This window comes from Caretta caretta, chromosome 5 (genome assembly GCF_965140235.1).
Source record: "Caretta caretta isolate rCarCar2 chromosome 5, rCarCar1.hap1, whole genome shotgun sequence".
NCBI classification, from domain to species: domain Eukaryota; kingdom Metazoa; phylum Chordata; order Testudines; family Cheloniidae; genus Caretta; species Caretta caretta.
Window position 1 is genome coordinate 56,776,845 of NC_134210.1, and position 144,179 is coordinate 56,921,023.

The 144,179-nt window shown below is 40.2% G+C and overlaps 1 long non-coding RNA gene across 1 annotated transcript; it reads right to left on the reverse strand.

Annotated features, from left to right (window-relative positions):
* Window positions 1–42,246: 42,246 nt before the first annotated feature.
* On the reverse strand, window positions 42,247–114,759 carry LOC125636870 (uncharacterized). The gene is made up of 5 exons (XR_007356742.2): window positions 114,317–114,759; window positions 108,512–108,576; window positions 47,115–47,241; window positions 44,802–45,031; window positions 42,247–42,722 (listed from the first exon to the last, which is right to left on the reverse strand). It is a non-coding gene; the product is annotated as an uncharacterized LOC125636870 (long non-coding RNA).
* Window positions 114,760–144,179: the final 29,420 nt, after the last annotated feature.

Below are 144,179 nucleotides of genomic sequence, written 5' to 3' on the forward strand. Positions count from 1 at the left end.
GTGATGAGTATACTGGAGCTTTAAAATAAAGTATCTTATCCATCATTTTAACAGCTGGCAGTACTAGAATACTGTCAGTTCTTTAGAAACAGCTCCATAAATGTACTCCATTAGACTGTTTGTAGATTAGTTGCCTGAGAACAATGCTGTCATATGTCAAGCATTTGCAAAGTGGACCAAGGTGAACTGTAATTTTGGTTACAAAGCCTTTTCTTTTAACAGGGAACATTTAAAGAGCAAATAGAGTCTAAAAAACAAACCCTGAATTAATATGACAAGTTGCTTATGTAAGAGATATACAGTGTAGGTAAAGCTTGTGGGATGAAATAATTTTTTTGGGGAAATGGTTATTCGAAGGTCCGTTTTTGTAGCTCTATAGAAATGCTTAGCTCCTTTGTAAAATAAAAATCTTGAGACAAAGCATATAATCAAAGTGATCTCTGGGTGCTTGATCACTGAAAAGTATTTTATTCTTTGCCACAGTTAAGTGCAAACAACCACAGAAGTACATAGGATTATCATAATAACATTAGCAGCTCTGGCCAATATTCTACCCCTCATCATTATAGAAGGACACTGTGCATGGGGGATATGGATGAATAGCCCTATTTATTACCTTTTAAAGTGGCTTAAAATAATTCAAAGCAATGATCCTTGACATTTTATTTGCCCCTCTTTTAACACTTTTACTACAGTTTAACTTTACCATTTGTCCTGCACAGTCTGACTGGACTTTACAGTTGCAGGTAATAAACCCAAACTAGAGGAAAAAGGGACAGTGGGAGAAGTACTGCTCCCTGATGCAAAATCTTCTCTTTAAAAAAGAATAAATTACTGCATGAGAATAATAAATACAGTCTACACCCTGTAAGTGGCAGAATTAGGTATCTAGGTCCAACCTCTCCAGTAGAGTTGGGGGAACTCGGGGCCACATTTTCAGAGCCATTTAGGTGCCTACAGATGCAGATAGGGATTTTCAAACATGCTTAACACAGTTAGGTGCATAACTCCCATTGATTTTTGGCTTGAGGCCTGTCTCTCTATCTAAAGGAGCCAACTCTCCAACTATTTCATGTGCACAATGCCCATGGAAGCTAAAGAGAATATGAGTGCAAAGTGCTGTAGAATCAGGCTTTCAAGCTTACAGAAAATAAAGCATACTGATCCATCATTTGTGGGGGATTCTTGGATTCCAGCTCTAACACTCTGGTCCAACTAGGAATTAATCATATCTGTCAGAAACTGACACTGATTCCCTCTGTCATTTAGAAGTACTTACTAAGACTAAATAGGGCTCTGTTAGAGGCACACAGAAATGCTTGCTAGATGAAAGGGAAAAGGATCCCATTTAGGTCGCAGAACACACACCTGTTCCAGGCTGCTTAGCTAAGCCTAGCAGAGTGCAGAGAAAAATCTCATCTTACAGCCTCACTCCTTGAGAAATTCACCCACTCGAGAAATCCTAGACACAGATGTCCCAAAATTCAATGTGTCATTGCCTTTGTCCAAAGGGTACTTATGGAGCAACCTGAGCTCCCAGTGAAGTGAATGGGAGTTCAGGCTGCACAACACCTTACAGGACTGAGCCCATAAACGTGAAGATGAATACCCAGCTTTACGGAACGGGTTCTTTATTCTCCTCAGATAAACAGAACTACAGTACCTGCTCTTCAGAATCAAAGGGAATCTGTTTTTCATGTGGCTGCTTCTGCTGCTGCTCTTTTTAAGGCACTGTGTCTTCCAGTGAAGACAGAGAAAGGAAGAAAATTAATGCTGCCTCCAATTCTGTGGCCTCTGCAAAATTAATTGAAACCCTTGCCTGAGCTTCAGTGCCTCTAGCTGCTGCTGATTCCCTTTGGCAATGCCCCTTCTCCTTTGAACCTTTTGATTTTCCATAGTTTAATAAAGGAAGAGGAAATGAAGCCTATTTTTTGCTGCTTCTCAAATTTTAACTAAGTTTTTTTCTCTTCTCCTGAGTGATGTACCTTCACATCAGTCACGCTACTAATCATGTGGTTAATCAAGTGTCACTGCAAGTGTAATTCAACCTTTGACTTTTGCTCCCTTTGCAGTGTGATGCCACCTTAAAGGATGACATTCTGGGGAAGAGTGCACAGTTCAAATAAATAGTGAAAGCAGCCATATGCCTGTGGAACTGAAGAATGAGGCCCAGATCCAGGCTGCAGTAGCGGTATTGCCAATCCCAAACATTCAGAAATCATAAGTAAGCATACAATTATGAATCAATGGCCACCACTGTTATGGAACCTATGAGTTTTCCCATTTATTTCAGTTCATCTGTGAAAGCTCACCACTATCAAAGAACCGTGAAATTTGATATTTATCTGGATCCTACTGTCATGCATTAACAGTTTGTTAATTCACTTTGACCAACTGCTGCACATTAATAGTTCATTAGTTGGCTTTAATCTAGTCCAGTTTTAAAGAAGACTAAATCAAAGCAAACTAAAAAGCTGTCAATGTGCGGCAATAGGGTCTCTTGCTGTAAAACTAGTACTGCAAAGTCTGGGCAGAAGGAAAGGCTACAGCTGCTTCTCCCTCCATATACATCTTTGTACTTCACTGGAGCTGGACAGCTTCCAGAAACCACTGCCATGCACTCCCATCTCACCCCTTTTCCCTTCAATCCCTATAGAAACGGTTACCGCAGAGGAAAGATCCAACATACACACGGCAGGGTTGGGAGAGCTCCTTTGAACTTTGATTCCCTTGCACAGTAGAACTTCAGCAGTTCTGCTGCATTCTGACACTTCCCTGGAACTTTTCTGACTCTCAGGATTTCACACCAAGTTATTCCCAGAGCTGGTTAAAATTTGGAATTTCCATTTCATTGGAAGTTCCACCGTTTTGAAATTTTCTTTGGTCCCAAATCAGACTGAAAAATTGAAATTTCAAAATTTCCCACAAAATGAAAATGTTGAACAGTTGAATTTCAGAAATATCAAAATGACATCAAAGTATTTCATTTTAATAAGGTCAAAACACTTTGCTTTGACTAATCTATTCTACTCTATCCTATAATTATTATATGATAATAGTCGAAATGACAAAATCAAAACAAAGTGCTTCCACTTTATAAAAATGAGACATTTTGATCATTTTTCATTGAAAATTTCAATGAAATCTATATGTTCCCATGAAACATTTTGATTTCTTCAAATCAGGATTTTCTGGCATCAAACTGTTCCATCAGAAAATTTTCAGCTAGCTCTAATGATGTCACTAGTTTCACAGCAAAAAATCGTTTTTGCAGAGATGAATGAGACTGGACCAGTAAAAAGAATACTTTTGCCATTTTATCAAATAGCAGGTTTTTTTGTTTTTTAAATAACAATTATTTTTGCAAGCTGAGTCATGATAGCAAAGGCTGATCAGCATGCACAAAATATCTTGCTACACTATGTTTAAAATGGTTTTCTTAATAACCTTTTTCTTTTATATTGTGATTTGCTATTTATATAGTAGAAGTACCCATTGGCCTTATTTAGGACTGAGGGCCCCTGACTCTAGATACTATATAGACACATGGTCCCTGCTACATTGGAGCTACTTCTTATTTGCAGTAGTGCAACATCAGAATGAGGCTCATGTTTTTTGACTCCACCCAACAAGTCAGATTCATTTGACTTCTGTGGCCAAAATTTTCAAACCTGAGTGGCTAAACTTTAACAGGAGTTCTGAGTACTTAGAAGCTCTACAAATCTGGCCTTTTATTAGATGCTTATACATGGATTTAGATGTCTTGCTTTAAGCATCCTAAAGCCTGATTCTGCAAGTTATTCTGGACAAGCACAGAAGTTCTGCAAAGGCACAGAATAATTTGAAGGAATAGGGCCCAAATTGGTAAATTGTGGCATATGTTTTTTTTTTTTTATTAAAAGACCCCCTTTGTGTGTTTAATACTCTCTGCTCTTTTCTCTTAGTTTTTCTTAAGCACAGTGAGGAGAAAAAAATAACATTTCAAATACAAATTTCAAACTCCCAATGTTTAAAATTAAGGATAATAAATTCACTCCACTAAGAAAGGTGTTGGAGAACTTATAATTTTATGATTGAGTTCTGAGGTATGGTAATTATACTTCGGGATTTTTCTCAGGGATGCTGAACACATACCTGCAGATGTCAATGGGAACTGCCATTGCTTAGCACATCTGCAAACTCTGGCCACCACGTTCTTTGGATGTTGGTGCCTATTCTGTTGAACCTTTGTTTGCTTATTGAAAATGTTGCCACTGTGTGTTCATGGGAGAGTCACACTTGTGTTCTTTACACTAAGGCAATAAAAGCAAGATACTTATTAAATGCTGTCTATAACCTCCTGGGTTGCCAAGTGCCTGGTTAATGGGAACTAGAGTTTAAGAGACCTTCACAGCCACCCAACAGGGTTATGGTTAAGGTTTTCAAACACGGATCAAGGACAGTCTATTTAAACAACGTACTACTGAACAGCACTTGTTACACAATGAAGTGTGGAAAAGACCACCTCTGTTTACAAATACCATGTTAGATCCCTTTTGAGATATTACTTTTTCTCAGCCATTTGAGACATAAAAATTTTTTATGGTTTTCCTACTGTCTCATATGTCTGAAATTCCATTGTACTGTCATCAAAAGCATGTTAATTGCTAAGCATTAGACAGCCTATTTCTGTTTTGTAAGACCTTTTTAAGTGATAATTGCTAGCCTTTGAATATGGTACATCATTATCCATATTTCTAAAAATGTATTCATATTGAAATAGTGTAGTGTGATGCATTGACTACACCATTATCTATGCTGCGGTGCAAAATCAAACTATTAGGGTGTGTCACAGTGAGGGCTTGCGCTGGCCCACATGCTGCAACTCCATAGCTCTGCTCTAGGTCCCCAAATAAAGTTCTTCCCTTGCAGGGTACAAATGGAGACCTTTTGCCATCTGAGCTTCTAAATTCTGCTTCTTGTACAGCCTCCTTCTCACTATGGCCACTGGCTGCTGTATTCTAAATAATTCTAAAATATCATTTCATTTTTCTTATTAAAATGTATGATATTAAATAAGCATCTGAGAATATTTCTTGCATACATTAAAGAATAAAAATACAAACTAGCAAATCTGAAATATTAGCAATGAGTTGCTCTGGTTCATTGTTTGTTACTGTATTTCAAAGTGACTTTTGTGTCCATGAGCTGATAAACAACCAACCAATCTATCTTTCTTTTACTTAGTATAAAGGAAGCCCTTGAGTATGGTGTGTAGCAGTTGGGTTCACATGATCACAAAGCAATGAAAAACATGACGGCATAAGACTGACTGTTCCCAGAGGTGCTCTTATTTCTGCTGAAAAGAATGGCTTATGATTACTACTACCAAGCACATTATATCACATTTATTTTTTGCATGTCATGTCTTAGTAGGAAAGAACATGCTATGTGTCACTGCTGTGCTATTTTATAAAAAAGATCATCTGTAGTGGTATGAACTGATCAGAGTGTGCAAAGACTCATGCTACAACCCAAAATTTCCATTTGGTACTTGCTTCTATTACATATCTTGCCTGCTCTTCTGTGAGTTTGTAAACTTTGTTGGCATCCCTACAAGGAGAAAAAGATAGATGAAATTTTCCAGTATCTGAACATCCTGCCAATTTTATATCGTCAGTGTTCACTTGTTTCTTTATATTTGATTTTGAGTTCATAAGCCTAACTTTTCAGATGTGGAAGACAGGTAGGCAGCAAGTTTTTGACCCCCATTGCTATATAAGTCTGACAGTCATTTGATGGGCTCAGGGTGAAGAGTCTTCAGAGTTTATTAATCTTAAGCAAGAACTTTTTTTTGGCATTCTATCAGGCACTCTGAGAATGAACATCACAACAGGAACAATCCTTTACTCCTTATCTGCAGGAACAATGCAAATCCTTGGGAAACTCTTTACCAGTTCCCCAGGCCCTAACTGACTAGGTCCTTTATCCTTAGGCAGCAGAGCTGAAGACTACCTGCTATTAGAAGAATAATAGAAAAAATGCTGAACTACTTTAATTTTGTATCCCTGCTGTGGGATATCATATACATCACACTATCCAAAGAAGGAATGGTATAAAATATATATCAGATTATTAACACTCACTGCTAGCCTTGATTCTTTTCATATATGGTAATGACTTTTTTTTGGTTCCTGTGAAAATTAACTCTTCCATTGGGGACCTGAGCAGCTACCTAGTTTCCAGACCTTGCAGGACTTTGTTCACAGCACAGCATTATCTGTACCTACCTTCATGTTACAGAACTATGTTTCCATACTAGAATCTGATAACCTATTCTTTCTTTCTTATTTTTATATATTAATATTTTTCTGAACAGTTTTAGCAATGATACCATGTCTTTTATGTTGCTCAAAAGAGATACATTTTTTCTGCCAACTTTCTAATCGCACAAAACCAAACACCCTGGCCCCTCCCCTTTTCCAAGGCCCCACCCCACTCACTCCACCCCTCCCATCGCTCGTTCTCCCCACCCTCACTCACTCACTCACACATTTTCACCGTGCTGGGGAGGGTCCCTTTTTGACCATGTGTTCCAGTTGAAAACCTGGCTACCCTATGACCTGCAGGTGTATGGATCAGAAAAAAATAGCTCCAAAGATCAAATACTTTTCGAAGCTGGAGTTAGAAGACCTCCTCAAGAACTAGCATATTGAGAAGTTGAAAGCCAGAGGTGATTTTTGCAAAGTAGGGGATTCTCTCTAGTATTCTCTGTAGTCCGGAGTCTTGTTCCAGGCCTGACTCCAAACAAACCTGACTATAAATAGATGGTCATTGGAAACAGATATGGGTATATCAATATCCTAAATCTTTGATTTCCCATACCCTAGGTAACAGCAGAATGTTTTGAAAAGAAAGCAGACTTTCATGTACAGACATGCAATGGTTTCTGAAACTGTGCAAGATCTTTCACCTGCTGTGCTTAATTTCACAATCTAGTTAAGACATAAAAATAGATGTTTTCTTTTTCATTTCTGCACCATATTTCACCCAGTTTACATAAATCAAAAATCTTTGATTCCAGCTTCAATTTCCCACTTTTCCCCAGTGGAGCATGTTTACCTTGCAAAATCATTTTTGTATCATCCATGATAATAGAGTAAATTTTCTAAAAGTTTATTTTTTCATGCGAGCCCTTGATTCTATTTGAAGGCATTATTTTTTCTCCTCTTGTAAGCCAGTATTTTCCCTAGCAAGAAACTTCTAATCATAACACTTAAAAAACAAACAAACCCTCTAGATTCTCATCCTTAGGGGGATAAAAACTTGAAATTTGTCCTGGAGAAAGTGTCTTGGTCATAAAGGAATCTTAGGAAGTTTTAGGGAAAGTCCATCTTGATTTGCCTACTTTTTAAATGTACTCTGTAGAAGCTCTGAATTTTTTGAGTAATGATGTCCCAACAATCTTTATTGGCCCTACATTTGCATGTGACAAGAAGTTGTGTAGATTGATTGGTCATACAAAAACATTTGGAAACCCCTCTGTCCTTTGCTGTTTAATAGCCCTGTCTCATTCCAAATGATCTTTAAGGTCACATGGAATGCCGCAGAGCTCCCCACTCATTTTGAGTGTGATAAAGAATTCTGGTGTTGTCTGTCTGGGCATTTCAGATACCATCACTTCATATTCAGTTTCTCTAAGAATGTGAAGATTAGAGATAGGATTGTGACCAAAAGAGAGAGAGAGAGAATCTAAGCAGAGCTATTTTTATGAAGGCTTGGATGGTGATGAAAGCAAAAGGGAATTTACCAACTGAATATTGGTTATTGCTCTAACATAGGGCAATAGTTGAGAGGAGGGAGGAGAAAAGATAAAAGGGCATAGGATTGATGTATGAAGAGGTATTTTTGTTTGCTGAAAAGAGGATTGGAGGGAGGAAAAAAATATGACGGATGGCTGACCAAGGGAGGGAATGATGATTCATGTACTATCACATCAAGAAACATTTTTCATTGGTAATAAATAGAGGGAAAATGCTATTGTTACATATTCACCATTGCCTTTTACAAAATATGAGAAATCCTTAGGAAGGAAATCTTAAACAGTTTTGTCATGCTTTCATAGGGATTTTTTGGAGGGGATGATAGTAGAAGATGGGGGTTTCACATTTGTATTGATTTTTTGGACACTAAGAGTGCATGTAAGCACATGCACTCATGTACCACTGGTACAGTTTGTTGTCATTTCCAAAAGCAAATGACAACAAGGACTCCTCGCTTGATATGAGCTTGCCGTCAAGCTGATGCACCTGGTCATTAAAGGAGAGAAGGCAAGAACTATCATGGGAGAACAAAGGCAATGTGATCCTTGTGTGGCACTGGGTGGTGAGACCCCCCCTCTCAGAAGGGGGTGACAAATTACTCTGGGGAGGAGGTTCCAGTATAGAGTACTAGTGGCAGATATAATGAAGCTATACCAAATCCTTACGGAAGTACAGTTCCTGATGTTTGCATCAAGGAAAAGAATGACCTGAAGCATCATAAAAGAATCATCAGAGTAGGAGCATGGAATATGAGGAGCATGTATGGAGGAAAACTCAACACTGTGATCAAAGAATGGGTAAGATAGATGTATGTGGAATCTCCAGAGCTGCAACGGAATAGTAGGGGTCATTTCATGATGATGGATGGATACAGAGTGTGCTACTCAGGTCTGATAAAGTGAGAGAATATGGGGTTGTATTTATCTTATCTAAGAAGACATCAAAGTGTGTGCTTGGATATAATCCAGTCAGCAACAGAATCATTACAATTCACCTTTGAGTGAAACCAGTTAACAGGATGATCATATAGGTTTATGCCCCTACAACAGCAGTTGATGCCACTGTGATTGATGAATCCTATGAATGGTTTGAAGAGCTACTCATTAAAACACTGAGCAAAGACATCACCCTTGTAATTGGAGATCTGAATGTGAAAGTTGGAGCTGTATGTTCTCATAAAGAAGTAATGAGAAACAATGGTTCGGGTTTACAAAATGAGAGAGGAAGGCGTTCAGTTGAATTCTGTTGCTCTAGTCATCTGATCATTACAAACATGATCTTCATCCAACATTCTAGATGCTGACAGGATGACAAAGAACTATGTTGATTAAATAATGATACAGCGATGCTGGAAATTGAGTGTCTAATGGACAAAGACTTTCCCAAGTTCTGACTGTGGGTCAGGACATCAACTGTTTAACCTCAAACATAAAATTAAAACCTTAAAGATAAGACACTCTTCAGGTCCATTGAGTCTGGACTTGTCCAGAATCAACAAAAACTACATGACTTCTGTCCAGAACAGGTATGAGGCATTGTCAGAGTTGGAAGAGGAGAACAACCTGAATGAACTTTGGAATAAAATGAAAATAATCATGCTCAAAACTGCAAAAGCACATATTCTGAAAAGTTGGCATCGGATTGCACCATGGAGAAGGTATTTGAGCTGGAGAAAAATGGAGCAGAGTGAAAAAGTGTGGCTTGGAGACTGAAGAATGTAGGCGAGAATACAAGGAATTGAGCAGACAGATTCAAAGGCATACTAGATGAGACAGAAGCAAATACATCAGGACAAAATGGAAGGAACTTAAGAATTATGAAGAAAGTAATAATACAAAAGGTATGTTCACAGTGGTCGGACTTCTTACTAAAATTTTTCCCATGATTGAGCATAATAAAAGATCATGATGACAGAGTTCTTACTCAAGATAATGATCAAACATAGGTGAATAGATTACTCTGCCAATCTGTGTGCCTCATGAAAGCCACTTACAATAGAGGACAACAGAAAAGAGAGTATGGAGTGGGAACCATCCATCCTGTGAGAGGAAGTGGTGTTTGCTATTATGAAAATGAAGCCTGGGAAAGCACTGGGTAGATAATGTACCAGCAGAATTGCTAAAGCAATTGGTGAGTGCAGTATTGATCTCCTGTGGAAAATTTGGAATGATGTATGGATGACTAGAAATTGGTTGAATGACTGGATGAAGGGAATCTTTCTTTCCTTACCAAAAAAAAAGGTGGGGGGGGATATAACAGAGTGCAGTAACGATCATACCATCCCTCTGATATCTCCAGTGATTAAATGCTGCTCTGGATAATTCAGGATCACACAAAGCAAATGACATATGCAGAACTACCCGCACAAAAAGCTGGTTTCAGACAGATACAAGGTATCCCAGATCAAATTGTGAATATCTGTCATATAATTAAAAAATTCAGAGAGTATAATCACCCATTGATTATGTGTTTCATTGACTACTCCAAAGAGTTTGATACAGTCCATCATGACCATCTCTGGAAGTTACTGGCAGACAAGAGGATTCCAAAGTATCTCATTGGCCTCATCAAGTCTTTATTGTCAACAACAGACCCTGGTGTGAACAGTAGCAGCTGACAGTGAATGGTTTTCCACTGGGCAGGGTGCTAAACAAGGGTGCATTCTGTCAACACAGAGGCAGACAAGCCCCAGAAGGTTTTGATAAAGTGGAAAATGCTGGGATTGCCTTTTGTGGCAACCAACTTCAGATATACTGATGATACAACACTCCGTGCTGCAACCATCAATACAATGCAACGAATGTTAGAGTCTGTAACAACAGTTAGTGAGGAATATGGACTATCCCTGAATGTGGCAAAAACAAAACTCACATACTGTGACATGATCAACAATAACAGGATAGTGTACAAATATTCGACTGCTGAAAATCTTAATTTTTTTCAATTGCAATTTATAGATGTGAATCCTGGGAAACTAATGCTGCTGACAAGAGGAAAAATTGAAGCCTTTGAGAGGGGGTGCTGTCAAAGACTCTTGCGTATCTCTTGGATGGTAAAGAAGGTGGATGCTTATGTTAGAAACAGTATTGGAGAGAAGAGGACTCTTCTCTTGAAAATCAACAGGGACAAACTTAAGTACTTTGGTCATCATGCATTGAGATAGAAATAGCCACAAAAGTTACTCTGAAAAGAATAGTGGTGAATCACTGTAGTAGGTGATGACCAGCAGATCACTGGGATATCAGCTGTTGAGTGTACGAAGTTAACAATAGATTGAGAAGGCTTCCGAAAGTTCTGCTATGATGCGACTGTTTTCAGACATGAATAAAGGGTGTTGACTTTACTTACTTGAGTAAGCCAACATAACTATTCTTTTTCAGCAGAATGATGAAGAAGCATTGGAATATTGGCCATGGAGAGTACATTGCCGGGGGCTGCAAATCCACCCAAAGTAAATGCTTAGCATTGCTATTAATCCAGAGGCTAGAGGAGGAGTGAAATTCCATGTCGTTCCACTTGTAGTATTTTGTTGCAAAAATAAAAATAGATGGGGGGGAGAAGAAAGTGGAAAACATTATTACTATGCATTTTCCACTTTGCCATTGCATGCTTTACAATTGCCTAATTGTTCATCAGCATCACAAAAGAAATGCCTTTTACTTTTTCCAGGCACTTAGAGATGACTTAAGTGTCATTTAGTCAATTGGCAGAACAAAGAATTCAATTTATGGATCCGATTTTCTGTTTCTTTATTCTTTAAAATAATTTACTTTATTGGTTTAGTGTTCTTGAAAGATGAGGGATTGACAGGATTGCAGTGCAGAAATATCATTTCACAGAATCAGGTCATGCACAGACATCTCTGCTAAAGCTGGGGTTGAAAAGGTAAGACTTTGCCAGCCTACACATGTATTTAAACTTAAATTCCCTCAGAGGGAAAAAATCCAGCATTCAGTTTAAGGCTAGGACTACACTATAAATTTTGCCAACTTAGCTGTGCCAGTTAGGAGTGTGGGAAAAAACATACCATATAGCTGACATAGTTATGTCAGCACACACACACCCCATACCAGCAAAGGAGTCCTTATGTTGTTCAGGGAAGTGGTTTAACTACTAACAGGAAAAAGAACTCCTTATAGATTCATAGATTCTTAGGCCAGAAGGGACCATTGTGATCATCTAGTCTGACCTCCTCTATAACGCAGGCCATAGACCTTCTCCAAAATAATTCCCAGGGCAGATCTTTTAGAAAAATACCCATGCTTGATTTAAAAATTGCCAGTGATGGAGAATCCACAATGACCCTTGTTAAATTGTTCCAATGGTTAATTACCTCACTGTTGAAAAAATGTTTAGTTATAGGTATTTCTACAAAAAATCCAAAAGCATATAGAATAATTCCAAGTGATGGAGGTAGAATCTTCCTAAAGGCATCTGGAGTTTGAGAAAAGTGTTAAATTCCTGACTTGTGACTTCCAGCAAGTGTTCCCATGTAAAATTCTTTTCGAGTTTGTCAGGATACATATTCTCATATGAGATAGCACAATGGGGGAGAAGTGTAAATGCCTTATTTAAGGCAAGTAGAAACCTATGGAATAAACACTATGCCCTTAGACAAACAAGATGTGAAATCCTGACCCCCATGAAGTCAATGGCAAAAATCCTGTTGACTTTAGCGGGGTCACGATTTCACTCTGTGAACATATGCATTTCATCACAACCAGTCTAAACAATAAAAAAGTCCAACAGATGGTACAAACAAACCAGTGAACAGTGTTTATTTGTATCTTTGAGGAATCAATTAATAAAAAATAAAACCTGATAAGTGTTAGCATCAGCCAATAGATATCCAAAGAAATTGTATGAGACTTAAAAGCTGTGTGTACTTATCGAACCTCCGTTCGAGGTCCTTGATGAAAAATAATCAGAACTGAGTTCTGAGACACTTCTAAAACTTTCAATTACAATGGTATTATTAATAATTAGTTATCTACAAAGGGGAGCTATTATTGAAAATGTAATCTGTTGTGAACTGAAATAGATGGATAAAGCTAAACTCTAAGAAATTAAATATGAGCGGGGCATGATTTCTGTTTTCATACATTACTTGCTTATCAGGAAAATAACAATGCTGATATACTGAATCATTCTGATTTTAAAATATATCTCAGAAAAATATTATTAATAGTACTAATGGCTGCATTAAGAATCTGCATGAGTACATTTTGTCCTGATTATGAGACAGCATATTGTATATACATTTCACATATATTTGGTTTTTAATAATATAAATGCTCATTCTTTTTAAAATCATTTTAGATCTAGAAAATAAAGTAAGTCTATGCAACAAATAAGATTAGCTATATCATATAAAACATGGCGGCATCTGAAATGAAGCAGTTAAGTATCAAAATTAAGAAACCAAAGAGCTAAATTCCATTTCTAGCAGACTCTCACTGACTCACTCTCCTCTTCACCATCATTTTGCTCATGAAGACAGAATCACATGAAAGACCTAATAAAGTGTAGCACAAGCCTATGGGTTTTGTTCCTAATGTATTACACTATCATTTTTGTTGTAATTATTTTTTTTCTCCTACTTGATATTCTGAGGGACTCTGCTTACATAAATAGTTACAGGATAAATAAAGCTGACAAACACTAGTGACAATATCTCTTGGAAAGATGATAATTACAGATTACTACATGGTAGAAAAATACCTGATAGGCCTAAAATGATATGATTAGATGAAGCTTTTAAAACTGTAATTCACGTAAGACTTTTAATATTTTACTATGCTCCTCTTTGCTGTTTCCAAGCTATGAATTTCACGATTTATTTGTCACTATTCTCTATTTTTCTGCTGTACACCGTGTTTGTGGGCTATGGCAACCAATCCCCTTGGGCTTTCTTTTGCTTTAATTTGCATAAACACAGGCATCATATGAATATTCAGTGAGTGGCTTTGCATTAAGTAAGTGCCCTTAATCAGCTTTTCAGTTCAGTTTTATTGGTTGCACGCACAGTCAGTTATTTCATCCAGAAAATCTGAGGGCCCTACAAAGCTAACCAGGTAAGGATTGTAATTCTTTGATGCATTTAATGAAAGAGTATTATCATTTGATTATATAGGTTCTGGAGAATGCTTAAAGCTTGGTAGTTTTCCTTTTGGTTTTTGTGTGTGTGTTTTATTATTATTATTATTATTTTATTAACCTATAGTGGTCAGGTGGGCACATGCTTCTGTAATTTGCATAAACATTGACTCTTAATGAATAATTCATAATGGTTATTTTAAACACTAGGCTTCTACTTCGGATGGCTCTATAGCACCGCAGCTTGATTGGCTGTACAGCGTTTTCATCACCAGCAGAATTCCTATAGCATGAAAGCAACTAAAGCTGAATTGAATATACAGTATTTGTTTTTTGAAAAATGTGTGCTATCTTTTCAAAGCAAATTGCTCAGATTTCCCCTCCTTCCCCCCCCCCACCATTAGTGCGCCTAGCTTTTCATGAAAAATAAATTACAAGCTTGATTGTGGCTGCCATTTGTAGCCTTGACCAGTATCTGTGATTCCTGGAGAAAGCAGCAGCCTCTGTATTTGTCTTTAACTTGCATAAACATGAGCAACATGTAAATAAGAAACCATTGCATATATATGGAATATGCTACTAAAGTCTGCACAATTCCACTGCAGTACTGTAGATCTCTCACCATCACGATCTTCTCTTTCAGTAGTGATATGATCTGGAAAAAAAACAATTACTCACTGAATAAGTTATCTATAGGTGTTTTTTTTTTACTCTGCCTAAAATTACATTTAAAAGGGAATGGGGGAGAAACCTTTTCATCCTCCAAGGAGAGGAGACAGGAGAGAATTAATAAAGGACTAACCAGAACAATGAATTTAGAGACCAGAGGATAGTTTGTTTGTTTAATTTGGTACAAATAAATAGCATCTCTCCTTATTCTTTATCCTCATTTGAGGTGAATTATATGCCTTTAGGATAGCTTTTGCTAGTCACTTAAAATTAACTACTTCAGGATATGAGGATCACAGCTAACACTTGCTTGTTACAAATGGTTCTGATCCAAAAACCTTACAGATGTGATGGACCTGGGGATGGTCAGAATCTAAAGCAGAATTGAACATATTTAATTCTTTTTAAAAGCTGTAATAAAAAAAAAGAGAATAAAACAGAAACATAATGCATGATAACAGTTGATACAAAAGTCATGTGAAATGGTATGTGTAATCAATGTATCTCCCATTAAACTATATGAAATGTAACATATAGGATAGGAGAAAATACAGGATTATATGTGGCTTCAAGCTATACACAGAACCTCTAAATTTTAAATGATTGGATTTTAACAATACTAAATTACAAAACGTACACATTACATTGACTCAGTGTAACATACACTAATGTGATGCAGAAGATGTGAAGCTGATACGTTTTCTTCCACATATAATTTCTAATGATATGATAGTGAAACTGAATAAAGAACAGTGTTTCTAATTCTGGTACCAACCATGCCTATGAATCCAATGCAAGACAAAACCTGTGGGATCAAAGAAAAAGGCAAAAATGCCTTAGGTAGTTTGGCTATTAACTTACTTATTTGGAGTAACAGTATTTCTTAATTCAAATACTGTTGTTATTTCTTTAAAGAAATTAAAGAAATATTTCAAGGATATGACAGGGGACACTCCATACCAATGGCATGATTTATTATTTGACGTGTCAGTTTGTTCCACCTTTTTCCCTTAAATCAGCTCATGATGTGTTGGGTGAGATTGGGGTGTATTTGAGAGAAACAAAGGAAATGGATTAAATCTTGAAATGTAAAAATAGGAGCAAATAGAAAATCTTTTTTAGTATTATATGCACCTATTCAAGAAATATTACATATTATGCAGAATTATTAAAACTAATTTTAATTTTCCGTCTCTTGCCAAGTACATTTAATTAAATCTTGCAGGATTTAATAAGTTCACTGTGCATTTAATCTTCAACCATTAAATGTTTACAGCTGTAATAAACACCAAGCAATCTTTAATGCACTAAATAGAGATTGTAGGTTTAGTACATTTCAATAAAAGAATATGGTGGTACTAGAACTGGAATATTGATAAAAGAAACTCTATAAAGGAGAGCCAGATTAATAGATGTTGTATACAGGATGTACTTGTATACTTTGTATTTGTGTGAAGTACCTGTTAAATGTCAGCCCTTATTAATAAAAGAGAAAAAATAACTCAATAACATCTTGATTGCAGTATTTCTCTCCTATGAGTGATCCTATTGTATGAACTCCTTCAGTCCTTAATCAGGAAAAATTCTTGTAAACCTCAATAGGAGCTTTGACTGTGTAAGTCTCTAGGGTTGGGCCCTTGATGATCATATTTATAGAGGCAAAAGAGGGGCCAGACCCTGCCCTTGACACAGCACAAGGAATGAAAGACACTACCTGGTGCATAATCTGGAAAAGAGAGGAGGAAGGTGCCCACAAGGAGGTCTGGCAGTGCCTTATGGGACATATTTTGATGTATCTGTGAGCACAACGAATGTGCACATCCAAAATTTGCTGCTTAATGGTTGCTGCTGTTGGCAGCTTTCCCACTGGCTGGCTAAGCATGGGGGATAAACACGTCCCTTCCTGCAGAATAACAAATACCCCAGTGGGGGCATGTTTGGTTGGCTGGTGAGTTAGCGAGCCCTGTGATCCAGTATTTATCTTTACTTTATGGAGCTATTTGATTTGTCATGCTTGTTCTGGAGGAAGAGTCTCTTTAACCTCTCTTCCCCAACCTTGAACATTAGTGCAGCAGAGGGTAGCCCTACCCCTTCCATGTGGGGTAATTTTGAGGTATATCTAAAATATAACTGTCTACCACATGCTTGCAAACAGTGTAAGGGTTTTCTGTGGTGCTTTGAAATATAATCACAAAATTCCAAAATGGAGAAAAAAAAGGGTGAGGGAGAGCTAAACTTACAGTGTATTCCTGGCATGAATAAGGCCTTTTGTCTTTAGGCCCAGTCCTTTTATACTGGGGAACAGAGATGAATGAGTGCCAGTCCTCATGTCTCTGACAGAATATTTTTTTCACGAAAAGAATTCTTGAGAAGTGTCTTTAACAGTTACGGCTGGAGGTTTCAATGTGTATTGTGAGCTCTCTCAATGCTTAATTTGTCAGGGAGCTGGCTCATTAACATACATTTTTTCTTCCTACTGTTTAGGTAGCATTTTAGTTAAACAGGTATTAACAGAAACCGAAAAGAGTTTTAAACAGTCTGAATAGAAACTGCTCCCATCTCAGCTTTTGTTAGCTTGGTATCTGGGGTGGCCTATTCCTCCTGCTAGTTCTCCAACTGACCATAGAATCATACAAGAGGAAAGGAGTAGATAAGGTTTGGACTTCTGATGCAAAAAAAAAAAAAAAAGTGTCACTGAGCAAGGGAGGGAACAAACAAACATTCAGGCTTTATTTACAAATTTTAAAGAAGCAAAAAAGGGCATAACTCCATTTTTCCCCCTTTGGGGATAACCTTTAACCAGGCACAGCTCCCATTGAGTTCAACTGTGCCTGTCTGAGGATTTTAGGATTGGTCCCTAAAAAGAAAATAATGGCATAAAGCAAAAAGTATAAACATAGGAGCCTGATTCTCCTCTCATTCACACTGATTTTCTACCAGTTTAATTCCTTTGACCTCAGTGGAATTAATCCTGATTTACATTGGTGAAAGTGAGAGGGTAATCAACCCTTACATTTTTCTAGCATTTCTAGTGACAAAAAGCAAAGATTGTGTAGTTACTCTGGACATGTCCTAGAGCCGTTGAGATAACATATAGCCTTTATAATATGTGCAGCTTGGGTGTATTTTACTCTTTATGAGTTCCAAAACAAATTCAACCCACTGACACCTACCAAGCATTTTTTTCAAACCACTTACACATTACTTTATACTGCCTGCTTTAATCCATTTAATCTTGTGCAAAATTTTCTGTTTTCTTCTGACAACATCCAAAATTTTGGTACTTTTGAAGATATTTTGCAGCAAACTGCTGATAATCAGGATATAGAATGAAAGTGCTGACAGATTATTAGCAGTAGAAAAATAGCTATAATGGAGGGAAACATTTTAACATAATGAATGAGTTGTTAGCATATCCAGAATTGCATGGCTGATCAGCCCTATAGAATTACTGTTTCTCTAAATATCAACAGCTTACATTTTTTAAGAGCTTTTCTTCTCAGGAGGAGAGCAGGACGTATTCAAATATATTTGAAGTGTGTATTGACATGATTCTGCAAGAACAAAAGATATAGATTGCTACATTTGTGGAATAACCATGTTTTCTGCCATGGAAAAAGAGAGAGAAAAGAGAGCAGAGCACTTTAAACCTAGAAAGGGTTTACAGTGATTGGTCATTTACATAACCTGCTTTAAAAAAATTAGGGAAATTGTCTTTTCATTTTCACAGGGCATTTAAAACATTTATTTGAATCATATTTTTATTTCTCCATGTGGCCAAATATCGACCTACCTTTGTAAATCTGGGAGGCTGTGATCTAGAGGAATTTGAATTTAGGAAGTCCAGCATTTCATTCCTGGCTTGGCCAAGAGCTAGTTGTGAGGTCTTGGACATATCATTTCAACTCCTTGTATCTGTTTTCTTTGGGTGTGCAATGGGGAGAATTATACTTTCCTACATTTGGGCCAGATTGCATTCTCTAGATCCATACAGAGTGGGGGCTCTCTGTGTGCTAATATTCACCCCTCATTCCTCATGGAACAGGGGCTCAGCTGCCCTCACAGCACTTTTCCCTATCCCCCAGCCACTGCAAATTCTTCCCCATATTGTGTGAAGCCCAGGATGGGGGAGGAGACTGGGAAGAAAAGTGGGTGGCACGATGGGGTGCACATCATCTTCCCTCCGGTCTTATGGAAATGTAGTGAGAAAAGATCATACAGCTTCAGGCTATATGTAACTTTCATATGTAGACCACCACAGAGATCCTGAGGGGCAGCTGAAGCTGTGGGGAGGTAGGGTAGTTCAGCTTCAATGAAGCCATGCTGCCAGGTAGCTGGGGCTGCTGGGGACCCAGAGATAGTGTGGAGGAATAGGTGTCCTGCAGATCCCCAGGGAACCACCAGATTTGAGGGGAAGCTGGTGGTGTTTCCCAAATGGGAGGTATCAGTCCACCAGGGTGATTTACAAGTGAAGGGGATTTCTGTGAGGGGATATTCACTGAGACCTACCCAGAGACCTTTTCTACCCAGAGACCTTTTCATGGGTTTCCCAGTTGGAGGGAATCACCTTATTGTATATTACACAGCAACAGAAGTGTGCCCTCACTGAGTGTTGTGAGTAATTAATTGTTTGTGTATCATTTTGAAGCTGTGAAGTGCTAGACAAATGGTAAGTATTATAATTATTTCAATATAGGATTTTGAGTCATTTTTTTGCAGTTGTGCTATTGTCTGTAATTTGTTTAGTGCAATGTGGTAATGTCTCTAGTACAGAGCAGTGACTTATCCCTTAATAGATCGTTATGAAGGGCCTGATCCTAGACTCAAGTATGCACAAAACTCACTTCACTTCACTAGATGCAGGGTTGGGTCCCAATACAGATACATATACTGAGCTCAATATGGTAAGTATGTCATCAAACATGTTTGAATCTGGGCATATATTTGTGTGTGAAACTAAGTCGTCCTCACTGAGCATGAAACAGCCCAAAACCTAGAGACACTCTCCCTCATGAACACCCAGATTACAAGCTCCATAAAGGATAGAAATCTCCTGACCACATAGCAAACTCCACAGGTGAAACACAGCATTGTGTTTATTCACAAAAAAGTGCCCTAGAGGGAATCTGATTTTGCATGGGAAGGAGGATAAAGTCACCGAGAAATTAAAGGAGTAGCCCCTTGATGTGTATGGCATAATGTGGTATATTTTCAAAGCCGTGAGGCAAGCTTTTAATAAATTTCATTATTTCTGGGATTTGTGCATGTAATTACCCCCACAGTACTTTCAAAATGTAGTCTAATATGCCTTTACATGATTACAGAGTATATGACATGATGGTGCATGCAGTGAATAAATGTGGAGACATTTAAACCACATAATTAACCATTCTTCTTGTAGCCATATAAATCTATCTAATCTGTCTATCTCAGTACTTATATGGCACCCTCTTTAAGAAAATGAGGTATATGTCAATACAAGAGACCCTTCACAGGTATTTTGTATATAGTGTCACATTACTGGTACACACATATTTGATATAATTGAAAAGAGGTATGGTACAGTTTCTGCCAATCTCTTTCTTCAATGTGCAACAAATAAATAGGGCCACTGGAAATACATACTACTACCAGAATTCTCGTCTCACCATGAATTTAAGGTTCTCTGTGGATTTCAGTGTGTTTTGAATAATGTGAAGTTTGATTAGGAAAAGTTTCTACTGATACAAATTGAGATTTTATCCCTCTGACAGTGAATGAATGCAGTGCTCTGTTCCCAGCTACGGAGACAAACAAAATGAAACAATAACTCTCAGAGAAGCATGAACCTCCCGCCATTCACCTTGCTGAGGCACTAACTCTGAAGGCTGAAAAAATGACAATTTTAAATGTCAGCATTAACTATTTCCCAGGTGCTCTCTCTAATAGAAACCCCCTAATGCTTTATTCATTGTGTCCATTTGAAAAGTCATTCTATGCACTTAGCATTGTACATTAAAAAGATACATGTAACTGAATGCTCTCTGAAAGATTAGAGTTTGTTTCTTCCACATAATCCAGTAGGGAGAAGAACTAAAAAAGATGATTCTAAGTTGCCTGAAAGATCTTTGTGGGGGTGGTGGGGTAGGGGTGGGGGGCGGTGGGCAGGAGGCAAAGGTAGATTTCAAGGGGGAAATGAAAGATTTCATGGAGATGTGGAAGGAGATTTTATATATATAAATAAAAGCGTGACAAGTCAACTTTATGTAAAGCTATTAAGTATGGATACAAATCTGTACTAAATAATTTGCTAGTGTTTTCATAGCTGTCTGAGTGCATTTACTTTAAAATAATTCTGCAGATTTTCCTACAGATATTCAAAAAATTGCTACACAATATGATACAGAGTTTGCCAAAAGTTTCTTCTGATTTCCAATGGTTTTAATGAAAAATCTGTCCTTCCCTTGATACTCTTAATCATCCAGTGTAATTCTTTAAAAAGCAGATGAGGCTCCATGGGTAACTTTGAAAAATATTTCTGCCTTTACTTGGTATATTTATTTCCTCATTATGGACTAAGTTCTGAGAGGTGGTGAATGACCACCTGAAACTGAAGTCAGCACCTTCAGAATTCAGCTCTAAATTACTAGAGCCAGCTGTATGGAAAGTCGATCTTTGAGTCTCAAGTGTTAATCTATGCGCTCTCTGTGTTCCACACCTGAAATCATAATATGCCCTTTGTGACGTTACAATAATTTCAACAGTATCCAATTGTGATCTCCCAAACGAAGGTATTGAGACAAAGAGGAGAATAATAAATAGGTGCTGGTGAACTCTTAAAAATTGATATGCTCTTTCCACGTACATGTCTCTAAATGGAGGGGAAAATAAACAGGGGAAAACAAATGGGCCTAAATTTTCAGAATTGATTACTGATTCGGGATGCCTCAGTTTTTGGGTGTCCAGTTGGACACATGTTGAAGGGTCCTCATTTTCAGAAAGTGTTGTGCACCCAGCCTGGTTTACAATGCCATAAATGAGAGAACTACTCAGCCTCTGTAGGAGGGCTCTGCTCACTGCAGTGTTTGCTTAACAAAGAGGTTTACAAACTGAAGCCTGAATGCTAATCTTCAGGGACTGGAAGTGAGCTGACACCTGCAGGTTCTCTTGGGGTCTTGTGTTTAACTAATGGAAATCTCCATGGGGAAGACTTACCAGCAGGCATCACCCCACCTAATAGAAAAAACAGGTGAAACATAGTGTGCCTGGCTGGAGAAAAAAAATTAATCTTTTTGATGGTCTTTGTACCATACTGCCTAAAACCCAGGTAGTCCCTCTGCCTTTTACAGGCATTCAACTTTGCTGCAGGCTGTGGGATAGACTTGCAACATCCTTTCAGCAAAGAACCTGCTAGGGGAAAAGTTTTAATCCACTGTCATTCATCTACAGCTTATATATACTTATCCCAGAAATCATGGGTTATATTTCTGGCAATACATTAAGAGACTACGTTTGTGGGACAGATAGCGGAAATGTTAAAAAAAAAATAGGGTAAGTGAAGTGCAAAGGAGGTTAAAAATTCTGTTTAATGAAATACCAAGAATTCCAGGATCCGGACTAGAAGACCAGTGCTCCATAAAGACTGTTGATTGCTTCCCCAGGCCATCAGTGCTGTCATTCACTATCCAGAGAAGTTAATTGTAGCACAGTACACAGATAAAATTAACTTTTAAAAACTACTTTAAAATGTATAAAAATGGGCTGGCTAACCTGATTATTCTCAATTTTACAATAGGATGCTATACCTTTCATTTGAGTTATCTAGATATCATCCAAAATGTAGACATACAGAGAGAGACAGGAGCATTTCAGAAAATTGACAGCTTTGTGGGTGAGTTGAAAGATGAAGCAAAATATATTAAAAATACCAGAGAGAGGGAGTGAAGCACAGAAATGCAGGGAACCTGGTGATTAAGGGTGTTGTCAATAGACTCTGACAGTAGGCATGCTCTCAGAGCTGAGGTATTTCAAATACAGACAGTATCATACTGGAAAGATAAACACATCTTTGTAGTGACTCCCTCATTGGGTTTGACTAATTTTACCCCAGTTGTCCTCAAGTCAATGAAATTAGGTTTTAAAATGGTATCTGTGATGTATTCTTAAGTTGGTATGCGTACTATGGCTTTACTTTGGTCAGGACTATCTTAGAGAGGTGTGTTCCATCCTTTGCATTTAAACATACCACTGAAAGAGCTTGAGAATGTCAAGCAGTCTGATTAAGTTCTGAGTTGTGGTGTGATTATGTTATCTCTTCAGAAAGAGCATATCGCAAAACTAAGTAACATTCAAATCATGATGCTAATTGTTTCTTGATCTGCTGAGTGTAGTATCCTGCCTCTGACAGTGGCCAGTAATACCTGATGCCTCAGAGAAATGCTGTACCGCACCCACCATAATGCATCTTGCCAATTGAGTAATGATATGGGGATAAAATTCCTGCCTAACGCCTGCAGGCAATCAGCTTATTGCCTGACACATTTGAGGTCTGATTTCCCTTGTATCATTCTCTTCACCTACATAAGAGCAAATGTTAAAAGATTATAAAATGAGCCAATCCTTTGAAAAATCCTGTTGAATTATTTTTGTGATGACCTCTAACAGTTTGACTGTAATACATTTTGAATTCACAGTTTGACTGTAATACATTGCACAAAGAAGATTTCATTGTATTTGTTTTACATTTGCCACCTTTCTTTTTCATTTAGATTACCTTCTTGGACTTGCACTGTGGGAGAGAGCAAAAAGAAGTAGCTGATCAGTTTTCTACTACACCCTTCCTGATTTTACCTTAGTCAGTCATGGCCCTTTCTTTCTCTTAGCAAGGTTAAGTAAGCCATCTTTGTAGTGTCTCATTGCAGTAAGAATCATCATGTCTCTAATCATTATTAATGCTCTTCTCTGGGCCTTCTTTGTTGTGCTTAGGTGCAGTGGTCTTCGATCACCACTTAGATAGTAAATGTTGCACTGCATACCACATGGGTTCAATAATGATGCAGCAGCCAGTACTTCCTTGCTTTTATCTGTTTATCACACACTCACAGTTTAAATCTAACAAGCTTTTTGCATTTAATTTCTCCTCTTTTGAAGTTCTGGCTTCTAAAAAAAATAGGGAGGTAGGGAGGTGGTGACCCATTCATTGAAGTATGTAACAGCCAACATGATTCAGAGCCACCATAATGTTTCATATATTGAAATATTAATAGAATGATATCTATGAATGATATCGATTCTACTGCAATCAGGGCTCTGTGCCGATAGAATGGAGTGGCAGAATATACACTCAAATATACATATCTATATACACAGAGAGAGAGAGAAAATATTGATTCGGTGTAAATTAATGACACTCTTAGTACCTCCCATATAAATTAAATTTAAAGGCCTCCTATATAATGGTTTATGGTGTTCCAGGGCCCATTGAAATCTTGAATCAGCAAATGTTAAACCCAAATGATTCTGATCAAATAGCAACTTTGTGGTGGATGTGTTCTGTTCTTTGTGTGGGGCTTCATTTCATATACACTGCCAGGTACACCATATTTTGTTCTTGCTATGCAAAATAACCCATGCTTCACCTTAAACTATTATGCTAAAAACATGACATTTTTGTCAAAAAGAAGTAATGAACATGAACAGTAGCTACATTTCTAAATGAATTAACTTGGTTATTTTTTAATTCAAAATTATCCAGATACACTAGCTGGCAATTTTTCCTTTGTTTTCAGAGATGGGCTTGTTATGTTGACATAACTGAAAGTGCTTCATTTGCACATAGGGTTTATAAAATGAATGACAGATGTGTTCTGGGAAGAATATCTTCCTTTTTCAAAGAATAATATAGATGTGCAAGTGAGAGTTATGTGAGATCCCTAGGAATGGGACAAAGTAGTGTAGCAGTTCAGGATTTTGGAAAATGCTGCTGTTTTGTCACTTGCCAATAGATTGTTATTCATAGGTATGCTTTTATCTCATTATTTTAAATTCCATGAAGTCATTTATTCAAATTAAACAAACAAACCCAAATACCAATGTGATAGACGTCTTATAAATACCTAGCGGTGAGACTGTGACAAGCTATTATGTTCCCACAATTTAAAAGCAGTTAAATTGATCATTTTCTCATTGCGCTTAAAATCTTTGTTCCTTGGCTGAAGACTTTTGGGATGAAATTTTCAAAAGTAGTCTCCAGCACCATACTCACAATTTGGCATGAGCAAACAAGATTTGCATCTGTGTAGGGAGGCGGTGTGGTTCCGCGGTGCCCCGGAGTGGGACGAGCTCCGCCAGACACCAGAGTGGGTGGAGCCAGAGCACTCCAAGCCCGCCCCACAGAGGGTCAGAGGTCGGACAGGAAGTATAAGAGCTCAACCCTGGAGCTCCCTTGAGAGGCAGCTGCTGGAGAGGCCAGACACCTCTGGCCCAGCTTCTGCTGGGGAGACTCCAGCAACCAGCGGCAGAGCTGGAGACTGGCCTGACCAGCCAATACTAGATGTGGACCAGTGTGTGGGAGAGTTGCTGAGCCTACCCCTCGCCAGCTACCCTGAGGATCCAATGGTGATCAACCCCCCTGAGGACGCCACCTTGACCCAGGTACCTCCAGAGGGGGAGTTGGGAAGTAGCCTGGGGGCAGCCAACCCAACAATCATGTCAGTGTGTTGCGGCCAGGATCCCCGCTGACTCAGCAGTGGGCCTTTGGCTGCTGCTAGGGCCCCGGGCTGGGACGCAGTGGAGTGGGAGGGCCTGCGTCCCAATGCGTGGGTGGCAGTCTCCCCCTCTCCTAGGCCACTCGGTGCCTGAAGCCTGAGTGTGCTCTTCACCTGTGTTTGCTCAGCCCCTGCCTGAGGGCCTGAGCTGTGACTCTTTACTGCCCCTCCCTGACCCAAGGACTGGGCTTATTAACTGCCAATTGTTCCCTGTGTTTGCTCAGCCCCTGCCTAAGGGCCTGAGCTATGACTCTTTACTGCCCCGCCCTGACCCAGGGCCTGGACTAGTTATCTATTAATTATTACCTGTGTATGCTCAGCCCCCTGCCCGACAGCTTGAGCCAGGACACATGCGACCTGACTGATTCCCCAAGGGGCCGTGTAAGGACTAAGGGAGGCGGTGTGGTTTCCCGCTGCTCCGGAGAGGGACGAACCCTGATGAACTCTCTCTACAATCTACAAATTGGGTTACTAGGTAGAGAGAGGCAGCTGCAGTTGTTGGTTCAATACTAGGCCTTGATGCTACAGTTAGATCTAGTAGCTCAGACCTGAAGCCTTTGTAGTGCCACTTTGATATCAATGCACTTATCTGCTTGCAAGTTCAGGGCTTGAGAAGGCTTGGGGACATTGAAAATGTATTCCATTAGGCAGACTACCTGCACCAATTTTTGTAAAAGACTTTTTACAGGTTTATTGTTGGAAAGTGCAGTACAGAGTACTGATTGTACTGAGTCATTGATCGATAATTATTGTGTATCCTCCAGCCTTCAGTTTTAGTAATAATTTGTTATGTATATGGTGAGCATAAGGATATAATTACCTCAATTTTGACTTGCATAGAAGTAAATGAGAATGGAATGAGACACATTTAATGTTTATCAGATTATATTCTCTCTGTGAAGGGATTATATACCCTTGATTTTCTTGTGCAGCTGCTTTCTTCTGTCCAATCATATTAGGCTACCAGTTTGGAGATCTTATATAGCAATAACGTTAATTTGAAAATACTATTTTCAGAAAGATATAATGGTATTAGCCTCTCTAGGTATGACATTGTGTGGGAATGATATTGCATAAATAAAGTCTCTTCCTCACTTCACATTTAATGGCATCATGCCCAAACCAGGACAGATCTTCTAGCTCTAGTCTGATTTATTTGATTTATAAAATGAACTAATTGGAAACCACTGTGTGTATGTAGAATTACAAAACAAACATTAAGCACAATATTGCAAACACTAATATAGCTTCAATGGGACTACTCACGGGAGCAAATTTACTCATATGCATGTCTGGAAGATCAGATCTCCGAGTAACAAGGAACAATTTGTGGCCGGGACAGGTACTATGAAATGTTAAGGGCTGTGTAAAAGCATACCATTTTTTTTTTTTACATTTTTCACAACATTTTTACCATGCTAATTTGTCCTTTCTCCACACCCCAAGGTGTCACAATTTCATTATAATTTTTAAAACACTGTATTTTCACTGTGAAAATATTGGACATATGAAAAGCTCTCATGTTTTATTAGTGAAAATAATTGTGATGAATGGGCTTACTAGGTGTGAAAATGGGGTCCCATTAAAAAAAGCTCAGATTTTGACCATTTCGTGGTTTGTTGCAAATATTTTCCCCAATCCTAAACATTATATTGAACATGTTAACACAACCTTAGTCATATTGTTGCAAACAGTGACCTTAAGTTGCTTGACTTCCAGAGCTAGCAGAGCAAGTAAGAAGTGACTTGTATCAGTAACCCCCTGTCTTATTTATGGATGGAAGTCATACTTAAGCTGTGTTTGGCTTCATTTTGGTTCCAGCACTGCAGCTAAGTCAATATGGATTTCCATAATGGAGAGAAACCCTCTTGTAATGAACTCTGATTCTTTGCTACTAACAGTGCTCACTGTTTACAGTGAAACATTACATAAGCCCCAATCATATAAGTGATAATAATAGTCTCTCCAGTTATAACTCATCTCCAGAAATAATAAAATTGTACTCTAGAAAATGGCTTCATTTAGCATTCCTATGTGCGTAATGTGTGAAGGGTTTGGGTTTTTTTTTAATTTTGTAATATTTCCCCCTCTCTTGGTCAGTAATCTCAGAAATATATCTTTTTTCTTCAATGTAAAAATGAGTTGATATTTATTTTGTTTTTATTTTTAATGTACTATATGACATAATTGCATCATATTATACAAATGCCATACTAGTCAGAATCAGTGATGTTAACTATTATTACTGTGTAATAGTCTAGTATTTTAACTGTAAGATCTCCATTGTATTGCATTAATGCCTTTCTCCTATTAATTTCATATTACTAGGAAGAAACTCAGTAGGGAATTGAGAGTACAATATGCTAACAGTTTCGTATCCTATTGGTGATACTTTATAATATTATAAGTTAACTGTTCTAGATATCAGAAAAATTGCAGAAGAAATAGGATGGGAATAACCACTTATTATTTTTGCTACCATTGGTAGTATTTCTGACAAATCCAGGTGACCCTTACATTACCTAGATAATCTCTACATGGTAAACAAATAGTTGGTTAACATCCAGGATGCTTTGTGCTCTAGAATCTCTATAATATGGCATTAGTCCCTGGGGCACATGCATTCAGCTGAGCACATTTGTTTTGGTTCATGACCTTTTAAAAGATGGAAGGTGGGTAACATAGTTCACCCAGGTGGTACTAGGTGCCCTCAGGTGAAGCCCTCAGATGGTTGGAGGGATTACATGATCTGGAAGGGTCATGCAACTAAGGGATCAGGTGGCTGCCTGTGGGGATTATATACACAGAAGCTTGAACTCACTTAGAGAGGTGAATGGTGAGGGAATTATTAGTGTGGGTCTTTGCCACAGCAGCCTGCAGAAGGACTACTGGGGTGTGACTGGTAGAAGTCCTTGTACAGAGGAAGCTGATGATGCAGAAACCAAGAAGTAAGATTACCAGGGTGACTGTGAAGCTCTGAAAAAGGGCCAGAAAGGATGTGGCGAGCCCAGATACAAAGGCAAAGAGCAAATACATTTGGCTTAATGATATTAAGAAAAAGAAAACAAGTAAAGAAGAAGTGGGTCTGCTAAACATTGAGGATTGGATGGAGATTAAAGATAATCTAGGAATGGCCCAACACCTAAACAATTACTTTGCCTCAGTTTTTAATCAGGCTAATGAAGAATTTAGGGGTAGTGGCAGGATGGCTAATGACAATGATGATATGGAGGTAGAAATGAAAACATCCAAAGTGGAAGTCAAACACAAACACTTTAATGGACTAAATCAGGGGGCCTGGATAATCTCCATCCTGGAATATTAAAGGAACTGGCACATGAAATTGCGAGTCCAACAGCAAAGATTTTTAATGAATCTGTAAATTCGGGGGTCGTACCATATGACTGGAGAATTGCTAACATAGTTCTTATTTTTAAGAAAGGGGAAAAAGATCCAGGAATCTACAGGCCTTTTAGTTTGACCTCAATTGTATGCAATGTCTTGGAACAAATTTTGAAAGATAAAGTAGTTAAGGACCTGCAAGTGAAAGGCAATTAGGATAAAATACAACATGGTTTTACAAAAGGGAGATTGTGCCAGACGAACCTGATTTCCTTCTTCGAGGAAAATAACTGATCTTTTTAGACAAAGGAAATGCAGTAGATCTAATTTACCTGGATTTCAGTAAGACATTTGATACAGTTCTACATGGGAAATTATTTGTTAAATTGGAAAAGATGGGGATTAATATGAGAATTGAAAGGTGGATAAGGAACTGGTTAAAGAGGAGACTACAACAGGTCATACCAAAAGGTGAAATGTCAGGCTGGAAGGAGGTTACTACTGGAGTTCCTCAGGGATTGGTCTTGGGACTAATCATATTTAATGTTTTTATTACTGACCTTGGCACAAGAAGTGAGAGTTGCTAATAAAATTTGTGGGTGACACAAAATTGAGCAGTCTTACCAATGCAGAGGAGGACTGGAATCTCATACAAGAAGATCTGGAGGACCTTCTAAACTGGAGTAATAGAAATGGGATGAAATTTAATAGTGCAAAGTGCAAGATTATGCATTTAAGGACTAACAACAAGAATTTTTGCTATAAACTGGGGATTTATCAGTTGGAAGTGACAGAGGAGAAGAAAGACCTGGATGTATTGGTTGACCACGGGATGACTATGAACAGCCAATGTGATGCGGCTGTGAAAAAGGCTAATGCAATCCTAGCATTCATCAGGCATTTCCACTAGAGGCAGAGAAGTGTTAGTATCATTATACAAGGCACTGGTGAGACCTCATCTGAAATACTGTGTGCAATTCTGGTCTCTCGTGTTTAAGAAAGATGAATTCAAACTGGAACAGAAGCAGAGAAGGGCTATGAAGATGATCTGAGGAATGCAAAATCTACCTTATGAGAGGAGACTCAAAGTGCTTGGCTTATTTAGCCTAACCAAAAGAAGGCTGAGGAGAGATATGACTGCTCTCTGTAAATACATCAGAGGGATAAAGACCAGGGAGGGAGAGGAGCTATTTAAGCACCTATGTGGACCCCAGAACAAATGGATCGGCCATCAACAAGTTTAGGCTCAAAATTAGGTGAAGGTTTCTAACCATCAGGGGAGTGAAGTTCTGCAGTAGCCTCCCTCTCCTCCCCCCCCCCCCCCACACCCAGGGGAGCAGTGGTGGCAAAAACCTAACTGGCTTCAAGACTGAGCTTGATAAGTTTATGGAGGGGATGGTATGACAGGGCTGCCTACAGTGGCGTGTGGCCCATCAGCAACTGCCAGTAGCAAAAATCCCCAATGGCCAGAGACGGAACACTAGATGGGGAAGGCTCTGAATTACTATGGAGAATTCTTTCCCAGCTATCTGCCTGGTGATCTTGCCCACATGCTCAGGGTGTAACTGATCACCATATTTGGGGTTGGGAAGAAATTTTTCTCTAGGTCAGATTGGCAAAGACCCTGGGGGGTTTTCATCTTCCTCTGCAGTGTGGGGTATGGGTCACTTGCAGGTTTAAACTAGTGTAAGTGGTGAATTCTCTGTAACTTGAAGTCTTTAAACCATGATTTGAGGACTTCAGTAACTCAGCCAGAGGTTAGGGGTCTCTTACGGGAGTGGGTGGGTTAGGTTCTGTGGCTTGCAAAGTGCAGAAGGTCAGACTAGATGACTGATGGTTTCTTCTGACCTATTAAGAAACCAGACCCTGGAAAGTTAGTCTTTAGTTGAACACACAGTTGTGTGAGGGGTGAGTACTTCAAGAAGTGCAGAAAAAGGGGAAACTGAGGCATAGGAGTATACCCAGAGAGGATACAGTGCGTGACAATCACATTGGATTCTACCTATGAGAGAACGCCCAGTTCTGCTAATGATTAAATTGATGTCAAAATTCCCATTGATGTCATTGGGAGCAGGATTGGTCTTCAGTGGAGCTTTGTTGATTTACAGTAGTGAGGATTTGGCCTTAATGTGCCAAAGTAAACTTATTCATGAACATCCAGTAAATCAGGTGAGTACTGCATGTGCATTTTTGCATGCATGTCCGGGGCTTCTTTTTGAAAATCTCTCTCTCACTGCTTATCTGCACTTCAAAAGTTTAGAAAATGTCAGAAAAAATAAACATGTATATTTTTATCATGATAAAGAGTAATTTAAGAATTTTGCAAGTTGGTTTCAATTGTGACACTTTTTAAATTGTTTTAATTTGTTTTTGTTCTGGAAAAAGACTCTGTAAAAAGAAGCTTTTAAAAGAAAAATCTAAGGGTTCAGACCTGCCATTTTCTCTGTTGGGGGGACTAGGCAGCCTGCCCAAGAAGCTTTGCATGTGTCTACACTGAGATAAAAGATCTGCAACATGGCTGCAGCTAACCTGGGTCAGCTGGCTTGAGCTTGTGGGGTTCAGGTTGCTGGTCTAAAATTGTAGCATAGACATTTGGGTTTGGACTGGAGCCTGTGCTCTGAAACCCCACTAGGGGGGCAAGTCTCAGGCCTGGTCTTCACTATGAGTTTGTCTGATTTAGCAGCGTTTGTCTGATTTAGCAGAGTTAAATCAATTAACCCTGCACCTGTCCACACAACGAAGCAATTTTTTTCGACATAAAGGGCTCTTAAAACAGATTTCTGTACTCCTCCCCAATGAGGGGATTAGCGCTGAAATAGACATCGCCGTTTCAAATTAGGGTTAGTGTGGATGCAATTCAAAGGTATTGGCCTCCAGGAGCTATTCCACAGTGCACCATTGTGACTGCTCTGGACAGCACTCTGAACTCGGATGCACTGGCTAGGTGTACAGGAAAAGCCCCGGGAACTTTAGAATCTCATTTCCTGTTTGGCCAGGCGAGCTCATCAGCAGAGGTGACCATGCAGAGCTCATCAGCACAGGTGACCATGCAGTCCCAGAATCAAAAAAAAAGAGCTCCAGCATGGACCGAATGGGAGGTACTGGATCTGGTCGCTGTATGGGGAGAGGAATCCGTGCTATCAGAACTACGTTCCAAAAGATGAAATGCCAAAACATTTAAAAAAATCTCCGAAGCCATGAGGAACAGAGGCTACAGCAGGGATGCAACACACTGCTGCATGAAACTTAAGGAGCTCAGACAAGCATACCAGAAAACCAAAGAATCAAATGGACGCTCCGGGACAGCGCCCCAGACATGCCGCTTCTATGCTGAGCTACATGCAATGCTAGGGGGGGCTGCCACCCCTGTCCGTGGACTCCGATGATGGGGTACTCTCCGCCATGCCTGAGGATTTTGCAGATGGGGAAGATGAGGAGGAGGACAAGCTTGAGGAGAGCACAGCACACCATTCTCCCCGACAGCTAGGATCTTTTTATCATCCTGACTGAATTACCCTCCCAACCCAACGAAGCTGGAGAAGGGACCTCTGGTGAGTGTACCTCTTTAAATATAATACATGTTATAAAAGCAAGCATTTTTTAATAATTAAGTAGCCCTGAGGACTTGGGATGCATTCGTGGCCAGTACCACTACTGGAAAAGTCTGTTAAAGTGTCTGGGGACGGAGCAGAAATCCTCCGGGGACATCTCCATGAAGCTCTCCTGGAGGTACTCTAAAAGCCTTTGCAGAAGGTTTCTGGGGAGAGCAGGCTTATTCCATCCTCCATGGTAGGACACTTTACCACACCATGCTAGTAGCAAGTAATCTGGCATAATTGCATGACAAAGCCTGGCAGCATATGGTCCCGGTGTCTACTGGCATTCAAGCAACATCCATTCTTTATCTCTGTGTTATCCTCAGGAGAGTGATATTGTTCATGGTAACCTGGTTGAAATAGGGGAATTTAATTAAGGGAACATTCAGAGGTAGCCATTCCTACTGGGCTGTCTGCCTGTGGCTAAAAATAAATCCTCCCTGCAGTTAGCCACGCAGCGGGGGGCATTGGCGCTGAGCTGTTCGCGTTTGGCTAGCAGGGATCTTCCCTGATACCAGCCACGCGGTGGGGTGAGGGGTAAAGCAATCATCCCAGAGAATTGTATGGGGGCAGTTAGTTTGGTTTCTGCTGCTGCACGTTAACAGGAAAACCACAGCACTAAATAGCCAACTCAACATGCGTTGCTTGGTACAGGAGAGGAGGGCGCTGCTGTTATGAAGGTTGCAGAAGCCGAAAGACTATGGCTTACCATGGCTGCCTGCAAGCCGAATTCTGTTGCCTGGCACTGTGTGTGTGATCTCTAACACCAAAGCTGCAGGCACTCAATATAAGATACAAAATGTGACCTTGTACCAAAATCACATGTGCTATGTAACGTGAATAGTGTTGTTCACTGTGAAAGAGTATAGCCATTGTTCTGTAAAATTTATCTTTTTAAATACTTCACTCCCTCTTTTTCCTCCAGCAGCTGCAAATGTTTCAAGCCTCCCTCCTCCGTCCCAAAGGCTATCTCAGATAAGGCAGCGAGAAAAACGCACGTGCAATGAAATGTTCTCTGAGCTCATGCAGTCGTCCAGCACTGACAGAGCTCAGCAGAATGTGTGGAGGGACACAATAGCAGAGTACAGAAAAGTGGCTGATGAACATGAGGAGAGGTGGCGGCAGGAAGATCAGAGGAGGCATGAGGCAACGCTGGGGCTACTGTGGGATCAAACGGACATGCTTCGGTGTCTGGAGGTTCATGAACGGCAGCAGGATCACAGACTGCCGCTGCAGCCCCTGTTTAACTTTCCTCCCTCCTCCCCAAGTTCCATAAGCCCAAGAACACAGGTGGGGGGGGGGGGGAGACTCCGGGCACCCAACCACTCCACCCTAGTGGACATCCCAAGCAACAGAAGGCTGTCATTCAACAAGTTTTAAAGTGGCCTTTTCCTTCCCTCCTTCCACACCCCACCGGGCTACCTTGTGAGTTATCTCCCTATTTTTATAATCAATTAATAAAGAATACATGTTTTTTAAAAATAGTGACTTTATTTCCTTTGCAAGCAAGCTGTGATCGAAGGGGGAAGGGTGGGTGGCTTACAGGGAATTTAGAGTCAACCAAGGGTGCGGGTTTTCATCAAGGAGAAACAAACAGAAGTGTCACATGGTACCCTGGCCAGTCATGAAACTGGTTTTCAAAGCTTCTCTGATGTGCAGTGCTTCCTGCTGTGCTCTTCTAACTGCCTTGGTATCTGGCTGCACATATTCAGCGGCCAGGCAATTTGCCTCAACCTCCCACCCCACCATAAACATCTCCCCCTTACTCTTACAGAGATTGTAGAGCACACAGCAAGCAGCAATAACAATGGGAATATTGGTTTCCCTGAGGTCTGAGCAAGTCAGTAAACTGCGCCAGCGACCCTTTAAATGTCCAAATGCACACTCTACCACCATTCTGCACTTGCTCAGCCTGTAGTTGAACAGCTCCTGACTACTGTCCAGGGTGCCTGTGTACGGCTTCATGAGCCAGGGCATTAAGGGGTAGGCTGGGTCCCTACCCCTTAAGGCAAACTATAGGCATTTCAACATCCCGAACAGTTATTTTCTGGTCTGGGAAGTAAATCCCTTCCTGCAGCTGTTTAAACAGTTCAGAGTTCCTGAAGACATGGGCGTCATGAACCTTTCCCGGCCATCCCACTGTGATGTTGGTGAAACGTCCCTTGTGATCCACCAGTGCTTGCAGCACCATTGAAAAGTATCCCTTGCAGTTTATGTACTGGCTGCCCTGGTGGTCCAGTCCCAAGATAGGGATATGCATTCCGTCTATAGCCCCACCACAGTTGAGTAATCCCATTGCAGCAAAGCCATCTAGTATGACCTGCACATTTCCCAGAGTCACTACCTTTGATAGCAGCAGATCAATGATTGCGTTGGCTACTTGCATCACAGCAACCCCCGCAGTAGATTTGCCCACTCCAAATTGATTACTGACTAACTGGTAGCTGTCTGGCATTGCAAGCTTCCACAGGGCTATTGCCACTCGCTTGTGAACTGTGAGGGCTGCTCTCATCTTGGCATTCTTGTGCTTCAGGGCAGGGGAAAGCAAGTCACAAAGTTCCATGAAAGTGCCCTTACGCATGCGAAAGTTTCAGAGCCACTGGGAATCATCCCAAACCTGCAACACAATGTGGTCCCACCACTCTGTGCTTGTTTCCCGGGCCCAGAATCAGCGTTCCATGGCATGAACCTGCCCCAGTAACACCAGGATCTCCAAATTGCTGAGGACTGTTGGTTTTAGAGAAATCTGTGTTCATGTCCTCATCACCGTGCTGCCGTCACCTTCTCGCCTGGTTTTTCAGGTGCTGGTTCTGCATAAACTGCATGATAATGTGTGAGGTGTTTACAGTGGTCATAACTGCTGCAGTGAGCTGAACAGGCTATGGCGTGCTATGGCATCTGCTCAGGCAATCCAGGGAAAAGGGCGCAAAATGATTGTCTGCTGTTGCTTTCAGAGAGGGAGGGTTGACTGATGACATTTACCCATAACCACCCCAACAAATTTTTGGTCCCATCAGGCATTGGGAGCTCAGCCCAGAATTCCAGTGAGCAGCGGGGACTGCGGGAACTGTGGCTTAGCTACCCACAGTGCACCGCTTGGAATGTCGACGCTTGCCGCGGTACTGTGGATGCACAGCGCCGAATTAATGTGCTTCCTGTGGACACATGCACTCGACTTTACACAATCTGTACCCAAAAATCGACTTCTGTAAAATCAGAGTACTTTCGTAGTGTAGACATGGCCTCAGAGCCCAGGCTCTAGCCCTAGTCTGAATGTCCACACTGAAATTTTCAGCCTCGCAGCCCAAGCCCCACAAGGCCAAAGCAAATGACACAGGCTCTGAGACTCTGTGCCCCAGGTTTTTTATTGCAGTGTAGATGCACCCTTTGAGATAAAGGGGAGTAGAGAGGTGGGGCAATAGAGAGCAAAATAGGGATGAGAGAGGATTGACTTGGGAGAAGGGAAACATACTGCAGAGGAGAAGAAACCAAAAGGAAGAAAATGACTGATGCAAAGAGGAAGGGAAAGAATAAGGGAGTTCCTGTGGTGCAAGGCTTTGTGACTCCACCACATCTTGACAATGCTGGCTTCACAGAGGATTGATGCTCACAGGCGACATAAATGGTGAGATTTGGTTTTTGGTCATATACAAGTTAAAATAATTACTTCATAGATATAGTAATAATATTTAAGAGGATTAGTAGTAAAATTTGCCCACAGCCAATGCCCCTTTGTATCACATGGACTTAGGCCTGATCCACATGCAGTTTTTGTACCTGACTTAACTATTTCAGTTTAGTATGTGATTTTTCATCAAAATAGTTAAATAGGTACAACCCCTAGTGTGGATGCAGTTATATCAGTATAAAGATGACTAGTGCTTATTCCTGTAAATGTATGGGAATTAGCTCTACTTGCATAAGCATCTTTCAACTTGATATAGTTAAAGCCGTACAAAACTGTGTTTAGACAAGACCTTGCATTAAGATACATCGTGCAACTTACTATACTTGACAAATCCACATCAGTGGGTAGCCTTGCATTTCAGAACAGGGGACCTTAGCTGCCACAGTCTCACACACATTCTGCACAGTGGGGCCACTCAGATTTAAGACTTGCACTCTGTATATGAGCAATATGTACTTTACGCATACTGTAGTCAGAAATATTCCATCATAACTCTGAAAAGATCAGAATGGGGCTCTTAAAATATGGCTTTTTCAATTCTGTGACAAAGACAAAAGAGCTTTTTATGTACTTTGGAGGCTCATTAGTCTATGAAAAGGGGAGACTGATGTTGGCGGTGAATCAGAGACAGGCTCTGGAATATGGGCTTATCTCTAATATACATGATGTCGCATCACGTTCAGCCTAGTCAAGCTCGGGCTTGTATTAGAGTGAATGGAGTGCATGGGTTGTGGACTATTGGGATATTACATTTAGTAGCATCGATTTTAGAGCTGCATTTCAAGTTTATTTACAGAGCAAACACATTCCTTAAATAGCACACATTCCTTTTCCAAAATTATATGCAGAAATTGTAACTGATGTATTTCTACCGTAAAATTACCCTCATGTATGCATAACTGTGTTACTGTAGAGAGTATTAACTAGAGTCCTTTGATTTGGAAGCATTTTTAAATATTGTAAATATATATTCTAACCACTCCAAATATATACTTTAAAGAGACCACTTTAAGCACCTTCTCCTAGTTCTTCTTGGTGTCTGCTACTCTGGAATGATTATTTATTTGTATTATGGTAACCCTTGTTACCCCAGGACTCCATTGTTCCAGGTAGCTTACTAAAAACGTGCCCAGAGATCTTACAATATAGGTTGTAAATAAACCTAGGTGGAATAATAAATCAGTAGATACTAAATAAATTGTTATTTATAATAGGTCCAATCTTCTATTCCTTATTCAGTTTTCACTCAAACTTCTGTTGACATCAACAGGAAATGGACAAGTAAAAATCAGTATTCATGAATTTTCAGTTTTATGGCGCTCATCATTGTAGTATCTGAGTACCTCATCAACATTAATGAATTTAGTTTCACATCACCCCTGTGAAGTAGGGATGTATCATTATCCCCTGTAACAGATGATTCAGTGGTTTCTCCATGTTTGCACAGTAAACCTGTGCAGAGCTGCAAAAAGAAACTTGATTAGTTGACTCCCACTCTTGTACCTCAACCACACTCTGCCTTCTTCCTTTGTTTAAGTAAGGATCTGAGGATTTGGATCATTATATACACACACACACACACTCACGTATTATCCCTTTTCCACCTCACCTGTGGATATCTACTTGTTCGCCTTAAAAACCTACATAAGGTACCTGATGATGTCAGCAAAGTATAGATCTTTTACAGTACTCTGCACTTCTTATGTTTAATTTTACAAGAGACAATACAAAATGGGCTGACTCTGAGAATAAAAATTTGTGCCTGTGGATTTTAATTGGCTGTCTCCATTCGGAAAGAATTGTACATGTGGTAATAAATGCCAGATAGTGAGAAGTACAAAATCTCAAGGTTTGTGATTTACATCCGAAAGCAACAAAGCTACAGCACTGCAGTGCAGATAAACCCCAGACCCAAACACATCTCTATTGTATGTACTACACTGTGTACACATCACATTTGTATATTGCGCCCATTGAAATATATTTGATTTAGGGATTTGGAAAATTCCAGCAAAGTGGACAAATATTTGGAGAGGTCTAAGAACAACAATAATTTTGTTCAGTGATTTTGCTCTTTTCTCAGTTTTTTTGGATTTCATTGTAATCATGTATATATTATGCTGATAATGACAGCACATGTCCTATGGCTGGAAGATACAACAGCCAAGTTCTGAGAGGGGTGGGTCAGAAATGACAGGTGACACATTTCAGCAGTCTGATTGGGCTACAGTTACAGAGTATTGCTTTTCTTTGGTGAGAGGAATAAATTCAGATTTATAGGTAGCAATGAAAGGATGGCCATCATACTACATACTTGATAGTCAGGAATGTTCATATAATCCTTTCATAAAAGGGGGCGGGAGGGCTGATTTTACTCAGTTGAAACTGTCTGTCTTTTTTGGCCCTTCTGGGAACATATTTTCTAGCAAGCAATTACAACATAAATGCACCATTATCACAGAATTGGATAAATGAATGAATAAATAGCATAGTTTAAGTAAGGAAATGTACAGAAGAAGATGCTACTGTTTAAAAAAACAACTCAGGTAATGTAGTGTAAAAAAAGAGGAGCTAATAACATGGAGAAATAATTGTCAGATAGCAGAGAAAGAGAAAGAAGAGAATCACAAGCTGGTATACAGTGCCTCTCTGAATCTGCTGAGAAGAGACTGACCGATGGAAACTAACTAGCATACACTCATCATATTCTCCTGAGGGAGTCTCCCAAATGCAATGGAGGCATCTTGCTGATAGTTTTGTGATAAATTGTCTGGAAAAGGGAGATAATTTAGATCTTCCAATCCACAATGAAACAGTGATAAACTAAGGCATAAGACATATTTAAAAATACTAATAAAGCATTTAATGGATACTCTATTTTTCTCTGTGGTTGCAGAACTGAATTATTCAGTATCAATTACAAACCAAATATTAATGCACAGTGAATAATTCACAATGAATATTGTATTCAATTAATGTAACTTGTCCTGCTGCTTCAAGAATACCCTCAAATTTAATTTTCCTTCAAATTTGATATAGTTTTATTTCCTCAGATATATTTGTTATTTAAAAGTATTTTGCAAAAAAAATTGCAGGGCTTTTAACCATTTTTGAGCAAGCCATTTTTTTTTTAAATCTGTGTGCATTCAAGATTTGTTGTTCAGATTGTGTAGGTTAGTGGTGATAGGTCCTAAAAGCTAAAGACAAAAAGATGCACATTGTAATTTTTATATCTATCTATATTTTTACTTTCCTTCTTTCACGAAGTCATTGATATAATTTAAGGTCCTGTTCCTGCAAGTTACTTAATTTCTAACAGAAGCAGGATCATAGCTTCAGTTTTCTGGCAGATGACTCCCAAAATTCTGTTTCTGTAAGTACATTGAGTAGTCAGTTATACTTTGACTGGTTTTTCCCTTTCAAAAGTAAAACAACACAACATGAGTCCATTCTGACCCATCTCAGATGTTCTTCTACTAATTGGGATGCAGTGTGGCTGTCATAAATATAAAGGGAAGGGTAAACACCTTTAAAATCCCTCCTGGCCAGAGGAAAAACCCTTTCACCTGTAAAGGGTTAAGAAGCTAGGATAACCTCGCTGGCACCTGACCAAAATGACCAATGAGGAGACAAGATACTTTCAAAGCGGGAGGCGGGGAAGAAACAAAGGTTATCTCTGTCTGTGTGTTGTTTTTTACCAGGAACAGAAAAGGAATGGAGTCTTAGAACTTAGTAAGTAATCTAGCTAGATATGCGTTAGAGTCTGTTTTGTTTAAATGGCTGATAAAATAAGCTGTGCTGAATGGAATGTATATTCCTGTTTTTGTGTCTTTTTGTCACTTAAGGTTTTGCCTAGAGGGATTCTCTGTGTTTTGAATCTGATTACCCTGTAAGGTATTTACCATCCTGATTTTACAGAAGTGATTCTTTTACTTTTTCTTCAATTAAAATTCTTCTTTTAAGAACCTAATTGCTTTTTCATTGTTCTTAAGATCCAAGGGTTTGGGTCTGTGTTCACCTATGCAAATTGGTGAGGATTTTTATCAAGCCTTCCTCAGGAAAGGGGGTGTAGGGTTTGGGGAGGATTTTGGGGGGAAAGACGTTTCCAAGCGGGCTCTTTCCCTGTTATATATTTGTTAGACGCTTGGTGGTGGCAGCAATAAAGTCCAAGGGCAAAAGGTAAAATAGTTTGTACCTTGGGGAAGTTTAACCTAAGATGGTAAAAATAAGCTTAGGGGGTTTTCATGCAGGTCCCCTCATCTGTACCCTAGAGTTCAGAGTGTGGAAGGAACCTTGACAGTGGCCAAGTGGACAGAGCACTGGACTGGGACTCAGGATAGCTGAGTTCTATTTCTGACTTGGCTGCTGGGTGACCTTGGGCCAGTCATTTTTCACCATTCTATGCCTCAGTTTCACCATTTGTAAAAGGGGAATAATGATAGTGCTCTCCCATTGTCAGATCTACCAATGAAAACCCTTCTGCTACATATTATTATTATTATTATTTTAGTGGTAGTAGTAGTACACAAGGGAGAGAGTATTTAAGTGTGAACCAAATAGAAATCAGTTTGCCTCAAACTAACTTCCTCTTCTTTAGTGCGCATACCTCATTGCAGGGAAGATTGGCAACCAGAGCTGGGAGATACAGTCTGAAAAAAGGGAAAAATTATTTGAATTCAAGGATTGCCCCAGGGTCCCTTTCTATTTTCAAAATTGAAAATGGGCCCATTGTGGTAGAAAAATCAGTGATATATTTTTTAAAAATTAAGGGAAATTGCCCCTCTTTTCCAGCAAAAAGATGCCAGATGTTGAACAGTGCTTACTTTGACATTAAAAATATGCAAGAATGTGCAGTTTTCAGTTTTTCAATGCAAAAATAGCCATTTTTTTTTTACAAAAGCAAAAATCTGGGATGCAGTAGTAGTGTGCAAAATTGCACAAAACTGAGATTACTCATACTGAATTTGCCAAGATAAAAATGATGAGTTTGGCATTGCTTTTAAAAGCGACCTAGCGGCCTGGAGTAACCCATAGTCCTAAACTGGAACCTTCTTCCTTCCCTAAGTGTCTATTTTCTGCCACAGATGCTTCTGGTGATTGAAAGACTCTTACTACATATGCTAGGTGTCATTACAATAAGGTTTTTAGTCTGTTTAGCTTTGAACTGGAAACAGCACCTTTCACTCCTTTTTTTAAAAAAAATACCCTGTTGACCTAACATATTTTGGACTGAGTAGGGCCCCCATACTGTATGTGGATCCACACAGCTAATTGCTTCAGTCTAGCAACAGAAGAACAACAGTCTGTAGACGTTTTATGATCCATTTCCCATCCAAACATATGGGGTAGCTGGCTCTGTCCAAAACACACTGATTGCGCCATACCCTCAGTAGCACACATGCAGCCCCACAAAAGATGATAGGGTTACACTGGTGTAACTAAAGGCAGAATATGGCTCCACGGATAATTTAAAAATACTGCTGTAGCTTCAGTAATTCCCCCGTTTACTGCGGCCCTATTCCTAATGCCTGATTCTTTTACCACTTACCCTGGTTTTACACCAACATAATTCTACTGACTACAGTGGAGTTACTAGCAAGACCAGAATCAGGATTTATGATACTGTGACAAATGTTAATGGGGCAAATAATCCTCATTTACATACCAGCTTCCAAGTGAAGCCAGTGGTGTAAATGAGAGGAGAATTTGGCCCCATTGGAGTCAGTGCGGCTCTGGGCAAACATGGATCCACTCACACAGACTCAGCTGCAGGATCACTGTCTCATCAGGTAGCTCTAGCTCTTATCACATACACAATAACTTTAAGCACATGATTGCAGCAGCCATGCTTGCAAGGAAACGTGGGGGGAAGGATTTGGTTTAAATTACTTTAAATTGAAAAAGAAAAATGCAAGGAGCAAGAACCAACCATTGCTACTGTTGTTAAGGTGTACACAGTAAACTTAAGGAGGTGAGGAGAGGAAGCATAACGAGTTGATACGTGCTAGAATGCAAGCTTTTCTCTGGAAAGGGGCTGTACAAATTACTTTGAAAAGAAACCTGTTTATTGTGTTTCATTAACTCCATATTAATTTTGTTCGCCAGCGAAGTAAAATAATAGTTTTCTAACTACTAGAACCCAACTGGGGATCTGAAAGTCACAAGGGGTTCTCTCCATCTCATGTCTCATAGTAAAGATGCTGCAGACAAAATTTATACCCTTGGTTACATCCATTGGTGATGTTGCATGGGCCATAATTTGGCCTGAAGCAGCTTACTGCATGGGAAGACAGAAACCAGTTCTCAGCTTCTCACATTTCCTTTGCAAGGTTGGCAGTTAGAAAAATTGCTTTTTAACTTGGAAACACAGCACATTACATGGTCATCGATAACTGGGGGTTTGGAGGGCTTTAGCCCTTCCGAAAAATTTAGATTGCTTTAATATATAAAGGAAACACTGAGTTTGGAACAGAAGCTCATTTATCTCACTTTATTAAAAGTGCATAAATTTAGTTATGATACAAAACTACTCATTAAAAGTGAAATTCAGCATCTATTATTATTTTTAACTCCAGCCTCTCCAAATAAAAAAAGCTGTCTATGCCCCTGCAGTGGCAATTTCCATAGTGAAGGATGAGCAGAGCTAAACATCAGAGTACATCAAAGCTATACAGCAGAGTAACACTATAGAAGTACACCTATTAATAAAGGAGCTGGAATGGGAGAATAATGACGGATTCCAAAGTGGCTGAGTAGATGAACTGCTTATATAAAAATGTCTAACCTAGAAAAATACAAAAAAGAGTTATAGATAACTAAAAAGTAGTGAAGAACAAGAAAACTTAACTTAACAAAAAGCAAGTAGAAGAAGACCTAGAAAATTTATCAACAAATCTGCATATTTTACCCAATAAATCATCAAGTGTTTAATTGTCTGTACTCTGGCTGGAAAACTAAGATTGCAGAAGTTAGAAAAGAAACAGAAGAATATGCTTGATGAGTACTCTGAGTAAACTAAATTTACCATTCAGCAAGCATAAAGAAAAGAGGAAATAGAGGTATGATTTGTGAACATGTTCAATACTACATGTTAGTATCAAGTATAACACTGACAGACCCTGGTCATCGGAGGGCACAATTGAACATGGGATCTCCTGGAGCTTGGTGTATGAGCCTCTACTGCAGGTGCAAAAAGCCACATGGCCCTTAGCTAAGGCTGTAGCAGACTCATTAATCTCTAAGTGGTCTCAGTGCCACTAGAGGGGACAGAGCACCACACCAGGAGTGTGTGGATTACACAAAAACTGAGAATATTTAGGATGTAGAGCCCAAAGTAAAATAAGTTATTGGTTACACACTTCTGACAGATTACAGTCATAATGAAAAAGGCTCTTTTGTAATCATGAGAGAGAAAACTGATGACCCTAAGTCATTAAGAACTACTCTCAAATGTGTGTTTGATTTGTATAAATACCAAATGGGACACTGAAGAATTATTTTTGTCCGTGTCGTAGTTCCAGGGATTTTGTGTCTATAGTTGCAGTTCCTGGCGTAACAGCAGTTCTAGTGTGCAATAAATTGATGAATATTATGAGCAGCTATGAGCCTGAACTAATATAGTTAGCCAAGATTATGACAATGCTGAAAGATGAAGATGATGCATTTGTTGATGTACAAGCTAGACTGGAATGAATTTGCTCTGTGTATAACTAAAGGCACTTGGACTGAGTACAGTTGGTTGGAAAACATGTTCTGTGAAACTTTTGCAAAAAAAAAGTATTTGTCATCTTTCATCAAAATTTCATTCACAATAATTTTCAGCCAGTTCTAGTACTAAGGACTTTATGATTGGGTTTTTGATTCAGTACTTGCTCAGAAATAGTGATAGTAAGAAAGTTAGGGGAGAGGGTTGAATTTTGAGAGCATTTACATTAGTTTAAAAATGTCAATTTCCTTGCTATTCAGTCTTCCGAAGAGCAGGAATATCATTATTCACACAAAAGACAAATTAATTTGAAAGGTTTGAATGACACAAGATAGAGCTGCTAATGACAGAGTCTAACTTCAATTAAGCAAACAATAAAAGCCATTAATAACAACTCAAAATATCACTGGTGATTGGAACTCACTTGCCAAATTGAATGGATTTGTGGTGTGCCATAGACTGAGTTTATTTTGTGTTTGTTTACATATTACTCATGCTATCTTGTTGTCTGTTAACTTGGTATCCACAATTCTTTAGCTTCCTAATCCACATTTGATTGCTGAACTTCATACCATATATCAATACCAAGAGAACAAATATTGACAATGCACACTCACAATATATCCAATGACTACTGAGATCAAGTCTCAACAGTAGCCATAGGAATTGCTTTGCATGTTAATAAACTTCTGCAGCCATGAAGAAGATGAGTGGCATCATCTAGAATTGATGACAATATAACTGTGCTACATGTAAAAAGGAACTTTTTGTGGTTATAGACTAACATAGCTGCTACTCTGAAACCTATTATTAAGAACAGGCAGTGATCCACGGTGGGACAAAAAGTGATTGAAATCTTCGACGATGATCATGATGATGATGATAGTGGAGCATCACATTGCTACGGGTTTGGATAATAATGCATGCATAGGTTCATTGAAAACCAGAACTCTGGACTAAGTGATATCTTAATTTACAAAGGCTATAACTCTAGAGCACTGATTGATACTTATATAAATATCACCATTTTCACCTTCTTTTCACCATCCATTTTAAGGAAATTACATGTCCTTAAAAATATATAATTATTCATCGAACTTAATTTGAAGGAAAATATATTACCAATATGCTACATGCTATTATAAAACATAGACTCACCCTAATTTAGAGCAAGCTGTTGGCTTACATTGTGTTTAGCTGCATGCCAAAGAGAAGCTGTACGTGGAACTTTTCTGTCCTGATTTTGGCTCTAAATAAAACTTGAAGAGAGGCCGCTCCATGTGTAGGCAGGGCACAAGTGTTAGAGGATGTGGACTTCACCTTAATGAACACGCGCTCCCATTCCAGGCAATGACAAATATTCCTCTCCCCATGCAGAATTCATGCTCCTAACAAGGATAATTTGAGTGGTGTTATTGTTGGTCAGAAAATGGACTGTATATCAGCACCACTTTTGTAGCATATATGTGATCCTCTGTTGCGGGTATTTATGCAGTGAGGAAAAATTTGGTCCATAACATTTTCTTTTTATACTTATAGTCCAGGTTTTATAGTGCCTGCTCACACAAAACCACCTCATGCTTTTTACTTTGTTTGAGCAGATCCACCTTAAAGGGAATAATATAGTACTGAGTCTACCCTCACACAGGTTTTACACCAGTGTAACATAATTGATTTCCATTAAATTATTCTCCATTTAAACTGGTGTCAGTTATATCAAAAACAGGGTCATTATTCCCAGCTGTTATCATTAGAGTTGGTGAATTGTTTTTTAGTCCAAAAATGTCTATTTGTCAAAACAAACTGGTCAGGGGAAAGGGTCAGTTTTAACCAATTTTTTGACTCAAAAATTATGTTGAAAAAAATGAAATAATTGAAAAGTCATGTTTAGACATTTTTCAGTTAAAATTTTCATTTTCCTGATTCTAAGTGACTACTTTTTGTTTCAAAATGTAATTACAGTAAAAAATTTAAAAATTAAACATTGTCAAAATCAAATAGAAACATTTAGAAATGATCAGAACAAAGCATTTTGGTTGACCCAAACAGACATTTATTTATTTATTTATTTTGGTTTCTTGTTTCATGACATTTTTCAAGATTTTCATGTTTTGTCCTGATTCAGAAGAGAAATTTTTTTCGAATTCTCAAATAGTTTCACAGGATGGAAAAACTGTTCCCCACTCCATTTTAGTTATCATTTCTCAGAATTACACTCTCTACATTTTTCTGCATGCACAATAACAGATATAAATATATTGGGTAGCTGATGTAGCAGGGTGGTCACCCCGCTCCAGCCCTGATGGAGTTAAAACAGCCCTCGGAGAGAAAGGGGTCAAAAGCATCCCTGGAGAGGGCTGTGGCTGAGAAAGGCTAGGCTGATTGAAGAAGCAGCCACAGCTGGGGCCACGCCCCAATCAGGCCACAGTTGGCCCTATAAGAGGGCTGAGGGCCAGGAGCTGGAAGAATCTCACTCTAGCCCTGGAGTGGGAAGGGCTAGCTGTCAGGGAGTAAGGTACCTGAGGTAGAGCAATGCTGGGGAAGTGCAGAGGGTTAGCTCAGTGGTTTGAGCATTGGCCTGCTAAACCCAGGGTTGTGAGCTCAATCCTTGAGGGGGCTATTGAGAGATCTGGGGCAAAAATTGGGGATTGGCCCTGCTTTGAGCAAGGGGGTTGGACTAGATGACCTCCTAAGGTCCCTTCCAACCCTGATATTTTATGATTGGGTAGCTGGTGGAGCCCATTGCTATAATAAAGAGCTTCAGTAATGGGTTAGAAGAAAGGGTGACAAAGCAGCAATAGGGTGGAGATCTCTCAGGAAGCAATGACACTCTGCCTATAGGGAAGGTTGTGGAACATGCTCTGAAATGTGGTAGGAGATTATCCAGATCCACTCATAGTTTCCATCCTCTTGGCTGAGGAGAGGGACCCACGTTCTTTTGAGGATCAGGCAATACGGCTCTCATTTCTGATCTCTGGCCTGGTATTTTCCCCAACGTCATCACAGACAGAATGTGGGTCCTCAGGTCCCTTTTGCCAGCAGCAGGGACTAGAGACTGCAGAAGGAAGCTGGCAGCTCAAGTTGAGCCCTCCATTCCCCCTCTAAGTTTCACTGGGGGGGAAATTCATAATTGTTCATTCATGGAAAGGTCTTTGGTGACCTATCCTAGCCTCTTCTGGACTCACAAACAAACGTTGATTCCCCCCCCCCCCACCATAACAATTAATTCTATTCTTATGTAGCTACACATTTGTGAAGTGATACATTATCCTTCCTTAGTTAATGAATGGCAAGATGGTACCAGAGGGGAGAAAATAGCTATTTACAGGGATATTTGCATTTTACTTTGTGGTCACACATTTCTTGAAGCCCTTTTGTTTTCTGTGACTTAATTGGAACGGTTTGAAAAGACAAACCCCCTATTGGGGTACATTGTTTGCTTTCTGTATGTGCATTTGGTGAACCCCTTACCTTGAGTGAATGAATTTTGTGAAAGAAGTCACTTTTTCCTTTTTGGCTAGCCAGCTGCTTCTTCTTTGGGTTTCCTCTTTCTTGTGAGTTGGATTGGAAAACCTCCTTCTAATATGGTAGCACTTCCCTGTTATATACAGGAACAACCAGGAACCATTTAGTATTCACTCTGATGGGGTGGGTCATTTTTTAACAGCAGGAACGAACTGTAGCAGAGATAACAATTTCCTGCAATGCCTTTGGGAGATATTGCTGTATTAAGTTTATGTATCAGTGTGGATCAGGGATTGTATATAATTCCATGGTGGGTGGGACCATAGCTTCAACAGCAGTGGTGGGCAACCTGCGGTCTACAGGCCGCACATGACCTGTCAGGGTAATCTGCTGGTGGGCCGCAAGACAGTTTGTTTACATTGACCTTCCACAGGCACGGCTGCTTGCACCTCCCAGTGGCCGCAGTTCTTTGTTCCCAGCCAATGGGAGCTGCAGGAAGCAGCAGCCGGCTTATTATTATGATATGATGCAATATTGATGCTGTTTTTTTAAGGAAGCTAGGCTTGATGGGATAGCTGATTTAAATATAATGCCTGTTCTTGCAGAACATGTGTTTGTAGGTAAGAGTTGTAGATGTAGAGCTACCTCTTCACAGATGGTAATCTTAGAATGGAAACACTAATGTCGGATGGAATTACTTTATGTTGCATGCTCACTGTTGGATGCATTTGTTTGCTTGTTTGTTTGTCTCGTCTCAAGAATGAAATTGTTGATTTTTGCTAATTGTAGCGCTGAGTCACATATTTGTTTTATGCAGCCGCTTCACCCTGCTCACAACCCACAGTTTATTACAAAGTCTTAGGCTACCGATTATTTTTGCAAACCAGACATAAATACCACCAAAATGTGGGTGGACCAAAAAAAGCTTTTTGTTATTAGTGCAATGTCTTTTGTATATGAGTTTTTCTATTTTACAAAATAACACTGACAAGGTTCTGAGCTCCAGTTCCTCTTTTTCATCTAAAAATAACATTTTACAGAAGAGAAATGATGCACTGTAGTTTCCTGTGACAGAAACTGAACATCTCCTGTGTTGCACATCAAGGAATCATGTGCTGCATAGCCCCATAAGGTGGATCAACAATGGGGCTTGGAGAGCGTGAGTCTCCTGCTGGATCCCTGTTGTAACCCTTTTATCGTTTGTATATCCAGCCACTCCACTCCCAGAGCTTACTTTCTCGAGGGGGAGAGGATGGAGAAGTAATTTTGAGTGAGGATTTGATCCTGAATTAATTAAAATGTAGTGCATGGGCCTAGAATGTTTGATTTTTTTTTATCTAAGTAGGAAACATTTAGAATCCCTAGAATTCTAGATCCCCATGCAAAAAACTGATGCGTAAATTTGTCATTCAGATTTGATGAAGGATGTTTTCTCTTCACTAACTAAAAAGCACAGATCCAAATACTAGCTTTTCAATATCAAAAATTAGTAGGCTCTAGAGCGCCAATTAAACATTATCTTGTTAATGTCCTCCTTTTATTGTACGATATAACCCTCACAAGCTAAGTAGATGGTGTTATCAGGCTAATTTTGGGACCACTATCATTATAATGTAGTTTTTTCAATGACGTGGTAGACCAGGTGGCAAGACAGCATGGCTTTGCATTGCCAAGGTGCAAAACAAATTCAATGTTCAATCAACCTGAGAGAAAAAGGACAATTCTCATTTGCATAAACATGTAGCCACGGAAACTAGATGCACAGAGGTATGAGGAAAAGAGCTCTATTTTACATGATGTGCATAGAATATTTGACAGTTTAGATTGGAGGCGTCATTGATGTGGGTAGGAATGGTGCAGTTGGTTGCCATGGATATGATTTTCCATACTGGCAGTGCAAAGATTGGCAGGGATGGATGCTGGAGAAAAAAAAAAAAGACACACAAAAACGCCCAAACCACTGCAACACTCTGGCAGCCTCATTCTTTTCTTTTGTTGAAAAGCTACGCATCTTTTCTGTGCTAATGACAGCTCATCTAGCATGCAGTGTAATGTAGAAACATTGATATTTCTGTAACAAATCATTTATGTACAACATATATTTATACTCTGCGCACACACATATATAAAATATATATTTATACATTTATTTTACATAGTGATATAGATGGATATAAAGGAATAGATATATAATATGTAAATATATGTATATATTCCAGATTATTTTCTCTGATCTAACATATAATCTAAAAAAAAAAAAAAACCTCAAAACCCAGCATATGTATACATCCACACATGCATGCACATGCTAATTTTAACTGGTAAGAAAAGTATAAGACGGTATGAATCTGAATCAACAGAATTAGCAAGCAACAAAGAAAAACAAAGAGGAATGGCTTGTATGGAGGGTGTATAGTTCACAAACTGGTCACTAGTTCACAAACTAACTGGTCAGAATGCTGTTCACCAATACAAAAATGTGTTTTTATGATTTTACAGCTTTTAATATACGGTTTGAACATGCCAGGTGCTGAGCACTCTGGATCTGATTTAGCAAAACATTTAAGCATGTGTTTAACTTTAAGCATGTGAATAGTCCCATTAAAGTCATAGGACTATTCACAGGTTTAAAGTTAAGTGCTTTGCTGAATGGCCACCAAACTGCTAAGCAACTGGCAGAATCCAGGCCATATTTCCTTATAAATTACCTTACTAGAAATCAAAAATAGACTATTTTTATCTTTTCCTCAAAATAGTTCAATACCTTTGGCCAAATGCAACTCTCAGTTACACCGGAGCAACTCCTGGCCCCATGTAAATGAGTGCTCATTCATTCATAATCTTCTAGGTATCTATATAAATGTCTAGATTTGGCTTGTATTGTAGCAGGTGCCATTTAGAAATAATGTGATTTAGTTTTTACAAAAATTGATTAAAAATATAATGTTGTTTGGTTTTAGTTTTTAACAAGAACTGCAGCTTAGATTTATCCTTTGAACATAGGCAGCTAGAGTCAGCTTTTGGTTTGGTGCGTGCAAAACCAGTGAAGCAAAGTGTTGGGGGATGGGTGGGAAATATCAGCATTAGGTGGTGGTCAAGTAAATAGGACGTGGAACTGAGTGAGGAGATCTGAATTCTCTTGCTAGCTCTACCACTGACTTTCTGTGTGACCTTAAGCAAATCAGTTAACTTCTCTGTGCTTGTGTGTCCCCCGTTGTAAATAGGGATAATTATACTTTGTAAGCTTGGGGATCTATAGATGAAAAGGCACTATGTGAATGCAAGGTATTCATGTTTATTAAACTCGTGTTTTTCCCTAGTTGTTGAGATGTAATGAGTAGGATGCCTAAGGATCCCATTTTTTTCTGGAGAAGGCCCTCCAACCTTGTATGCTCACTGCTGGTTCCCGCATTAGTCTTGTGGGAAATACTGAATAGGAAAGAAATGAGCTACCAAACCACCAGCAAGGGAGCCTGATCCAAAGCTTTTTGCAGGCAGTTGAAAGACTGATTTCAATGGGATTTGGATCAGGCCCAGCGTGAGAGCTGGCAGAACTGACATAAAGTGACATTGGAGTGATTTAGAGTGGGGTCTGGTGGGCGGTGGGGCTTCAGCATCTGAGAATGTGTGAGATGTAAAGAGGAGGGGGGGAAAGGGAGAAGTGTAGACAGAGCCCCCTAGCAGCACTAAGGAAAGCTCCGGTTTACAGAATATGTACAATTTCTGCACAATGCTCCACTGACCTGCCTGATCAGAAGGAACCATTTCAAAGTTGTTCAGTCCCTATGCCAGTTCAACCCTTGTGCCTTCTGCTGAGAATGCCCTCCAGATGCCAGTTGTGATGGAGGACTGTTTCTGTTGTTGGGATTTAATTCCAGACTTTAGGTCTTTGTGGAAGCAACTCCACAATAATCCATGGGCTAGAGGGCAGATTATTTCCTCTTCCCTATCCCCACCATCTCCTCATGTGTCTGCTCAGTATCCAGCCTGGGTATGAGGGCTGGGTAGTAGGCTCTGGATTTGTCCTTTTATTTGTACTGTACACCTGGTTCAAACAAAACATGGAAAGCAGCTTGTGTCTCCAAATTAAAATGATCTTTAGTCATGATGTAGGAACATAGGAGAAGGATGTGAATTGTTGCTGTATTGGGTGAACACCTGCAATATTTCAAACTGTGAGATAATTCTTCTGAGGTCAGAAGGGGAATTCTGCCAACATCTGTTTTCCATGGACAAACATCCACTTGCCTAAATTGCACTCAAAAACTGGTGTGTAGTCCCATGCAGTGTGGCGTCTATGTTTTCATCTTGAATCAAGTACACAAAACAAAGTCTGACCCAAATCTATTCATTTTTAGGTATTAATACATTGGGTCACCATCTAATCTAATTAATGATTGCACTGAGATCAGAATCTGGAACAAGAAGCATTTATTGTCAGCGTTTTCAGCTGTGAATTGGTGCTGGTTATAATAATCAATTCAAGTTGCTGTTTATTCTGGTTGATTTAAATGTCCTAATTCCATTCTCTGTCATACTCTTCTTCTTCTTTCAGGGGTAAACTATTTGCCAGCCTCCCTCCCTAAATAAACTTCAGGAAAAAATTTAGATTTCAGTTTTCGACTAGCATCGCCAGTACCACCTCAAAAGAGTTTTATAATGACATTTCCATCTTTTGTACAGCCTGTTCCTTGTTTTTCTGAATCATTCAAATTAAGGCTTGAGATGAAGAAAAAAATAAACAGTCAGATGGATGTATTCTGACATTTAATTATATATTAATAATTGCTCACAACAATGTTTCTTTTCATATCAGAGTCCAAAGGAACCAGGAGGCAAAGCTATGCACTGTTTGTCTCACCCAAATTGAGAACGCAGTGTAACTCTGATCTCAAAAGAGATGTTGAGAGAAGTTCTCATTATCTTATGAAACTAGTCCTATTTTTTCAAATATATTACATTTTTGTCATCTGTATTTTTTAAAAAATTAAGCCATCTACCCCTTGCAATGGTAACAATGGATATATCAATTGAATTTTCCATTGCCTGCATTATCTTTCTAAAAAGAGATGTCAGGATGTCTAGCCAACCAAGTGATCCACTGGCTGAACATTTTTGGATGCTTCTTAATTTTATGATAGTTCCTGATCCATGTTGCTACTAGTAAGTTGGCTGTAAGATGAAAATGGAGCTCTAACATGAGGAGACTGCAGAGTATCATTGACTGTTATGCTGGAATTCCTTTCCATCCAGTGAAATTGTAACAAGTGCTAGAAATAATTCCTTTCTTTTTCCCACCCATTAAAGTGAAGATTGTGTTTCTAACTTTCTTTCAGGCTACCCACAGTTGATGGAGAAAGGAGACTTGACTTATATGATCATTTCAGGGAAACTAATATTTATCTGAGTTCAGAAATGCACATTTCATCCAAGATTAACGGCAAACTTATATTTTCAGGGCTTCAAAATGTCACGTCACCATATTTACTATGTTACTGCACTATGTCTCCCATGATGAGTCAAACCGTGTGCCACTATGAACTTACTGTTATCCTGTCTGCTCAACACTTACTGTTATCCGATGATGCCCTTCACAATTCAAATTAAGTTTGAACTCGATGTCACAACTGCTAAGCCACTATTCATCAATTTTTTCATGGTACAGTTACATGCCATGACTTTTTCTAATGTGTTTATCTCTATCATTAATTTTACCTTCAGATATATTAATACTGAGTGATATGATTTACAGCTTAATAGAATGACTTTTTAAAACACTAGATAAACTAGTAAATCACTTGTAAGAGCCTGCAGTTCAGCAGGTGGACTTAATTTTCTTTCTTTATTTGCAATCCTGAGTGGCTTCCTTGAACTGATCTCATGTGAACTTGATGGGATACTGTATATTTTTGGCTATGGTAATGTATAGTAGGAGGGAAATAGCAGCCATCCATGGCTTCTTTTAAAGCTTCCCATGCATAGGCTGCTATATTTCCCTGAAAATAAAATGATAATATTTATGTATTTATTTATAAAGCACCTATAGTGGTAACATAAGGGTGGATATTACATAGACTAAAATTGTAATCCTCCACAGCAATTGAATTGCAGCCAGTAGACCAAGTGTTAGAAGATTTCAAGGCCTGTAGTTACTGAAAAGCCAGGCAAATGTGTCTTACATTTTGCTCTAAAACTTTGGGCTTGGGTTTATATCTAGCAGGAGAGAATCCCAGAAAAGGGTGTCCAGTACGAGAATCCATGATGCCCAGTCATTATTTCCCATCAGCTTCACCCTTGGGACAGATAATCAAAGTGTTTCCTTTGTCCTTTTGAGGTAACTGGGACTTACCCTTTCCTCCTTTAAATCCCTCAAAATCCACTTCTTTCATCTTGCTTTCCACCATAGACCTCCACTCTGATACTATCTCATTCTCAGTTTGAAAACCTGCCCTCCCCAATGTTTGTAAGATTAGGTCATGAAATAATAGATACCTACAGACTTTATTTATTTTAACTTGTGTCCACTTTGCAGTAGAATAAATGTTTTTTGGGATGAGGCCAGAGTCGTCTCATTTTAAAAATCTCACTACTTGATAAAGCAGGAACACAGGGATTTTCAAAGCTCTCACCAAAGTACTGACAGAGAGGAAATTAAACAATCCAGATAAGGATCTGACAACACCTTTCACAAGTAATGTATGCACAGACAATTACTTGCTGTGAATATGATTAATGAAATTTTAACTTTGCACATAGTCAACCAATTCATCGTACAATAATCTAATTTTTCTAGGAATGATGCATGAGGCAGGGGTGTGTGTGGTCCAAAAAGAATAAGGGTTACAGTTTTCTAAAATTCCATAATCCTGTTTATCTGCCATCTCTCCATAAATAGCGACTGCTCCCTCAAAAATTCAAAGATCCAGTGGCTTCTTCAAACCTTCCTTCTGATTGTAAGAGTGTTATGTTCATCCAACCAGGGGGCAGAAACAATACCACATGACATATGCGACCAATCCCAACAAGCCAATGCAACACCAATTTTGAATATAAAGTATCGGGTTCTTGTAGCAAAATTTCCCCAGTTCATGGGGGGGAAAAGTTGTAAAAAAATTGATAAATAATTTCAAAGAAATTGAAAAAGCATGTAATCTGCTTAGGGATATTCCATGTGTAAATAAAGAAACTTAATGATTTGCTAAAAATACCTTGCTTGGTGTTGGTAATAATAATGATCTATAATTAGCACCTTCATTTTCAAATGGCAGCCCATGCAGCATAGTGTGCACATACTTTCATTAGTCTGACCTACTTAGAGGTGTTTTGTGCTAGCTGAAGCTTACAAAGTGGCCTTCTCTGGTATTTCTGGGTAGACTTCATTTGAGTCGTCTAGATTTGAGATGACAAAGGCATGAATAACTGTGGAGACATCTGCATCGTGGAATAATGAGCACAATCACTTGGCCAGAAAAAAAAAAAAAAAGAAAGACGGCTTTTGTAACTACTCTACTATTTAGGAGAAGAGATCAGTCTAACACGTCACCATGATAGTGAACCACTCTGACAACTGGTCTGGGGCCTTTAAGCATTACCAGAATATAAAGAAATAACAATAGTAACAGGAAGGCAAATGCTGTCTGCTAGAGGTCTGTCAGATATTGCACACGCAGGTTTTGTATTCTATCCTTATATACTGAGAAGGAGACGTACAGATGAGTATTATTGGCATAGTCATGATGTTATGGCCCTTAGCTCCTCACAGTGCCCTCCAGTGGCTTCATATTTTATACATGCTGGATATAAACTTAAATGCAGGTTGTGAGCACTTTATGAGTCGAAGTTACTAGTGCATTTCATAGGACAGACACCATGGGGGACCCTGAAATAAAAAGTTACAAAAACTTTCTTTATCTTTAGAATTATTCTGATACAGGTTACAACAAAAGAGGTTTTCAGAGGTATTTGATTTTGATACCATAAACTAGGTCTAATTTCTGATATTTTATTTCCAGAATAGACTGTTTTGGTAATTAGGAAAAAATCTATTGAGCTATCTAGTCCATCCCCTGCCTCTACAGGACTGTTCCCTAGTCCCTACAGTATGTTTTTCTAGAGCTTTGTCCATAAATGTCTCATGAACTCATAGATTTTCTGTATCCCATAAGGCTGAAGCTGGGTAACTAGAACAGCAGGTTTGAATTTGTAGGTTTAACCACAATATTATGTCAAGAAAATCATCTCCTGCTCATTTTTTCTGCCAATGTCAGGGGATGGAAAATTGGTCACTGCAGCCACCCTCTTGTCTGGAACTTCTGCTTTTTTCTTGTGAAGAACTGAAAAAAGACTTTAGATCCTCTGGTTCTTGTGAAGAAGACTTTGTTGCTTAGAAGCTTAACAGGCATGAGCAATATGCTCCTGTGGCTGACCATGATGGGGCACACCTGCTCGTCCCTAAAAAAATAAACTTTTAGGGTTTTGTCCTAATGAGGGAGTACTTCACAGAGCTGCATAGCTTACAGAAGATGTCATGTGCACACATTTAATGAAGTCTTAGGGCATGCCTACACTACAAACTTAAGTTGACATCCAGCTGCCGCAGTAATTAAGTCGGTAGTGCGTGTCCACACTACATTCCTTCTGTTGATGGAGTGCGTCCTCACTAGCAGTGCTTGCACTGATGCAGACAGCAGTGCACTGTGGGTAGCTATGCCACAGTGCAACTTGCCGCAAGAAGTTTAGGGAAGGGCTTGCAATGCCTCATAGGACCAAAACATTTTTGCAGAGGGGACTGGGAACATGGCTTCAATGTCCCATGATACAGTTTTCTCCCTCCCCTGATTTCAAAAGGCTGGCATAGCGGCACGTATGTCATATCCTGAGATGCATGGACCCTACTCAGCTGTGCACTATTGTTGTGAGCATTACAAACATCACGTGCCTTATCCTGCAGTATTTACAATACATTGCAATGTTCTTCAGGCAGCCCTGCTGCAAGCCATAGAAAGAAACAATTCCCAGTTGCTGCTGGCAGTCATGCAGCAGCTGAACCTGGTGGAGCGACATTTCTGGTCCTGAGAAACAAGCACTGACTGATGGGATCACATTGTTATGCAGTTATGGGATGACGACCAGTATCTGCAGAACTTTCATATACACAAGGCCACTTTCCAGGAACTGTGTGCGGAGCTCTCCCCAGCCCTGCAGCACAGCCACATTAAATGATATCTGGTCTGACAGTGGAGAATAGAGTGGCAATCACTATGTGGAAACTTGCAATGCCAGACTGCTACCGGTCAGTGGGGAACCAATTTGGAGTTGGTAAATCCACCATGGGGGGCTGTTGTGATCCAACTATGCAGGGCATTCATCTCCTTTTGCTAAGAAGGGTTATAACTCTGGGCAACGTGCAAAAGATACTGGATGGGTTTTGTCATGATGGGGTTCCCTAACTGTGGTGGGGTGATAGATGACACGCATATCCTTATCTTGGCACCATATCACCTTGCCAAAGAGTACATAAACAAAAAGGAATATTTTTCAATGGTGTTGCAAGGGCTGGTGGATTACCGGGACCATGTTACCGACGTGGTTGGTCAAGGAAGGTGCATGATGTGTGCATCTTTAAGAACAGAGGTCTGTTCAGTAACTGCAAGCAGGGACTTTCTTTCCAGACTGAAAAATAACCATTGGTGATGTTGAAATGCCAATAGTGATCCTGGGAGACCCAGCCTACACCTTACTCCCATGGCTCATGAAGCCAGAGACCTGGACAGCAGAAAGGATTGGTTCAACAAGAGGCTCAGCAAGTGCAGAATGGTGGCAGAATATGCCTTTGGGTGCTTAAAGGGTCGCTGGTGCAGTTTGCTTACTAGGTTAGATCTCAGTGAAAGTAATAGCCCCATGGTTATAGCTGCCTGCTGTGTGCTTCATAATATCTGTGAGGCAAAGGGAGAGAAGTTTCTACAGGGGTGGGGCATGGAGGCAGATGGGCTGTCTGCTAATTTTGAGCAGCCAGATATCACGGCTATAAGAAGATCTTAGTGTGGACCACTCTGTCTCAGGGAGGCTTTGAAAACCCAATTCGGTAATGAGCAATGGTAATGTGTGCAGCTTCTCCATACTGTGCCTTCCCATAGTGTGAACCTTGCTGAGGCTGCTGGGTTTTTAACTCCAGCACCTCTCCTCTGTTGCCTCAGTTTCCCTGTCCCTTCCCTTCTCCCCTCCCCCCATTTAAAATTAATAAAGATGAATTCATTCTCAAAACATGGACTTTTATTGAGCAAACATACTGAAACTTAAAGATAACAAATAGAATTTAACCTTGGACACACGGTGGAATAAAATTGGGAGGGGAAAAACACATTAATCTTGTCTTTAAAAGCACAGTAGCCTTGCTTGTCACACATCATCATATATGCGGCTTTTTTTCTTAGGACCCTCCCCTGGAGTTGAGTGGAAGGGATATTACATTCCCTGCCTCACCTCCTGGAATGTTTGGGAGGGGGGGGGGAGGAGAAATACGGCAATGTTGGAATGCTGTTGTGCAGGGGCTGCAGAGGGAGTCTAGCCTCAAAGTGTTTCTCCTGAAGGTCAGGCAGATGCCTCAAAATGTCTGTTTCTCCCTTCAGAATCCCCAGCATCTGCTGCCTGCCATGCTCATGCTCCTGGGCTGCTCTCCTGCTTGCCATGTCCATGTCCAGTTTTATAGAGCGAGAAATCCTCCATGCTTTCTGCTGAGGATCTGCTGTCCCAGCGGCATTCATTATCTCATTAAACATGTCATCACGTGATCTCTTTCACCTTTGTCTTATCTGGGAGAGCCTCTCTGCTGGTGTGGAGGAAGAGCTGAAGGCCGCACTTTCAGCTATAAGCCATGGAAAGCACAAAGCAACTACTGTCAGTACAGACCAGTGTCTAGTGCAGAGTTGCTATATAAAAACCACTCCCCTTATTCAAGGAAGTTTAAGGCAGAACATTTTCATTTACACAAGGTATTCCTTGAACTGGTTTGCTGTCCCAGCCACAGTGAATATGGCCCTATGGCATGAGCACCAGATCATCAGCAGCATTGGGTGGGCAACCTGTGGCAGGACCAGAGGTGGTCAGGGGGCCATGCCACCTCCTCTTTGTAACATGGATGTTGTCTGGAGATCAGGGACCAGTGCTCACCCTCCCAAACTGTAAGCCTTGGCAAAGGCTGTGCTGGGGGAATGTTTGTGGCAGCGAGTGGGCACCACAGAATTTTCCTTCCCTCCAACCCACCCTGGTGCCACTGCTGCTAGTCATTGCCCAAGGCTTGCAGTTACTAAAGGTCAACACTGACCCCTGCCACCCAAACTACAGCCATGTTTTGGAAACCGGTGGTGAAGGGGCAGAAAATCATAATGGTGGGGGAGCATAGGCACTTTTATTTGCATAGGCACTATTGTTTGTGGTCCGAGCAGTTGAGATGAAAACTACCACTATCCTTAAGTGACCCGAGCTGATTTGACTCTCCTGAGAGTGACAGAGCAGGCAAGGGAACAGATGCTGTAAGTGTTCGGATACAGACCATATCCTTATGCTGTTATGCTGTGTATTGTGATGCTGTCAGCTGAATTAATACTGAAGTGCTGTGGGAAAGTGTCCTACCATGGTGGAAGGTGGAAGAAACAAGGCAGCCCTTCCCAGAAACCTTCTGCCATGAATTGCAGAATACCTCCACAAAAGTTTCTTGGAGAGGTCTCTGGAGGATTCCCAGACCATCCCTATGTACATAAACAGTCTTTTTCATGGGGCACCCTCTGCCTATCTGGTGTAGCCACTGAGAAGCAGATAGCCATTTTACCTCACCTGGTTAATTTTAATTCAAAATAGAATATAAGAACATGTGACCCCAAAATATTGGTTGAAATTGCATACTCACCAGAGGTTCCTTCCCCAGCATCACACTCAGCCACAATGCTGTTCTGCAACTGGTTGGACTGCTCTGAGGTTACAAACAGCTCCTGGCTGTCTGGGAGAATGAATTCCTCGCCTGCCTGTCTTCCATTTTCCTCCTCCTCCTTTTCCTTGTCCAAGACCTCCTCTTGAGTGTTGTCTGCTCTGGCTTGGGACTCCAACTCCTCAGAGGTATCCAAGCTGCTGTTGGGTGTCATGGTGGGGTTGCTGCTGAGAATTGCATGCAGCTCACTGTAGAGGTGGCATATCTGCAGTGCTGCACCAGAGCGACTCTTTGCGTCCCTTACCTTCTGGTACACCTGCCGAAGTTCCTTGATTTTAATGCGGCACTGCTGCATGTCCCTGGTCTAGCCCTTCTCCCCCATACACTGCATGACCAGCTCATGGATGTCTGTTTCTATGGCTGGATCGGAGCTGTGCCTGCAAAGCTTCTTCTCCCCACAGACCAAGAAGATCCACCACTTCTTGTGTATTCCAGGCTGGAGTGCATTTGGAGCATGGAGCTGCATGATCAGCTGGGCAAGCAAGCTCTCCACCCCAAAAAAACAGGAAATGGAAATTCAAAAATGTGTGGTCCTTTAACAGGGGAGTGGCTGTTTCCTGTGTACCTGGCTGCTGCCTGTTGTGCAATGGAGTTGAAAACCTTTACCAGAGTGGTCACAGCAGAGCATTGTGGGACACCTCCTGAAGGCCAGTTAGGTCAACGTAAGCACACATTTTCTACATTGCCTCTGTGACACCCTAACAACATTGAATTAAGCACTACACCTCTCACAGGGGTGGAGTAATTAAGTCGATATAGCAGGCGAGTTTTGTCAGTAGAAGGGACCTGGTAGTGTAGACACATTCATTATGAGGTCGACGTAAGGCAGCTTACATCAACCTAACTGTGTAGTGTAGACCAGGCCTTAGTTGTATTTTGCACACTTTTACCGAGCAACTGAGCCACACTTCAAAGTTTAAATGTTTTGAGTGATCTCACTGGTCCTGTCTGGAAAATCTTCAGTAGCTGGTTGAAGGCAGAAGAAGTCAATAAACTTCTGAGCGGAATAAGTCTCTAATGTATGTCAGGAAACACTTTTTTTGTGTGTGGTGTTAATTCTGTTTCCATTCTATTTGTACACTTTCATGACCACAATTTTCTCCTTGTCAGACTGCTCATTTACTATAGCCCACAGCAGTTAATTTCTCCAACTCTCCCTCCCACTACTTCAGTCCATTTGTTTAGTTGACTTGCTTTTGATGCACGCAGGGCTGTCACTTGCTAAGACTCCTGGACATGTCATGCATTTTTATTGTTATAAGGGATATTGATAGGTTACTAGTGTTTATATTCCATATGCAAATTGTACCAAAGTTTCTACCTCTAGGGAAATGGTCAAATTTGTCTTATGATCACTAAATGTAATAGGTTATTTAAATTATTTTCTATCTTTTGCCATAAAGTCAAACTGAAGCAGCTAAAAATCTTACATGACCTATAAATGACTTTCCCATCAAGAAGGATACAACTTAAGCCACTAATGAACAATGAAGTCAAAAGAACATCAAGAAAAAACAAGGTGATATCTGTTATAAGTTAACTATTGGCCCCATCCTCCCCATCATTCTTAATACATATACACATCGGAAAACTCTCCCCAGACTATTGTGTTAATATTTTAGGTAACCTACCGCTGACAAGAATTGGAATCCTTCAGACTTTTTACACAAAACTAGTCTTAATCCACTTAATTTTCTACGTTATCTCATTCTACAGCTGTGCATAGCCTTGCAATTCCAGTTCTCACAGCATTTACTGAATTTTCCTTTTGGTTTGTTTCATGCACAAATTGCAAACCATAGATTCATAAATAGCCCATGTTTGCATGATGCAAAATCTTACATTTACAAATTACTGTCTTTGCAGTTCATTGCGAACATGTAGCCATTGCCTGGGAGTTTGTCTAAGGTCACTTGAGACCATAGAATATCACTATTTAGGGATAGGACCATTTGTGGGTCCTCAGTTGTGGGTAGAGGAGAATGTATAGTGGAGCTGGTTGGAAAAGAGATTCCCCCCAACCATTTTTGTCAGATTTTGAAATTTCAGTGATGTAGGTAGTTAAAGATACAAAATGCTGCAACCTGTCTAGTAAGCAAGACAAATAATTGACAGCATAGTCTCACCAGTGCTTAACACTATACATATGTTGTCTATGCAGTCCTGAGTTTAAATCAAAGTCACCCATTTACTGTGTTCTAAATGGGCTATATTAAGGACCACCTCTTGCTCCACACTCTGGAGTGGCACCTGCATAGCACATTTAAAAGGGGCTCTTTCGTTGTCAGAGTCCTGGACTCATTTTATATGAACTGAGGACCAGTCTTTTCCAATGGAGGGCCCAGGGCTATGGAAGTAGTTTCCAGGGACAGCCTGTCTTAACAACTTAAACTGGTAAGGTGCTCTCACGTACCGCAAAGCATAGGCAGTCTGCTTATGGATAGGGAGGATGCCAAGTCCAGTTGGCATTTTAACCTCTTAATAAGAGACTACTAAAGGAGGAAATGAGATATTCTCCTGTTGAAAAGTGTCCAGATACTACAGTGATGAGTGCTTCCAACATGCACATAGAGTTAATATATATTAAAATTAATAATATTGATAGGTTAGATTGTGCTTTAACTTGCATAGGAGATTGGGAATATGGGCTATGGAAAGAGAGATGGAGTGATGCCCCAAGCCCCAGCAAATCAAGGGGATCGAATGGAACTGTAATTTATGAATCAAGAGGAGAGAAAGGAAGAGATGGCACTAGCCACAAATCAGAATGAGAGCTATGCCCCTACAGCACAGTGTTTTGACTAGTCTAGTTTTTTAAACTATGAGCCCATTCAAGGGTAAATTTGTATATTAACTTGTATTAAGGGAAGCTTCTGTATTAAATTATTATAGACTCATTCCCAGAAGCATCAAGAGTTTTACAAATGACAGAGATATTCAGAAGTTGAGACTCCCTGAATGTTACTAAGAAAAACATATAGAAATTACAACAGTAAATTATTCCTGACAGTATGCAATAAATTAAAATAAAATATAACCCTGCCTTGCATAAATGCTCACCAATGTGAGTAAGGGTTTTACAATCAGATCCAAAGGCATCAAGCATCTGGCAGAGACATGCTGGGAACCTCACAGAAAATGTGACGCTTTCTCTCCATTTTTGTGCTGTGCTACTGTGCTGAAATTGTTCTATAGGGTGACCTAGGCTGAACTGAAAATTAAATCTGGAGTGGTTCAGGGTACGTGTAGGGACTTCTTATGGAAGGAAAACAGCTCTTTTAAACAATATTTGTTTGCTTGTTGCTATGAATTATTTTTTAACTTGGTCTCCAGCCTTGCTTGCCTTCATTCTGTGTCAGTGACTTTCTCTTGAATCTTACCAATAACAACATATAAGGTTTCATTTTTATTACTTAAACTCTCTGCTAGCTTTTTACCTTCAGTAACTGCTTTTGAGTTTCTTTGTCCTCACTTGAGGCAGGAGTTCCCCTCCGTAGGATTGTGAGTAGGAAGATGGTGCCAATCAGCTGCATGATGGATGTTGATTAACTGCAAACTGCGAAATAGCTTTGTGTCCTATCACCGTCTTTTTTTCTGAGGCTTGACAGGGAGGAGAAGGTTCAGAGTGGGCAAGCTTAGCCCACATAAGAGCAGAGTTATTGCCAGCTCAGTTTATGTTATGCAGCAGATCCTCTGCTAACATACTGCCAATGTCACATGACTTCCAGTTTTCTTTTAAATGTCATAAGTGATGAGACTTTCAACATTTCTCTTGGAAGATTGTTCCGCATCCCAACAGATCTGACACTCAGGAAGTTTTTCCTGACATTCAGCCTGAATTTTTCCTTTTTAAAATATTCTCCAATGATTCCAAGTTATTTTCCTTTGTTCTATCTCAATTCATCTTCATACTGGATATCTACAACCTTCAAAAATGAGTATTAGTATGTTCAACCCCAAAAGCCCCAATCAGAATTGGGGCTCCTTTGTGCTAGTTGCTATGCAAATATTTGGGTGAGTATATCAGTTGTTAGGCCATGATCTACTAAGTCCTGATTCTTGAGCTCAAGCTGCAGTAACTCATAGCTCTGGAAGTTCCCAGTTGATTTCCTGGTGTGTCTGCCAGATGGTAGCTGTCACATAAGTGGGGGCTCATCCATGATTCAAACCTTTGAGCAGAGGAAGTATGTAACCTACTAGTGTGTCTGGGGGAGTGTTAGAGGTAATCCTCTGTGCTGATCCACAAGGTATATGACTTGTTACAGCCCCCAGCTCCTGGGCTTTAGCGCAAGCTGTAGCAGATCATGCTTTTATCCCTGGGAGCCCCCGTTCAGTCTTCAGTGTGTTGGCCAACATAGCAGCCATCACATCTACAGTAGGATTTTTGTGTCAATGTCCCCTGTTGACACAACCAGGGTCAACTCCATCCAGAGCATCCATAGATGATGGGGGTGCTAGCATAGATAGGGCTCTAGGCAACTGTCAATGTTTTAAGCACCATGTTGTATAACTCTAAGAGCAGACTTCATTAGCACAGTAGTAAAATTACCGGCAGCTTTTGGCAACTTATCTGTTCTAGTCTTCCCACCCTTGGCAAAGGAAAGTATTAACCAGTATGAGTAAGGGTGACAGAATCCTGTGCTAAAGCCCTGAGAAAGTGGATAGAAGGTAGCCAGTTTAAAAATGACAGGGGAAAGGAGTCCAATTCTGTGCTGAATAATTTCCCTTCCTTTCCACCTACTCAGTATTCTGCAAAAATATTCAGCTATAAATGTTTTAAAATCCAAACAAGTTTTTTTGGTTTTTTTGCAGATCCTTTTCCTATTCCCACAGATATTAACAATAGTTTGTCATAGCCATATCTCTAACTTTCCTTCTCCAAAAGAGTTACATGATTAACCCGATTTTCTGGCAGTCCTATTAGCAGTGTAAAAATGCCATTTGTTTGCACAAGTAGGCCTAGGTTGAGACTTTAGACATAGCATGGAGCAGAAGGTAGTGCTGTGCCACCCCTGAAGTAACCTTGGGAGCCACTGTAACACCCTGAGTCACAGTTTCTCACCTGCTTCCTCCTAGCTCTGTGGGAATAGTGACACCCCCATGCCAGCTCAGCTGTGCTAGCCACGGTATAGAGGTGTAGAGAGCAAGGCTCCACATATTTCTTGCTTCTCCTTGTCCACTGTTCCAGGAAAGGAGTAAACAATCAAGTAGCTCTACTTACTCCTGTACTCCCAGGCTAAAGGCCTGGGTAGCCCACACAGTGGTTTAAAGGTGTAGTGGTGTTTTTCCCTTTTGTTGTCTTGCAGGAGTGTACAGTCTAAATCACAGTCTAGCCTCTGGGTAAAAGAACATTCTGCCTTACATGAGGTTTAGACTTCACACTTTCATTTCAAGGTACTTGATGCATTAATCCCTAGTGCCCACGATACTGTGCTGTTGTTAATCCTGATACTGCAATAGAGTTAATACACAATAGCAAGAAGAATCTCATTATTCCAGCATTCTTAACTAGTATCACGGGCAAGAGAAAATGTGTATGGAGCAATCCCAGGATACCAGTGCTCAGCACTAGGTTCACACAGTACTCTGTGATTTTTAACACTGGAGTACTTTGCTTGAGATCACTCCCTTTTAAAATCAGCACTGAAAACCTGATATTGGATATGTTCACAATGAAGTTTGTCCCTCCATAATTTGATTTACGGGAAAAAGAGGGCAAAACGTTAAAAGCTAAGTGCTGTTCAGTAGTATTTAATTCCTCAAAAGTTGAAATCCTTCACTTAAATGTGCAGGCTTTATTTACCTCTGCTTTCACCTTTTGATGAAATATGGATAGCTGAACTGCAGGGGGGATTCACCCCCAGTAGATGGCAGAGTGAGTTCCTACACATTTCTATTGCATCTGAGACTCCTGGCACTGACTGTCCAGGGGATGCCCTGAATTAGCGCATCCCACAATTGCCCATCCCCTCACTGACCAGCACTGCCTACTGTTGAAACTGCTTTAGCATGGATCTGTGTCCCAGGGTCCCAAGCTCACTGAGCAAAATTTCTGCTTTTAACTGTTGAAAATGATCTCCTTAAATACATGTATAGATGACACATTCAGCCACACTCCCTCAGATTTCTTCTCTCTTTTACGCTTGCAAAAGAGCTCTTTTGTGCTCTTTAGCAACCCGTTTAAAAACTGTGGGCAAGGTCTCCTAGGTTACCCAGAAAGATCTATAGCTGCCCATTTGGTCTGTGTAACTCTGTGGCATCTATTAGAAAATTTAATCCTGCAAATCCAGAGTTTGACAGAGTACATTTTATCTATAAAAGCATTTACCTATACAAAAGACTCGCTATAGTTCTCTCTTTTAAGAACACTAGAAAATCACAGAAATAGTAGCACCACATAAGACTAAATAAATCAAACTTCAGATCATCAGTGTAAAAATGACAAAGGCTATTAAGATTTTAGAGACAATAGTCTAACAGAAGCCGACAATGTAGAACCAAACAGGATCAAAAATAAAACAACAGTACTAAGAGGAGCTGTAGAACAATGAACATATATTATCTTTGAACCCAGTAAAAATAAAATCAATCTAATGAATTCTGGAGTATCCAGCATATGGTAGAGACTTTTTAAAGGAAACAGTATTAATATTTCATTATTAACAGCTTTAAAAACTAACTGTCTGGTCAAGAGAATAATTGCTGACAAATTACCAGTATCTAAATTAAAGCGAATTTAATTAATCATCTTTCAGTCTACTGTCTTCATGCTCCATAGAAATAAAAACCATGATTGAGATATGTCAGATCAATTGTTCGATGTCGGATGGTTTGGCTCTTGAGGTGCAACTGTCTGCTCAAGTGTCTGAACAAGAGTACATGAACTACCTCCCTCTCTTTTGTAGAGAAACTAAGGTCCTCAAGGTGTTTAGCCTAGGGTAGCATATGGCATTTGGTTGGCTTTGTGCAATCCCTACATTCTAGTGGCCGAAAAGGAGTGTTTAGGTGTGTTTCTGGGGGAACTGGGCACTCAGAAATAATATGTAGTAACTATAAAGATCTTTTTATTCAGAGTTCAAAGCACTTTACAAAGAAGGGTAAGTATTACTGTTCCCATTTCACAGATGGGGAGACTGAGGTACTAAGGTTAAGCAACTAGCCCCAGGTTACACAAAGGGTAAGTGGCAGGCCCATACTCTAACTACTGGGACATGCTGCCTTACTGAGAACTAGAGGGAGAAAGAGAGTTCCATAAGCAGAGAGAGGGAGAATAAAGAAAAAGATTTTATACCAAGGCCAAATAAATTACACAGGTGTCAAGTTGTGTTTGTAATCTATCAAGGCTAAGCATTTTAAAATTGTTTTTGTCCTGTAATTTATAAAGTAATTCTAAAAATCAATTATGCATAATTTCCAAAAAATACCCAGTATGTTTGCCAGAAGCTGGGATGGGCGACACGGGATGGATGACTTGATGATTACCTCTTCTGTTCATTCCCTCTGGGGCACCTGGCATTGGTCACTGTCAGAAAACAGGATACTGGGCTAGATGGACCTTTGGTCTGACCCAGTATGGCCGTTCTTACGTTCTTATGTTTTCCATAAAATAACATTTTAAATTAGATATTAGAATCCAAGGCCTTGTCTATGATGGTGGCAGCATGCAGGGTATGTGTAGCCTTTCCCCACTGCCTCCTTCCTGCCAGAGCCTTTCCCCATTGCTGGAGCCTTTCCCTGCAGCACGGATAGGCTCTGGCAGCTCCCTGGGTCAGGGAAAGGCTCTGGCAGTGTGGAGGCAATGGGACATTACACTGTTAAAAACATCAGTGTTGCTGGGATAGGCACTTTTGGGTGTGAAAAAAGAGCAATGCAGGCCATATACCCTAAGGATTCAGGCATGTCTTTACTGTACTGGCCTAAGCAGCACCTTGCCATCTATACTGCTATTTATACCTGTGCTAGGGGGACGTGCAGTGTCTGTATTCTACACGCTGCCAGGATGTGTGGAGAGAACCTTAGAGTTCTATTAAGTTCACACCTGTAAGTGTCTTAAAACAAACCAACAACAGAGTTAGGACTCTAAGTCCATTTCTCTTCCTCACAGTGTGTAGGGTGTGCACCTGGAAGGAGACTAAGGCCTGCTTTTCCTCCGATTGAGATCAATATAAAAACATCCATTGACTTCAATGGGATAGGATTGGGCCCTTCACCACTCGGTTCTAGTACAAGCTGTCATTTTGGCTGGGTTTTGTAGGATTGGGGTGTTTGGTTTGGTTTGTTTTGCCTTTGAACTCACTACTCCTTATGGCATGCATGTTGCTCTTATAGGAAGAATAGTACAGTGCAATTTTCCTCTAGGGTCTAAAAATATTGTCTGTAAAATCTATGCCATCTACTATGAAAGAGAGTTTTGCTGTAGCTCACGAAAGCTCATGCTCAAATAAATTGGTTAGTCTCTAAGGTGCCACAAGTACTCCTTTTCTTCTTGCGAATACAGACTAACACGGCTGCTCCTCTGAAACCTTGGAAGAAACTGTGAGTTACAAATATTTATAATATCTATTTGGTTAAAAAGCAGGAATTCTGATTCTCACAGGGAAATTACCCTTGAAAACTAAGGCTCCAATCTCAGTCATGTAAATAGCCTAATTATTGGTATGAAATGTTACTCCTATTGGGCTAGAGATCTGTCACACCCCTTTACTTAGCTGCACTGGGCAGTAAGATTTGTCATACTCCCCAGTTGGCCTCTGCTCGGATTGTGCCAGCTGTGGGAAGTAAAATAGAGGTTACACACCTGATATTCCCTCACTGTGCAAGTGGATGAGGAAGGGATGGAGAGTGGGAGGAGCCACTAGCATGGCAGCCAGCTAGATACACATGGGGAATGAGCTATTTCACAAAAAGGGTTGAAGTAATTTATTTCTCAGGGATAAGAAAGGGAGGCATTCCTCCTCTGAGTGCATGTCAGCACTGTAATCACGGGATGTGATTGCAGCGCAAGTAGACATACCTGAGCTAGCAAACTACAGCAGTGCCTGCTTCACTGCAGGCTGTACAAGGCCACCCAGAAGCCTGGTAATTACACCTGGAGGCAGCCCCCACTGAAGCATGCACTGCTTTGGCTTCACTGCTCCAGGACGCCCAAGATAGCAAGATTAAAGTTAGCTTGGATATGTCTACACTAGCTGCAGTCACACAGTTGCAATTCATTCGCTGGCCTGCTCCTGGGGCAGTGCAGTTAAACGTTTCCCCTTGCTTAGGGCAGATTGTAAAATTACAATCCAGCCATTATGACGGTGCAGTGTTTCGTGGTGGTTGCACTTTAGTTGCTTTGTGCACCGTTGTTTGTGTAGCACCATGTATTCTTTGAAGTTCAGGGAAATTTTTTAAGTATTATCTATCGCATTAGCAGAATGGGTGAATGATTTGTAATGGATATATTTTTCAAAAAATTTTTACTCTTTTTGTTCCATTTTTTCTGTTCCTTTCAAACTGTTTGAAGCCAGGTTGTAATTTTCTCAGATTCATTTCTCGTTTGAAATTATTCACCATGTAAGTTCTGTGAATAATTCTTAGTCTGTAGCTCATTTGTGAGCAGTTTGTTGTGTAATTCTGATATTCAAAATTTGAGCTGTTTTGCTTGAACATACAGGTCACACAGACTGTTTCTGTACCACTTTGGATGAACATAGTCCTTGGAATTAGATTTCCGATGTGAATACTAATTCTAATTAACTATCTACAAATAGTCTGCATTATCAATTAAAAATGTACTGTTTTGTCAAACATTCCTGCCAAATAAACTCACTTCCTAGATATGTACAAGAATACTTGCTAGAATATTCACAGGAAGCATAAACAAAAGGGAGTATGAATACTGTCAAATGTATTTGTTTTCAAATGTGAACAAATATTGGTGATTTCATCTCTCCCACCCAGATTTTTACCACGCTGATGATTATTATTACCATCTTATCTAATAGTTTAGCATTGGTAAAGGATTAGAATATTTTTACTGCCCAGCCATCACATTGATACTGGAATTGGTTTTACCCATTCTGTAGGGTTTGGGTTTTTATTTTAGTAATGATAAATATTGTGATAGATGGCAGTTCATCTCAGTTAATTGCACTAAAAAGCAAAAAGGCTTATTCCTAAGGAATATTCACAGCTTGTATAAATACAAATCTTTTTCTTTTCAGTTTATATAGTAAGCCATTCTTAGTCTAAAGGATCACTCTGTCTACAGTCACAGTCCTTGGTAAGCTGCCAAACACAATAGGGCAATAATTAACATGTGCCAGGGATTCATCAACATGCACAGTGGTAGAGGGCAATAGCAGGCACTTTTTTTTCTTCTTTCCACGTCTGTGTAATTCATGAAAGATCTCCAGTATGTAAATCAGTTCCTGCTAAACACCCAGTAATACAATTCCTTTTATTTTCCAGGGCTGTTGTCGAATTTCTTGCACATTCAGGAAAGACATTTACTCTGTCTCTTTTTTTCATGTTCAGAATCCATTTGCAGACTGCAGATGGTAAAAATAACATATTTGTTTACTTGCCATACAGACTGCTCTGTAAATAAATCATCTGATAAACTACAAAACAGGAGCAGAATGAGATTCATTTCCCTTAATGTTGTACCAGTGGGAATAGTGGAATTACTCTCTCTGTTAGCCCAGGGTGACAGTAAGCTGGCCTGCTAACTTATGTGAATGTAAAGAGAAATACTGTAAGTCATATTGTAGCTAGCTTTTACCACCCAGCAGCAGGTAGTCAAATAAATCAGAGACGTAAATTAAATTTCAATTAGTCTTCAGGTAGACCTTCTTTCCCTTTTATCTGTAAGGAAACCAAACTTCCTTCCCATCTCTTTTGTTGTTATTGTTATTAAAATGTATCCGCATTTAAGTGAAACCCCAAGCATTTGCCTCTGTTATTTACTTTTGACCCTAATGCTAGGGGAGTGTGGAAGCTCTCCAGTTAGGTTACCCATATCATTCACTTGCAGGAAATAACACAGGAATACTGGCAGATGGTAATACAGAGGAGTTCTGTTGTGCAGTTATATCATATAAACCTGCACAACAGTAAGATAGCCAGTCTGCCTGCCTGAACATTCTAGGATCTTGATTTTTTCCTTCCATCTTTCTCTCTTATTCTCCAATTCATCCTCATTCTTCCTTCCATATGCCCTAACCAGATCCTTCTCTGTTCCCTTGATACAAATGTTCTTTTCCCTTGATCTTCCTTCTCCTAATCCAAATCTCTCTTTTTGACACCATCAAGTTCACTGCATTTGGAAATATTCCACTGGGGTCTAAGGTCTTTCCCTTATTCCACATTTCTAGCTGTTTCTGATTTCTTAAGTTTCCCCAGGAAGAAATGCCTCAAAATTTGTCCTCTTTTACCTTGGAGCAAGGGAGACACATCTGTGGCCCAAATTCATTCCTAGTATAACTCCATTAACTGGCCCAAAAGCTAGACAGATGGATTTTAGCATTGGTACTTCTACTGGGACACAGGAAGAGGAAGGTGTTGTGCCTATTGAAATCTAAAAAGACCTTTGAGTCTGTTTCCATCTGAAAATTGGGCTGAATTTGGGCTGAACACTGAAAATTGGCACATGTTTCTTAACTAGTTTGTGCATATTAAGCCTCTGGCTGTATAGAAATGAGCAGAAATAAATCTGTACTTTAGCTTTGCCATAAAATGAAAACTGTATTTCTGTATAAGATTTGATTCTGTTAAGGAGCTCTCACCAAGCCATGACATTTAACTCATGATGTGTTATTTTGGCATGATGTCACTGTGTTGCATGGGCCCCAATGACCAAGACATAAGGCTGTCCCAAAGAAAAATTGCAACAGCCCTGCAAAAATGAGGACAGCTAGAAATCCAACTTGCCATGATACTTTCATTTGGCAAGAGGAAATAAAGATTGATATCATACCATTGATCTGTAGCTGCACTCGTTAATATTAGTGGGAGCTGTGCATACAGATACACACATAAAAATGATAAAAATTTCCCAGCTGTATAATTAACTAATTATAAATAACTATAACTTTGAGCTAATAAGTTGAAGAATACCCAAAAAGTCATTTGCAATTGTGCTGTACTGTGTTGTGCTTAACTTCTAAATGGTGTGCAGATCCCCTTTTTCTTTCACTTCTATTACAATGACTGCCTTTAAGAAGTCAGAATGTGACCTCATTTTACACAAAGTGATATCTGAGAATGATACCACAGTTTCCCTCAACACTTAGAACAAGCTATAACTGTGGTAACTGTATGGTAACAATGACTATTTAATGATGGCCACTGAATTTTTTGAGCCTGACCATGTGCTCAACAGAATACAGAATATGGTGAGTACAAAGTGCCTACCCAGAGGGCTTTCAAGCCAACATATGTAATGCTTTCTATACACTATCTCTAAATATAAATTAAAGGCCTGGGTCTCCTCTAACTTATGGCAGTATTACACCAGTGTTACTTTATTGGCTTTAGCTGAGTCACTCTTGAGATACATCAGTGTAACTGAGATCAGAGTCAGTACCATTGGAATGTCTCTAAACAATCATAATACATTCAGGGCAAATCTAGAATCTCCATATTATGCCTCTGGTTTAGCTATAAACAAGTTGCTTCTTAAATGCAAAGGATTTTTGAAAAATCATTTTATGTTTTGTTTGTTGCTTTTAATTCTGGTGTTATATCCATGGAATTCTAAGCGCTCAGATTCTATGGTGATGAGTTTGGTCTAAATCTGTCCAGCTAGACACATATGCTTTGATACAACTTTAACAAAGGGGAAAATGAAAAGCAAAAGGTTATTTAGATTTTTCTTGCACAATGGTATTTGCTAGTGCTGTCCATTTCCTTCAGCTTCTGCCCACTTTTACAACTGATCAGGGTCTGGTATACAATCTGAATAAAATAATGGGGACTGTTCACCCACTGATCCTTGAGGAATCTATGCAGTAACTCCCAATAACACTAATGGAAGTTATGCATTTAAGATCCCTTGTACATACAGCCTGACAGGTTACCTCTCTCTACTCCTATATTGTATATTTAATCATCAGGTGACAACAATGCATTTATTGCTAGCATTTAACATAGTGAAATGTTACATTGTGATATTCTAAAACACTGAATTATATCAACACAGGGCAATAAAAAGGCTCCAAAGATGACAGTGGCAGGCATCTTCATAAACATTCAAGGGCAAATGAAACCAACACAGAAATCCAAAGATATCAGAAAGTATACAAGCACTGCGTCAGACCCTATTTAGAGAAGCAAATCATCTGTGCCGACATTTGACTCTGGCCATGTGACCTGAATATGCACTAGCACTGAAAATTGACTCTCCCATCACATTATCATTGCATGACAGAGAACAACAACAATACCTAACTTCTGCTGAGGAGCCACTTGAGAGTGTTGTGAGGAATCATTTCAACTATACAGTATGATAGGATATTTTTATTTATTATTATAACTATTATGTGTATGGTGTCAATAGTGTACATTTATGTATGTATTAATTTTATTTATAATATATCTTTTAAAAAGCACATATCCCAAGATGTAGGTGCTTTCGCCATAAGCGACAAATACAGTCACTTTAAAAAGTGGTATTTCCTCCCCCAAAAAGAGAAAGCAATCATTATCAGAATAGACATGGCCCTGAGCCAAATAATTAGTTTACTGCCCCAACGACCTAGTCTGAGGGACTGTTTCAGCAAGATACTTAAGCCTGTACCTCACTTGATGTGTATGTAGAGCTGGTGGAAATTCCACCTACACACCCCCCAAAAAACCCAAACCAAAAACAAGACCAAAAAAAAAAACCCCACCACAACAAATGTTGCAGGACTTTTTAATAATTTTAAATATTTTTTAATTTAAAGTAGTCAAATTTCATCAAATTTTCAATTGTCAAAAGATTTCAAATCACCTGAGAATGTTCTGGCTTTTATCACCAAATGTAAATTTCATTAAAAAAATTCATTCAAAACTCAAACTCCAAGAAATTTTAACTAGCTGTAAGCATGTGAATACTCCCACTGAAATCAATGTGATGACTCACATGCTGAAATGTAGGCATGTGCTTATTTGCTTTGCTGGACTTGAGAGTCGGAGACTAAAGGCACAAAGGATCCAAAACAGAACAGTTTAATACAGATTATTATTACTGGTAGTATTGTGGTAGCACCTGGGAGCCCTAGTGATGGACAAGGACCCCATTGTGCTAGGCATTGTACAAATACAGAACAAACAGACTGTGCCCCAGAGGACTTACAAGCTAAGTAACAGAGCTAATACACTGTCACTTATGGTCATTGAGGCTAGAATCATGCACGGGATGTGAGAGTTTGTAGGGTTGCTTGTTTTGGTTTTGTTTTATTTTGATTTTAAGAGGTGAGGGACAGAGCTCGCTGTATATTGATGGGGTGATTACTCCAAGCTTAAAAAGCAATGTCCATATATGGAGTTGAGATCGATTGTGTGTTCTTTTGTATAACCCACATATATAATAAGTGAAAATTACTATTATTAGTATTTTAAAGAAATATTATTTTAAATAAAAAATGCTGGCAGTCTGGAGTAGCGAAAGGAGATGGAATGGTCAAGAGAAGAAAGTAGGACAGGGTGGTCTGGGTGTGAAAGCAGGTGGAGGAGGAGATAAGGACAAAGACGTAGGTAGAGTTATAAGAGCTTTGAAAGGGAAGAGTAGAAGTGTAAATAAATGTCAGAGACAAAGAAAGGGCAGAGAGAGAAGTAAAATAGGTGGATAGATGTAGATACACAAACTTTATGCTTGTGAGAGGGTCCTGAAGTGGGAGTCCAGAGCTTTGGGTTCTGTTCCCAGATCTGTCACTGACTTCTTGTGTGACCTTGGGTAAATGACCTCAACACCCTATTTGTCTGTCTTGCCTAGTTATACTCTAAGCTTTTTAAGATAGTGACTGTTTCTTACTATTGCAGGTATATAGTGCCTACCACAATGGGGCTCTGATCTGAATTAGAGATTCTAGGCACTACTGAAACACAAATAAATAAATAAATAATCCTTTGTACTAATTATTCAAATTTGTCCAAAAAGTACATAGAAAAAAGACATTGTTTTCATATTTGACTTTAGCTACAACTTTTAAAATTTTAAGTGAACAACTGACAGCAAAATTGGGCCCCAGAACTTAGAGGATAAAGAAGAATTCAGATACTATGATGATGGGTCATTAACAGACAGCTTACCTTGAGACTAGTAACACCTTTTTCAGCCAAGAACTAGTTCTTATGAATAAAAGAATGTTCACACAACCATAATGGTGATGCAACAGCAATAACTCACATGACAAAAACAACTTACAAATAAATGGAGAATCTTGAATGTTTAAAAAAAGGAAGAAATTCAAAAACTGAAAATAAATTGTAAACTCTCATTACTGAACTTAATATTTTGCAATGGACATGATTTATTGAGCAGACAGTCCCCATCTTACTTTAACTTAATCCTTCTTTTATCCTCCTTCAGTTCCTTGGTATATGAGTTAGACCAATTTAGACTCCCTTACACAGAAGTAGCACAGGTTAATGAGGTCTAAATTATACCTTGGGGCAGATCCTCAGGTGGTGTAAACTGTCATAGTTCTATTTAAGTCAGTGTAACTGTGGCAGTTTACACCAGCTGAGGATCTGTCTTCTAGCTTACTGGAGTAGACTATCAGTGCTCAGAATAATAATAGTAGTACCAATATAATGAAAAGTACACTATCAGAAAACACCCAGATACTCAGCTGGAGATGATTTCCCTAAATCCCAGAATACCTTCAAACTCTGGGGAAGTTTAGATCCAGACCTGAAATTCAGGCAGTTCCTCGTCTCTGTCATGTACTGAACCAAAACCAAGGATGTGAACAGCACCTCACTGCAGCAGCTCTTCTTAATGAAGGAAATATTTGCAAGTAACTAGAGATGTATAACAAAATTTTTGCATATCCTGTAAATCAAAATAGGTGAATTCACATATATTTTTGTTTTTTACATATATTTTTGTGAAAAAGAGTGAATACTTTCTGGCAGGACATGTGCATGTGGTTTGCTAAAAATGAAAAGAAACCATTTTCCTCTTTGGAAAGATGAAAGGCATGTATCACAGCAGGGAACAGACCCTGCATTCAGACCCTGGTTGCATTCAGCTTATGACATTCTTTGGACTTGTTCTAAATCTTACCCATATGACAAGCAGCCAGCCAGGGGAGGATTTGGTGAGAAAGGAAGCGTGTACCTCTGTCTGAAGAAAAATCAGTGGCAATACCTGAATAAATGGGCAAATAGTAAGAAGAAAACTGATTCCACGTTATTTACTGCTTCATGGCTTAAACATATTTGGGTGTGTATATTTCTTTTTTTTTTGCCAAAGAAGAACTATATGGTTTGTTTTTTGTTTTCTGTTAGTGAGCTGCTTCTCTTCTTGATCCTGTCTGTCAACTATCATTCACTTTGGGTTTTAAAATGTTGTGTGACAAAAATAAGATCAAGAGCTTAGCGAATGAAACATTTCATATTAGGAACCAAAGCAGAATGGATCTGAGAGAAGACTCTTGCCTGTTAAGTGGACCCCATTAAAAACGGAACATGAACTACCATAGTAATTACATTTATTGCAAAATTTCCCAATCTATGTATAGAGAATAGTATAGATACCATAGTAAAAGTAAATATTATGTTGTAAACTGATTTACAAGCTACACTGAGTGTTAAAAATGTAAGGCTTGATAGAAAACCCACTGAAGTCAGTGGAAAAAGTCCCACTGATTTCAGTGAACTTTGGATCAAGCCCTGAGTATTTGTCCCAACATGGAGCTCAGTAGAGCTTGTAAATCAATTAGTAAATTTTTGGAATCCACCCTGATGAAAGTAGGAACTATGTTGTTATGCTTTCCTATATATTTGTATAGCACTTACCACATTCTACTGGAATAAAAATAATACGTAATAATTATTGTCTACGCTAGTGCATGCTGGAGCTGCATAAAATGTTACAGTTGTTGTTTGCAGGGGTTTGTGCAAATCTTTTTTTTCTTATTTTGATATGCATGGTATGCTTAGTTCCACTTTGAGATTCTTGCACAAATGATTAACCCTAAAAACCCAGCCAATGCCACCAGGCAAAGAAACCTATTTCATATCAAATCACAAATCAACCCAAGTTTAGATGAAACACATCCACATTTGCAAACCTCTCCAGAATAAGGTTTCAGGTGTTTAACACTACAAGACCTGAAATCAATGAGTTTTGCTTGGTTTCATTACAAATTTTTTCTGATTCTCTATCAGATATCCAGTGCTCAGCACCTCTATCTCCCATTGGGACTCAGGATGTTAATTCTCTTCCCTAGTTTCTTATGCAGGCACAGATGTAAGCATACAATTAGTCCCACAAATTTGTGAGCAGAGCTTTTACAAACATTGCCCCGAAATGTTCAAATAGGATGAGAAGATAAAATGAACGGACTGAAGTCAGAATTGTGCCAGTAGGTGTGATTATGGAAAATAATCCATTGGGAGAGTGTGGAAACAAAGGTTTTCATAACTTATTTTAATTTGTCTATCATTTACGAGTGAGGTACCTCAGAATTCCAACTTGACTGAACTTGAGGTAGCTACCAGATGAAGCTACAAGCCTAGAGTGGTAAGAGTTGTATAACCTCCATAACTACAATGTGGTACATCTCAGTTAGCAGTGTTCCTCTGCTGGGACAAATGTGTTCTAGTATTTTATATGTTCCTGGTCAGTGACATAAAAACCACCCAGTTGCAGTCTGCCATTCAGAAAGAATATTTCTATAAAGAAAAAGATGTGAAAATGTAGGCATTCAAGTGAAAATTCAATCCTTCACAGTACAGAGCTTCTGCGAAGTCTTTTAAATGACCCTTTTTATCATGGTGCCATGTCTGTACCTTTCTGAATAGTGAGACCTGGTAAGAAAAATAGATGTATGTATACAAGTGGTTGAGTAATGTATTACTCATGTGCACTTTGTTCTTTTTGGCAAACTGACCTTATCAAAGGGAAGAAAGCTATACATTGTGACAAGCTGAGCCTTATGGGAAAGGCTGAATTAGAAGTGAGTGAGATTTCTCTGTTATCTTGTGTTAAATGATGATCAGTGAGAATCATCTTTTTCTCCTCTGAGAGGCGATGATGCTAAAGCAATGTCACTCACTTTCTCTTTTTTACTTTTTCTTTTTTTAATCAATAGCTCAAATACCATGTATAGCTTGATTTGAGGATCAGGCACAATTTATGATAACAATAGTAATAATAAATATGGACCTTCTGATTACTTGTCATTTTTCATTGATGAACAAATTTAGATTTTTGAATGGCGCCAGGTAAAAGAAAATTAAAAAGAAAAAGGGAATAAAGAGAATGGCGACTAGATTTGTCACCATCACATGGTTCACCATACTTTTCATTTGTTGGCTTTAGTGTTATACTGAAATTGGAAGCCCATAAAGGTCATTTATGGAACCACAGTGCAGGGTACTACTAACCAATAGGCCCACAGTTTCTGGGTCTAGAGCACAAAGAGGTTAGGGGCTGCCATTTTGATGAGAATGTGGGAAGCCAGTTTGTGAAGCTGCCAAGCAGGAGCAGCTCAAATGTCAGGTCACTGGCTCCATTTCTTTAGCAGCTGCAGCTCTGCCATTTGGCCTGGGGAGGAGCTGCAGCTGAATGATGGCAATGCAGGGTTAGGGAACAGCATGCATTGCTGATGGCAGTGCAGAGGGACTGGAGAGGCCTGCCTAGAGGAGTGGGATGTGGAGAAAAAATCTGAAGATCCAAAGAACAAAGGCAGCTGTTTAAAAAGCATATTTTTTGGGATACTGTTAAAGATACGGGGCTTATCTAAAATGTTAGGGCCTATTGACGCTCATTGGGTTGACCAGCACTGGCTCAATGGAAATACTAGCTATATATCTTATTAAACATCATAACACTATCAAATCTTTATTAAAATCTATTGACCGTATGTGACACTAACTTCCAGTAGAGAATTTGACACATGCAGTGTAAAAATAACTTCCTTTTATTTGATTAAAATTTTCCTGCCATTAACTCCATTGGGTGCTTCCTTTTTCTTGCCTTATGGGAAAACATGAAAGAGGGTCTGATCATTTAATCTACATAATTTTAAATACCTCATGTATGTCTTCTCTGACTCCTCCCCTTTCAAAATTGATTAATCCTAGTTTTTGCAGTCTCATTTTAAGGAAGTTTACCAATACTGTAAAAGAAGGTCTTCTGTCAGTGATTTATATCCTCCTGTTATGACTTTACTAACACTACTCTAAGATCTTGCAAGTACTTTCATTGCCTGTTTTACCTGCAACAGTTCCAAAAACCTCCACCTTTGGTTTCCCTGAAACTGACATTCAATTTGGTTGTTGATATATCAATAACAACCAAAAATGATAAAAAATTATCGTTTTCAGAAGGTGTATGCACATATATTGAGTTTATTTTAACTGCATTCTTTATAGTCCACTGACGCTGCACAAATGAACTCCAGAACACTAGGTTTTAATAGTCTATAGTTCATAGAGTTCTGGAATGTTATTAGGATCTTCAAATATCATAATCATAATCAGCTTCACCCATTCAAGGCCAGGAAAATAAAGTAGTTCTAGCCAGTAGGGCCTTGAATATAATCACAATTTTAAGATCATCAAGGCAGATCCTGGGACTGACTCAAGATTTCACTCATTCCTTATTCAGGCAAGTGCCTATTGATTTCAATGACTGAGTACAAATTTAGTAAAGATTTTTACTTTACCGCAACTTGTTGATATACCAGGAGCCAATACTGTGACTGATAAATAGGAATGACATGACTGACTAATTTTGATCAAGGGAGTAGCTTAGCCCTGCATTGTAAATCTCTCGAACGGGGTGTATCAAAGCACCAAGAGGAGGAAGGCTGGTGTGGAAAGTATAACACTATCAAATTTGTCTTGATCTTCAGTTGTTGAGATGACTAGAGCATCCTTTCTCAGAGGGGAAGTTAGCTGGATCATTTATTAAATTTTTCTGTGTTCAACTAATTTTTTAGTTGGTGTTTTTTTCCAGTGACTGAGAGGAAATCATTCTGTTCACTTTCACTTTTGACAAAGAAATCAGGAATTGGAGTCAGGTCTCATGAATTTGCTCACAACACCGCAAACCTTCTTAATTTAGAGTAGGTTGTGCTGGTGAGGGAGTGGCATCATATGTGAAAGAAAGCATACTCAAATAGAATAAAAATCTTAACTGAATCAATTGTACCATAGAATCTCTAGGGATAGAAATTCCATGCTTGAACAACATGCGTACAGCAGTAAGAATATACTACCAAACAGCTAACTAGGATGGTGAGAGGTGACCCCGGCAATTACAGTGCTGGGTGAATGGGTTGAAACTATAGTAAAGAGCAAAACTGTCAGACACATAGATGAACATAATTTGTTGGAGAATAGTCAACATGGTTTTTGTAAAGGGAAATCATGCCTCAACAATCTACTAAAATTATTCGAGGGGGTCAATAAGCATGTGGACAAGGGGGATCCAGTAGATATAGTGTATTTAGATTTTCAGAAAGCCTTTGACAAGGTCCCTCACCAAAGACTCTTAAGCAAAGTAAGCAATCTTGGGATAAGAGGGAAGGTTCTCTCATGGACTAGTGGGTAAAAGATAGGAAACAAAGGGTAGGAATAAATGGTAAGTTTTCAAAATGGAGAGAAGTAAATAGTGGTGTCCCCCAGGGGTCTGTACTGGGCCCAGTCCTATTCAACATATTCATAAATTATCTGGAAAAAAAGAGGTAAACAGTGAGACGACAAAATTTGCAGATGATACAAAACTACTCAAGATAGTTAAGTCCCAGGCAGACTGCAAAGAGCTACAAAAGAATCTCTCAAAACTGGGTGACTGGGCAACAAAATGGCAGATGAAATTCAATGTTGATAAATGCAAAGTAATGCACATTGGATAACATAATCCAACTATAGATAGAAAATGATGGGGGTCTAAATTAGCTGTTACCACTCAAGAAAGAGTGAAAATATCCACTCAATGTGCAGCAGCAGTTAAAAAAAGTGAACAGAATGTTGGGAATCATTAAGAGTCTCATGGGAGACTTCAATCACCCTGATATCTGCTGGGAGAGCAATACAGCGGTGCACAGGCAATCCAGGAAGTTTTTGGAAAATGTAGGGGACAATTTCCTGGTGCAAGTGCTGGAAGAACCAACTAGGGGCAGAGCTCTTCTTGACCTGCTGCTCACAAACCGGGAAGAAGTAGTAGGGGAAGCAAAAGTGAATGGGAACCTGGGAGGCAGTGACCACGAAATGGTCGAGTTCAGGATCCTAACACAAGGAAGAAAGGAGAGCAGCAGAATACAGACCCTGGACTTCAGAAAAGCAGACTTTGACTCCCTCAGGGAACTGATGGGCAAGATCCCCTGGGAGAATAACATGAGGGGGAAAGGAGTCCAGGAGAGCTGGCTGTATTTTAAAGAATCCTTATTGAGGTTACAGGGACAAACCATCCTGATGTGTAGAAAGAATAGTAAATATGGCAGGTGACCAGCTTGGCTTAACAGTGAAATCCTTGCTGCTCTTAAATGCAAAAAAGAAGCTTACAAGAAGTGGAAGATTGGACAAATGACCAGGGATGAGTATAAAAATATTGCTTGGGCTTGCAGGAGTAAAATCAGGGAGGCCAAATCACACCTGGAGTTGCAGCTAGCAAGAGATGTTAAGAGTAACAAGAAGGGTTTCTTCAGGTATGTTAGCAACAAGAAGAAAGTCAAGAAAAGTGTGGGCCCCTTACTGAATGAGGGAGGCAACCTAGTGACAGAGGATGTGGAAAAAGCTAATATACTCAATGCTTTTTTTGCCTCTGTCTTCACGAACAAGGTCAGCTCCCAGACTACTGCACTGGGCAGCACAGCATGGGGAAGAGGTGGCCAGCCCTCTGTGAAGGAAGAAGTGGTTCGGGACTATTTAGAAAAACTGGACGTGCACAAGTCCATGGGGCCGGATGCGTTGCATCTGAGAGTGCTAAAGGAGTTGGCGGATGTGATTGCAGAGCCATTGGGCATTATCTTGAAAACTCATGGTGATCGGGGGAAGTCCCAGATGACTGGAAAAAGGCTAATGTAGTGCCAATCTTTAAAAAAGGGAAGAAGTAGGATCCTAGGAACTACAGGCCAGTCAGCCTCACCTCAGTCCCTGGAAAAATCATGGAGCAGGTCCTCAAGGAATCAATTCTGAAGCACTTAGAGGAGAGGAGAGTGATCAGGAACAGTCAGCATGGATTCACCAAGGGCAAGTCATGCCTGATTAATCTAATTGCCTTCTATGACAAGATAACTGGCTCTGTGGATGAAGGGAAAGCAGTGGACGTGTTGTTCCTTGACTTTAGCAAAGCTTTTGACACAGTCTCCCACAGTATTCTTGTCAGCAAGTTAAAGAAGTATGGGCTGGATGAATGGACTATAAGGTGGATAGAAAGCTGGCTAGATTGTCGGGCTCAACGGGTAGTGATCCATGGCTCCATGTCTAGTTGGCAGCCGGTATCAAGTGGAGTGCCCCAGGGGTTGGTCCTGGGGCCGGTTTTGTTCAATATCTTCATAAATGATCTGGAGGATGATGTAGATTGCACCCTCAGCAAGTTTGCAGATGACACTAAACTGGGAGGAGTGATAGATACGCTGGAGGGTAGGGATAGGATACAGAGGGACCTAGACAAATTGGAGGATTGGGCCAAAAGAAATCTGATGAGGTTCAACAAGGACAAGTGCAGAGTCCTGCACTTAGGACGGAAGAATCCAATGCACCGCTACAGACTAGGGCTCAGCAGCAGTTCTGTAGAAAAGGACCTAGGGGTTACAGTGGACAAGAAGTTGGATATGAGTCCGCAGTGTGCCCTTGTTGCCAAGAAGGCCAATGGCATTTTGGGATGTATAAGTAGGGGCATTGCCAGCAGATCGAGGGACGTGATTATTCCCCTCTATTCAACATTGGTGAGGCCTCATCTGGAGTACTGTGTCCAGTTTTGGGCCCCACACTACAAGAAGCATGTGGAAAAATTGGAAAGAGTCCAGCGGAGGGCAACAAAAATGATTAGGGGACTGGAACACATGACTTATGAGGAGAGGCTGAGGGAACTGGGGATGTTTAGTCTTCAGAAGAGAAGAATGAGGGGGGATTTGGTAGCTGCTTTCAACTACCTGAAAGGGGGTTCCAAAGAGGATGGCTCTAGACTGTTCTCAGTGGTAGCAGATGACAGAACAAGGAGTAATGGTCTCAAGCTGCAGTGAGGGAGATTTAGGTTGGATATTAGGAAAAACTGTTTCACTGTGAGGGTGCTGAAACACTGGAATGCGTTACCTAGGGAGGTGGTGGAATCTCCTTCCGTAGAAGTTTTTGAAGTCAGGCTTGACAAAGCCCTGGCTGGGGTGATTTAGTCGGGGATCGGTCCTGCTTTGAGCAGGGGGTTGGACTAGATGACATCCTGAGGTCCCTTCCAACCCTGATATTCTATGATTCTATGAAGAAAGGGATAGATAATAAGACAGAAAATACCATATTGCCTCTTTATAAATCCATGGTATGCCTACATCTTGAATTCTGTGTGTAGATATGGTTGCCCCATCTCAAAAAAGATATATTGGACTTGGAACAGGTTCAGAAAAGGACAACAAAAATGATTGAGGTATGGAATGGCTTTCATATGAGGAGAGAACAATAAGACTGGGACTTTTCAGCTTGGAAAAGAGATGACTAAGGTGGGATATGATTGAGGTCTATAAAATCATGACTGGTGTGGAGAAAGTAAATAAGGAAGTGTTATTTACTCCTTCTCATAACACAAGAACTGGGGGCCACCAAATGAAATTAATAGGCAGCAGGTTTAAAACAAAAAAAGAAGTATTTCTTTACACAACACACAGTCAACCTGTGGAACTCCTTGCCAGAGGATGTTGTGAAGGCCAAGACAGGGTTCAAAAAAGAACTAGATACATTCATGGAGGATAGGTCCATTAATGGCTATTAGCCAGGGTGGGCAGGGATGGTGTCCCTAGCCTTTGTTTGTCAGAAGCTGGGAATGGGCAACAGGGCATGAATCATTTGATGATTACCTGTTCTGTTCATTCCCTCTGTGGCACCTGGAATTGGCCACTGTCGGAAGACAGGATACTGGGCTAGATGGACCTTTGGTCTGACCCAGTATGGCTGTTCCTATGTTCTTATGACAGAGACAGTGAAATGCTCAGAGAGATTAGAGAGGTTACAAAGACAGAAAATGCAATAATAGTGGAGGACTTAAACTATCCTGATATGGACTGGGTATACATCACCTCAGGAAGGGATGCAGAGATAACATTTTAAAAACTCTTGTCTTTGTTGTGCAATTTGGGTCAAATCCAGCAATCGCTATGCAGTCAAAACTATCATTGACTTCAGTGGAATAATATTTGGCCCTTTGTACCAGATGTGTAGGCAACAAGGGTAAGGTTTTTTAAATGGGTACCTAAATAAACGGTCTGATTTTCAAGTTAATAGGTACTCCTGGTTGCTCATCTTTTTTCAAAATCAAGCCACTTATGTTGTATAGTGTGGTCCAGCACAGGCTATCCTACAGCATGGCATCACAATAATTCTGGACTCAGTTTCTCTGCTCTGACAAGTGGATACACACACCACACAGCATGTGTGCAAGTGAGCACACACACACATATATGTCGGCATTTCAAATAAAATCCCCCCCTCTTGGGGTCTAGTTTTTTAATGTTATAACAGAGAAAATGAACATACAGTTCCTCAGGCCTTCTTAGTCTCACAGCATCCTCCACAGGACAGCAGGGGTCTGTGCAGCCCTCCTTCCATGGACTGTACCACTTCTGCCCTTAATGCAGGGTTCACACAACGCTCCTTCTAGGAACAGCACCTTATAGTCTTTTATCCCCTGGCACATGCAGTCCTACTTCTATAGCTTGGCCTTGAATCCTATCAAGATTCCCCATTTGCCACTATTTTGGCTGTACTGCCAAAGAGCCTGCCTCCTGTACAAGTCTCTCTCATTGCGTAAGCAGGCAGTCTGTCTTAAACAAACTATTGCCTTGGGGTGCTGTTACATGACTCTTAGTCACCTGACTTAGGAACAAGGTGGAGCAAGAGGGCTTCTGCCCCCCTATAGGTTCAGCTCACTCTATGATGAGGTGCCTGAGCCCACATTTTAAAAAAAAGTAGTCTTAGACTATATGTATCTCTAGCACTTAGTCTCTCTGTGTCCTTAGCAGTGGAGAAGCAAACTGACCGATATGCTTTCAGAAATAAGAACATCAATTGTAAAGAAGCAAAAGGGCCTGGAACATATTCAAGGACACAGCTTTGTTCACCCTATCTGAATTTGTGGTGGCATTTTGAAATAGAACAGCACTAGAAATAAATCTTTTGGAATATCTATAAGGAACTCTATGATTAATATAACCACTGAGTGGGTGGTATAATTAATCACCTCACAGCAGCGTGGCTGAAACAGTATTTCTTTGAATAGAGAAAAACCTCAAGGTAAAATAAGTTGTCTAGATTCTACTTGTAGGAGCGACTTTCCTAAATCTTCTTGAGCAATATCATGAATATAGCAATAGTCAATTGTCTGTCTGTTTACCACATTTATAAAGTGTCCCTCACCATAGTACAGTGGCTGTCATTAAAAAGTCATCATTTATTGACATTTACTATGCCATGAAAAATTGTAGCTATCGTGCAGGGAAGTACTCGGGTACTTCTGACTGCATAGTGTGATAAGTATTGGCAAATGCTGACTTTTAATGGTGACCACTGTATGTATGTATGTAATCCGAGATTACAAATTTCATCATTTTGTCTGGAAGGGCCCTGTTCCTCAGATTTCTTATATTAAAGCAACTGTTACTTAATTGGATTGGCACTCTGTTGTTTGTTTTATTTCTATGTGGTCACAAAACCTGATCCAAAGCCGATGGAAGTCAATTGGGAATGTTCCCATTGACTTCAGTGGGCTTTGGATCAAGTCCACAGTGCACTCTACTGCTTTGAACATGAGGTATTTTATGTTGGAGTCAAGTCCTGTAATGTTTTTAGTGATAGGGTGTCTGCCCCATAAGGACAGTACTGCCTACAGGTCATTCCTTCCTGTCATGTGACAAGGCCTTTAAGAGTTTGGAGTGGTCTTATACACAAGACTGAGGAGATATGGGGAGAGAGGAAAGAGGTCCTGGGAAAAAGTCTGCTTTACAGAGGAAAACTGTAGGGACAGTTTAGAAGATAGCCCATGTGCCAGAAAAGTTGAAAGGGAGGTCTACTTGTGTGATCTGACTTTGGGGCTGACTAAAGTACACCATGAAAGGGCGCTGTTCAGTATACTTATTAAAACTCTTATTCAAAGAAACCGAGGCAGAGATGCAATGGTGACACTGCACTGTACTGCCAGGGAGAACTCTAGGGGAAGGCCAACACTAGAGCTGCCGGCTAGAGGCTGAATGTCCTCATTTTCTACTGAAGTCAAGAGGAGGTGAAGGTGCATAGAACCTTTCAGGATTGAGACCTTCAATGAGCTACTATAGGAACAGGTCAAAACTAGAAAAGAAAGAAAAATAAACAGAGGACAATGGTAAATTCCCACAACTTTTTTTCATGCCAACCTGGTTAATCCATGCTTGACTTCCTTGTATTGTACACTATCCTGAATATCTGAAAGATGTATGTTAAAGTCACATTATACACACAGATGATAATGTGTTAATTTGGAAAGGTTTAATCTAACAGTAATTCTCAACCTGATGACATTTAGCTAGTTCTCACTGAATGTATCTGTCCTCCTGCGTTGCTAGATTCCTAAGGTCTGCCTTAGTGATAGTTTTCTCCGTTTATTTTAAGTAAGGTAAATAATTATAGTGTGGAATTTTATTTCATCTTATTTTTTTATTTTGGGTTTCTTTTATTTTTCAGAGAATTGATCAAGTGTAAGAGAAGGCAAATTTGTTTTGAAGTAATGCCCCATAAGGCTGTAAACACTGCTGGAATTTCTGCTCCCACTGTAATCAGCAAATCCCCTATTGAAGTTAATGTAGGAGCACTGGATTCTTAGTATGTTATCAGCCTGACTAGAGGTGAACCAATTTATGCAGCTCCACATGAAGATTTAAATGTGACCAGCAAGCTCCGTATCCATACTCAAGTGTGCACACACAGACACATACAGTATACATGAAAAATACAGAGCTATATTCAAGGGCTCAGCACCCACAGTTGGGTCAGAGATAAGTTTCTGTTTTATACAGAAAAAAGTGCCAGATTTTAAAAGCTCTCTGTGTGACACTCATGCCATGGTTTTCAAAGAGCTCAGCCCACAAAATGTGCTGCTAAGCACTTTTGAAACGATGGCACTGACTGTTATTACTGAGCATTTTTGAAAATCTGGCCCATTGTGACCAGGATCCAATCCTGCTCCCACTGATGTCATTGGGAATATTTCTATTAATTTTTAGGGGAGTAAGATTGGCATTATAACATAGTTTGAGCAGCAATTGTAATGAACCTATCACGATGGTATCTGTGTTGACTCAGTTTCATAAAAGGAAGGTCAATGAATTATAAATACATAAAAAATACAAAAAAAATCAGGTATACAAATTTAGTGGTATGTAATATACGGTGGAAATGATATTTTGGACTTAAATAGAACTTTTGCACGTGTGGAGCTCAAAGAACTTTGAAAAGCTGGGTAAGCATTGCTATCCTCAATTTATGGGTGGGATAGCTAAGGTACCAAGAGATTAAGTAACTCATTGTCAGAACTGGTGTATAGCATTAACCAGATGTTTCTCTGGTTCCTTAGCAATATTAATTTTAATTCTTTGAACTTTGAAGGGTAGAGAGGTATCACATGCAACAAGATAAAGATGTAAATGAAAATTCTAATAGAACAATATAAATATATTTTCACAAATCTGTGGAAAAATAACTGACAGTTGTCATTTTGCTGTGCAACCTTGACATTAGAATTTTGCTGCAGTAGAAATAGATAGAATTCAGATCCTTCTAGTCCAAAAGCATAGACTCTGATCACCTGAGCTGAAGGAAAAAAATCTTTTATTTCTTAGAAGTACAGAGCCAGTGAAACACAGATGAGCAATTCTGGTTATGCCCAGTAGACAGCTCTGATTTGCTATATTAGCTATATTAGCTGGTTTATTACAATACTTTATAATAGGAATACTGTATATTTCATGAATTGACATATGTCATTTAACCTGTTTTGATCAATACAGTGTCTCCCTGAACACTAACTGAATGGAAAGCATGTCTTGTGTTGTGCACTCTAGGATGGAAGGTGATTGGGAAGTAAAGTGAGGGACATGTGATATGAGAGGAGTTGTCAAAAACAAACAAACAAAAATATTTTTAAAGAAATGAACCTGGGCAAGAAATAAGCAGGGAGTGAAACAAAGGAATGAGATGAGTAGATACCCTCATGGTGTGAAATACACACAACATATTAGGAGCCACAGAGCCCTGACTCTGCAATTGATAGGATTTATTGTCTACAATTTAAGTGGCAAAGATCAAGGAGCTTTTACTCACATAAGTAATCCCATGAAGTCAATGGGACTAATCTCTTGAGGAAGGGTAGCAGGCCAAAGCTCCAGCATTCAGCAAATAAGCTTTTAAATAAGATTTAGAATTAAGAAAAACATCAGAAGCAGGTAACTACAGGATATTTTTTTTTACCAAAGAGATAAAATACTAAAATCAATAATATAATACTAGGCAATTTGTCAGATATTAGGCATAAATTTGCAGCTTTATGTAAGAAGCTGTTTCCATAATGTGAATATCTGTATCTTCTACACAATAATTATGAAGTTTTTAGTTCCTAATAGGAGGAAATGTAAAAAGGAAACCTGGGAGTCTATTCTATCCAGACTGACGTTCAAAATACAGTGTGCGATTTAGATATGAAAGTAGTGGAATATAAGCCCCCTTTCTAGCTTATGCAAAATTCTTATTCAGCTTATCTAGGATGTGCATCCAGGTTTTGCTCTTAGGATGTGAAAGTCCAAAAGGGCAAAGAATGAGTCACAAGATGAGAATCTTCACAAAACAGACACATTACATCAATGTAGAAAAGCAAGAATTGGGGAACTGCATATGATACTGGGGTTTTAACGTGAAGAACCAAAATTTGGGATAACTTAGTCTTACTGGGCAGCTACTCTTCTTTGGGAATTCTTCCAGTGTGTAGAACTCATTATGTTTTCCTTAGTTCTTAGGCATAGTTCTATACAACTTCTGCCATCTGTCTTATTTTTTTAAAACCCTGTTATTATTCTAAAAGTCTCTGTCCGCTGTGTCATTCAATATTCAGATTGTGATGTAATTCAAGATCTTATTCCAAAGCCAGGTTTATTAGTATCCTAAAGTCTAGTACTTAGAGCAGTTGCTTGTTAGTCACATTATAGTTACTATGAATATTTGGTGTTCATTTGATTTGATAGTGCACAAATGGGTTCATGAAGACCACCACTGACTTTTAAAAAAACAAATATATGCTGATAAATTAGGCTCTGATCCTGCAGTGGGCTCTGTGTGGAGGGACTCATACACCTGCACAGAGCCCCACTAAGTTCTTTGCCAAAGCAGCCTGTTCACATTGTATCAGTTACAGGATGGGGCCTAAGGATCCTTCAATGAGCTCCATGAAGACTGACCCTGTTGTCCTCACAGAGCCCCATTTACTTCAGTGGAGCCCTAAGGAGATGCCAAGGTTTGCCCTCATGGAGCTCACTGCATGATTAGGCTCTAATGTATCAGTATTTATTTTATTTTATTTATTTTTCTTTCTTTAGGTGTTTACAGTAATAAAAGAGGGCTCCTATCCAATAGGATTTTAGATATGATCTGTACCCACTAGTTATCTATTTGTAGTATTATACTGGATTTTCCCTATTGTAGCTTATCAATAGCCAAAGTGTGCCCCTGGATCTACCGTCCAAGTGTTTGCTGCCATCCCAGTGTTGTTAATAATAATAAAAATTTGTATTTATAAAGTCTATCCCCCCTGCAGCCAAGGCCCTTTGTGCAATAAAATTAAGAATATGATAAAAACAATATACAACCAGATAAAAAGCCAAATAAAATGCTTTGGAAACAGCACATGTATTTGGCAGGGCTTAGAGTTATCTTGCTATGCAAGGGCTAACAGAGATTTGAAACCAAAAAATACCTCTGATAAAATGGGGTCTTCAGATAATTTTTAAAAGTGAGGAGAGATGAGCTGAGGAGGAACAAAATTCATATTGTCACAGCAAATCTGATCATCAGCTAATCCAAAGAGTCATGACAGAATTCCCAGGCAGCAGGTTGCATCAGAGCAGAAATTCCTACCAGGACAGGGATTGAGGAGTAAGTCTTTAACATAGATGCAGAAGATGAATATCTCAGGTCATGCAAAAAAGCCACCTAAGCATCACCAGCACACTGTAAAGTCAGTTATTCTGCATGGCTCTGTGAAACCAACCAATTTATCTTCATTAAGTGCTGATGGAGGCTATTTCTCCATTTGTTAATAATTATAGTATGAAATGCACATCTGGCATTAAGATTTGTAATGTGGTCAAAATGAGGAATTCCTGGGCCAGCGTCTGAGGGAGGAGGGGTGGGAATAAAACACGCAAGTCTGTATGTATTTGTAAGGGGACTGTTGCCCCCTTACTGACATTCAGAGGGGGTGTTTTGGTTGGCTAGCTCCCAGTACTAAAAGGGGAAGGGTCTATGGGAAACCAGGACCCTGAGACTGATAGTCCCCAGGAACAATGGGGAGAGGCCAATGCTCCAGCTCAGCCTGAATGACAGGGCGGGCAGGCTAATCAGGGAGTCAGGAGGCTAGGGAGGTCCCGTCCTCCATGTGAGCTGGATTTGCCTGGGACAGACAGAGTGGGTCTGAGCTAAGGAGAAAGCTGGGGCCCAAGCTAAACTGGGGAGCAGAGCTGGGCCAGATCCAGAGGGACCAGAAAAGCAGCCCAGGAAGCAGGTCAGTGCTGGGAGCAGAGTCACAGAAGCAGCCTGCAGAGCAGACCTGTCCTGGAAGCAGAGCTGCAGCAACCAGAGGCAAAGGGGCCAAAGAAGCAGCCCAGGGAGCTGGAGGCAGAGCAGCAGCAGCAGCAGCAGCAGTGCAGAGACAGAGTGGTGGAGCTGCGGCTCGAGCAGGCCGGAGCTGGGTGGGGTGAGCAGCTGGGGAGACCGAGGGGGACCCTGGGCAGCAGGCCGAGCACAGGGAGATGCCTCAGCCAAGAGGCTCTGCAGGCCAGGCTTGGATCGTATCCCTGACGGGGTGGGGGCAACACTGGGAAGAAGGGTCCTACCACTTAGAGCCTACCACTGAGAGCAGGAGGCCACCACCAGAGCAAGTGTCCAACCCACAGCATCCCTGCAGCACAGCCAGGGCCTGAGAAGAAGGCCTGGGACTTACAAGGAACAGACTGTGAACTGCCCAGACATTCCAGAGACGCTGTTTGTGATGTTCCTGCCACAGAGTGGGATGATGTGTTTCCTTTAACCTTTCTCATTTTTCCTTATTTTTAAAATTAATTGTTGATTAAATAACTTGCATTTGCTTTAACTTGTATGTAATGATCAGTGGGTCAGAGAAGTGCCCAGTGCAGAGAGAGTACCCCGGAGTGGGGACACCCTAGCCCCTGTCCTAGGTGACCACAACAGGGTTGGGGGTCGAGCCCCCAGGAATCCTGGGCCCAGCCTTGTTGGGGTTATGAGGACTCTGCCAGACAGGAGAGTGGAAGAGGAGTCCTCAAGGGCAGGGAGGCCACTGGGTAAAGGAAGTGGGAGTGAGGACTCAGATCCTTTCGGTAGCCCACTTCTCCGGGGTAGTGCAGAAGCCAGGAAAGTTCCCCACAATAGCGGGACTATTCCTCCACTTACATATGTGTTAAAAATGCACTAGTGCCAATTAGCTATGACCATTCTTGGTTCAAGAAAGGGTAAGTGTCTGTTTCATACAGTTTTAGCTTCCAAACCTCTGAAGACTAGGATCCTGTGCAATTAAATGCCCATGTAAAAAGATATACACATATTTAATTTAAACATTGTAAATCCATTGTGAGTCCAAAACTAAACGTGTCCATCTTTTCTGCATCAGGACCTTAATTTGCACAAGAAAATTAAGTATTTGTGTTCACAAGTGGCCAGCTGGGTGTCTAACTAGCCATCTTCACTTGTAAAAATTATTCATATCAGATTTAATCATGGAACTGATGCTATAGAAAATTATTTACACTAAAGGAATGATTCCCACAGCATTTTAAGTTTCTTGCATTTCTTTTTGTGTTCCTCACTTTGGGTTTTTGACATACATTTGGATCTGGATAGGTTAAAAGGTATATTTTGAAAACGAGGCCCTGCATATTCAAAATGGTGTGCGTGGTGCTATTTGGAATGGAATTGCTCCAGAAAGATAATGTTCCTGAGAGCAGTGGTTTTGGAAGTACAAAACACCAACAATCAGTCAGCGTTATCTTATGTTGTGGCCTAATTACTCCAAAATTTGGCCCATTATTGTTTGAGGAAGTTTTTGCGTGTGTTAGTAGTGCTGGTCCTGGATCTTAGTCGGGAAAAATTTGAATTTAGTGTGAGATTTATAAAGGTCCTTTCTTATATGGTGGTTTTGGATAAAATCCACTAGATGGCACGAGAGCACTGCTCTGGGACCTCTGCAGTGGTGCATTATAAAGCATCAGTTTGTTCTTTCTATTCATGTGTTTGAACAGTGTTGATTCATGTATGTTGCACTTTCTTTCAGAAGGATCTTACAGTCACATGCCTCTTGCAGGACACAAAGGGGGTTGTTGTTTTTTCTGTCATGGAAAAATGGACTTAAATTTGGAATTGTAATAGTTAAATTCTATTTTGTTGGGGGGGTGGGGGAGTTGTGAAACTTTACCTTTGGGAACTTTAGGGGCCATTCTGATATTTGTTATGGACTTTGTCTTAATAGGCAGTTTCGGTAAAATGCATGACTTCCTCTAGCATTATTCTGGTACAAAAACAAATCTATATAAAGTTTGTATATTCTTAACCATACCTCTCAATGTCCCCATATTTTTTTAATAAAAAATTCTCTTTGTCTTTACCCTTTCTGGCAGTATAGTGTTCCTCATTAAGGTCTGGAATAGGAAGAGCAGAATTTAAGGCTGGCTATCAAAATGATAGCTGAACATTCTTTTAATATCTTTAATAGCAAGGCTACAGGAAATGTGTAGCTTCCCTAATTTTTATTACCATTCTCTTCAAATACTGTGTCATGTCCCTTATATTTTAGAATGTTTTCTCTGATTTTCAGGATAGAGACTTGAAAGACTCTTCTCAACACTCCCCTAAATTGGTGCATGCTTATACCTTTGGGGTCAAATTCACCCCATAGATGTCATATGGATTCATGGATGTCAATGGAGTTACATCAGGGATGGATTTGGCTCACTGTCTCTATACTTTCACAACATACCTATCAGCTTTTTACCACTACCTATCTGCACCTCCACAATATTTGCAGTGGATAGTCAAGTTGCAGTGGGGGAGGTTTAGATTGGATATTAGGAAAAACTTTTTCACTAAGAGGGTGGTGAAACACTGGAATGCGTTACCTAGGGAGGTGGTAGAATCTCCTTCCTTAGAGGTTTTTAAGGTCAGGCTTGACAGAGCCCTGGCTGGGATGATTTAACTGGGAATTGGTCCTGCTTTGAGCAGGGGGTTGGACTAGATGACCTTCTGGGGTCCCTTCCAACCCTGATATTCTATGATTCTATGATTCTAATATGAAAAATTATCGTATTCTTGCACAGTTTATCACTTCCTCCATCACAAAATGTCCATTTAAAAGCTGTTTTGATCTTTTAGATAAGTGCCTTGATTTAAAATAATAGCAAAAAAGTAAAATTAAGCCTGTAAGCTCAGCAGTGCATGAATGACAAATCTGTTGTAGTTTGGAGTATATTTTAAGAAACTCTTTTTAAACCTCTTATAGCAAATTTACATATGCTCAGAAAAGATATTACACACTGAGAAACTGAGCAGCATAATTTATTTCATGTGTTTATACAGATATAATAGATTTCACGGTCTTTGATTTGCTATCATGTGAGTTCTTATAATCAAAAAGGTTTTTAAACGTATTTCTATTTTGGGATTTTCTAAAGCCATGTAAAATACAGTGGTTTGTTTCACAGGGGCTTGAATTAAGATTTTCTTTGGTAACTCTCCAAGTTCACATTGGAACGATGTGAAATTGAAAACTTCACAAAACTTTGACAGCAAACCCTAACCTGGCTTGAAGCAGGGCCCAGGTGTGCTTGAGGTTTGTGAACCTTTTGATGAACCTAGCTCAAGTTGTTAGTTTGTAACAAAATCTGAAACTGAGCAAGCTTTGCAGGGTGTTGGGCTTGAATGTAGACATTTCACATGGCTTTAGTTTTTTTTCCTTTGAATAAGGAATTTTGCTATAAAGCACCTAGATCTGATTCACTTCCAGATGACAGAAACCAGGCTGCATCCTCTAGTCCAGTGTGGGTCTTGGGGATGGCCACAAAGAGCTGCTCCTACTCAGCCTCTGACAGTGGGGTTCAAACTCCTGTGGGTAGATCTGACTGTACAGCAACAGGTCTTAAAAACCTATCAATCTTATCTAAGATAAATAAACACAGTTACTTGCGAAGGTACAGTATTCCCTTTTATTTCCCTATTCTTACTAACCAGAATACTGAAAAGGTAACCTTATATAAATTTTATAGAATTTAATAGGGTTTAAACAAGGTTCTATAGAAATGTAACCAGAACTTCTAGAAGTTACACTTAAAACTACAGGACCAGACCCTCAACTGATATAAATCACCATTGTTCCCTGGCTGCAGTGAAGCTATGCTTCTATAGACCAGCTGATTTGGCCCACCCAATGAAATACTATGTATAGGGTTTTTGATTCTTCCTATGGAATTTTCTATCCAATTCTATAAGATTGTCCAAAAACATCTTAGCAGGTTTTATTGACTCTTGTAGGACTTTTCCGTAAGTATAGTGAAAAGCAAACATTTTTCTTATGAAACTGAAAAGTTTTTAAGAGCAACCATTGAATGCAATGCTGCTTAACACAAAATTTCAAGAAGTTTATGGATTTCTAATAGAGAGAAGCTGAAACAATGTAGGAAGGCTTAGGTACTTGTAACAGTGTGTCCCTGTAAGGTTCTATATTTTTGTAACCAAAAGCAGCATGGGTTGGAAGGAACCATCAGTACTACAAGAGATTCTGAAGAAGCAGATGCCTAGAGATCTGGCCATAAAATACTACTAAACTTGTTCCTCTGAGTGTGCCTGGAGTAGTTTTCCACACAACGACTAAGGTATTATATGGTGACACCCATCTATCTGTGTTTAGATAGATTTTATTGCCAACACATCAACTTCTCCCTGCTAAAAAACTAGGCATTGCATCTGTTCACCTGAATCAGCCTTGAGAGAGTTGATCTTAATCCCCTTCAGCGTTAGCACATACAAGGACCACAAAATGTACTGCACTATGCAATTCATATCCAGAGGGGCATATGGGTTACACATGCATATCAAGGAAGCTGGCCTTTGCTCACAAGCTACTTGCTCAGTGAAATAGTCTTGTCCAAGAATTTGTAGCAATACCAGCTGCCATTTCAAATGGTCTCTGATTATGATATGGACAAAATCATACCTGCAGTGCCAAGAAGCACAACTTAAAAATGACAAAAACTTGTTTAACAGTTTTGACACTGAACTGAAATATTTTGAAAAGCCTGTCTGATATGACAAGGAGTCCGGTGGCACCTTAAAGACTAACAGATTTATTTGCGCATAAGCTTTTGTGGGTAAAACCCACTTCTTCAGATGCGGGTTTTACCCACAAAAGCTTACGCCCAGATAAATCTGTTAGTCTTTAAGGTGTCACCAGAGCCCTTGTTGTTTTTGGGGATACAGACTTACACAGCTACCCCTGATGTTTGATATGGTTTCTGTAACTTCTGTATTAAAATTTGAGAGATATTAGTGCCATATTTACATTTTTGTAGGGTTGGAGAACAACAGTAGTTTATATCCCTCTCAGCTGTGGGAATATGGAGGGGAGAGTACAGATGGGAATAGAAGTACTGGGAGGCTACAGTTAAATTGATGACTGAAGATTGAGTTGGAAAAGGGAAATAAAAGACTTTGTTTTTCCGGTGTATATGTATAATTAGATTTGCGAGGGGGTTGATTGTATTAGGTGATATTTTGTTTTCTGTAATACTATTATAAAATAAAGTCTGTGTATTCAAAAAATAGCTCCCATAGGCACCACCACCTCCTCCCATTCCCTCCACCCTATGAATTTGTATTGTTTTCCTTAGGGTTTTTATGTGGTCTTGTGATTTTTTTATCTTGATTGGCTTATTTTACTGCATTTATGCTGAATATTAATCTGTAACGACAAGGAACACATCACAAACCTCAACAGTACTGATCCCTGAACTTGCATTCTCCCCAAAAATTTCATTTTGTGGGGTCCATCGTTTGTGATGATTCAGCCAAGTCAGCAACTATTCTGAACAGAAATAGAAATACCACATTAAAAATGTAGTGTACTCACTTCAGTATATCTAACTATACTTTTTTTAAAATTGATTTTCATCTTTTGCTCTCTTGAAATTTAGGGACAATGGCATGGATTTCATTTTTAATTGCATTAAAACATCACAAAATATTACAATGGTAAAGTAAGACAAAGTATAGGAAGGAAAGGAGAATTTTGTTGTAAAAGTTCACATCAGCTAGATACCATGGGGCAAATTCATCATGGTGTAACTCTACCAGGGTCTCTGGTGGTGAAACAGAAATGAAGTTTAGCCCATTAAGCATAAATTTAATTTCACAGCAACATCACAGGCTTTACAGAGTGCAGAATCTCATGTCTTTAACATACAAAATAAAGAAGAAAGGAAAAGGAAGACACATAATTAATGTTTTTGAACTTCTTTCTAGGCACACTGGGCACTTATTTCATTTCACAACATCACAGCAACCTATCTCAACAGCCAAGCTAATACTGCCCTGAAAACCAACAAGAAGCCACCTTAACAATCTTGTGATTTCATCCTTGCACATATTTTCATGAAGTCCCATCTAGCTAGCAAACTGCCCTAGGCTATTAGTCTGCAACAAAGCTCGGCCTCACTCTCAAGAAAAGAGAACACAGAATGCCATCAATAGCCACTCTCATACGCTGTGGAAGATCTTTTGTTTTTTAAAGCAGCATGAGTTAGATGACCACATTGCCATCTCTGCTGTATGTGTTGTTACTCTGAAAGGTCTTCTGAAGTACAGTGATGTGTACAATGCTGGTTCGCCAGATGAGTTAAATAGCCCTACAAAAGCACTGGCATTATGTCTCTACCTGTTTGCCCTTAATTTAAAAAGTAAGAATGACTATTCTAGAAACAACAAGAACTAAACAAATGGAAACCCCAGAATATCCTAGGCACCAAAACTGGGAGTAAGAAATTTGAGAAGGAAACACTAGAAGAGGGATAGGTTCTGATGCCTTCAAAGGCAGAGAAGAAAAAAAATATATAACAAATAAAACTTAGAACAACAGGGAGAATGTGAGGCTAATTCTTTCCATCCCCCGTGCTGACAGAAGTCAAAAATCTATATGCAAGGTTATTTACTCTATGTGTAACACAATAATAATTCTAGAAACTGTACCCTCTGTTACAGTACTCCATCTGACAAAGGTCCACCACACCAATAGTAGTATTGATATTTATTATTTCTAGATGTGTTTTGTTAACCAAAGAAAATCAGTGCAGGCTCTACATTGAATGAACTGTTAAGCTATAGATCTCAACTTACAGCAATCACTGTCACCTACACCTTTGAAGGAACCTCCCAACCATTTTTTATGGAAGGGCAGAGAATCTGACAGTGACACAAAGCCTGAGCTGGGAGGGGAGAGAAAGTGAGGCCATAGTGAATCTGACTCATCCCTGAAGTAGTATATACAATATTATTTGTATGAATATCGGAGGAGAATCCTCTTTTATAAAAAAAAGAAGAAGACCGACTAAAAATTGGAGCCCCTGGACACTACTTTAATACCAAAACTAATATCAGGCTCTGGTATTTGACTTTTGCATGGCATTTGCAGTATTCCTTACATTTAGATGGAAAACCACACAAATACTGTGGTAAATTTAACTACCAAGAACACTGTTAACTCTACAGTGAAGCCTGCTGTACAAAATAAGTGTGAAGAAATCTTCCCACGCCATAAACTCAGGCCACTGGATTTTGTACCAAACCTCAACAGCTGATGCCACTGTTGCTGCCAGTCTTCTTGCATTGCAAATCACAAGCCACTTCCAGAATTTCATCCTGTAAATCCCGTATCCATTGAAGTCAATGGCAAAACTCCCTTTGATGTCAGCGGGGCTAGGATTTCACCATGATGTTGAAGGAAGAGGAGGAGGAAGGGGGAACATTGATGATACAATCAAACATTTTATCACATGTTGGTGCCAACATTTGATGTCCAATGAAAAATGTTAGCCTAAGATAATCATGCAGGTCTTGTACTTCAGTTGCCCTTCGATTACATGTTCATATTTCCTGTATGACACGTAGGATATTAAAACTCTTGTAAGTAGTGCTGTATAGTCTATTTGTATATGATAAACATATAGTGATTGTCTTGGTATTCTTGTAAACTAACACTGAAACCATTCCATTATCCCACTACTCTTTCGTCCCAGATCCACTAAAAAACAGCATTTTTTCCCCTTTATGTCCTCTTCTACTCCTCATCTTCCCTACACAGACACTTTTTCCAACTGAGTCAGTAGTGCAGGAAGGTTTTAACATAATACCCAGTCTAACTCTGACAGCCAGTTTTGGATAATCTCTCCCAGAAATCAGACACCCAACCTGCTGTTTTTTAAATGCCCAGGGACTGAGTTATCTGACTGCCTACACCAATTTGGTGTTGCCAAAAAGGATCAGGTTCTTCATTGTTAGTCCACCTCTATTTTGCAGGAGAATTATTGTAAAGAGTAATTTATTTTATTTGAGGCCTTGTATTCTGTGGCCTTCATCTAATGAACTGACTGAACACTGGCTTTAGAAAACAATAGAATGAAAAAACATATAGTTTAATTTTATATAGCAGCCTTCATATGGTATACCACAAAATGCTCAACTGGGGCCCAATCCAAAGCCCAGAGACTTCAATGGGAAGACTCCTATTGACTTCAATGAGCTTTAGTTCCTTTATTTTCTGTGAGACACGACAACCATTTCTACAGGGTGGTATACTAGACAGCATCTTTTTAAAGGGTATATAAACCTAACAATTTTTTAATCAAAATTCAGGATCTGATTCTGCCATTGAAACAAGTGGAACTCTATGTGTGAAGAAAGACAGTACTCAGTTTGAGTGAGGGTGACACAAGTGTTCCCTACAAGAACTGATACACAAGTTGAAAGATTGGGGCTATTTACAATGAGCATTTTTGGCTATCCCTAGTCTGGGATTCTTCCTCCCCGCCCCGCCTTTTGACATTAGAATAAAGAAATTAAAATAATTGGTCAGACCCCTGGCTGATATAATCAGTGTAGCTCTATTGAAGCCAAAGGAATTACAGTGATTTGCACCAGCTGAGCCTCAGGTCCAATATTTTATAGCATAAATGGAAGAGAGAATTTCCTTTAATTTGTTGTACATTATCAATAAAAAAATAGATACAAATGTGTCAATTGGGCCAGCAGTATTTTCTATCTCTGATATTTTGTGTTCAATATTTTTCACTGCTCTTTGAACATTGTTTTGTTTGCAAAGTACTTTTTTTAATTATAGCATGAATTGTTCACAATTCTATAAAAATAGGCAAATGTTTTTAAAATATGCCTAATAATAAAAAGGCACATTTTTAAAGGGGAAAATATATAAACTGGCTTGATGGAGTAGGTAAATGTTTTTCAGGGAATAATGTTCATGCAACAGAAAGTGGGCAAATAATGCAGAGTACAAAATGAATGCATGTCTCTTCAGAATAGTACAAGCTCTCTTTTGACATGCAAGCAATTCAGTAAGGAGGAAAAAGACTTGAAATTGAATTTAGCTGATGCAAATGAAATTAAAGCTAAATTGGTTGTCACATCAAGCTGATGTTAACTATGTAAATGTTGCTGTTTGTTAAACTACCATTGAGAGTTTAGAATGTGATCAAAAATAAAGTTCTCTTATTATTCATTTAAAATATAAACTGTGCATTTAAAAGAACATAGATCAAGATTATTCCCCCTGCTTATGCCTTTAAAATTAAATTTAAAATATCCCCTACTTTTTGACAGTATTTTTCAGTATTTAAAGTCCACATATACTGTAGCTCCATGCTACCAAAAAAAAAAAAAAAAAAAAAGAGAGAGAGAGAGAGAGAGGCTTTTCTGGGTAAGCAGTATCCCATTACATCATTGCTTCAAATGCATTCATTCTCTACAATATTGTTGGCTGTTTCAGGTTAACTACCAAAATCATTTGCCTGAGAAGCGAGATTTAATTGTCTTACAACTACCTCTGTGAAGTACAATAGGGATTACAAGTACCCATTGATTATACTATTGGGTAGAATAAGGCACTCTTATTCTAGCATTTCTCATTCATTTTGTCATTGCATTCTCTTTGAAAGAGACCAAATGGGTCCCAGCAGGTGAAAGCCAAGAAACCTGAAAGGCCCCCTTTGATGAATGACAATACCACAACTGCCCTCCCCCCATTTTTGGAGATTATAAAACCTTATTAAATCATGCCCTGTGAGATATTGATTGAGAGGGAGCTAAACTAAAACCAACAATAGCAGCATGGATCAGAGAACAGTGCTTTCATCAATGGGCACTAAACACAGCTAAGCTTTCCAGTTCTTTTTGGTGGGTTTTTTTTTAACTATTTATTTACTTTTGTTTAAACCATTATACAAGAAAGTCATACAATTATACCAACATTGTCAATCACAAATAGCCAATAGCTGTCCCTGTAGAACTAGCAATTCATCTTTTAGACTGTAGCAGGATATTACACAAACAACATTATACTTAAAGTTAGTAGTCTAGATTTTTTTAAAACAATTCTGAGTAATTAGCACAACTGTCACTGACTTCAGGACCCCCTTCACAATGACAAGGCTGTTTGGGAATAACTTGCATGAAAAGAACAGATTAAGACATTTGCTAAAGATAGCTGTGAGAAACAGAGAAGAAAACTCGCCCATATTTTAAAGCTATATTTGATTTTAGACTTTTTTGTTGCTTGGCTGTCATGTTAGCCATCTGCGAACCCCACTGCAAACACTCCCTTTATGACAATCACCTCAGTATTACTTGAATCTGCCTGCTTTGGAGGAGACCTCTATAATAAGACTGTGTGTTAATTAACTGTCAGTAGATTTTTTTTAAAAGCATACTGCATCTCAGACAGTGGAAGAAAATGACAAAACATGAAGAAGTTTACATCTAATATTACAAATATCTGCCCTACCATAAGAACAAAAGTTAGGCCTGGCCCTGAAGAATTTTTTTGCTTTAAATACTTTGCTATTGATTTCATTTTCCCCTTTCCTGCCAGATGTCTACAGGTGATCACATTTGTTCCCTGCCATAGGCAGATCCTGTGAAAGAGGAAAAGGGGAATAATAATTTAATGATGGAAACAACCCATTTTGAAACAGGCATGATTGTATCCTGATAATAATTGATTGCTAAAGTCAACAAACTATGTTAAAATGATGCTTTTAAAATTAACCTTGGTTGAAGAATGAAATCAGCATCCAGATTATGATACCAATATTAATGTTGTTGTTAATTTTTTATCAAAGATAAGCAGTTTTGCTGTTTATTATTAATAGCCTTATTTGTGGGAGTAGCACACCCAATATGTAAAAGGCCTTCTCTGCCAACCATAAGTACAATTATGGAATTGCTGAAATTAAGCATTGTGGTTATTCACTGAAACAAATAAATTGTCATCTTTCTGGTAGCTAAAATTTGTTTTGATATCTGATAGTTATAAAACAAAATTAGATGCATTAAAAATATGTGGGCATAATATCAGCACAGGAAATGTAACAGGGCTCTTGTTGATGTTTAAAATGGTAGTCTCAAAAACATCTGACAGAAGAAAATCCTGGAAAGATATATAATTCTGCAAAATAATAGAAATATAATGCTTTCAAAAGGGGTACAAAAAAGAATTAATTATGTTATAATCATATGTTTATGTCCATATTTATTTTTGATTGATTTATAATCTCTTTTTCCTAATAGCTGCCTTGCTGCTATTTAATATTTTCCATTTGTTTATCTTCTTCATGTCAAGACTAGCAGTATTATCCTGTGATTTTATACTGCACATTGCATTCATCTAAACCATTAATAAATACTTATTACAATCCTCACCTATTTATCTAACTGCACATCCCGATGTGTATAAAATGCAATAGTTAAATATTTAAATAAAAAATATCAAGTTCTACATCTGTTTTTTACTAATTTTTGTTAATAACAATACTTTTGATAATGATAAAATTCATTATATATATATATATATATATATATATATAAGAGAAATGGAATTTGAAAGCAGAGAGTTTCCAGTCATATTACAGTCATATCAGTGAAATTTACAGATAAGCTTTATAGCACAGTGTCTTGAACAGATTTTATAAATATAGCATGCCAATTACAGAGCTTTAAATTTTTATATGCTGCTCAGGATGAATAATTAACTGGCTGAAACCTATTGCTAATTGTATTTTCATTTGATTTGACTTTTCAAGCGAAAATGTTACATGCTAGTTTTATACTAATGATTATCCATTTCTGTGCAGATCCATGTTGCCTGTAAGAAAGTCTAACATAATTCTTTGGTTGTATGAGAATCTTGTAATTCAACCATCATCTATTGCTTTTCAAACTCTATCTATCCTCTGTCCTTAAAGAGCTCTGTTAAAATAGAATCTGATGGATCAGGATGTTATTAGACTATTACTTTCTGTATCAAATTTTCTGTCCCTCCTTTCCTTTCTCTGGGAAAAGACATGCAGTAATTCTTACATATCTTTCTTCCAAATGACATTATAAATTCTGAGAAATATTATTGTAAACTAAGTGATGATAAACTAAACTGAACTATTGTACTTCCACTTACCTTCTGCCAATTACCTACAGTGGTTATAATCAGTACTGATATACTTGTAGTTTCTTATGTGCTTTTAGTCATCTGTTTATTTCCTATTCAATTACATATTGGCAAATTCCTACAAAAATGGTGAAATTAAAATAGCTTAGGATAAATCAGTGAAAAATCCCAATCAATATTTTTTCAAATGTAAATTTTAAATGATTTACAGTACATCTAACTTTATACAGGAACCAGTACTGTGATGTCAAGCACTTACTTTAACATTTCATCAGCATTTAACTTCTCTATGCTCTCAGATCAGTTCATGTAAGTGAGCTGAAGTCTATTGCCTTGTTATACAAAACCATGAATCATCAGGCCCATCACCTTATGATGATATCAATTTCCATTTAATAGAAGGATTTAATAATTGGGCTATAAGGCTGTTTCAGCCAATAAGAAATGAAAAGATGTAGTAATGTCTGGGTATTTTACTAATATAACTATGTATGCATAGGTATAAAATATGCCCCCCAAATTAGTTATAAAAATATAAAGTATGTTTAAAGATTTAAAATTAAATATATTCACTAAATCATCACAAATATCATTCACAGAGAGCACTTGAATTTTAAAGGTCAATTTCCATTAATTTCTTCCTCATATTTACACATTTTTAGTTGCTTAGGTTTGTATTCTGCTCTAGCTAGATTCATTAACTCCTACTACAATTAAATTTGCACATATGCATCAAAGGAAGATTAGTCCTCAGCGGCCAAATATTGTTTCCTTGCAAAACCTGAATGAATGGACTTTGTTTCAACGTGGAAATTTGTAAGCGATGGAAATTTTTGTAAGCGATGGAAATTTTCTTCCAATGCTGCAGAGCACCAGCAGAACTTGATCTGTGGCTGCTGCCTTCTTGTAGTCTCTGGACTTCAGTATCCTAAGACTCATCCCTGAAAGGAAATCTGCTTGATGGATCATCATTCTCCCACTCACAAACATAACTGCAGTAGCATGGAGGTAGAGCACAGTTCCAGTGTACAGAAGGCTCCAACGTGGAGGTAGAAAACAGTTCCAGTGTACCAAAGGTCTCTGCATCCTAGCCTCCCATGGTGCTCCTTATTCTGAAAAGCACTGAGTACCCTCACCTTCCTTTGAAATCAATGGGGGTAGAGACCTCTAAGTAACTCAGGATTTAGAATTTATACCCCACTTCCCAGGTGGCATCAGAAGTAGATTAGCAAGTTTGGTAGCCATTTTACCTGGCCCTGTTGCTCTCTCAGGACATAGAATCATAGAATATCAGGGTTGGAAGGGACCTCAGGAGGTCATCTAGTCCAACCCCCTGCTCAAAGCAGGACCCAATCCCCAACTAAATCATCCCAGCCAAGGCTTTGTCAAGCCTGACCTTAAAAACTTCTAAAGAAGGAGATTCCACCACCTCCTAGGTAATGCATTCCAGTGTTTCACCACCCTCCTAGTGAAAAAGTTTTTCTTAATATCCAACCTAAACCTCCCCCACTGCAACTTGAGACCATTATGATATGGACAATACCCATGTTCTCGTAGGATGCATTTGACTCTGTGATGTAAACCCCAAAGTGCACAAAATGACTTGGTGGTTTCAAATGTGTGTTCATAAATTCACCTTTTTTTCTTTTATATAAAAATGTTAAATTCAGTTCAAAATCTATGCTAATGTAACAGAAGTTAAACATGCCACATACATCAGGAAATTAAAAGTGATGTTTTCCACATCAACTTTAACTTACATGACTATATTAAAGCATAGATTTAACATATATACAAGATGTTTTAGACATTAGGGAGCTGTTGCTCTGCTCTTTTACATGGGCTTTTTTGCCAGTGTAATCACCTGGTGAATTAGGCCGTAAAAAGGGGCCCATATACAGTTGTATGAGAATTTTCACACTCTTGTGTTTACATTCTGAACTATGTCATCACGTTAACATAATTTGTGCATTTCTTTTTCTCTACTCAAAAAAAGATAAAATGATGTTGATGTCACTTCTATAAACACAACCAAATGTGCATGTTAAATTCTCAGCTATAACTTGGCATTAATATTTTTCACCTTGATATCTCTTATTCACCCTCTAAATTTCTTGCAATCCCTTTTTCATTAATACTTGTGACGATTTAGCATTTACCCACTACTGTTGCTTGCTGAATAGATGGTTATTCTAGTCACAGAACTCAATTTCCATACATTAGTAACAATCCCAAATAATTGTAATGTATGATAATGTAAGGAAAGTTAGGCTTTCTTGTTCAGTTTCTGGGGAGGAGTCATTTTATATCATTAAGTTACAGTATCATCACTTTGTACCAAAGTCTGTGGATCAGACTACCTATTGCTGGCTGATTATTCACTCAGAAAAAGAACAGAAAGATCTCCAGAATGCCTCTAAATGGAATATCTGTATCTCTAAAATGCCCATCACCACAGTATCTAGGCACCAAAATTCTAATAGAGAGTGTAATGACTTGACTACAGTGTGAAGGTGGTGGATTGTGAAAACTCATCAATGCACTTGATAAAGGCAGTTTTAACCCATTTTTGATAGAATATAGAGAAATGTGCAAATATGACATTGTGGCACACAGAAGAAAAATCCTGAACACATACAATAATTTAACTGTACAAACTATCCATTCTGAATTAATAATGCTGTTAGAAACGTGTTGCCAATTAATGTACAGGGATGGTGGTTAGTGATGTGTGAAAAATTTGAAAAGCTTGGAAATGGAGGGTTTTGTATTTTTGTTTTGAAATTTCATTAGATGCTTAATATCACCGAGAGCCACAATCACTGGCAGACAGACCAGCACTGGAACTTCATGCTTATGTAATTCATACACTAGGCATTTCCATTTTACCGTAAGGGCCTGAGTCTAAGGTGTTGAGCACTTTCGATGCCTAGTGAAACCAGTGAAGATTGAGGACATTCAGCACCTTGCAGGACTGAACCCTTAAATGATGGCTCAAAGCACAGTGTGGTTTGGTCTGCTACCTATTAAAGGAGAAGAATAGAATCTTTCCGCTGTCTTGAGACTGGGCTTTGGGGCTGCTCAAGAACACACAGATGAAAAGCAAGAGCATGATGCTGCCCAGTACAGTTCAAGTCTGAGATCCTACAGAAAAGGGAGCCATATAAATGCATAGGTAGCATAGTATGGTTTGCATTGATAAAGTTTGCTGTAAAAGCTAGGTACCATAGGCTTAGTGTGATGTTAACTGGCTCATTCCATCGTTTATTTTTTTTAGTTATTTGCATACACATAAGACATTTAAAATGCCTATTCAGGGCTTTAGGTATCTTTCCCAAGTATTAAAAATACATTGCCAAATAATACATACAAAGAAAAACACAACAGCTTCCCTGGAATCAAGAAGAGGGGGAAATATTCCAGCAATCATTCCCAACTCTTGTGCAAAAAGCTTTCAGCACACCCTACCCTGAAAGTCTGGAAAGAAGAGATGGCCTTTTCAGTGTGTCTTGGAGGTCAACCAGCCATTGCTATTACAGAACAGGGGAGAGAATCCTCTCATGAAGAAGCTGCTGCCAGTAGCTTCCTGTTTCAAAGGGGCTCTAACTTTCGACCCTCCATGGGTCATAAGTGCAGCTGCATGGCATTACTATTATATTATTATTTGCTATTATCTATTTCAGATATTTATTGAGTGCCAACAGTGTTCTTGACAGTGCAGATAGCGAAAGGCCTGATTGCTGCTCCAATAAGCATATGTTCTAAGGGCCCAGTTCTGCAAACAAACACTTACACATATGCTTAAATTAATGCACTGTGAGCAGTTCCACTGAATGTGGTAGAAAGCAATAGGCCTGTAATGTCAATGGGACTATTCACATTGTGTAAAGTTAAGCATAAGTTTTGTAGGGCCTAAATAATCAATATTCACACTTATCCCATTTATTTGTTGCATTTTCTCTATATCCAATGTTTAGTTGCCCGAAAACTAATTATTTTCACTATTTTTTCCTCAGTAGCTGCAAGTGTATTTATACAATGTATTTGACAAGAGACTTCAGAGTATGTTATATGAGGTCCATTCATTTCTAATATGTTTTCTAGAGACTGGGTCTGGTACTTGTGACACTGGGCCCCATATTTGTCAAAGTAATTTATTATAGTATGGTTATGGCATAATTATGATGCATTTTGTACAAGCTAAGTCATGTGAGGTGTCATTTGAATAGTTATGATTTGCTGAATATGATTATCCTATTTATATGCATGTATCATTTTTGAATCTGAACTTATGAACACTGACTGGAGATCTGTATTTCAAATGGGCTTACTCTGGAAAACACCCACAGCCAGCCTTTCAGGTACAACAATGAAGAAGCCAGACGCAGCTGATGGCCCATCAGCAAAGATAATGGACTGTGGAATAGCTTAACCTTCCCATGGGCATTTTGGTCAGCATGTAAGCAATGGCTGCTTTAACACTGCAAGGTTCCATGACCAGACGACATATCTCTGGACTCCATCTTGGGATGTCAGTATTTTTCCGCAAACTGGTCTGGGAACCAAGTTTTGAAATAAAGGGTTCCCACAATATGCTAAAACTATATAAGGCAGGGAGTGATATCATCTGTTGTTCTTTTCTCCCCACACAAAAAGATTCCTGGAAACACCTGAGGAACAAAGACAGAACTGGGGGAAGTGCTGGACCATGGCTAAAGGAATTTCTAGCCTATGTATGAAGGACCTGGGGATTTCACACTATAAAGCAAGTACAGCTTGTCCCTTAAGAATCTGCATCCTGTTTGTATCACCAAGCAGGTTGAGAATTTGCTAATTCATATCCTATTTTTCTAGTATTTTAGGCTTAGTTTGCTTTTTGTTTATTTGTTAGATAATCTGCTTTGATCTGTTTCTTATCACTTATAACCACTTAAAATCTATCTTTCATAGCTTGGGCGGCGGGTGAAGTGCTGGTTGGGGGAGGCTAGCCTCTGGATGGCCCCGCCACCCTCCAAGAACCCATCCCCCTTCTCCTGTCGGGCGCTTCACCCCCGGAGCACTGGGCAGTCAGGCGACATGCCCTCCTGACCCTCGTGTGCAAGGCGGGCAGGCAGCTTTCACCCTCCCACCCCGCAGCTCAGGGCAGGCAGCACGTGCCCCCCCCACTCCCAAGCCCAGCGCCCCCAGCCATCCCAAGTCCCAGCCACCCCAGCCCCAGCAGATTTTCCTGAAGAGGAGCAACCTTCCTGGGCTGGAGCCCAGTGGGGAAAGCAAGCAGGAGGGGGCTTCAGGGAGGAGAATGGATGGGGCCACACCAGGATATGTGGGGAGACACAGCCTTTCCCAGCCTATGCATCGTGACACCCATGTTTTGTAGTTAATAAACTTGTTTTTGCTTTATCTAAACCAGTGAGTTGGAGCCAAGTGCATGGGAAATCATATCTCATGGGGCAAAGGTTGTTGCATATTCCTCCCTACATTGGGGGGGGGGGGAGCGAAGTCCATGAGCGTACTCTGTACAAATCCCTGTGCATTGCAAGATGGTATAATTCTGGGTTTATGTTCCAGTGTTGGGGGGGGAGGTTAGGCTGGGAAGCTGGTGGTTATTTTGGCTGTAGCCTCTCTATTATTGGTTTATGCAGTGGCTGGTTGGAGAGCCTGCATGTAACTGCTGCAGCTGGGTGTGTCCCTACCTGTGTGTATGCTGGTGGAAGTGTAAGACCGGGAGTGGGTCTGCATCTTGTCACAGCAACACAGTGTGAGAGAGATCCCAGGCAGGTAGGTCAGAGGGCTCAGTGGTACCCCAGTTCCAGGTGGCTCCCCAAGGGGAACCCATCACAGTACTGTCTTACTAAAATATCTTCCAGAAATTAAAACCACTGTGAGCCTGGTTATTTAGAATTATAAAGCTTAATGAAATATGTGAGCACAAAAAGGAAAAGATATAAATGATTTGTGTGCCAAAAAGGGAACTGTGGGAAGGGCACGTAACAGGAAACCAGTTTTCTTCTGATATAATGGAGAGCTAGCTGGCTGTTATCTACTCACTGTCTTCTAGAAGATGAAAAGTCACATGAGTCATGTTGTTTCCTTCCTGGGTTAAGATTTTCTATCTGTAAAATATAGGAATAGCACTTTCAGTTAATACCTGAGGTAACAGACAGAAGGAAGCTTGCTTCTGAAGAGACCCATTTCTTGACAGAATGTGAACAGCATAACCACCAGTTTTGTATTCTATTCAAACTGTCAGTAGGCAGACAACTTATAATTGCTAACAACAATGATAGACGTTATCATTTTCCTTTGGAAACAAAAACAACTCTTGCTGTGATTTTTGTTTCCACGTCTTGCTGTGTGATGAATTTTCCTAACTGCGGTACATAAAGGCTAGTCCTTATCTATATCCCAAGTCTTTCAGTTAAACCTTATGCTGGACTCTCAGCAAGAGAACATAGATGTCAGGCATTTAATTTTAGAGCAGAGCTTCTTTTCAAAGCAGTTTTGCTCTCTGTTGGGTTGTTCTGCTTACAATGGCTGCTAACACATGCACTGCTCATGCTAATCGTAACTGACTGAACACTGAGTCCCCTCTGAAGCTGGACTCTCATCTGTCATTGTTCTGCTGAGTACATATGTGGTATGTTATGTAAGTTGGTACTAAATTAATTTTAGTGCATATGTTCCAAAAAACTGTCAACTGTCAACGATGTTTAGTTATGTAATCAACTGATCTGATTTTTTTTAAATCAACTCATTATTGCTTCAAGTGGGTTTAAAAATAAATGTGAAGAAACAGGTTGTGAGGCTGCTTTGTTGTTTAGCTAGTTGACTTTTTTTCTTTGCCAGTTCATTTTGTTTGTTTTGTACTTTTTCCTCTTTACTCAGTAGCATTCCTCTCCCCTCCCACACTTGCCCTTATAGTTTTCTTAGCACCAGGGCTGAAAGTGGCACCGGCTGGTGGCAGCTTCACCACAGCAATGTCTCACTAATACTAACTATTGTCTTGATGTGCTAATTCATCGGTGTCATGTCATGTAATTTCCATCTTGGGCAAAAGATCCCTTTCCCAGCAATGCTGATATCCAAGACATTGCTGATGAAGACTGTTCGTGTTTTCTGAGGCCATACTTCCGGATAAGAAGGGAGAGAGACAAGAGCCTGCATGAAAACTGCATGTTGTGTCATCAGTATATCTGTCTTGTATATTCAATAAACAATGTGAAGAAAGGAAGAGAAATAGAAGGTAAATTGAAGCAGCTGTAGATTCTACACTTTATTCCCTTTTACCAAGTTGGGCCCTGCAATGGTCTGGCACCCACCTCTTGTGAGCACCCCTTCTGTCAAGTGGAGTCTTTAAACAGTCCCAGCCCTGGTATTGCGCCATATACCCAGAGCTTCCTCCCTGGAGCCAACAGTTTTGCCCTCTTGGTCTGTTCTGGCCTCAGCTCTCCAGTTGGGCCACAAAATAGTTCAGATCCCCCTCTGGGGTTTATTTTACTGTCTGATCGTAGGTCACTTCCACAGTGCCTATGGTGGGGGGGAGGGAGGGAGTGTTGGACCTGGGCCCTCCCACTGCTCCAGGTGTCAGCCCAGGCGTCCTAAGAATAGCAGCCACGCAGCACCATGTCCCTTTAGTGAAACTGCCTTCAATTCCCTGGACCACTTCTCCACACCCTGCATCAATGCTTCATCCTTAGCTCAGAGCTTTTCTGTGTTCAGGCTCAGCAGCCAGAGAGGAGCTCTTCCTCGCTCCCCTGGTCCCTGCCAGCACTGAGCTGTCTGAGGTGCTGCAGTTCCCTTTGGTCAGCCAGGAGTACCAACTGCACTTCTCTGGATCCATCAAGGAACTGACTGTCTATGGCTCTGCAGCTCCTTTTCATATGGCTATCCTGGCCTTTATTGACTGCTCCCTGCAACCTCTCTGATTGGCTAACCATTTTCAGCCTCTCTAGGACACTCAGAAGACTTAGCTCCTCTGCTCCTTTCCTGGGATGAGTGTCACAGGACCCTGAGGCCTCCAGCAGGGAGCTTCTGGGCCTAGTCCACCCCATCACAGGCCCCAATCCTGCACTGAAAACTGTGCAGGTCAACTTCTGGTTTACCCAGAGCCCTAATGACTTATTCAGGACCTTAATGGCTCTCTGTGGGCATAGAGAGCATCACATCCTGTTTTCACTGTAGGATCAGGATATCAAAGAGTAACACATTTCAAACCTCAGGCTAGCAGGCATCTGTACATATGAAGTCCTGGTGATTGATTTCTCTCCAAAAGCTTCCTCAAGAAGCAGAATTACAGTACATTGAAATGATGGGTTTGTTTAAGTCATACTGTAACATATACATTGAATTCTTCAGCTATGTTGACTAGTAGTCTGCGCACCAGAATAGGAAACAAAGAACACTTGAACTGTAATTCTCTGACGTTGACTCTTTTTGTGGCCTCTGTGGTTCTGTTTCCCCTTCTATAAAATGGGGGGTTGATAATTGTCTACCTCAGAGATGGTGTTTTCAGTACTAATAAGTTAATGTTTGTAAAGCACTTTGAATATGAAATCACTAAGCATTGGTATTATAATTCCTTAATAATCTGATTATGGGAAAATAGTTATACTGTGGTTTTAATTCTGAACAAAATATGCCTGTAATGTGATTTTCTCCATTGCTTTCTATTAATAAACTAAATAACTGTCACCAAACTACTTCTTTCTTATTTGCTCACTCTAAACACACAAGCACATAAAATGTGAAAAACTGAAGTTTTTTTAGAGAAATTCTAATCTGGTGAGAACCATGGTGTTATTCCTAGGTGGGTGAATTGGTATGGGAAAAACAAATACGACCCAATTTAAATGGAAAAAATGCTAAAACTTTTGAGTTTTACAAAAGTTTGTTATATTTTTGTACCTATGAACTTTCTCAGTGTGCTTCTATTCTATTTAGGTTCTTATGTCACTCTCATTACCATATTATCTTACTGCACTACTGAAAAGTGCTCTGTGATATAACTAAAATCTGTCACATGTAGTTTGTTCTCTTTCACATCCTCCCCCATGGCTTAAACTGGAAGAAACTAACTCAGAGTAGAAAGGCTATTTTTGTGATATTTCCCACATGGTCATAACTGAGAAGCACTGCACCTAAATTCTTGTGAAGAACACTATACTCTTGATATTTCCAAAATGTCCCCTAGACAAGTAATGGGGCTTGATGAATTGGTGAAAAAAATCACAAAATATGTCACCAGTTTCTCACAGGCAGTTGCTGTACCACCCTTTGGAATCTGATTGTGGGCTATGAGACATTTTGCTGACATTGACCGTCTTCAGGCACGGCCCCCTGCAGCTCTGAGTGGTCACGATTCACCATTCCCGGCCAATGGGAGCTATGGGAAGCGGCTGGTCGCAGGGATGTGCTGGCTGCTGCTTCCCACAACTCCCATTGGCCAGGAACGGCGAACCGCAGCCACTGGGAGCTGCAGGGGCCTGTGCCTGAGGACAGTCCACATTAACAAAATGTCTCGCAGCCTGCAATCAGATTACCCTGATGGGCCGCATACGTCTCGTGGGCTGCAGGTTACCACCACTGCTCTGGAATCTTTGGCTGTACCTTCAGGTGTTAAAGAAACCCATAAGCAGAGATACTTTCTTCTTCAAATTTTGGATAGTTTTCATAGGCCTGTGATAAATACCCCTCTTCCCACAGTACAGCACTATGAGCATAGCTCATTGCTACTGTTCGCATTCCCCTCCCCCCACAACATGTCAAAGAGAACATAACACAATGCAGGCACTCCTAAGTGAGTGACTTTTCTTAATGGCTTCTATTAATGCCCTTAAGCATTGGAGAAATCAAAACCAATGCCATGTGATTTATGTGACCAATCACAACCATCCAATCCAGCTCCACATTTTTAAAAAGTAATGAAAAAAATGTTCCCATTACTTCATATATATAATGTTGATTTTAAAAAATCATAATTTGTACAGTTGGTTCAATCTTGTGCATTTTTAACCAAAAACAAGCACCTTTTGTTGAAACAACATTTTGCTATGAATTTTTCACCCAGCTCTAAGTGCAGAAAGATTCAAAGTAAATCAAAAACCTTTAAACAAGTCAGCAGCAGGATAATGGCCTGTAGCATTTAGAAAGATGTATGGCACCTACATGCATTGTCCGAAATTTTCAGATGTTTATTTTCATTGTTGCTAATTTGTAGACACCTCATAATGCTCAGGTGAAAGAGGTAACCAGGTCTTCCTTCTTTATGGAAAAGTTACAGTTAAATTCTTTTCCTTCTTTCTGTTACTAATAGTGCACCTTGCCTCCACATTATTTTCTCTTGCAAGTATTCCTCAGCTTTCAACTCCTATTGTTTTCCCTGTTCTGCCAGCTAATTAAATACATAAACCTGTGAGAAAGCCACACTTAAAACCACCCTGCTAACAAAGAAGATTTCTCAATAAACCTGATATTGAATATGTTTCAGATGCCTGATGAAACCTCTTCTTGAAGAAATACATTTAGCCATGCTGCTGTCACTTAAAGTTAGTGATTGCCCATAACTATAAGGTAGAGGTTGATCACTAGCCAAGAGCATCTGAGTGCAAAAAAGTTTTAATGAATGTTCTGTGTTTCTAAAAATGTGACACTTGCACACACTTTGGTAGAAATAAGAACTTTATGGAGTGGGCACTTACAACATTTTGTCTATTGTTGCTAAATAAACTCATTCCTGTCATTAACAACAAGATGTTATGGAAATGGAAACCCAATCTATAGATTTTGTCACCATCTGGGGCTTAGATGCCAAGATGATAGTGCTTTAAAAATATCTTCTGGGTGGATGAAGCCAGAGACAATATGTGCAATCAAAACACTCCTTTACTGTCTTTGTCTGCTTCAAACAGCAAGTGTGTTCACCCTTATACTGACTTTATTAAACATGCCCTTTGTGTGTTTGCTCTGTAAATGTTTCTGTTTTGCAGTAAGTAATATAATTATGTACAGGAATATTTACTGTCTGCTGTAAATATAATGAATTAGTCCTGGTATACGTAATTTTTATTTTATTCGGTGTGCTATAAATCATTTTTTATTTCAGCAAGTGGTACAGTAAAAAGCCTAGTAAACTAAATGTTGTTTGAATTAACATTGCTAAATAATTGAACAAAGAAGTTCTGAGTAAATGATGTGGAAAAAATATCTAACATCGCTCTTATCAAAATGAAAGTTGTTTAAAAACTGAACCTCATTTTCAGCATTAGCATCTAGCGCAAGCAACCATTTCCTTACTTTTTTCAGGAAAACATTTTCTCAAACCACAAAATAAATAAATACCATTACAGAATTTGACATTTTATGCCAGTTCTGGCATTAGCATGGTGAGTTACTATCAGCTTAATTGCAGGTGAATCTGCAAATGAACAAACCTACCCTACTGCAGTGCAAGGACCTTGATGGGTTGGTGGGGAGCTATGGCAACTGACTCTACATTGTCCAAGAGATTCAACCCTGTCAGCTGCATGTGGTCAAATAACAAATTATTATTCACAAATAATGTACTGACTCAATTACTTGGTGAATATGGTTAGACTATATCTTTAGATCTCATCAAAATAGAGCAAGTAATGAACATTCAAATATTCATAGAATAAATAAATAATATTAATATTATTCAATCAGCTCTACTAATAACTGTTCTGGTAGTTTACTGATAAACCTCAGGAAATGAAATAACAGGTTGGCCATTGGAGTATGCTTCAGAAGAACCGGGCTCAAGCACAAATAAGGACTCGTTAAACTCTGGAAATAGGCATTCTGTTGTACTATAATAAAGGCAAAGAAGTATTTTACCTGTAATGTAGATTTTGTGAAGAACCTCCTCACAGAGCTGTTCAGGATGTTAAAAAGCTTGATTGTTCCATGATCTGTGTAGTGTTTGAAACAGACTCATCAAGTGAGTGCTGTGAGCAACTTTCCATCTTCACTGAAAAAATAAGTCACATTAACTGCAGTTTCTTTAGATCAGCCAGACAGTGACAGATGAAGAAGGCACAAATGAACCCACTAAGCAGGCTGAGTTTATAAGTGTCTCATTTGTGGCATATAGAGACTTGTCCTGGATTTTGGGAGCTTGTGAAAGTCAATAGTGCAATCCCATTGGATGGGCTGTTGTGTTAATTTTGATGGAATAAATGGGCCCAGAGAGTCAAAGGTGTTAACATGATCCTGTCACCACACAACACTGAACAGACAATACGGTTTGGGGTTTTCAGTATAGAGATCTTGGCCTGCTTAGTCCTGTGGCAAACACATTAGAAAATTCATGCCAAAGTTTGGAAATGTGTTGATTAGGATTCACTAGAGAAAAAAGAATCAGAATGAGCCATACATGTTCTGGAATTGAAATTGAGCAGTTATGCAGAAAAATCTCAATTAAAACCTATGAAAGTCTCTTTTCAGAGAGAGGATATCTGTTAGGGTCTCTAATTGTTTCAGGAAACCCTGGGTGGTGGAGAAGAAACTGTTAGTTCTGTTCAGTTCTGAGTTTTGAAAGATAGTCATTTTTCCTGCTTTTGACAAAACAGACAGACACAAGAGGGACTAAATGATAGCATAGTAAAGCTGGGGAAAATATGGCTTTTGTTGATGTTCTGAGGATACCACATGACTGGCCAGTCACAGACGGATGCTCTGGATTGGCAGGTCAGCCACAACAGATGTCGTTTTAACCTCTGTATCCTTTCCCCAGTTTGGAACATCATTTGGCTGGTCTAGTCAGGTCCTTCTCTTTCTTAGGCTGGGCAGAGCTGGATGCGGAGTATCATCTCATTGTGCTGGTGTTGTGCAATACAGCTGGTCTTAGGAGCAAGTGAAAATCCAAGAAAGAGAGACAGGATAAGAGGAAGATAGTGAGTGGATGGAAAGAAACAATGAAGACAGAGCAATATCTCTTGTTTCAGGCTGAAGTCTCTCTTGGGGCAGTGGTGATGGTCAGGCTGTGATGTTGCACTCCATATAAAAAAGAAGCTTACAAGAAGTGGAAGGTTGGACATATGACCAGGGAAGAGTATAAAAATATTGCTCGGGCATGTAGGAATGATATCAGGAGGGCCAAATCGCACCTGGAGCTGCAGCTAGCAAGAGATGTCAAGAGTAACAAGAAGGGTTTCTTCGGGTATGTTGGCAACAAGAAGAAAGCCAAGGAAAGTGTGGGCCCCTTACTGAATGAGGGAGGCAACCTAGTGACAGAGGATGTGGAAAAAGCTAATGTACTCAATGCTTTTTTTGCCTCTGTCTTCACTAACAAGGTCAGCTCCCAGACTGCTGCGCTGGGCATCACAAAATGGGGAAGAGATGGCCAGCCCTCTGTGGAGATAGAGGTGGTTTGGGACATTTAGAAAAGCTGGACATGCACAAGTCCATGGGGCCGGACGAGTTGCATCTGAGAGTGCTGAAGGAATTGGCGGCTGTGATTGCAGAGCCATTGGCCATTATCTTTGAAAACTCGTGGCGAACCGGGGAAGTCCCGGATGACTGGAAAAAGGCTAATGTAGTGCCAATCTTTAAAAAAGGGAAGAAGTAGGATCCTGGGAACTACAGGCCAGTCAGCCTCACCTCAGTCCCTGGAAAAATCATGGAGCAGGTCCTCAAGGAATCAATCCTGATGCACTTGCATGAGAGGAAAGTGATCAGGAACAGTCAGCATGGATTCACCAAGGGAAGGTCATGCCTGACTAATCTAATCGCCTTTTATGATGAGATTACTGGTTCTGTGGATGAAGGGAAAGCAGTGGATGTATTGTTTCTTGACTTTAGCAAAGCTTTTGACACGGTCTCCCACAGTATTCTTGTCAGCAAGTTAAGGAAGTATGGGCTGGATGAATGCACTATAAGGTGGGTAGAAAGCTGGCTAGATTGTCGGGCTCAACGGGTAGTGATCAATGGCTCCATGTCTAGTTGGCAGCCGGTATCAAGTGGAGCGCCCCAAGGGTCGGTCCTGGGGCCGGTTTTGTTCAATATCTTCATAAATGATCTGGAGGATGGTGTGGATTGCACTCTCAGCAAATTTGCGGATGATACTAAACTGGGAGGAGTGGTAGATACGCTGGAGGGGAGGGATAGGAGGGACCTAGACAAATTGGAGGATTGGGCCAAAAGAAATCTGATGAGGTTCAATAAGGATAAGTGCAGGGTCCTGCACTTAGGATGGAAGAATCCAATGCACCGCTACAGACTAGGGACCGAATGGCTAGGCAGCAGTTCTGCGGAAAAGGACCTAGGGGTGACAGTGGACGAGAAGCTGGATATGAGTCAGCAGTGTGCCCTTGTTGCCTAGAAGGCCAATGGCATTTTGGGATGTATAAGTAGGGGCATAGCGAGCAGATCGAGGGACGTGATCGTTCCCCTCTATTCGACATTGGTGAGGCCTCATCTGGAGTACTGTGTCCAGTTTTGGGCCCCACACTACAAGAAGGATGTGGATAATTTGGAGAGAGTCCAGCGAAGGGCAACAAAAATGATTAGGGGTTTAGAACACATGACTTATGAGGAGAGGCTGAGGGAGCTGGGATTGTTTAGCCTGCAGAAGAGAAGAATGAGGGGGGATTTGATAGCTGCTTTCAACTACCTGAAAGGGGGTTCCAAAGAGGATAGCTCTAGACTGTTCTCAGTGTTAGAAGAGGACAGAACGAGGAGTAATGGTCTCAAGTTGCAGTGGGGGAGGTTTAGATTGGATATTAGGAAAAACTTTTTCACTAAGAGGGTGGTGAAACACTGGAATGCGTTACCTAGGGAGGTGGTAGAATCTCCTTCCTTAGAGGTTTTTAAAGTCAGGCTTGACAAAGCCCTGGCTGGGATGATTTAACTGGGAATTGGTCCTGCTTCGAGCAGGGGGTTGGACTAGATGACCTTCAGGGGTCCCTTCCAACCCTGATATTCTATGATTCTATGATATGCTTTATGAAAATATGCTTATGAATATGACATAACTGGAATATGCTTTATGCTAAATACCCCTTGTATGGTGTCATTAGAAAGCTTGTAATCTACTAAGTATGTTCATCCTATTTGTTTGCATGTATTATTTCTATATCTGAAGTTAGGAGAATAAGATATAAACTCGTATCACTGATGTAAACATATTAAGTGGAGGCCATTAAGGGTGCTCCAGAAACAATCAGTTGTAAATGGCCTTAGTTACTTGAAAGCCTTCCTGTGTACATGTGGGCCAGCCCATGGAGAATGAAGATTAGGGGCCTTACAGTGACATGTGACCAAGTCACCTGATAATGAAATCCATCTTACATCTGGTACTTTTCCATTTAGAAGGAGGGGTGGGGATCCAGAGAGACAAAAGATTCCTGCCTTGTTCCAAAGCTATAAAACGGGGGTGGAGCAGGACAAAAGGGTTGGCCAGTCATGAGAAAACCCCTAGTTACCACCTGAGATGTCTGCTGGAACTAACAAGGGCTGTACCAGAGAAAAGGATTGAGCCCAGACTAGGAAGGAGTCTAGTCTGTGAAAGAAGCTTTTTGGAACATCTCTGAGGGTGAGATATTACCTGTAATCAGTTTCTTAATGTAATAGGCTAAGACTTTCGTGTTTTTGCTTTATTTTGTGTGGTGACCTACTTTGTTCTGTCATTACTTGAACCACTTAAATCCTACTTTTATACTTAATAAAATCACTTTTGTTTATTAATAAACCCAGAGTAAGTGATTAATACCTGGAGGAGCAAACAGCTGTGCATATCTTTCTATCGGTGTTATAGAGGGAGGACAATTATGAATTTACCCTGTATAAGCTTTATGCAGAGTAAAACAGATTTATTTGGGGTTCAGACTCCCAGAAAGGCTGAACACTGGGTGCTGGGAAAGTTCCTGTTAACTGAGAAGCCCCTGGGCTGAGTGAATCTCCGTTTCAGTGAACTGCTGAGAGGCATGACCCAACATCTGGGTCTGTGCTGGAGCTGACTGGAGTGTCTAACTCAGCAAGACAGGAGTGGAGGGGCTCCTGTTCTGGCAGGAGGGCTGTTCTCAGTGATATCCCAGCTCATCGAGTGACAGTCTTGAGAGGAGTCTCTGTGACCAAACCCATCACACCAGTATACCCAATACTGTGCTGAAGTCTGGGTGTCATGATGATGTGATAGTTCTCAAGGCTCAAGAACTAAGGACAGAGTCTCTGGAGCAAATTGGAGATCTACTGACTTTTCCCCTTCCTCCGGGAATCCCTCCGTGCCCCATTTTTTTTAAGGATCCCCAAAAGGGGCAATGCACAGACTAGCCCATCTTCTCATTATTTTGTCCACCAATTAGACCTAATTTCCAACACACTAATTTTGGTCCACTGATTTCCAGTCCCACACATCTTTTGTTGATCAGACATGATTTCAGCACAGTCTGTGAGTTAAAACAGTAGGCCTTTTTGTTTGGATTAACACAGTTTTTGTCTGTTAAGGAATAATTAGTCATGGTGTGAAAGGTAAAGTTCTGCAATGAATAAGAACTGGTTAAGAGGCATAAAACAACAAGTAGAAATAAATGGTCAATTTTAACTACGGCAAAAGGTTAACAGTTGGATGCCCCAGGGTTCGGTACAAGGACCATCTTGTTTAATATATTATACTAATAAACTGAAGGAGGTGTGCGCAGTGAGGTGGCAAAATGTGCAGATGTCAGAAAATAATTTAGTAGCTGAAGACTAGAAAGACTACAGGACCTCCAGAAGAACCTTAAAAAAAGGTTGGTAATTGGGGAACATAATGGTATATGAAATTCAATGTTGTGAAGTTCAAGGTAACATGCATTGGAAGAAATAGTTGAAATATCCACGCACCTTTCCAAGTTCTAAACTAAATACAGCCAGTCATGCACATGCAGTGGTCAAAAAAGCCAATAAGGTATCAAAACATGGATAGAAAATGATACTGTAAATATTATTTAAAGTCATGGTATTCCATCAAATATATATATAGCAGAAATTGAATAAGTCCAAGTATGCACAATGAAAATAATTAAATGCATGGAAAGAATTTTGTTTGAAGAGACACTGAGCCTGTTCTGTTTAGAGAAGAGCCAAATAAGAGGGCATACAATAAAGGCACACAGAATAAATCACATAGAGAAGACAAATCATGCTCTTTTATTTTAAAATACAAAAACATGAGGACATTCAATGAAATTGCAAGGCAACAAATGTAAAACCAATACAAGGGAAGCCTGTTTTGTGGAATGTATGATTTATGTGTGGAACTCATCGCCACCACATGTCATTCAGGCCAAGAGCTTAGCAGGGACTCTAAAAAGATTTAGACATTTATATGAATAATGAGAACATCCATAGTTACATTACACAGGCAGTCTATTCAATGAGAGATGTAAACTCCAGTACTTCTGGAATAAGCCAATCACTAACTGATAGGGTTGGGGGGGAAATCCTTTATGGGCAGTTTAATCCATAATTGTCTGGACTTTCCTGAGAAGTGTCTGACAGTGTCCTCTTTTAGAGAGGACACTGCTACCTGGACCCTCGGTAGTTTCTATGCTGTTTTCATATTTAACATCTAGTTAATAGTCGAAAAGTTATTTTCAGTTAAATTAGGTCCCAGCTTTGAAATGCAGCAGCTAATTCTTTTTTAGCTTCCTTTTCTAAATCTGTTACAGAGGCTTTGAACAATGAGACTGAAATAACATTTCAAGTACATCACTGTGCCTAATGAATTACAGAGCTCTTGATTAATGGCACTTGTTCAACATCCCAGTGACAGAAGTATGAAGTGTAAAAAAAATGGTGTTTTGGCCTGGTGTGTTTTCTCCTATGAGACAGACCTGGCACCATCAGAAGTGATTTTTTTTTATTATCTTTTCTTCTGTTCATCTGCTGTTGTATTTTTCATTCTACAAGTGTGCACTTTTGTCTTGTGCTGGTGCTTGCTATCAGAGTAGTTATCATTGAAGAGGTTTGCTGCAGATTCCACTGAAACATCACTACTGAGCATCAACTCTGCAATCACTAAGCCTCAATCTTGTATCCTAACACGTAGCACATGGGAGGGGGGAAGAGAAGCTGGAGGCATATGCTGGTCAGAACCCTTAGCAAACAACTAGGTTGCAGGAATATCTATCATAATGGCACTGGTGAATTGCAGTTGACGAGGCATACTGCACAGTGCTGGATCAGAGTTTATGTATTTTACTAACCTTATTTCACTGTACAGTTTTATAGGGGCCCCAAAGCTGCACGAGTTTGAAATAAATACCTTCTAAGCTGTATATCAGACAGTGACACTGGTTCTTGGACCATCCCTGTACGTACAGTTGTTGCCTGTATTTTTTCTACTGCTTCTGGACTAAAGAGGTCACTCTCCTGCGTGCTGAGAGGCATGAAGCCGGCAGTGAGACCAAGATACAATAGTCAATTTTGCCTTTTGTTAGCTTCTTGCAAGTAACTCGGTCCACTGGTGATTGGAATGTTCAACACCATTGTCAGCTATCTCTGCTCTCCAGCTTTCCTCCTTCCTAGCAGAAAGATCTGTGACATAGATTTTACAAACAGCAAAGACAAGCCTACCTTTGTTTTCAGATTTTTTTTTGTTCATTATTATGTTCTCGTGGCCAATGAACACAATTGATCTCTACAGGGAAATGTTGCCAACATGAATGGGTCCAATCCCAATCTTTTTATACTCGCTCCCTAGTCACACCAAACTCCCATTGAAGACTGCATCTATGCCTGAGTTCGAAGTGTTGAGTAGGACCTTGTATGAATAAAAATAGTATCTGAACTTATGCTGACTAGGATCAAAAAATAATCCAAAACATAATGGCAATCTGTCTTCATGCTTTGATATATATAAGCATCAGGAAGAGATTTCTCCCACATGGTACAGTAAATGTAAAGTTATGCATATTACTGAGAGATTAGTGGCAGGGTACTAAAGGGACCACTGGTCTCTTTTACTTTGGTAATGCATTTAGATTTTAAAAAATGGTTTTCAGTATTATAAAGCTCTCTCTATCTGTTAACAGGGGGCTACATAATTTGTAAAATCTGCTCTAGCAATATCTTCAGAGGCTATTTCCTCAGTTAGAACATAGAGCATGCTTCTGTAGATGCAAAATTTGGGACACAGTTAATAGTTAAATATCTAAATAGTGACATTTGTGCCTAACGTTAATTGAGAGTGTGATTTTGTGTCTGCAAAAATAGAGGCATTGCTAAAAAGCAAAGCCATTATGCCCAAGAACATTGAAGCGAGACCCCTTAGAATATAGACCAGACTATTATCTTGTGTTCCTTAGGGAGCAGCTGTAGCTTAAATGTTAGAGCAGGGAACTGGGAATCAAGAGACCTGAGTTTCTCAGTTCTGCCAAAGAGTTACTGTGTGGCTTTTACTAATCACATAACTGCTCCCTGGCTCAGTTTTACAAATGGGAGTCATATTCTTACTTTCCTCATAGTGACACTGTGGGAATTCATTAATGCTTGTAAAGCCCTTTGAGATCCTTGGGTTAGAGATGCCATAAAAATGCAAGGTATTATTACAATTGCAATAATTTTAATGAGTGGAAAAGTATATATAAGCTTTGTGGCCAAAGGAGACACAAATGTTTATTATGCTAATCTTTTACAGCCTCCTTTGATTTCTCCCTGAGGACAAAAACAATGAGGAGTCCTTGTGGCACCTCAGAAACCAACAAATTTATTTGGGCATAAGCTTTTGTGGGCTAAAACCCACTTCAGATGCATGGAGTGGAAAATACAGTAGAGAGGTATAAACATAGAGCATATGAAAAGATGGGAGTTGCCTTACCAAGTGGTGTGGGGGTCAGTACTAATGAGCCAATTCAATTAAGGTGGAAGTGTGCCATTCTCAACAGTTGACAAGAACTTTTGTAGTAATAATGAGGCCAATGTAATCAAGGTGGCCCATTTCAAACAGTTGACAAGAAGGTGTGAGTATCAGCAGGGGGAAATTAGTTTTTGTAGTGACCCATCCACTCCCAGTCTTTATTCAGGCCTAATTTGATGGTATCCAGTTTGCAAATTAATTCCAGTTCTGCAGTTTCTCATTGAAGTCTGTTTCTGAAGTTTTCTTGTTGAAGAATTGCCACTTTTAATTGCCACTTTTCCATCCCACCACCAACCTCAGCCTGGTCCAGTCCACACAAGAGATCCACTTCCTGGACACTACAGTGCTAATAAACAATGGCCACATAAACACCACCCTATACCGGAAACCTACTGACCGCTATTCCTACCTGCATGCCTCCAGCTTTCACCCTGACCACACCACACAATCCATCGTCTACAGCCAAGCTCTGCGATACAACCGCATTTGCTCCAACCCCTCAGACAGAGACAAACACCTACAAGATCTCTGTCAAGCTTTCTTACAACTACAATACTCACCTGCAGAAGTAAAGAAACAGATTGATAGAGCCAGAAGAGTTCCCAGAAGTTACCTACTACAGGACAGGCCTAACAAAGAAAATAACAGAACGCCACTAGCGGTCACCTTCAGCCCCCAACTAAAACCCCTCCAACGCATTATTAAGGATCTACAACCTATCCTAAAGGATGACCCAACACTCTCACAAGTCTTGGGAGACAGGCCAGTCCTTGCCTACAGACAGCCCCGCAACCTGAAGCAAATACTCACCAACAACCACATACCACACAACAGAACCACTAACCCAGGAACTTATCCTTGCAACAAAGCCCGTTGCCAATTGTGCCCACATATCTATTCAGGGGACACCATCACAGGGCCTAATAACATCAGCCACGCTATCAGAGGCTCGTTCACCTGCACATCCACCAATGTGATATATGCCATCATGTGCCAGCAATGCCCCTCTGCCATGTACATTGGTCAAACTGGACAGTCTCTACGTAAAAGAATAAATGGACACAAATCAGATGTCAAGAATTATAACATTCATAAACCAGTCGGAGAACACTTCAATCTCTCTGGTCACGCAATCACAGACATGAAGGTCGCTATCTTAAAACAAAAAAACTTCAAATCCAGACTCCAGCGAGAAACTGCTGAATTGGAATTCATTTGCAAATTGGATACTATTAATTTAGGCTTAAATAGAGACTGGGAGTGGCTAAGTCATTATGCAAGGTAGCCTGTTTCTTCTTGTTTTTTCCTACCCCCCCCCCAGATGTTCTGGTTTAACTTGGATTTAAACTTGGAGAGTGGTCAGTTTAGATGAGCTATTACCAGCAGGAGAGTGAGTTTGTGTGTGTATGGGGGTGGGAGCGATGTGAGAAAACCTTGATCTATGCAGGAAATAGCCCTACTTGATTATGTAAAGAGTTGTCACTTTGGATGGGCTAGCACCAGCAGGAGAGTGAATTTGTGTGGGGGGTGGAGGGTGAGAAAACCTGGATTTGTGCTGGAAATGGCCCACCTGTTGATCACTTTAGATAAGCTATTACCAGCAGGACAGTGGGGTGGGAGGAGGTATTGTTTCATATTCTCTGTGTGTATATAAAGTCTGCTGCAGTTTCCACGGTAAACATCTGATGAAGTGAGCTGTAGCTCACGAAAGCTCATGCTCAAATAAATTGGTTAGTCTCTAAGGTGCCACAAGTACTCCTTTTCTTTTTGCGAATACAGACTAACACGGCTGTTCCTCTGAAACTTTTAAATCTGTTATTGAGTGTCCAGGGAGATTGAAGTGTTCTCCTACTGGTTTTTGAATGTTGTAATTCTTGATGTCAGATTTGTGTCCATTTATTCTTTTGCATAGAAACTGTCCAGTTTGTCCGATGTACATGGCCAAGGGGCATTGCTGGCACATGATGGTATATATCACATTGGTAGATGTGCAGGTGAACAAGCCCCTGATGGTGTGGCTGATGTGGTTAGGTCCTATGATGGTGTCCCTTGAATAGATATGTGGACAGAGTTGGCACTGGGGTTTGTTGCAGGGTTTGGTTCCTGGGTTGGTATTTTTGTTGTGTGATCTGTAGTTGCTGGTGAGTATTTGCTTCAGGTTGGGGGGCTGTCTGTAAGCGAGGACTGGCCTGTCTCCCAAGATCTGTGAGAGTGAGGGTTCATCCTTCAGGATAGGTTGTAGATCCTTGATGTTGCACTGGAGAGGTTTTAGTTGGGGGATGTAGGTGACGACTAGTGGAGTTCTATTACTTTCTTTGTTGGGTCTTAGTAGGTGACTTCTGGGGACAATCTGTCGAAACTGTATAATTTTACCTACCTTTCCATTTAGACATATAGCTCACAGATTGAGAGCAAGGTCAGGATTTCATATTTTTTATTAAAAGCTTTTTTCTCCTAGATGTGACTCTGGCAAACTTAGTGCCAGTTTATGCCATGATCCCAATGCCTGACTTGGATACTGACAAACACATAGCTGGAATTATTCTGGCTCACCTGTGTATTAGCTTTTTTAAAATAGGTCTTAGAGTTCTAAAAACTGAATGCTTGTAAGTTGCTGGATGCATTAATCTCACTTATAATATCTGTATCTCACATTATAAGGTAATATTTAAGTGTTTGCTCGGTAACAGATAGGGGAAAAGCACTAACAAGTATGATATACTAGTTTCCAAAAGAAGGTGTTATGTCCTGCCCTGCTAAGAAGGCCCATCAACACCAGATGAACTATTGTGGAGCATCAGAGGATGAAAGACTTTATAGATTGCTCTTCTCCCCTCCCTGCCCAAGAGGAGACATGCAAGTGAATTCCTCACAACAGCTGAATTTGTAACTCAAAGCAGAAGGAGGGAAGGAATAAAAAGCCCTAACAAGGAAGGACTGTATCTTTTATGCTGCTTAGACTCTGAGGGTCCAGGATTACTAAGCATAAGCGAAAGATTCCCAGTGCTTGGGCTGGGTTAGCCCTAAAGGACATATAGAGCTTGCTTATCATAGAAGCTTCTATTACATTTTGAAATTGAAAATTGGAACTCATTTGTGTGTATATATGTTTAGCTGCTTTAACCATGTAAATAACTTTTTTATTTCCTTTTCCTAATTAATAAATCTTTAGATAGGTTAATACAGGATTAGCTACAAGTGTTATCTTTGGTGCGAGACCTAAAGTGCAATTGTCTTGGAGTAAAGGATTGGTCATAACCTGAATATTGGTGTAAGGGATCATCTATCACAAAGGCAAACTTGGCTAGGTAACAAGCTAGGAGTACCCAAGGCGACTGTCTGTGACATGAGCTGTAGCTCACGAAAGCTTATGCTCAAATACATTTGTTAGTCTCTAGGGTGCCACAAGTACTCATTTTCTTTTCATGGTAAGGCTGTTATAGCACCTGAGGAGTTTACACTTGATACTTAGCTGGTGAAATCTAAGTATAGAACTCACAGTCAGTTTGGGGTTTGTGCCTTTTTAACAATCTGCCCTGAGGCTGGTATTCATGCTTTTGAGCCACTGCAGGACAGTTTGACTCTGGGTGCCATCAGTTTAATCATCGTGACCCACCATAACATACTTGGGGTAATGCCGGATGGATGGACAGACTGAAAAAATCAAACCTTTGCATGTAGAGAGCCCTAAATAGGAGGACCAAGACTTAGAATTGTATCAATTAAATAAGTAGCAAACTGAACTGATATTGCATGAGGAATACACGAAGCACCTGTGATATTGCAGTGTAATATACGAAGCACCTGTGAGATATATTCTCCATTAAAGAGACAGGTCATTGTGGGCTGGCCAAGCTTCAACTTCTGTGTTGTTTCCATTGTCATCCCTAGATAGAAATTGTCGAAGTAATCCTGTCTTGAAGCAGCAAAAGCATGGATCATAATGGCCAGACAGATGTCTGAAAGAAGTGGGAGAATTTGTCCGGCCATCAGAGATAGAAAGAGATGTTTCTGGTTAACCCTGCAACCAAGGCATCCGGTCATAAGTATGAAAAGCTCTGAACCTTGAACATCCCACATGTACTTTACATTTTATTCTTCTTTTCTCTCTAATACTACAATTGCTACCTACTTTTCTGTGTTTCTGCTGTGTTTTTGCTCTGTCACCAGAGTAACTTTCTAAACTACTATTGTCATCTTTAGATACTTTTTTGGTTTCTCTTGGGAAATGTTTGTTAATACTACTTGTTGTTTGGAGCTCACCAATGGGTTTTGTTTGCTTGTCTTCCCAAAGTTATTTCAAGTTCTCGTGTCCCAATAATGGCTGATAAGGCATTAATCTGATTTGAAGTACTCTGGGCATAGGATACAGTACTCAACATTCACAGCTGTCTTACTGTCTTTGTGGAGTGCCATCCATGTAATGCCTTTGGTGATGTAATGGAAGGGTCAGGATATACCGTGTTGTTATCAATAGGGCTTCAGGAGCACCCAAGTTGTAGGATGTCTGCAGTGTGCCCTAGGGCAGTAAGGGAGCTTTCAATAGACTGATGCTTTGATCAAGGGAAAGAAAGATCAGAACACAGAATTTTGACATCACATACACACACACACATATCATACCACACACTTGGTGGTTTTGAGCATTTTGAATATATTTGAACTACCACAGGTTTTGTCTTCAGGCATTTACAGTGGTGCTTTTCTTTCTGTTGCACTGGATTTTTGGCTAATAATCCTTGGATTTTATCAGGTTAAAAAAGTGCAATGAATTGTGTGGTGATTTATGAACATGGATGAAAATTCACTGGAAACAAGACTAAGGCCCAAACCTCCTTCATTTGTGACTTAAGTCAGATGTGAGCCTAGAGGACAAATGCTGCAGCCCTTACTTCTAGGACAGGCTTAGCATAGAAGCAAAAAACACTTCTCAGGTGAAGCTTAGGAAACTGAGCCCTGGTCTACACTAGGACTTTAGATCGAATTTAGCAGCGTTAAATCGATTTAAACCTGCACCCGTCCACACAATGAAGCCCTTTATTTCGACTTAAAGGGCTCTTAAAATCGATTTCCTTACTCCACCCCTGACAAGTGGATTAGCGCTTAAATCGACGTTGCCGGCTCGAATTTGGGGTACTGTGGACACAATTCGATGGTATTGGCCTCCGGGAGCTATCCCAGAGTGCTCCATTCTGACCGCTCTGGACAGCGCTCTCAACTCAGATGCACTGGCCAGGTAGACAGGAAAAGAACCGCGAACTTTTGAATCTCATTTCCTGTTTGGCCAGCGTGGCAAGCTGCAGGTGACCATGCAGAGCTCATCAGCAGAGGTGACCATGATGGAGTCCCAGAATCGCAAAAGAGCTCCAGCATGGACTGAACGGGAGGTACGGGATCTGATCGCTGTTTGGGGAGAGGAATCCGTGCTATCAGAACTCCGTTCCAGTTTTCGAAATGCCAAAACCTTTCTGAAAATCTCCCAGGGCATGAAGGACAGAGGCCATAACAGGGACCCGAAGCAGTGCCGCGTGAAACTGAAGGAGCTGAGGCAAGCCTACCAGAAAACCAGAGAGGCGAACGGCCGCTCTGGGTCAGAGCCCCAAACATGCCGCTTCTATGATGAGCTGCATGCCATTTTAGGGGGTTCAGCCACCACTACCCCAGCCGTGTTGTTTGACTCCTTCAATGGAGATGGAGGCAATACAGAAGTAGGTTTTGGGGACGAAGAAGATGATGATGAGGAGGTTGTAGATAGCTCACAGCAAGCAAGCGGAGAAACCGGTTTTCCCGACAGCCAGGAACTGTTTCTCACCCTAGACCTGGAGCCAGTACCCCCCGAACCCACCCAAGGCTGCCTCCTGGACTCAGCAGGCGGAGAAGGGACCTCTGGTGAGTGTACCTTTTAAAATGCTATACATGGTTTAAAAGCAAGCATGTGAAAGGATTACTTTGCCCTGGCATTTGCGGTTCTGCCTTTGCAAAAGGTTTCTGGGGAGGGCAGCCTTATTTCGTCCTTCATGGTAGGACACTTTACCACTCCAGGCCAGCAACACGTACTGGGGAATCACTGTAGAACAAAGCATTGCAGTGTATGTTTGCTGGCATTCAACCAAAATCCGTTCACGCGGTGGGAGGAGGCAAAATGCGACCTTGTAACGAAAGCACATGTGCTATGTATGTAATGTTAACTTTCAAGGTTTACCCTGAAAGAGTGTAGCCACTGTTTTATAAAATGTGTCTTTTTAAATACCGCTGTCCCTTTTTTTTTCTCCACCAGCTGCATGTGTTTCAATGATCACAGGATCTTCTCCTTCCCAGAGGCTAGTGAAGCTTAGAAAGAAAAAAAAACGCACTCGCGATGAAATGTTCTCCGAGCTCATGCTGTCCTCCCACACTGACAGAGCACAGACGAATGCGTGGAGGCAAATAATGTCAGAGTGCAGGAAAGCACAAAATGACCGGGAGGAGAGGTGGAGGGCTGAAGAGAGTAAGTGGCGGGCTGAAGAGAGTAAGTGGCGGGCTGAAGACAGGGCTGAAGCTCAAAGGTGGCGGCAGCATGATGAGAGGAGGCAGGATTCAATGCTGAGGCTGCTGCAGGACCAAACCAGTATGCTCCAGTGTATGGTTGAGCTGCAGCAAAGGCAGCTGGAGCACAGACTGCCACTGCAGCCCCTCTGTAACCAACCGCCCTCCTCCCCAAGTTCCATAGCCTCCACACCCAGACGCCCAAGAACACGGTGGGGAGGCCTCCGGCCAACCAGCCACTCCCCCACAGAGGATTGCCCAAAAAAAAGAAGGCTGTCATTCAATAAATTTTAAAGTTGTAAACTTTTAAAGTGCTGTGCTTAAAGTGCTGTGTGGCATTTTCCTTCCCTCCTCCACCACCCCTCCTGGGATACCTTGGTAGTCATCCCCCTATTTGTGTGATGAATGAATAACGAATGCATGACTGTGAAGCAGCAATGACTTTATTGGCTCTGCAAGCAATGATTAAAGGGAGGAGGGGAGGGTGGTTAGCTTACAGGGAAGTAGAGTGAACCAAGGGGCGGGGGGGTTCATCAAGGAGAAACAAACAGAACTTTTACACCGTAGCCTGGCCAGTCATGAAACTGTTTTTCAAAGCTTCTCTGATGCGTACCGCGCCCTCCTGTGCTCTTCTAACCGCCCTGGTGTCTGGCTGCGCGTAACCAGCAGCCAGGCGATTTGCCTCAACCTCCCACCCCGCCATAAACGTCTCCCCCTTACTCTCACAGATATTGTGGAGCACACAGCAAGCAGTAATAACAGTGGGAATATTGGTTTCGCTGAGGTCTAAGCGAGTCAATAAACTGCGCCAGCGCGCCTTTAAACGTCCAAATGCACATTCTACCACCATTCTGCACTTGCTCAGCCTGTAGTTGAACAGCTCCTGACCACTGTCCAGGCTGCCTGTGTACGGCTTCATGAGCCATGGCATTAAGGGGTAGGCTGGGTCCCCAAGGATACATATAGGCATTTCAACATCCCCAACAGTTATTTTCTGGTCTGGGAATAAAGTCCCTTCCTGCAGCTTTTGAAACAGACCAGAGTTCCTGAAGATGCGAGCATCATGCACCTTTCCCGGCCATCCCACGTTGATGTTGGTGAAACGTCCCTTGTGATCCACCAGAGCTTGCAGCACTATTGAAAAGTACCCCTTGCGGTTTATGTACTCGGCGGCTTGGTGCTCCGGTGCCAAGATAGGGATATGGGTTCCATCTATAGCCCCACCACAGTTAGGGAATCCCATTGCAGCAAAGCCATCCACTATGACCTGCACATTTCCCAGGGTCACTACCCTTGATATCAGCAGATCTTTGATTGCGTGGGCTACTTGCATCACAGCAGCCCCCACAGTAGATTTGCCCACTCCAAATTGATTCCCAACTGACCGGTAGCTGTCTGGCGTTGCAAGCTTCCACAGGGCTATCGCCACTCGCTTCTCAACTGTGAGGGCTGCTCTCATCTTGGTATTCATGCGCTTCAGGACAGGGGAAAGCAAGTCACAAAGTTCCATGAAAGTGCCCTTACGCATGCGAAAGTTTCGTAGCCACTGGGAATCGTCCCAGACCTGCAACACTATGCGGTCCCACCAGTCTGTGCTTGTTTCCCGAGCCCAGAATCGGCGTTCCACAGCATGAACCTGCCCCATTAGCACCATGATGCATGCATTGTCAGGGCCCATGCTTTCAGAGAAATCTGTGTCCATGTCCTGATCACTCACGGGACCGCGCTGACGTCGCCTCCTCGCCCGGTATCGCGTTGCCATGTTCTGGTGCTGCATATACTGCTGAATAATGCGTGTGGTGGTTAATGTGCTCCTAATTGCCAAAGTGAGCTGAGCGGGCTCCATGCTTGCCGTGGTATGGCGTCCGCACAGAAAAAAGGCGCGGAACGATTGTCTGCCGTTGCTCTGACGGAGGGAGGGGCGACTGACGACACGGCTTACAGGGTTGGCTTCAGGGAGCTAAAATCAACAAAGGGGGTGCCTGTACATCAAGGAGTATTTCAGGCAGGACTGCACGGAGGGTTCCAATAAGAAATGGTGCACCTAAGTTATCGTTGTTATTGGAACAAGGAGGTTAGCCTGGCCTCTGATTGATACATGGCTAGATTTACCTCGCTGCACCTTCTCTGTGAGTGACTGCAGTGTGACCTAGAGGAATGAGTCCCCTAGACAGGGGAGGAGGCAAATGAGTACAAAACAAATCTGGTCTATTTCTTGTTTTGACCCACTCCATCTATCTTTTACATCTTTGGCTGGCAGCAGACGGTGCAGAAGGACTGCATGCCATCCACATCTCATGGCTGCTTGGCAGAAGATGGTACAGTACGCCTGCTAGCCATCCCCATCTCTTGCCTGCCTGGCAGAAGATGGTGCAATACGACTGCTAGCAATCCTCATCTCTTGCCTGCCTGGCAGAAGATGGTACAGTACGACTGCTAGCAGTCCGTATCGCCTGCCTGCTCACCATAAGACGGTTCAATAGGACTGACTGCAGGACTAAAGAGAATGACCTGGTCAAGTCACTCCAAATTTAGTCCCTGCGCCCATGTCTGCCCAGGCGCTCCCAGCCGACGCGGCCAGGAGCACCTCGGACACGATGAGGACGACTACCAGTCGTATTGCACCGTCTGCTGCCAGAAGGCAAGGGGTTGCTGCTACTGTGCAGCAAAGCCGTACCGCGTCTGCCAGCACCCAGGAGACATAGGGTGACGGTTACCTGAGCGGGCTCCATGCTTGCTGTGGTATGGCGTCTGCACAGGTAACTCAGGAAAAAAGGCGCGAAATGATTGTCTGCCCTTGCTTTCACGGGGGGAGGGAGGGAACGGGAGGCTGACGATATGTACCCAGAACCACCCGCGACAATGTTTTAGCCCCATCAGGCATTGGGATCTCAACCCAGAATTCCAATGGGCAGCGGAGACTGCGGGAACTGTGGGATAGCTACCCACAGTGCAACGCTCCGGAAGTCGACGCTTGCCTCGGTACTGTGGAAGCGCTCCGCCGAGTTAATGCACTTAATGCACTTAGAGCATTTACTGTGGGGACACACACACTCGAATTTATAAAACCGATTTCTAAAAAACCGACTTCTATAAATTCGACCTTATTCCGTAGTGTAGACATACCCTGAGAGCTCAAATGAATAAGCACCCTGTGTTCCCAAACTTTGCCACTCCTGACTCATAGAAAGCATCTATCCCTGAACTTGGGAGCACACTTATTTCAGGGCTAGGACTGAAGCTACTCCTTTGCATGATCCCAGGATAGTAGGGGAAGATGGCCTATTTGGGTTTTTTTAACTTTTTTAAAAATAGGTGTGTGTGAGTGGGTTGTGCTGGTGAAATGAGATTGTGGGGGGGGGGGGGGGAGGGAGAGATAGCCTGATTGCTGGAGAATGTGCACAAGGATCAGTGCTTTCTTCACCATCATCAGAGCCCAAGGAGGACCCCCATGATGTTCTGCACCCTGTGACCTCTTTTTTTAGTGTTTGTTGAGATGAGTCTCCAGATGTTGATGGTCCTTTCCATCCTGCCCTATCAAATATGGAGCTTGGAGCCACAGAGTACCATACAAATCTGTGCCACAAAACCTGTACAATTTTTCAGTGGCTGGCTGAGATTCAGAGCAGAATCTTTCCTAGTGCTAGGACCCCAGGAGGACACAGAGCATACAGCTGTAGAGGGATTCAGGATCTAATTTTTAGTTCCTTTTTCAGAATCAGTGCAATTTGAGATACAAAGAAGAAATCAATAGCTCCTGTATACACATACATAATGCTCATTTGTGAAGTGTGATAGCTACCTACAGTAGGTATTAATTGGAGATAACAGAAAACAAGCTTCATACTTACTGCGGAATGTCAAAATCTATATTTGTGCTGGATTCACAAAAAAAGGGGGGGACCTCTTTTTCTTCTAATCAGTTCTGCTTCTCTTTTTTCCCACTATGAGTGAAACACATTTTTCACCAGTGAAGACGCTTTGTGCTCAGCAAAAACTAAATTTACACATGACACTGGCTAATGACTGCTGAAGTTCAGAGAGTTAATTCCAGTTGCCATGACACTTCTTTGCAGGTTGCTCTTTAGCAGCATCCAAGATCAGGAGTATTCAGACAGGAGAGAGCTTGTCGAGGAAGATATGCCTGGCGTTTTTGGATGAAAAATAGCTCAAGGACACTTCCGATAATCCTACCTAAGAAGCAAAACCAGCTAAATGTTTTATACTTTAGAATTAATTGTATTATTTTTCCTTGGCAAAGCTGTAAAGCAGAAGAAATAAATGATGGAGAGGAGGATTATTACATGGGGGAATTTTTCTTAAGGATCATATTTTTCTTGTTTTACTGAAAGATTTCTTCAAACTCCAACCAGAAAATGGCAAAGGTGAAAGAGCTGTGGCAGTCCTCGCCATCCACTTTTTGTTTTGAAACTTTATTAAGGCCAGGTTACATTAAAAGTTAACATACTGTATCATACATTATGTATTACTTATTTAGGATCAGGTTAATATTCAAAGAACCCGGCTAAAGATTCTGGCTTGCTAACTGGGGAGCCCTCCACCTCTGAGCATGCAGAAAAAGGTGACCAACGTTTGAAATACCTATCCTCTTTTTTGCATTTCTCTCTTATACATACTTGGTGCGAAAGCTTTTGAATTGAATGAGTTAGCAAATGGAGTTAGCAAATGGCAAACAAATGCTAAAATGACACATTCCCTCAAGTGAACTCACAGAGGAAAATGATAAAAATCAAAACCACCATTTCACCTATGGGTGAGCACTTTTCACAAAGCAATCACTCTATAGCTGACCTATCAGCCCTCGTCCTCGAAGGAAACCTGCACAACACTTTCAAAAGATGAGCCTGAGAGCTTAAATTCATAACTTTGCTAGACATGAAAAATCAGGGACGGAAGAGAGACACTAGAATTATGGCTTATTAAAAAATCTATAACTCACTAACAAGTCCCGCTCCAGCTGCTTCCCCCCCCCCCTCCTTTCCCCTCTGTGACTGGAGGGATGTTAATTGGCCACTTCACCTGGAATGGTCCCTTGAACTATGTATTAACTACTTATGCTAAACAATCTGTTCTATCTTGTATTTAACTGTGACACTCTGAGTACCTTTCCCAGACCTGAAGAAGAGCTCTGTGGGGCTTGAAAGCTTGTCTGTCTCACTAACTGAAGTTGTTTCAGTCAAACATATTACTTCACCCAGCTTGTCTCTCTAACTTTCCCTCCTAATCTATTTCTTTAGTGAAAGAGATACAAGAAGCATAGCTCAGGAGGTAGCTGAAAAGAGTGTGCCACTGGGTCCGACAGAGGTAATTCGTGAAACATACAAGACTGTAGCTATTGGCACAGCTGTGTACTCCTTACACAGGCTCTATCATCTCTATGACTGACTTTACTAGCAGCACCAGAACCACATGCCTTGGCTCACAATCCTTGTGGAGGAGGTGAGAATTAGGTAGTATCTTGTTCCAGCTCTAGGCCCTATCGCACCTTCCCAAGTATACAAGAAGCAAAGGCAGCTAGAAAGAGTAAATTTAAAATATGTGCCACTTTTCAAAGAAACAGCAATAGGATCCTTTCTCCCCAGCCATGCCTTTAACACTGTAGCAAAGACCGCATTAGGATTCGGTGGTCATGGAGTTTTCTATGGGGTCGGTACTGGGATTGGAGTCTAAAGCTTTACCTCCATTATTGTCCTTCTCTAACAATTGGGTGATTTCTCAAAGCACAGTTGCCAACTCTCATGATTTTGTCATGAGTCTCATGAAAATTACTGTTTTTCTTAAAGCCCCAGTTCCTGGAGTCAAGTGGATGTGTGATGATTTCAGCCTTCATTCTTAAAGAAAAAGTACTTTCTGACTCTTGAGGCTGTGGAGAAAGCTTCAAAATGTGACCCCAGTGCACCCTAAAGTCTCAGAAAGAAGACGGCAAATAAAAAGAACAAAAAAAAACATTATTTTTACATAATCTCAAGCTTTTAAAGCCCATCACATGATTTTTGGTGAGTCTGATATGTGATTTAGGAACATTTGGGATTGGCAATACTGTCGAAGTTCCAGCATTGTATTTATCTCCCAGAATCTCCTGAGCTCCTTCTTATGGCTCTTCATTAAAAAGAATGGACTAAGACATCACCAAGCACTGTAGGTTATTTTAAAGTGTTAGTGAGGTGCTCAGCTACTAGAGTGAAGAGTGTCATTTACAAAAGCCTGTAAACAACTAAACAAATCCCAATATAACTTTCACTGCCAAGAAGTTTATTGTGATGCTCAGCCTGTTTTCCATTTCTTGATTCCTAGTTATGTCCTCTTTCTCCACTGTAGATAATTCCTCTTCCTTTCTGAAGTTTATTAGTACATTGTTGTTATGTCCTCTTGAGTTGTCACTTACCTATGCTATATATATTTAGCTCTTTTAAACATTCCTTATAAGTCAATCACTTCTATCCCCAGATAATTTCTGTTGTTCCTCTCTCAACAACACTGTAAAATGTCAGTTTCTGTCTGGTACTGTGGTTCACAGAACAGAACACACTGTTCCAAGTGCAGTCACACACAAGCCATAGTGAGAGGAGCTATTACTTCCCTGCTCTGTGATGTGATGCCTCCGCATATCTCTCTGTCTATTTTTAGCTCATCAATTGCCATGGTACTTAGGCACCAAACACAAGAATTCCAAGGCTCAGCCTTGCCAGCTCCACCTTCATTGAAGTTGTATTCCACTGGTGTTCTTCAGGACAGGAAGATAATTCTCCAGCCATTGGGCTATTGCCTCTCTTGGGCTGTTCAAAGAGTTTTGTCCTGCAGTTTTCAAGGAGGCACAATACAAAATCATCTCAGTCTTCTGCCATCAGGATTTCTATCTCCAGGCTCCTTTCACTGAAAATGCCTTGCATCCAGCTCTAAGGAGCTTTGTCCCGGGTACTGTCAGTGATATCATCCTTCTTGGTCAGCATTGTGGAATGGTGCAGAAGGAGAGGTGATTAGACTTTAACCCACTGAAACGTCAAAGATGAGGATGAGAGGTGATATTCTCAGACCCAGGATGGAGCATTGTACAGGGACTCTAAAAGGATTCTCCCAGTGTGGAGAATGAGAAAGATGGCTGCAGGGTGTTGTCTGAGGACCCCTCACAAGTGCTGGCATAGGGGGGCATGCCAGAGGTGAGAGGCACATTGGGTGTGTGGCCACAGCAAGTGGCATTGTAGAGATTCTGGGCAGTGCTGCCTCCAATAGCAGGCTGGGAATAGGCTGCCCCAGGACTGTCTAAATTATGTCAGAGGCCATGCTGGTCCTGGATCAGCCTAGAATTTGGAGGGCACAAATGTGGCTTAAAGCCAACTTTGCCCACCCTCCCCTGGGCTGTGAGTTCTGGAGTACACCTCTTGGATCCAGAACCAGGCTTTAAATTGGAACAGTGACCTTGAATGGTGAGGTCAGTGTAGTGCAGTGAATGCTGTTTTCATGTGGTCTTGCCTAACTAATCCATTTAGGAGATAAACTGCTGAGTGTTGCATCAGCTGCAGCTCTTACAAAGCCAGTACCAACACAATTTTCATGTTTTGCAAAATAGTGGTGAGAAGTAGACTAATTCAGCACAAAAATAAATAAATTAATAAATAAAATTAAAAACCCTAAAAATTATGTCTGGTTAGGGAAACACTATGAAATTGCACAAAAAATTATATTTGGTGATATTACTACACATTGGCAATATTGCCGGATTTTGTAAAATTCACCGTGTGGGATTCTCCAGTCTTCCAGATTCACTTTGCACCAATATCAAGCTTAGACCAATGGCAGATGTTAGAATGGGCCCCTTTATGCTCTAATTTCTGCTGGGGTCAGGTAAGCCAGGACCTAGGGAGGTGGTAGAATCTCCTTCCTTGGAGGTTTTTAAGGTCAGGCTTGACAAAGCCCTGGCTGGGATGATTTAACTGGGAATTGGTCCTGCTTCGAGCAGGGGGTTGGACTAGATGACCTTCAGGGGTCCCTTCCAACCCTGATATTCTATGATTCTATGACTGTTCCCAGGAGCCTCCACCGTCCAGTGAAGATTTGGGACAGAGTCTTCACCTTTCTCCTCCGTGTGAAAAGTTTGTCAAGAGCAAATTGTCAGTAACATTAAGAGCTGTATTAGTATTTTCTAAACGTACTCCTACTGCTGCTAAAAGGGCTGTTTTACAAAGCAGAGGGAGTTAGCAGGTGTCTCCTCTACATCAGCAATAGCAGCAGCAGTTAGTAGTAGTACAATACCTGACTTTAGAAGCCCCATCTATTCTAAAAATATAATCATGTCAGGGGACCAAGTTACAATATGTTTGTCCCTTGACCGAAACACAACATGATTCTATTTTGTAGTCTTGATGTGCCCTTAACTACATTCCTCAGCAAGACTTAAAGGTTAAGGTTACTATCTGTACTGTACAATGGAACTGTGTGGTCACTGGATCCCCTGACACGGCTGCATTTGTAGTATATAAGAGTCTTATATATGCTAGATGCCATAAATCTCTGTCTCTCTCCCCGCTCCCCTTCCCCAACCCCCGCCAGTCACAGGCAAACTCATATATGCATGCTTGCTGCCCGCAGGGTATCTCCAGAGAACTGTGCTTCTCCATTTACTGTAATAGGAAGTACTTTGATTTAATGACAGGGTCATTGTCTGTCAAAATCAGGAGATCAGAAGATTCACAGTTAACTAGTAACAACAAGTAATTAAAATGCTTTATAGCGCAATTTGAATGACCCAGGTCCTCCATCTCATTAGGCACTGATAAAGAAAACATTTTTTATTGTACCATCCATAAATTTAGTTGCTATTTTGATGTTTTTTTAGGTTCCTTCATCTCATGATGCTTAACTCCATGCAAATACACAAAGTGTTGCCAATTTTATCAAAGAATAGCTGAAAATCTGGAAAGAACAAGAAGCGTGACCTTGTTCAATGGCTGTCAATATTTTAATAGATACCTTTCAGTCCTTCCCTACTTCCATGCAGAGTAATGACTGTAAGGCAAGGAGCAGAGAGAGAAAGGTGGGAGTTACACTACAAATGATAAACCTCTAGTGATCTGAACTCTGTTAGTATGATCATGTTATAGAAATAAATGCTAATTGAAGCCTTACTGTTTTACATCAGTGTAGTTTTTGTACATCATAGTTTGATGTATTTTAAAGAGTGCATTTAAGAAGGAAAGGTACTGTAGAGAGAGAGTATTAGAAACCAAAAGTCTATTTAATGATTAAGGTTCTGTTATGGGGCATATGCACTTCAGTATATCTGTGTCTCCTTTGGCATCTATTTTTAGGACCTACAGTATGAATTATCATCTTCATGCTGACAACACCACATCAAGACCCTGTCTGCACCATCAGCTGATCCGGATAGGACGTTACAGTTCTGCCATCATGCCCCTGAAATGCAAAGGTAGATGTCACAGAATTTTTCAAAAATGAATGTTGAAATGTTGAAAATTGGTTCCCCTAATTTATTAAAATCTGTTCTGGACTTTAAAGGAGGTTTTTTTTCCTTCCTGGGCACTAATCAGATCATCCCTTCCAAAGTTAATTTCTTTAATGTTAAATGATGTACAAAGCATGTGTGGAAAATAGCTTGTCACCTTAGGCACCTGGTGTTTCATAACGTGGTAGTAGAAATTGCTGCTGAGGAACATGCATGGCCCAACAGCAGCGAAGGGGCTGATCGTTTGTTTGTTCCTGCTCTTTTTAAATATCTACCTAAGAAATAATAGTGGACTGGGACCATTTTTAATCTAACCAGATGGAAAACTGGTGCTGCATGCTTTCGTGACTTTTTAGAACATTTAACTCTGCCTGCCTCTTTCCATAATAAGTTTCTATAGCACCATCAAACGTTGCAGAATCCCCTTACATGGATACTTCCCACGTCCAGGGCTGATTTAACTCAACACAGTACTCCTATGCAGTCCTCAAGAAAGCAAAAAGCAAGGCAACTCTTGCAGTTCTGCAATGGCAAATGAAATGATTGTGGAGTAAAAACCAAGAAGCACCTGAGCATGCACACCCGAAACAACTGAGTCTGTGAAAATACAGCCCTATAGGGTGCTGACTTTAATTGTTATGTGGCACTTAAAAATCTTGGTGATAAGTATGTTAGAAAAATCTTGAATAAATAGGTAGATGGAGGACAAAATACTTAGGGCCTGATCGAAAGCCTAGACTTCAATTAAAGTTAAGTATGTGCTTAAGTACTTTGATGAATGGAGTCTTAGAGCTGTATCCATTGCAGGGCAGTACTGTGGAAAAGTGAAATGAGAAGTTAGGAGCATCTAAAAAATCCAGGAAAAATGCTGGAACTCAGTTTCTGCCAGGGAAACAGTACTACCCCTCAGCTCTCCTGACTTCTTGCTCTCTTTGATTGCTGCTTTCCCTGAGGTGTACCATCAACTGGATTTTCACCTTGGCAGTCCATTTTATCGTGTTGTTTGGTGGCCACACTTAGCAGCAGTAGTACATGCTCATATCCCTAGCTTCTTGGCTATGTTTCAGATTTTAATGTTGCTCAGGGTTTGGGGGTTATGTTTTTAAGGAAGTTAATTAAACTAGCCTCTTTTTAATTATTTTTTTAAATAACCATATGACAAGCTGCAACAAGACAAGAAATCCTTCCTGCTTCCTTTAGTGCCCTTTCTCTGCTATAATACTAGAACAGGTAGGGTAGCCCCATCATCTGTACAATGAATCACAAGAGAGGGCCAGAGAATGGTGACCAAGCACCTGTTCCTGCATGCTGTGGGCATGGACAGACCCTGGGGCCTACTCAGAACCCGACTGACCTCAGTGAGGCCCCAGGCACCTTCAGATACGCATCCACACACAACTTGCAAGATCAGTGTTCAAGTCAAATACTTTGGAGGCACTTTTAAAAGGCCCGGGCTATTTTATGAACATTAACAATAGTTGTAGCTAGGTAAACTAAGAAAAAAAGATAATCAAATCTCATACTTCAGGGCAGCTCAAAGAGGTATCCCACTCCTCTTTGCTTCCAAACACCCACCCATGCACCCACACCCACACACCCACATACACACACTTCACATAGGATATTAAAGAATTACACACACACACACACTTCATAGAGGATATTAAAGAATTGGAATGGTGCATTATATATTTTTCATCCTCCTCCAAAGAACGAAGTATTGGCCACCTCTTATGTAGCACTTTTCATCTATATATCTCAAAGTGCTTTACAAAGGAGATCAGTATAAGTATCTCAATTTTACAGATGAGGAAATTAAGGCACAGAGAGGCCACTAGGCCACTGAGAGAGAAGGAGCAGAATGCTGGCCTCCTGAGGTGTGCTCAAGTACTTTAACCACTGGACCACACTTAATAGAGATCTGGGTTTCCAGGAAAAGAATATTCAGTTTTAGGTCTGAAAAAAATTGGCCATCCAGCTTCAACTTTGCAAACTATTCATTTAAAGTGATCCACAGAATATCAGATCCCTCTCTTGATTTCTTTTTGATTAACCATTTTTTATTATTTTTCTTAGGTCAATAAAACATAGAACAAATACACCATGTATAATGAACATGTTGATTTAAGTTATAAAATCAGCATGGAATGTTATATGAATAAAATAATTAGTTAGTAGTATGGTATGTGCCTTACTATTAGTAGTAAACTTGCTATCAGTCCTAATGTAATATATTTTCATCAGAAGCTGTGACAGTACCCCAAAAGCAATGATAGCTACTGACATATGGGGTACCATTTGAGCTTTTGAGGACCTCAAAGGCCCAATGCTGCAAAGCACTTAAGCCTGTGCTTAACTTTAAGCATGTGAGTAATCCTAATAAAACCAATGGACTACTCACATGTTTAAGTGCTTTGCTTAACTGGGGCCATGGACTGTTGTTAATGTCCACTGTGGGAAAAAAGCAGGCACAACCACATGATCAAACTATGGGTCAAATTAAGACCCAGATTAAGACCCAATACATAATCTTTTGGATACAGAGGAAGAAGAAGGAAAGGGGAAGGATTGTGTGTGTGAAATCCTGGCCCTGTTGAAATCAATGGGAGTAGTGCCATTGACATCAATGGAGTCAGAACTTCACCCAGTTTATCATAGGATCATAGAATCACAGAAGATCAGGGTTGGAAGAGACCTTAGGAGGTCATCTAGTCCAACCCCCTGCTTAAAGCAGGACCAACCCCAACTAAATCATCCCAGCCAGGGCTTTGTCTAAAACTAGGGCCAAAGTCAAAGATAGCTTCTTGAATATATGTGAAAAGAAACTTTCAGCATAGCAACAGTCTATAACTGAGACCAGTGAGCCACTCAGAACTGGGGTGGGATCGTCTGGGGTTTCCATTTTTGGAATGACTCTTCTGGCAATTAGTAAATCACTAAGCATAGGCCTCCCTTGCCATTTAGGTAATTTAATAATATTAAATGTTTCTAAAATAAGAAGTGGGTTATAAAGTATATCATTTAACTTAAGAGTAATTTGTTCAGTTGCTTAAATTGCCCCAAAGGATTTTATCATGGTACAGTCCTACAGCATAGATATAGCAATAGCGTACCCATAACCCCTGAGTCTTTAATTCTAGAAGATGCCATAATAGCCTCTCATCTTAATTTTTCCCATTTCTAGCTAATGGCTTTATTTTCTCCATATGTACTTGGCAAGTCTTTGTAATATGTAGATTCTGGAGTTCACTTTTATCATCTCTGTAAGTATTACTTGAAGGTGTGTTGCTAGAGAGTCACAAATAGGAATATCTTGTCCTTAAGTAAGGCCCTTCACAATTAAGTTTCTCCTTACCTATCCTTTCTATTAGTTTATCACAGTGTTGATCCCCACTGTCACTCTGCCAATGATACCCGCCTCAATCGCCCATTTGCCTACTGCTTTTGTAAGTACCTCTGCTCCTTCCAGCTTGCTGCCCCATGTGCATGGGATAAACTCCTTATTAAAATCCTTAAAGCCACTGTCGTTGCCTTCCCCTTCCTGGGCTATATCTCCAGCACAAAGTCTACCGCCTGGCTGAGGCCTCTACATGCTACTCTAATACTACTTGATTAATAATTAGTGGCTTTCCTCCCAAGGTTTCAAACTTATTCCTAAATTATAATAAAAAAGCTATTTTGAGTCTTCACCCAGATATACTATTCCAGGATTTGCTCTTCTCAGATGTCATCAACTAAGCTGCATCTGGGATAGGAGACCTCCAGGTGTTGTTACAAGTTTGTGAGTCCATAGGTGGTTTGCTCCTCTTTTGAGTCAGTAGTGACTAGGTCAGGGGTAGGCAACCTATGGCACGCATCCCGAAGGTGGCACGCGAGCTGATTTTCAGTGGCATTCACATTGCCCGGGTCCTGGCCACCAGACTGGGGGGTTCTGCATTTTAATTTAATTTTAAATGAAGTTTCTTAAACATTTTAAAAACCTTAGTTACTTTACATACAACAATAGTTTATTTATATATTATGGACTTATAGAAAGAGCCCTTCTAAATACATTAAAATGTATTACTGGCATGCGAAACCTTAAATTAGAGTGACTAAATGAAGACTCGGCACACCACTTCTGAAAGATTGCTGACCCCTGGACTAGGTGGTACAGGCTGCCACAGTGCTGGACATGCCCCCTTTCAGGTGAAAAGTAATACTAAGACCCTGATCACTAATGGAATTAAAAATCCTATGGCACTATACATATGAGTAGGTTAATCTTCATATCCTGGCTAAACTTCCCAGGTAACTGGACTTAATCTACCTAAAATATTCCCTTCGTAGTTCCAATTGGAAGCTTTTCCCTCCTAAAGATAGTAGTGGTACAAGCTCAGAAGGACTGACACCCTCTACCATAAAGATGGCTGCCTATCAGCCATGACTACGTTGTCCTTGTATATACTTTGGAAGTGGGACCCTTTGACAGAAAAGTGACAAATACACACGGGGTGAATTTCTGGCCCCGCTGAAATCAGTGAGAGTTTTGCCATTGATGGGGCCAGGATTTCACCCATGAGGTATTATTACAAGTTGTTCACATTGTATCTGTCATTAAAACATAACAGAATTTAAGATTACAGTATTTTGTGTTTAACTTTTTATGTTTCAGTGCTAATGTTCATCTCATATTGGTAGTGAAGCACCCTGGGAAATATTACCTGAAATGAAAAAATAGAGGTATATGTATTTTTTTAAATAAACTACTGGCTACATATGCTATACCTAAGGAGATAACTGTAGGAGGTTAACCCATGCTGTTCTGCTTCCTCCTCTGTGATCCTGAAGGATGGCCCTCCAAGAGGATGCATTCTCTCTTTATACTTTTCTCCACCATGTACTCCACCACAACTGCAATAGCTGCATGTTTTAGAGCTACCTACAATACTTCAAACCCTGGGTGTGCCCAAGGAATTAAATAGCATTGCTGGGATTTTAAAATACTCTGACAAACTACCAGCAGGCAATTAAAATATTCCATTTCCTCCAAGAACCTACTACTTTTGTGCAATGTGATGCAAAGTAAACCAAATGTTTATTTTGTTGAAAAGCAAAGCTTGTTCTTTCCAGGTTAACATAACAATCGGTAGAGCTATCACAAAATTCCTAGTTCCAGGAAACATTTTTCCTTTTGCAACACCAACTATCACTATCGTCCCCTTCTATCTGTCCATTTCTTCTCTTCTCCATTCTTTCCCAATTGTATGTTCTTTTAAGTTTGTCATCCTCATTTTTCCTCTTCTCTCCAACCCTATCCTTTCCAGATTAAGATTTTTATATTTTTAAGTGTAAGTGTGAGAAGACTAAGGGAAACAACAAGCAATATGTAACACAGTAGACACATGCCCCACAAATATACACATATATCTCATATGTGCAGGGGATATCACGTGATAAATTGAGGAGTCGCACTAAATGTATCCTGTTGGAGTCAATGAGACTCAGGATCTCTGAAAATCAGGTCAGTTACACTCTGAATCACCAAAGTACCTAAACTAATGACTAACTTAAAACATATGAATAGTCCTATTGACTTCAGTGCTAGAAGTTAAGCCCATGTTTAAGTGCTCTGCTTTATTGAGTAGGGGTTGCTTTAAGCATGTACTTAAAGTTAAACATGTGCTTACATGCTATGCTGAGTCAATAGAATTTTAGATACCTAGGCACCCAAGTTTCAGAATTTTAAGCCCCATTTCAGTAGTTCACTATCATCAGCATTTTAAAATTAATTGAATATACCACTTTTTCACCAGATCAAAACCAGTAGTTTTGGATATGCAGACTTTTAATTCAGTATTGCTAAGTGCAAGCAT